This window comes from Populus euphratica, unplaced genomic scaffold (genome assembly GCF_000495115.2).
Source record: "Populus euphratica unplaced genomic scaffold, PopEup_1.0 scaffold68.1, whole genome shotgun sequence".
NCBI lineage: Eukaryota > Viridiplantae > Streptophyta > Magnoliopsida > Malpighiales > Salicaceae > Populus > Populus euphratica.
This window is the reverse complement of record NW_011499901.1, coordinates 595,310-731,869: the sequence shown is the minus strand read 5'-3', so window position 1 is coordinate 731,869 and position 136,560 is coordinate 595,310. Positions and strand designations below refer to the sequence as shown.

Genomic DNA, 136,560 nt, shown 5'->3' with positions numbered 1-136,560 from the left:
CGAGTTTAATTTTTATAATATGATTGAGGTTATATCTCAAGTTAACAAGCCTAGCCGGGTTTTAGTAACATCGGGATGTATGGTGTTGTAATTTTGAATAATTTCTCTAGGTCTTGTGAATGCCATGGACTACGTGATTGCTGAGCTGGCAATATAGTGCACGTGGGCTGAAATTAGTGGGCTAAAGAATCTAACGGGACCAGTGTATGGTGCAGGCGTTTTTGGCAAATATTTTTTTCGTTGTGTACACGTGGCATGACAGGATTCCAAGGTGCCCGAAATTATCCTGCTCTCTTTTCTCCTTGGATTCTAATTCTATATATGGAGCTGATCCATCTCTCTCACTTGGCATAGTTGTGCCCTCTTTTTTTGGGTGAAAAATCTCTCGTAAAGAATAAATACAAGAGAGCTGAGAGATGGAGGATGGTAAAGTAGCGGTTAAATCATCGAAATTTAAAAGGGTTTGTGTGTTTTGTGGTAGCAGTACTGGCAAAAGAGATTGCTACCGTGATGCTGCTCTTGAACTTGGCCAAGAATTGGTACAGCCATTAAAAAACCTAAGCTTCTAAATCCAAAAATGTTGAATTTCTTTTGAATTTTGATTCTATGTGAAGGTCTCAAGGAGCCTGGATCTTGTTTATGGTGGAGGCAGTGTTGGACTAATGGGATTAGTTTCCCAGGAGGTTCATCGAGGTGGAGGACATGTCATCGGGTATGCGTGTAAATGAATTATAGCTATGGAGCAAGCTTTCATGGCCACACAATTTCATTTTCTTGTTCAAGAGCTAATTTTTAGTGCTATTTCTTTTGTTGCTTTCTCTCTTACAGGGTCATCCCTAAAACTCTGATGAGCAAAGAGGTATGTACGCAAATTAGGATTCTTCCATAGAATTATTTATTTTATTTTGCTGGGCCATCTCAGCTCTGTTTTGTTATGCGCAGCTGACAGGGGAAACAGTAGGGGAGGTCAGGCCAGTAGCAGACATGCATCAAAGAAAAGCTGAGATGGCCCGCCATTCTGACTGTTTTATTGCCTTACCAGGTACCACTTCTCCATCTTTCTTTCTCCTTCTCCTCCCTCTCTCAAATGATGTATTGTCCGATGGTATGCCTTGATATTTTATTGATTAAACCAGGTGGGTATGGAACCTTGGAGGAGTTATTGGAAGTCATCACATGGGCCCAACTTGGCATCCACGACAAGCCCGTAAAGCTACTTTGTGTTTTAAGTTTCGTTTGGGAACGTGAGCGTGGCTGTGATGACACCCGCGTTCACTACTGAAAAAGCTCAAGGAAACGCGAGCACTACTGCGGTTGCATCCGTGTTCTTAAATAAAAAGCATCAAAATAATGCTTTTTTTTTTTTCCATTTAGGAATGCAGATGCAACCGCACCCACACCCGCGTTCCAAAATGGGCACAAAGTTTTGTATACTCTAAGGTCAATTCTTACCATAGTTCTTGATATAACAGGTGGGTTTGCTTAATGTGGATGGCTACTACAATTATCTGCTGACTTTCATAGACAAGGCAGTGGATGATGGGTTCATCATGCCCTCTCAGCGCAGTATTATTGTCTCTGCCCCAAATGCTAAAGAGCTTGTTCAGAAACTTGAGGTAGGTTCTTGTAATCGATTCACATTGTTCTGGTTCATTCCATTTTTTCTTTTGAATTAGTATTTTTTTTCCTTTCGTTTTAATTGTTGTTTTTTCTCATTCTGTCAGGAATATGTACCTGTGCATGATGGGGTTGTAGCCAAGGCTAAGTGGGAGGCAGAACAGATGGAGCTTAATGCATCTTTGCAGACTGAAATTGCTCGTTAGTTACCAGAAACCATTTGATACGGTTTCTCTTTTTTTCTTTTAGGATTTTATTAAAATTATCTAGGGTTTTCTCCTCTTCAATTTGTATTTATTGGTCTAGAAAGGAAGAGGATAATCTCCAAGGAGGAAAAAAAAAAAAAAGGAAAAGGAAATTTGGTAGGTGGTTGTTAGCTTTATCATGTATTGAAAGAAAATGGCAAATGTTGTGTTCTTTCAGAAAATTGCAAAGAAAAAAAAAAAAAACCCTTTTATTCTCTCTTGCATGCCTGTGCTGCTATGCTCTACTTGTACTTTATGTCTGCCTGTCTCCCTCGACACATTCAAAACATATGCCTAGTTAAGGTTCCTTTCTCATGACTTGGGTAAAACGCATTTTATGTTCGGTAACTATCACGACCCGAATCTTGCGTATGTGACCAGCAACATTAGGAGTAACATCTCACCTGTGTTGAACATTAAAATATATATAAAATTTACATAGCATTTCTTAATTTTTTAAATACTCCTCAAATTTAATAAAATAATTTATAATTCAAAATACTTATTACATTTAACAAATTCAATTTTTAAAATAAAAATCTAAACTTAAATAAAAACAATATAATAGTAAAGTGTTTAAAACATCGAATCACAAAAAATAAAAAAAACCTCATGGAATCAAGTAAAACATATTAACAAATAAAATAGCAAAAACTCTCAATTAAAAGTCAACCTGCTAATAAAAACTAGAAATCTAAAATAATATTAATAGGAAGAGTTCAACTAACTTAATAAGAGGAATAACATTTAATATATAATTTAGTTTTTTATAAGTATGAGGACTACAACAAGTACACACGTGTATATTAAGCATAATAACATATAAAAATGAAATACATGTCAAAGATCATATATAGTTATTGACTCATATAGTATACAATGGACGAGGTTTGCAGCTTTAAACACTATGGAAGGATTAGTCGCAACAGGCTGGTGCCTTTCTTACCAGCTAGGTATACATGATACTATATGCACATGGACTAATTATGTTTCGTTAGTATAAAGTCATTGATAAATCTAATATCAAAACATAATAAATATTCATATAATTATCAAAGCAAATGTATGTCATATCAAGTACAATTTAACTCAATAGAATACGAGTGCAAAATCAAGTGCTGTAATCCAATTTTGGCCTACTGACTTTTTAATTTAATTCTACAGGGTTAAGATGTAAAATTAAAATATCAAAGATTTATTTTGATGAAAAGTGTGATTTATCAATTTGCTTGAAAACTAGAGATTACAATGTATTTTTTTCATTCTATCCTTATCTTTAGGATAATCCCTATCTTTAAGATAATCTCTATTTTCAAGATAATCCTTATCTTCAAGATAAACTCTATTTTTAAGATAATTTTTATTTTCAAGATAATCCTTATCTTCAAGATAATAATAATTATCTGCTTTTAAATTTGATTCTTAATCAAATTCAAATTTCAAAAAAGAAAATGAGTTTGACTGAAAGTTTGTTTCTCACACGCAACACTGTAAATACAAACCTCACTATATGTAAAAAAGAACAATTAGAGAGAAACCCTAAAAGAAGAGACCCTAAGAGAAGGTCATTACTAGAAACCCTAAAAGAGAGAAATATAAAAAAGAAAAGGGACAGCGAACCCTATACTAGCCACCACCCTCCTTAACCCCTTTATTTTTTAGCCTAGTCTCCCTCGACTTCCCCTCTAGCAGCTGCACGCCTATATAAGTTTCCTTCTTAAAATAATTAATTGGTTACTGTTACATGCATGTGTGAACCTTTCACCCATGGTTATGTTAGATCCAACCAAAAAAAAAAAAAAAGAGCTGGCCAGGTTTAAGCTTTAAGCCTAGCCAACCCAAACTGTGTTTACTAAAGGTGTGTTTGGCAAAACAGACCTTGATGTCTTAGCTATAATTTTTATGCCCATATTAGTTGGATATTTGGCCAAACGAGCCCTTTTTCAATATCAGAAAATTTCAAAAATATTTGGGAATCTTTATTGATTTATTTACGGGCCCCCACACTTTGTTTTTTTTCTTCTTGTGTTTGTATTTTTGTAAATGTGTTCAATCTGTGGATTATTATTGTTAAATGCAAATATATCATGTAATATTTTTTTTACTTCCATCTAAAAAGGAAAAATAATAATAAAAGATAAACAAGAAAAAAAGGACATAAAAAATTTCTTCTTCAAATTCATTTTTTATGAAATATTCACTGACGCTAGAGTCAAGAGTATTGAATTTTTTGAATTTGTGAGATGTTTACCAATGCCGGAGTTAAAAATATTCATAGGAATTATTCACTAACACCAGAGTCAGGAATATTAAAGAAAGAATAAAAAAGAAAAAAAAGAGAGAACAAATTCTTAGCAATTTTAGATAAAATTAGCAATGCAGCATGTCTTAGATAGGACGCTTAAGGGGTGATATTGTTTTTTTTTTTTGCGTAATCAGTCCCAATGAGTTTGACTGAAAGTTTGTTTCTCACATGCGACACTATAAATACAAACCTCACTATATGCAAAAAAGAACAATTAGGGAGAAACCCTAAAAGAAGAGATCCCAGGAGGAGGCCATTATTAGAAAACCTAAAAGAGAGAAATATAAAAAAGAAAAGGGACAGCGAACCCTATACTAGCCACCGCCCTCCTTAACCCCTTTATTTTTTAGCCTAGTCTCCCTCGACTTCCCCTTTAGCAGTTGCACGCCTATATAAGTTTCCTTCTTAAAATAATTAACTGGTTACTGTTACATGCATGCGTGAACCTTTCACCCATGGTTATGCTAGATCCAACCAAAAAAAAAAAAAGAGCTGGCCAGGTTTAAACTTTAGGCCTAGCCGACCCAAACTGTGTTTACTAAAGGTGTGTTTGGCAAAACAGACCTTGATGTCTTAGCTATAATTTTTATGCCCATATTAGTTGGATATTTGGCCAAACGAGCCCTTTTTCAATATCAGAAAATTTGAAAAATATTTAGGAATCTTTATTGATTTATTTACGGGCCCCCACACTTTGTTTTTTTTCTTCTTGTGTTTGTATTTTTGTAAATGTGTTCAATCTGTGGATTATTACTGTTAAATGCAAATATATCGTGTAATATTTTTTTTACTTCCATCTAAAAAGGGAAAATAATAATAAAAGATAAACAAGAAAAAAAGGACATAAAAAATTTCTTCTTCAAATTCATTTTTTATGAAATATTCACTAATACTAGAGTTAAGTATCATATTTTTTGAATTTGTGAGATGTTTACCAATACCAGAGTTAAAAATATTCGTAGGAATTATTCACTGACACCAGAGTCAGGAATATTAAAGGAAGAATAAAAAAGAAAAAAAAAAGAGAACAAATTCGTAGCAATTTTAGATAAAATTAGCAATGTAGCATGCCTTAGATAGGACGCTTAAGGGGTGATATTTTTTTTTTTTTTGCCTAATCAGTCCCATACCATAAAATCTCTGTTGACTAGTTAGGGTTCCTAGTGACCATAATATTAGGTGGCGACTCTTTAAACAAGACCTTTTTCCTCTAAAAGAGCAAGATGTCAGATATCTATTCTTTTTTCATTTGAGATTAATTTTTAATTGATCACTATGATGTTCGGGTGTGATATCAAGTATGGATGAGTACTTAAGAAATAAAGCTACATATATAGCTATTCAAGAATTTATTAATTGTATTTATCATACAATCAACATGCATATGTATAATATTTATATTACATCCACATTAAAGACTATCCTATTCACCTAGAAAACAAAAGAAAAAAAATAAAATGATATAAAATCAGAGACTATCGAGGATCGTTAGGAAGAATGCTAGTAAAACTTATAATAGATACAGATAAACACTAAAAAATAACTTGAAGCAAAATAATATAAAAGATTAAAACTCTAAACTTAGAGACTAAAACATAATTATAATACCTAATAGATTCATTCAATCAATCTCGAATATATTTCATATTGGTCGAATCTAACAGACCCAATTAACCTTACTATTGGGTCAACTAGTTGACCGAAATAACCAAGTGTTCGAACACTTTCACAAGTCAATCGATCGGGTGATTTAAACCGATTATTGACTGGTAGCATCAAACCAACTAGTTAGATGGTTTATACTAATCGATTGACTAGTTGATCGGGTTTCTAGAATCCCGATCCGCTAGTTTTCAAATCTATAGATCCTGTAATTAAATAATTTATTCTTCAAAAACCTATAATTTCATTATAAGCTAACTAACATCCTAATACTTCAATTAACTCCTTTAAATCATTTGATCATCAAATCAATATAAAAACCCTAAACACTTCTATAATCGTTTTATAATCAATTTTCTAATAAAAAATAACAAAAGAAGGGATCCTTTCTTGTTTTTGGACCCTTCTTTGAACTAAAACTTAAGTTTAGAATTAATTTCCTCATTATTTTACAAGAGAGTTATAAGAAAAAGAGAGAGAAACAATTCTTTGACATTTTTTTTTAATACCTATGTTAGTTTAGTTGTATTTGGACTCATATTAGGTTTGGCTTTGACAGGTCAAAATATGAGTCTTATAAATTGAATAAACAAAAATTTTATTGAAAAATATCTTGATATTATTATAGTAATCATAATTGTTAAATTAAATCTATCTTGTTGAGTTGATTGGGGAAATTTTATGGCCTAAACCTTAAGTGAAATTCAACATTAAACCAATTAAAAAATTAACCGTCTTTTAGATATAGTTTATCTATCTTTTTTTTATATAACTCGAGATGTTCGGGTTAATTTACATACATTGTGATTAATTTCTGAATTTACTAAATATCTTGTAAACTCAATAGACAATGAATACACAATTTAATTTGAATTAATTTTTTTAATATTAAAAAAATTTAAATAATATTATTTTTAAATATTTTATTAAAAAAATTTATCCCGAGTCCTCTTCAAATCACATAATTGGTCGGATCTGACCACCAATATTGCAATGATGATTGTGAGGCATGCGCAATTTGTGCTGATTAAAGCTTGCTTTACATATGAATATTATTCATGAGGGCGGATGGCTGGTGGACGCATCAAAACCTATGATGAACGACTAGCTAGTGCTTGTACAGAGGGAGTAAGGAATACAAGGATACCAATAGTAGCTACGATTAATTATAGCATGTACAGCTTTCAAGTTCTGATTGAGTAATTGCTTGATGCCTGATGTTAGATTATAGCAAATAGCTCGGAGAATCTCATTTCGCAGCAGAATGGATAGTTGATTGCCTGTTTTGAAGCCTTTGATTTAGTCATTTGTTTCAAGAAATGTCAATTACCTCTTGTGCTGGGAAGAAACATTTCTTGAGATGGGTTCCACTTCCATTGTTATCCAGATCGGAGCCCTATCCATGGTCTATTATTGATCATGTAAGCTGCCACGATAGCTTCTTTCTCCTCCAGTGACTCCAATTTTCCACGTGATATTTTAGCAATTATTTGCTCATGCAGGACTTCATCTGCGAAGCAAAACCATGTTGATGTTGCCATAAAAAAAAAACATTACTGGTGTCGTAGAGATCGAAGCAAGAACATGAGGCGATCATCAATTCTGTTTGAGCCGTGTCCCAACCGTTGACTCGATAAATTCGAGAATTAAAATGTGATTTAGATTTATTTTTTAGTGGAATTGAATAAAACATTAACTCAGTAAAATTACTCGGTTTTTTAATGACTTTGTTAAAACTCGGTAATCTAATAAGTAAAAATATTTTAATGAAAATAATTAACTAGAATTAACCTAATAAAATGCAAATTGTTTTAATGATCTAATAATCCAAATCCTTTTCCATTATGGAATCAAGTCCAACAAGTATATTTTCACCGACTCCAGTATCCATCCATCTAAATATCTCTTTCAATAAAGGTGATCAAGAAGACAGTCCGGCTAATCATGGGCGGTCTACAACCTTACAATAACTAGGCTCACAGGTCCATCCATCACCCAGTCTACACCATGAATCAGCTAGCTAGTTTGCTAAGGATGCCAGCTAGAAATCGGTGTCCTTGTAGCCTAATAAGTCCAAGTTACTTCGAGAAGACAAGACACCCTTTGTATCTCTGATACGTGGAGTAACCAAGATTGTTCAATTATATGGCCCAGAAGAAGGGATATATATTGAAGATCAATCTCTGTTATAAGCCATTTTCTTTTCAAGAACAGATCAATAAAGTGGTGGACAGATAATTCTTTAGTTTTTCGTTGACAAGTATTGCCCTTTGATCAAATTTAATTTAGGAAAACTAGCTCATACATGAAGCAACAGAGGCTTTGAGCTTCTTCTTCTTCTTCTTCTTCTTGTTTTGTTTTTCTTTAATAAAAACGAGACTCATTTTATCACAAAACCATAATAATTTTATGATGCCAAGACCTTCATATGCTTACACACATCGAGCTTCTTAATGTGAGAAATCACTTCAATAAAATGAGAGTACCTTTCTTGATTATAGGAAATATTTGTTTGCGCGGCTTGAACTCCTTTTTTTTTTTTAAATATATTTTTATATTTTTTTAATATATTAATATTAAAAATAAAAAAACATTTGAGCGATTACAAAACTACACAAGGCTAATGCTAATCTCTTCAGGTGGAGGTTGGAAAAGGATTTGATTAGATGGTTCTGTTCCGTTTCTGTAATGGTCCCTCTCCATCATTTTCACCTTCCAAATGGGCTCGTTGGGTCAACGAAAGGAATATACCATGAGACAACTAATCCTTCATTCTAAACATCACCACTCTCCTCCATATGCGTAGAGTTTTCCCTCTCCGAGTCGATTGGTAACATAATTCACCAAATTTATTTAACCCTGCATAGGTTATGGAAGTTGTTTTTAAGATTTAAAAAATTAAAATTACCTTATTTTAATATTTTTAAATTAAACATGATTTTAATTAAATCAAACAAATTATAAATTGATTTGATCGAGTCAATTTATATTTAATTTAATTTAAAACTCGACAATTCAATAACTCTTTGCGGTATTTTCAGTTGAAAAAGGGACCACACATATCTGACAAGGTAGTCATAACATGTCCCCACACCATCCTTGGATTTTTAGTTGGTTGGTGCTCCTTACTGTTAGTAGCTTTATTAAACGCGTGACTTAATAATGGTTCCTATAACATGCCCAATAGGACCAATTTTAATGCTAGGAGTACTGACCATAGGGTGGACCATGGTCCCCTCACTCTTTTCCCTAGAATTGAATGGTGTCCGATATTGTCTTGTGACCCTGGCCTGGCCTCCATTGATCCATGTGGACTCGATGACAAAGGCTCAATAGTTACACCGACCATGACTCCTCGAACCAAAAGGGGACGGTCTAACTATCCAGATGGTATCTAAGTAATAAAAACTTGGAATTAAGAAATTTGTTTTTTTTGTGATCTTAGATTCGAGTTCTTGGTTGCTCATATGATAACCACTGGAGGCTTATATGATCGTTAACTTTAGGGCCCATGGAATTAGTCGTAGTGCACACAAGTTGTCCCGGACATCCACGTTAATCTATTAAAAAAAAAAAGGAAAAAAGGGGACAGTCTGCTCGGTGCTATTTCACCAAAAAGCTTCGTTGTTCGGCTAATTAACAAAATCAATTCCTCATTTATTTGGGCCTCTATTATTTCGGATCAAGCACCCATTAAAAAAAATCTATAATCATTATCTCTATGTATCCTATCCGTAAAAAAATATTCTCTAAAAGCTATTCATACATCAAATGTTAAGTATCAAGGTTAATGTAATCAACATTAATATTAGAATCATCTTATATATTACTCTCATCAACATTAATTACCTGTAAAAAAAAAGTTATGTAAAAAAAATGTTATCTGATCTCTCTCTTCACTCCGTGGATAAAAATAATAAAATTTAAAATACTATCTAAACAATTCAACTATCCGTAAAAAAATATTCTCTAAAAGCTATTCATACATCAAATGTTAAGTATCAGGTTAATGTAATCAACATTAATATTAGAATCATCTTATATATTACTCTCATCAACATTAATTTCCTGTAAAAAAAAAGTTATGTAAAAAAAATGTTATCTGATCTCTCTCTTCACTCCGTGGATAAAAATAATAAAATTTAAAATATTATCTAAACAATTCAAGTAAAATATGCATAAAATAAAATTTAAAATTTTATCTAAACAATTCAGGTAAAATATTCATAATTTTTAATTTTTTATAACATATTCTTACCATTTATCATGCATAAATTATGAATAAACATTCTTGTTCTAAGAATTTAATACTTATTTATTATAATTTTTCACTAAAAAATTATTGACTTATTCATTGAAAAATCCTTAAATTTCACTAAAAATAACTATTTTCCGCGAATTCATATCTTCGTTATTAACCCTTTACACCAGGAGTCATGGAGAATAGAAAATTAATATGATTGTAAGATCATTCATTGTCCGAACAATAAAAAACATTCATTATCCAAACAATCAAAAACTCAAGTTACTGGTATGGTATACTGGATTGGATTCTGGAGCATCAACTATAAAATTATGAAGACTGGAATATTAGAGAAGAGGGTGTGACAAGAAATTTGGATATTGAACGCTGTGGTATATTCATATTGATTTTAATATACACCTGTCTATTTTTTGTATATTTACACTTAAGGCAAAATTGTTTTGAAGGATTGTGAAGGCAAAACTGCCTCATCATGAGAAGAGCATCGACTAGTGGCTAAGAGTGTTGAGAATTGAGACTCTGGTTTTCACCAACTTCCTGTAAACTCCCTCCAACTCCTCCTCTGCTTCCTGAAAGCTGGACTCTAATGCCTCGAGTCCTTTCAATACATTTTGCACTTGTACAGGATTGATGTCTTTGCTTGACTTCAGGACAAGCAATTCAGCATCTATCTTTTCCAATTCTGTGGCTTCGCCTTCGCATGATACACTCTTGGATTGAAATAATTTTGAAATGACAGGCCAGCCATAGGAGCTTGATCTTGCCTTTGGCTGAGAAACCAAGGACAAGAGAGATAGGAAAATTTCAAGGCTTATTTCTTTAACTTCTCTTAGCATGCCGACAGCATCTACTGCTGAAGTGTTTTTCTTTGCCACGCTCTTCAAATTTCTGAAGCATTTGCGGATTGTTTTATTAATTTGTTTTCTAGAAACCATATAGGCTTCAACTTCAGTTGCCAAACCAGATTCTCCGCCTTTTCTTCTTCTGAGGGATGATTCAAGTTGCTGCAAGCATTCCTTCATTGAGGAAAAAGCATCCCTGGTGGTACTGCACACATCCAACAAGAGAAAAGATCCATTCAACACCTCTTCTGCCCCTTCTTTGTGTTGTTCGTTGGAGAGGGTTTGTTGGAATAGAGGCAGTTGAAGAAAATCATCAACACACTCGTACAAAACTTTGAGGCCACTCAATTTGTGGTAAGCAGAAGTGGAAGTTGTTTGTGATCTCAACCTCTCCAATTGATCTTCAACACTTACATTCAGAGGATGAGATCTGGAGGGCAAGCTGATCGAGCGAACATGACTAGTAGCCATATTAATCCTTTATCAGAAAAAAGCTAGTCTCTAATGCTGATACAATTGATCCTGGGAGTTGTTCAAGAAACCTCTTCTGGGCCTATTATATATAGAATAGGTAATAACAATAGGAATGCATGCATCCCGACTTGCTTTCGCTGTCATGTGGCAAGTTTCCTGACAATACCAACTTTCTCTCATCATTGTTGTAGTTCAGGAAGCATCATGCTAATAATATAATCTCAACTGATTATAATTTTTCAAACAATAATATCATGCCTCCTTGTAACCCACACAGAAATATGGTCATCACATCATATGAATAATTTAGCTGGAATCTCATCATGTGAAATGCTCAGATCTTAATCTCGCAATAATGTTTTGGGAGCTGTTCATAACGATGATATTAAAACGCTATGGTAATCAAATTATTGATAACATAATACAAGTCTGACAAAGTTGTTTCCTGCTTCCTTGACATGCTGCTCTACAACAGGGTTTCAGCTTGAATAATTAACCTGTACAAACTTGATTAAAGAAGAACACGTGGAGCAAATAGGTGGATCTTGCTTGACCAGTACTTGTCAACCATCTTGTAGTTATCACATAAGTGCTTCATAACAAATACATTTCATGGTTTATTATAGGCTGTCAAGATTCCAGTTGCTCCTCAGAAGTATATCAACAGGAGCTATTTCCGAGCCTCATGTATGGAAGCTCGAGCAGAATAAATATGTGTGTGTAGACATGGGTGCAATCCACTTGTGTGCATATATATTTTATTTGATTGATATCCTCGTCAAGGGTGTCATGACAATGAAGCAGGAAACAGTTTTGTCAGAGATTTGAATAAATGATTTTTTTTGCATATCATTGACAGCAATGAGGATAGAGAGGATAATTTTTTAGGATTACCTTAGTGGCGGTACATAACTTGAACTATAGCGATGAGGATAGAGAGCCGGCTGCTGTTGTAAAATGCAACACATGACAGCAAAGGGAGCCTGGAAGGAGTGGACGTTGAATCTCTACTCTGTGTTCTGTATATAACGGGTGCAACGGGTGCATGTGGGGTTGGCTGGAACAACTCGGAAATTCGAACTTATATCCCATCGGTGGAGGCTTTGTTCTGCTAATTAAAGTGGAAGATGGATGTCTTTATCGGAACCTCTCAAGCTACTTATCATGCTCGCTCCATCGGCTTGCCTTCAGAATCCCATTCCTAGCTCATAGTGTGAAGTTGCAGCTGGAAAGATTGAGATCATCACAAGAAACATCCTCATCAACCTGCCCAAAATTGAGTGCCTCAAAAGTTTGTCCCAGTGTGTCGATGATTTGCTTCGATTGCCACTCACTCATCAAGCTCTCTCAAATGAAGAGTTTCAAGAGTTAGCAGATGAGGTATTGGATTGATCTCTCAGGTTGTTAGATGCTTGTGGAGCAACAAATTATATTTTTTCACAGACGAAACAATGCTTAAAGGAGCTTGAATCATCTATTCTGAGAAAAAAGAGGAGAATCTCGTTTGGCAAGTCACGTTGAAGCATGTATGATCTCTAGAAAATAAGTGAAGCTACAGATCTCGAAGTCATATAGAAACTTGAAGGGAATGGAGAAGAAGGGCATATCAGCAACCTTGGACAAAGACACCACCTTGGTAGCTCTGACAAAAGAAGCTGAAGAAATGAGTGTTGCTGTGTTCGCATCCCTCTTATCTTCTATTTCTTTGACAACAAAATCAAAGGGGAGAGGCAGCTGGTCTGTTGTTTCAAAACTAAAGAAGTCCAAACGTGTAGTTGATGCCAAGACATTACTCCTGCACAAGTCCAAAATGCATCGAAAAGTTTGGAGGCATTACATTGGAGTATTCAAGAAGCATAAGCGAGTACGAATGTGTATACAGACTACTAGTGAAAACCAGAGTTTCTCTGCTGAACATTCTCAATCACTAGTACACAAGTAACTTCCTCGTAGTGGTCAATGTTTTCCTCTATCAGCTGTCCATTTGTACAATTTCTCTCATAGAAATTCGCTAAGCTGTATCTATAATACACAGTGTAAGTGGATTGGTTCATCTCAAATAAAGCCTTCCCTCTCGTTAATACTCTAGCTATCTCTGACACGTGAACACTTCACTATTATTATTTTTAAACAATAGACAAAGAGATAGAAAACTGTTTTTGCATGACAGGGATGTGCGCCTCTTTTGTCTGTCTCAGTTTCATGAATTTTTCAGGGCTGGTATGGCTTTTCTATAAATTGTTGGAAATCCTGTTGGTTCTCTCATCATTTAAAAAGAAAAGGGCAGAATCTTTATTTAAAAATGGCTGAAAATCTTTCCATTTAGACCAATCAATCCATCATTCATCTTCTTCATTTCATTGGCATCAACTTGCCCGTCGTATGGAACACGCCTGGATTTCAATAATTTGGGAACCATAGACCATCCAATAGCTCTATCTTCACTGAACAAATTGTTGTATGTGGTTTCACACATAGACCATCCAATAGCTCTATCTTCACTTGTTGTATGTGGTTTCACGTCATATAATGGTGAGACCACTATATTAACTGTCAATAGATAACATGGTTATCTCTTGAAATTAAAAACCTAATATTTAATGTAGCGGCTATAGTGAATTAATTAGAGCAAATATAACAGAGAGCATGGGAGAAAGAAAGGAAGAAGAGGTAGTAGAATAATCTGTCTTTTTTCTTCAATTTTCAGCTCGTTTACTATTAGATTGGGCTGAGTTTTGGACAACAGCTTCTAGATACGCTACTTTTCATTTTGAATGGTTGGATCGAAGATTGATTGTGTAAAAGTTGGCCGTTTTGACAGAAGACAGGGCTGTCAATATTGTGAGTTTTTCTTAAATGCTCCTTTAATCTTGTTTTATGCCAAGAATAGGTTGTTCTTAATAATATATATGTTGTATCCCTTAGTTGAATATGAGAAAGAACAATTATGAACCCATCATTTATTGATAGTGAAAGTTTTTTTTGAACTACAGTCCCATGGTTTTTTCAGCATCGAGTTTTCCACGTAAAAATCTTAATGTTGATTTGTGTGATTGTTACATCATATTTATTGATTGTTTGATCCTGATTTTGATTGCGCAAAGAGGGAAAATAATTAGAACTTGTGAATTGTCAATTGATTCGACTAGATTGGTGTCCGGTTATTTATTCATAGTTTTCCCAACAAAGTGGTATCAGAGCACTGGTTGTGTATATTGAATTTCTTGTGTAGTTAAAATGGAAAAGAAAGATTCGAGCATGATAAAGCCCACTTCCTCTTATTATTTTCTATGAAAAACAATGATGGAGGATCACTTATATTGCAATGATCTGACATTGCTGCTTGAGTGTAAATGAATAAAACTTGATGAGATGGATGAGGTAAAATATAATGAGCTTAATAGAAGAGCGAGTGCTTATGTTAGAAAATGGGTATCTTTTAAGTCTATCATATTTCTCAAGAACATGACTACTATACAGTTTGGAAGATGTTGGAAGAAACCTTTGCTAAAAAGAGTGCACAAAACAAGGTTTTTGTAATTATAAACCTTTTAAATTTGAAGTACAAAGATGATGAAGATGATGAAGATGCTTCAGTGCATATAAATAAATTTCAAGGGTTCTTGAATTAGCTTCCATTGATGAATCTTGAGTTAGCCGATGAGATGCAAGTACTAATCTTATTGAGTTCATTGCCGGATAATTAAAAGGCTTTGGTAGTGTCACTTAGTAATTCTACTTCGAATGGAAATATTACTTTGAAGAAAATGAATGATAGTATCCTCAATGAAGAGAAGAAAGGGAAAGGGACAAGCACTTTCGAGTATCATGCACTTGTTATAAAAAGTCAAGGGAGAAGTCAAAGTAGGTTCTCTCATGGCAAGTAAGATAGAGAATCCAGCAATAAAAAAGGCAAATGGAAGTCAAGAGGAAAATCTCAATCAAGGAAGGATTTTAAGTATTATTATTATGACAAGCCAAGTCATATTCAAAAAGACTGTAAAAAGCATAAAAGAGATAAAAAAGGGAAAAGATGAAGATAAGAATAAAGAGAATGATATAGCTGCAGTTGTATTTAACAGTGATGTTTTCATTATTTATGATAATGGTTGTGTTAATCTTGCATGTCAAGATACCACATGGGTTACAGATTCAACAACTTCTTATTATATGACACCCCAACATGATTTTTACACATCCTACACTACTGGTAATTATGGTCAAGTTAGGATGGAAAATCAAGGGATGGCTAGTATTGTAGGCATTGGAGATATTTGGTTGGAAACTAATACTCGGTGTAAGTTGCTACTTAAAAATGTGAGGCATGTACCTGATATGTGCATACACTTAATTTCTACAGGTACTCTTGATGAAAAAGGTTATCACAATTACTTTAGAGATTGTAAATGAAAGCTCTCTAGAAATTCTTTAATTGTTGCTAAAGGGAAGAAGATGAGTCTTTAGATGTCACAAGCTAAGGTGATAAAAGGGAAGGTAAATGCAATTAAAGATTGCTCTACTGATTTATGGTATAAACAACTTGGATATTTGAGTGAGAAAGGCCTTAACATCCTAGCCAAGAAGAACTACCTTTCATTAAAAGGTATGAACTTGAACACATATACTCATTGTTTAACTAGTAAACAACATAGAGTTGTATTTTAAGGATCACCTTCACATAGAAGATCACATGTTCTTGATTTAGTTCATACTGATATTTGCTCTATGATTGATAAGTCTCTTAGAGGTGCATTGTACTTTGTTAGTTTTATTGATGATCACTCCATGAAAATTTGGACCACTTGTTTGAAATCCAAAGATTAGGTGCTTGATGTCTTTAAAGATTTTCATGTCAGAGTTGAAAGAGAAACTAGTAGAAAACTGAAATGTATTCGAGCTGACAATGATGGTGAATATAGGGGTCCTTTTGAGAAGTATTGCAAGGAACAAGGTATCAAGTTGGAGAATACAGTTCTTAAGACTCCACAGCAGAATAGAGTGGCCGAGAGAAAGAACAGAACCATTGTTGAAAGAATTATATGTATGCTCTCTCATGTAAAGCTGCCTAAATCCTTTTGGTGTGAGGCAATGAAGACTGCAATTACTATGATCAACCTTTCTCTATTAGTTCCTCTTGATTTTGATGTTCAAAATAGAGTTTGGAAAGGAAATGATGTCTTTTATGCACAATTGAGATTGTTTAGATGCATAATATTTGTACATGTTCCCAAAAATAAAAGGTTTAAACTTGAAAGCAAGATAAAATAATGTATTTTCTTGGGCTCCAAAGATGATGAGTTTGACCATGGGTTGTGGGATCCAAAGGAGAAGAAAATTATTAGAAGTAGAGATGTTATCTTCTTTGAAGATCAAACCATTGAACACTTTAAACAGAAGGAGAAAATAAAGTCTACTATTTTTATTCCATCTAATTCAAATCCAAGACCTACTCCATAATTACCCTTGATGCCTATTAATCAGGAGGGAGATTTATAAAATGATGATAATGATGGTTTTTTTATTGAGCCATTAGTTGGTGATCCTGAATCAACTAATGATGATATTGATGTTATTCCTGAACAGGTTATATAAGAAGCTCCAGATTAGCCACAATTGAGAAGGTCAACTAGACCTCGCTAACCTTCCACAAAATATTCTCCTCATGAGTATGTATTAATTACTAATAGGGGAGAACCAAAATACTTTGATGAAGCTATGTCACATGATAAGAAAAGTGAGTGGTTGAAAACAATGCAATAAGAGATAAAATCCTTACATAAAAACCATATTTTTGAGTTAGTGAAGCTTCCTAAAGGTAAAAGAGCACTCAAAAACGAATGGGTGTTCAAGTTGAAAATTGATAAGCATTATTCGCAGCCAAGGTACAAGGCAAGATTGGTTATGAAAGGTTTCAGTCAGAAAAAGGGTATTGATTTTGAAGGAATTTTTTCACTTGTGGTTAAGATGTCTTCAATCTGAGTTGTACTTGATAGATTTAACATGAACAACTCCAATCCTGTTTGTTCTCCACTTACAAGCCACTTTAAACTAAGTTATAAGCAATGTCCTTCAAGTGATGAAGAAAAATATGAGATGAAAAACGTTCCTTATGCATTCGCAGTTGGTAGCTTGATGTATGTCATAATTTGCATAAGGCTAGATATAGCTCATGCAGTTGGTGTGGTTAGTCGGTTCCACTCAAATCCTAGTAAAGAACACTAATCAGCAGTAAAATGGATACTCATATATCTCAAAGGTACCTTTAGTTTTAGCTTATGTTTTGGCAATAATAAACCTGTGTTGGATGGATACACAAATGTAGGTATAACTGGTGATGTTGATTTTAGAAAGTCCACATCATGATAATTGATAAAGTTTACAGGGGGAACAGTCTCATGACAATCAAGGTTGCAAAAATATATTGCATTATCTACTATAGAGGTTGAATATATTGCTCTTATTGAAGGGGGCAAAGAGTTGTTATGGATGAAGAAGTTCTTACATGAACTTGGCCTAGTTTAAGAGAATTTTGTGTTACATTGTGGTAATCAAAGTGCAATCCATCTTAGTAAGCATCCTATTTTTCACTCTCGATCAAAGCACATTGAGGTTAGATATCAATGGATTCGAGATGCTATGGAGATCAAGTTATTTGTTGTTGAGAAGATCCATATTGATAACAACATGTCAGACATGATGATCAAACCTCTATTGAGAGAGAAATTTGAGTTTTGTAGAAGGGAAGCAGGCTTGTCAGACCCTCCTAAATTGAAGCTTACATGTTGATCGCCAGTATGGTAAATTCCACACATGGTGCGTGTGGTGGAGATTTGTTATGTGTGATTCTGCACCATATGATAGTGGGACCATCATATTAATTACCAAGAGATAGCATGACTGTCTCTTGGAATTAAAAACCTAATGTTTACTGTAGTTGTTGCAATGAATTAATTAGAGCAAACATATTAAAAACCCATTATTTGTTGATAGTGGAAGTTTTTAAGTGGACTACGGTCTTGTGGTTTTTCTCGTATCGGGTTTTCCATGTAAAAATTTTGGTGTTGATTTATGTGATTATTCAATTATATTTATTGATTGTTTGATCTTGATTTTGATTGCACAAAAAGAAAAAAAAAGTTAGAACTTGTGAATTGATCCGGCTACATTGATAACCAGTTATTTATTCATAGTTTTCCCTGCACAAATGAAAGACTAAAAAACTATTAAATCAGCATGCTAGCTGATGGTGTTATCCGACTCCAGTCATTAAGCCTGCTCAACCTTCTTTCGTAACATTTCCGGATCTGTTTCTGTTGAGAATGATCATGCTTTGGAAGAAAAACAAAAGGACATTTTTCCTGATATAAGGGAATGGGATTAGCTATAAAACCTCTGCCTTCTCTTTTCTTTTCCATCCAACTTTATTTATGTGTTTTGTAGTAAAAGAGATGTGTTTTTATTCAGGAAGTAATGACCACTGCGAGATGAGATAAGAACTGAAACAGGTTTCAGATAAATTCTGAAGGACCAACATATAAATTCTCAAAGCAAGATATTGAAATGGAGATGGAGCATATGATTAAGATAATTGTTACTGTATTGTTGTATTCATATTGATTTTGATAGAATTGTACATGCTGTATATTTACAACTCCGGCAAAATTGCTTTACAAAATTGTACTGAACGATGGTGAAAGCAAAGCTGTCCATCTTGAGAAGTGCATCAACTAGTGGTTGAGAGTATTGAGAATGGAGACTCTGGCTTTCACCAACTTTCTGTAAACGCCCTCCAACTCCTCCTCTGCTTCCTGAAAGCTGGACTCTAATGCCTCGAGTCCTTTCAATACATTTTGCACTTGTACAGGATTGATGTCTTTGCTTGACTTCAGGACAAGCAATTCAGCATCTATCTTTTCCAATTCTGTGGCTTCGCCTTCGCATGATACACTCTTGGATTGAAATAATTTTGAAATGACAGGCCAGCCATAGGAGCTTGATCTTGCCTTTGGCTGAGAAACCAAGGACAAGAGAGATAGGAAAATTTCAAGGCTTATTTCTTTAACTTCTCTTAGCATGCCGACAGCATCTACTGCTGAAGTGTTTTTCTTTCCCACGCTCTTCAAATTTCTGAAGCATTTGCGGATTGTTTTATTAATTTGTTTTCTAGAAACCATATAGGCTTCAACTTCAGTTGCCAAACCAGATTCCCCACCTTTTCTTCTTCTGAGGGATGATTCAAGTAGTTGCAAGCATTCCTTCATTGACGAAAAAACATCTCTGGTTGTGCCGCATACATCCAACAAGAGCAGTGATCCATTCAACAGCTCTTCTGCCCTTTCTTTGTGTTGTTCGTTGGAGAGGGTTTGTTGGGTTAGTGGCAACTGAAGAAAATCATCGACACACTCATACAAGACTTTGAGGCCACTCAATTTGTGGTAAACTGAAGTGGAAGTTGTTTGTGATGATCTCAACCTTTCCAATTGATTTTCAACACTAACATTTAGAGGATGAGATCTGGAGGGTAAGCTGATAGAGCGAACATGACAAGTAGCCATCTTATTCTTTAGCAGAAAATACTTGGATGCTGATGTTGATACAATTGATCTTCGGAGTTGTTGTTCAAGAAGTCTTCTCTGGGCCTCTTATATATAGAATGGGAAACAACAATAGGGAATGCAATGAATCCAGACTTGCATTTGCTGTCATTTGGCAAGTTTACTGACCATACCGACTTTCTCTCATCGTGGTTGTAGTTCAAGAAACATAATGCCAATAAAATAAGCTCAACTGATCATAAATTTACAAACAATAGTAGACAGAATATGATCATCACACCATATGCATAATTTGGCTGGAATCTCATCACGTGAAATGTTCTAATTTTAATCTTACAATGAAGTTCTTGGAGCCAATTGATTACTTACAAAAAGTCTCTGACAAAGTTGCTTCCTGCTTCGTTGACATGCTGCTCTACAATGAGGTATCAACTTCAATAATTAATATGTACAAAATAGATTAAATATGAAAACGTATAGCAAATAGGTGGATCTTGCTTAATCAGACACAAACCAGCTAGGATGATCACTTGTGTGCATTTAACAAATACATTCCATGTTTGATTGATCTATATCGTCGTACACGCACCACCAAGGCAAATTTAGATGCAAGCAATAGGCTGTCAAGATTCCAGTTGCTCCTCACCCTGTATATCAATGAGAGCTATTTGATACTTCCGAGCCTCGAAATCCATTTTCAATTTGAAACTCAAGAATAATAAATATATGTGTTGGGAAAATATGGGTGCAGTCCAATTGCGTGCATATATATTTTACTTGATTGATATGCTTATGCAGGGTGTCATGGCAATGAAGCAAGGAAACAATTTTGTCAGAGACCTGAATAACTGATCTATATTCATTTCATTATCATTAAAAAATAGTATTCGTAGCAATGGTTTCTTTATCTTTGCCTCTTTAATAGCACTTCACGAAGATATGATCGGTAAATTTCAGGATATTCAAATGTATCCTGCTGTTATGATAATTTTTCTGTCTGCAACATAGGGGTGTATGCTTTAATATCAAGAGTATTTTATAGGCAGCAAGCCGGGCTTGTCGGAAAAATGCAACACCTGACAGCAAATTCGAGTCTGGAACGATCGACTCGGAATTGATACTGTTGTTGCACATATAATGGATGCTAGAGGAGTTCGTTTAACTACTTTGAATTTCATCCTGCGTGCATCGCATGAGTGGAGGCCTTTTCTTCTGCTGGAGGAGAAGATGGATGCGTAATGAAAAAACAGCTCGATGGAGAATATATGAGGTGCTGCAACAAGACCAGAGAAAGAAGCTAAAACCGATGAAGTTGGCAGCAGGTAAATATCCGAAAGGCAACAACTGAGAGGAGAAGTACGCAGCTGGAAGGCAATTGAACACACTTTGCAAGAGCAAGTAGATGCTGACTTTGAATATCAGCCTGTTAAGAGAAATGAAACAGCCTGTCAATCAGAAGCAAAAAGTAATCTGCAAAAAACACCTAGAGCTTGGAGTAGGGACCAAAAATTGCAGATGTAACCGGTAGCAAAGCAGACAATAGCATCTAATCCGTAGTGCTGCATAGAAGTAGCAAGTAAAGTAACAGAAATATATAGAATAGCCTGCAGGTGCCAACATGGAAGGATCCACCATGTTTTGAAATACCATGAGAAATACAGGTAGCTATGCATTCTGAACCTTCAGAATCCAGTAATTGTGACACAACCAATCCATTGAAAAAATGTGGAGAAGTGTTCTCTTTCTGGCGTAATTTTTATAATTTCCATGGTCTGCCAGTGCATTTATGTAACCATCCGATCAAAAATTCCAACACGATTGAATAACAAGATAAGAAGGTGGATTAGTTGCCCTGCACGAATGTTTCCCAGAAGATGACAGGGCCGTATACAGGGAAACTTGGCTTGTGTGAAAATAACCATAACCCACGTCGGCTAAAACTAAAAGAGAAAAAGAGCTGAGGCTATAAATAAGAAGCATAGAGAAACTGCAGAACATACTTACCTGGACGGGGTCAATGGGCGATCATGAAGGTCCATGGCCTCGGTCAGTGACGTCTGTTGCACTTGGAATGGCTGCTGAGCATTTCTTTCTCGCTAGTTCTTTCCACTGGTCTTGCATTTCTTCCTCACTAGTTCTTTCCCATGATAATTACTGTACATTCATAGTTTCTTCAATGAACAGATTGGAGTATGGGCGTTTGCCTAATAAAATTATTAGCCTGTGGTGAGCACAAACCGAACTATTCTTTAGCCTTTTACTAAAGAATACGTATGCCATCCACAGATAGCGGCACACGCCATTTTTTGAAGGGTTCTCTTCCCTTGAAAGAGAGCGCCTGCCCAATAGTAGTCTAAGTTTGTCTTAAAGTCACAATTTCATTTAGTTAATAACTAACGTTTTTGATAATTGTAGTTGCTGAAGTAGTATTTCAACTCTTAATTAGATGATGCATGGTTGTCCTGGCTAACATCAGTTAGTCCCGTCCCCCCCCTCTCTGTAGCAGAAGAATGATGACAAGAGGAATTCCATCCTCCTCTAGAGCTTTTAATTGTTTATCATGCGGTGAGTTGGCAGTTCTGCCAATGCTGTGTCCCGGTCGGATCTCGAGAAGAGAAATCCCATAAAAGAAATACTGGAAGAATATTTAAAGACTTGCACGAGCACTTTGCCACCATGACTCTCAGACAGTAGTTGACCATCACAATATTAATTTGATTTGAATCTTATTATACAGATTGCGCAGATCTTCATGTCAGGATGATGTGTTATATAGGGTCATATTTAAAATACATGCAGGCCGTGCGTGTGATCTTGATGAATAATAATAATATCCAACCATCCGCCGATGAGAATTCATCACGGCATTGATTTAACTACATGCCACCAAAAAATCAATACTCTGATGAATTAACCTTTGAAGACAAGCTGAAATTTGTAAAGGGAAATTAAAAAAAAAAAAAGATCCCAGAACACAAATTACCCAAAATATTAAAAGAAAATAGAGATATACTACCGATTATAAAATATTACAGAAATTAAAAAAAAAAACATCTTGCCCATAAACCATTTATTGTTGATACCATTTATTGTTGATATTCTACATACTAGTCTATCAATGAAGGCAGCAAGTCCTTCAAGAATTCAACCTCTCAACGCTAGTCAAACCTGAAAAATAAAAGATCAAGAACAGTAAGTAAGTTACATAGTTTAAAGAATCTGAAAGAGAGAAAGGAATGGGAAAGCTTTACTTACGAGCAGTTCATTGTTTCAGAAATCGGGAAACGAATATCTGTGTGGCACTTCTTTGGTAGCTTTTTGATTCGTGAAGGTTTTAAGTGAAAATCTTGAGGAACCATGTAGGCTTCAATGCAAAAGCAGACCACCTTTGGTCCCTTTTTGGCTTTCTTAGCTATTTCATTGAGCTTTCTGATGCCGTGACAGCATTTTTTTGGCAGGTGATGGGTTAAACCACCCAAATACTCAGCACAGTCAGGGAAGTAACCCCATATCGGCGAGCATATTGCGTCATAAGGGTCGTCGTCGGATGCCATTATGTTGATGAATCTAGAAACCATGAGGGCAAGCACTAGACTCCTAACAAAGGCAGCCATTGCTGTGTTTTTTTTTTTTTCAAGAGTTAGAATTGAGTTATTGATGGTTGTGAGATAGGGTTACATATATAATAGAAGCATCATATCTATTTTTGGAAGATTCTGTTGGCTTGACTGCCATTATTCTCCATGATTTTCGGACAATTAATGTTTCATCACTCCATAATACAAACTTTTCATAAATTCTAATCTTGATTAATTAAATTGGGTAAGATTTTCATATTTTGATCTTTTTTAAATTCTTGAAAACTATTTTGAAAATTTATATTAAGAAAATAAAAATCAAGATATTTAAAATCTATGATACATTCAACAATATGGATCAATCGAGTCAATCATTTGAAGGATGTGATTAAGCAATTCAATCAAAAGTCATTGAGGGAATAAATAAAAAAAATTAAAATTATTTTTTCAATATTTTCTTGATCGTTTATTTTTATAATAATTCGTTCATCACTATTATAAAATCTTTTAAATGAGATGAATGTACAACTTTTCATTATTAGAAGTTCTTGCTTGTCTAGACGCAGTATTTAAATAATACTAAAACAATATTATGATAATTATAAAAAAACATATTTCTCATGAAAAGAGAATTTAAAATTTCAAAGAGAACAATCAAGGATGATACAGATTATGATGCTTCATCTATTATGAAATTAATTATATTATTGTTTCTTTAAACTAAAATTGTGATATTAAATTTATCATAACCTAATTTTTAGATTTATAATTGACATATAGATAAAATTTTCCTCCGGGTTTTTATATCTATATAAATCTAAACTTATATATCAATTTTTACATTTAAACAAACTAGAGTTCTACATATCTTTTAATTCCATAATTAAATTACAAAATATAAATCAACATCTTAATACAAGAGTTAATACAAGTACCGTAATTTTAGAGCTCTAACTAGATATAATAGAATAACATTAATTAAAATTAAAAAGCATATTTTGAAGCACAACAAAAATGATTTGCTAGCAAAACTACAAGTTTGAAAATGATAAATAACGAGAGAATGAGTTCAATAACTCAATGAATATATAGATAGAGTTCAATAAACATATACAAAATAATAATACAAAGAAAGATATGTACAAATTTGACTTTATACTTTCATAAGAAAGCTTTACAAATAAGCTATAACAAGGAATATTATAAGATAAGACTTGTCATAAAATAAAAATGCAATGAGCATGTAGCTCTAGATTGTGAGATGATCAGTTTGTATGGGTTGATGACTCATTCGACTACCTAGGCTTCAGATATGATGTGCATAAATACTAACATTGTCTTGTTAATATGAGTTGGCATACCAAAGGGTCATATCATAATCAAGCAAATAGAATTATATCTCGATGTTCAACTTATGACATCAATGAAATGAGAAATTATCAAACTAAACATACACATATCTCATATTCAGAATTCATATTTAATAAATGATCATGTTTAAAATGATATATATTATCAAGAAGTATTATCTATTTCATGCATATATTATCAAGAAGTATTATCTATTTCAGGCTAACAATTCAAATATTTATATTATTTCTCATACATATGTAATATTATTCACTCATTTGACTTCAAAGCATAACAAATATAGAAGTAAGTATTGAAAAAATCATATTGATGTCCAATAAGTGGAATATCAAGAATATTTTAGAACAAAAGAAGACATACTAAAAAAAAACTCAAAAGGAACATAAGTTTAATTTAATACACTTAACTTATGATCTAACTTATAACCTTATACGTTTAGGAACCAAAATAGTTTTTTTTTCAAAAAAATTCAAAAATCAAACCATTGCATGAAATCTAATTTAAAAGAAAACAAATCAAAATACTTGATAATAATTCACCAATAAACCTTTATTATTCATTAAAACCAATATGAAAAAATAGAATTACAATTAGGGATTAATTTGGATTTTCCACCGAATTTTAGATGTCAAATTGTAATTTTACCAGATTGGAGGACCAAACCAAAAATATCATAAATCCATAACTATACTGAAAATTTACCCATAATCATCCTCAATTCTTTCTATCTTGAATTTTTCTATAGGGACCAATTTGCAACTTTTTTCAAAGTTGGGGTGTAAATTGTGATTTTCACAAATGAAAAACCAAACTGAAATTTTATCATCCTCAATCTTAAGACACAAGGTGCTTTTGTTCAGTATTTCCAAAAAGGGATTTTCACAATTTCTTACACTTGATACATCAATTAAACTAATTAATCTCAAAATCATGATTCCTAACAAAATCATCTAAAAACCAACCAATTAAACAATTAAATATAACAATTAATCCATAACATTTCAATTAACTCATCAATCTAATTCAAATCATAAACTTTAAAACCTTAAATCTTAATAATTTTGTAATTTTAATTAATACCAACAATTATGCATATCAAAACATAAATCTTACTTTTTTGAACTTATTTTCTTTAACTTTATTCTTCTTTTCCACACTCAGTTTTCTCTCTTCAAATTAGATTCTCCTCATTTTTCTTTTGTTTTTCTCTTTTTATTTATATTTATCAAGTGTTAAGCAAATTACCAAAGTTTCCTTCAATAATTTATACCTAAGACTTGCTCCTCCAATGTATTGTTGTCATTTCCTATTAAACCTTTTTCTATTCATTTCAAAATATTACAGGGTTAGCATGGACTGGTGTATGGTATATTGATCTTAATACCCTTACAAGTACAGTATGTCTACAACCATGCAAAACAGTTTTACAAAATTGTTGCAAGGAATGAAAGCAAAGCTACCCCATCTGGAGATGAACATCAGCTAGTGGCTGAGAATGTTGAGAATGGAAACTCTGGTTTTCAGCAATTTCCTGTAAACAGCCTCCAGCTCCTCCTCTGCTTCATGAATGACTGACTCTAATAGCTCTAGTTCTTTCAATATATTTTGCACTTGTATAGGATTGATGTCTTTGCCTGACTTCAGGACAAGCAACTCAGCATCTATCATTTCCAGTTTGGTGGCTTCGCCTTCGCATGATGCACGTTTGGATTGAAATAATTTTGAAACGACAGACCAGCCACGGGAGCTTGATGTTGTCTTTGGCTGAGAAACTAAAGACAAGAGAGATTGGAAAATTTCCAGTGTTATTTCTTTAACGTCTCTTAGCATGCCGACTGCATGGACTGCTGAAGTGTTGTTCTTCTCCATGCTCTTCAAATTTCTGAAGCATTTGCGGGTTGTTTTATTTAATTGTTTCCTAGACACCACGTAAGCCTCAATTTCACTTGCGATGCCAGATTCCCCACCTTTTCTCCTCCTGAGGGATGATTTTAGTCTCTTAAAGCGTTCTTTCATTGATGAGAAAACATCTTGAGTGTTGCTGCACACATCCAACAACAGCAGAGATCCATTCAACACCTCTTCTGCCCTTTCTTTGGAGAGTGTTTGTTGCGTCAGTGGTAACTGAAGAAAATCATCTACGCACTCATGCAAAACTCTGAGGCCCCTCGCTTTTTGGTAAACTGAAGTGGAAGGTGTTTGTGATGATCTCAACCTGTCCAATTGATCTTCAACGCTTACACTTAGAGGATGAGAAATTGAGGGCCAGCTGATAGAACGAACATGACAAGTAGCCATCTTATCTTGCTGGGAAGAAGTCCTGTTACTGATGCTGATACCAGTGATCTTGGAAAATGATGTTGAAGACTCCTCTTCTGGGCCTATTATACAGAGACAAAATGCATGCATCCAGACTTGCAATTGCTGTCACATGGCAGGTCGTCTTCTGACAATGCCAACTTTATCTCATCAATAATGTTGTGGTTCAGGAAGCATAATCCTAATAATATACCTCCAAATGATTCAAACAATATTATCATGCCTCCTTGTAACCCACACAGAAATATGATCAGCACACCATATGCATAATTTAGCTGGAATATTAAATCTCAAATCTCAGAATGTAGTCTTTGGAACCATTCATAATGCAGATAAAAGAATTTGATGGTAATTTTCAAATGATTTATTACATCGAATGAAAGAACAAGTAGGACGGGTAAAAATTGCTGTACTTGCCCAACTCATGACTCGAAAATACGAGATATAAAAGAATACACATCTGTAGCGTTAATTAAAGATTCAAGATAAGAACAGAAAGGTTTGATTTATTTTGTTATATATTTTGTGTCTAATATCTTATATATCGTATGTGACTATCAAAAAATATATACAACAAGATATTTGTATCCGCTCAATCCTTTTAGTAAGAGATTGGGCCGAGTTTAATTTAATCGGAAAATGAAAATTTTGGACATGCTGCTCTACAACAGGGAATCAACATGAATAATTAAAGATGAAAGGTAGAGCAAACAGATGGATCTTGCTCCATCACGCGCCAACCAGCTTGTAATTATCACTTATGTTCAATCATTAACAAAATACATCTCATGTTGATTGACCTAGCTATATCACACGTGCATCACCGTACGTGTCATTGCTGTCAAGATTCCAGTTGCTCATCGCCAACTACATCAATGAAAGCTATTTCCGAGCCTCATGATCCCTTTCGATGCTCGAGCCGAATTAATATATTTGTATGGATGACATCGCAGCAGTCCAATCCACTTTTTTGCACCAATATTTTAGTTGATTGATGCGCTTATGCAGGGTGTCATGGCAATGAACCAACAAACATTTTGTCAGGTATCTGACTTTTTCCCGTTTCATTAACATTACGAGATGATATTATCAGCGATGGTTCTTCTCTTTGCCTCTTGAATTGACAATTGCATTATGAGATGATGTAATAATAATTTTTCTGTCTGGGATTCATCAGCACATATGCTGATATTTTTGGATTATCTTATTGCCGGTAATCATCTTGAACTGTAGCAATGATGACAGAAAGCTGGTCGCTGTCGGAGAAAGCAACTCATGGCAGCAAATGCAAGGCTGGAAGGGAATTTGACCGGCTAATTCTTGCTCTATATATAATAGAAGCTCTAGGAGTTGGTTTAAACAACTTCGAAGTTTGAACTGTATTACATCACCCATTATTCACATCATTAATGTAGGCTTTCTTCTGCTAAAGGGGAAGATCAAAGATGGATGTTTTGATTGGAACCTCCAAGGCTTCTTGCCATGTTCGCTCCATCAGTTTGCCTTCAGAATCCCATCCCCTAACTCAGAGTGTTAAGGTGCGGTTGGGAAGGTTGAGATCCTCAAAAGAAACATCCTTATTGAATTGCCAAGGATTAAGTGGCCTCCTCAAGAGTTTATACGAAAGCGTGGACGATTTTCTTCAATTGCCACTCACCTACCAAGCTATCTCAAATGTGCACCATCAAGGATCGGTGGATGAGGTCCTGGATAGATCTCTCAGGTTGCTAGAGGTGTGTGGCGCAACGAAAGATATCTTTTCACAGATGAAAGATTGCTTAAAGGACCTGAAGTCCTCCATCCGGAGAAAGAGAGGAGAATCTAGCTTGGCAGGAGATATCGAAGCATTTATGATCTCTAGAAAAAAAATGAAGGAAGTGATCTCTAAGTCCAAGTCCTTTAGAAGTTTGAAGACAATGGAGAAGGATATATCAGTAGCCCAAGACAAAGACACAACCTTAGTGACCCTAACAAGAGAAGTTGAAGAGATCAGTGTTGCTGTGTTTGCATCCCTCTTGTCTTCTATTTCTCTGACACCAAAATCAAAGGGAAATGGCTGGTCAGTTGTTTCAAAACTACTCAAGTCCAGAAGAACAGTTGATGCCAAAGAAGTTGGAATGATAAATGCCGAGGTTCTTCCCTGGAGATCAAGCAAAGACATTAGTCTTGTACAGGTCCAAAACTTATTGAAACATTTGGAGGCATCACAGTCAAGTATTCAAGAAGTAGAAGAGGAGTTGGAGTTCGCCTACAGGCTATTACTGAAAACTAGAGTCTCTCTCCTTAACATTCTCACCCACTAGTTTAATCTTGGGCAGTTTTTGCTTCTATCAGCTGCCCATTATACAGATTTATTTGTATCATACAATTTTGGTACATAGAAAAATAATCAACATACATAAATTTAGCAGCAACATCTCTCTCGCTCTCTTCAGCAATTAATTTTGAAATAATCTTGAATTTCTTACAGCACACTAGCACAGCCTCAGTCTCAGCTAAAATAATCTTGAAATTCTTGCCGTACATTGATCTCCAAATAATCTTGAAATTACAGTAGACTAGGACAGCCTCAGCTGAATTCAGAGCCCTAGCCGAACGTTCGTTTTATGGGCCTAAAAAGGGAAGACTCGTGTCGTTATTGGACCGAAAAATGTCAAATTGACTTTAGGCCACGATGTGAAACACTAGCCTAACGGGCTAATATTATTTCTTCGGAGTACCCAAATGGGCTTGAAAAAATGGGCCTAAAAGGTGCAACTTCGGAAACACTGCCCCATTGAAAATGAGAACCACCGATGGCGGACAGGCCGAGGCTTTGTTAATATTTCTTAAAAAAAAAAAAGTTATTCTCTTAGTTAGTCAATAATTCGCTTTTACTCTCAAGTTCGAAATTTTTCAATATTAGCTCTGATTTTTTTTAAAAAAAAAAGTTTCATTTGTTCCTTTATGCTAAAAATAATAGGTTATTTTTTCATATTTTTTATTTGATTTATACATAATTATGTCTCATTTCCCCCTCCATACCTCATGATATATATAGTGAAAACATAAAGAAAATTTTGTATTAAAAAAATCAAAATCAAATTTAAAAGATAAAAGATGTGTTATTTAATATAGCTGTCAAAGAAATACTACTTTTAAAAAGATATCGTGATTGAGTCAATCAATTTTGTTAAAATAATAACATTATTTTTATTTTTTTCTTGATTTTTAAATTTGATTGAGTCAATTGAATTAATAAAAATATGATTAAACCAACCCAATCTTACTAAGTAAATATTTTATTTGATTTAATTAAAAACTTGATTTGAATTTTTTTAATTAATACCAAATTTAAATTTCCCAAATCAATATACCAGGCCAAGCCAAGTTTAAAAATTATTTCATTTAATGATTAAGGGTCATGATGGATCTTTTTGAAACTAAAAGAAGGGTAATATTGAAACTTTCAAACTGAAGGGGGGCAACAATGAAATATACCCTAAATTAAAATGCCGATCTGCTGCATATAAATTGCAGGAAACTTGAAACAAGTGGATATTGTATTGTACACGTAAATACTTCTCACACAACACCAAGTTCATGGCTCCTTTTTAATCCACTTGGATTCCAAATCAAAATTGAACAAAAATTAATTTTCTCTTAGAAAATTCTAAGAGATAAATATAAAGCAAAGACACACCACAGAGTGTCAAAGACTCAGACAGAACATCCCAGAAAACCAGAGCATGGCATCATCAACTACAAACCCTTTACTCACTTCAAACTTCTTTGGTTCCCGAAGCTTGCCTTGTCCCAAAACAACCAGACCCTCCTTATCCTTCCTTCTGCCCAAAAATTTTCAGAAAATTGTGAATGAAAAGAATCATGAGTCTTTAAAATCCCTTCAGTCACAAGCAACCATAGCTACTGCCTTAATCTTCTCTTCTTTAACCCCTCAGGCGCTAGCAATTGACAACCCTACACCACCACCTACTCCTCCTCCTGTTATTGAAGCCCAGCCCACCAGACCATCCTCTACTCTCGCTCAAAATCTTCTCTTAACAGCTCCGAAACCCCAGTCTCAGTCAACCTCTGACCTTCCTGAAGGTAGTTAATGGCGGTACAGCGAGTTTCTGAATGCGGTCAAGAAAGGGAAAGTGGAAAGAGTTCGTTTCAGCAAAGATGGTTCTGCCCTACAACTCACCGCCGTAGATGGTCGTCGTGCCACCGTTATTGTCCCTAATGACCCTGATCTGATCGACATTTTAGCGATGAACGGCGTTGATATTTCGGTTGCCGAGGGGGATTCTGGTAATGGGCTCTTTAATTTTATTGGAAATCTTTTGTTCCCTTTTCTTGCTTTTGCTGGTTTGTTTCTCTTGTTTCGACGGGCGCAAGGTGGGCCAGGTGGACCCGGTGGGTTGGGTGGACCGATGGATTTTGGCCGGTCGAAGTCGAAGTTTCAAGAAGTTCCGGAAACCGGTGTGACGTTTGCTGATGTGGCCGGAGCTGATCAGGCTAAATTGGAGTTACAAGAGGTGGTTGATTTCTTGAAAAATCCTGATAAGTACACAGCCTTAGGAGCTAAAATTCCTAAAGGGTGTTTATTAGTTGGGCCGCCAGGGACTGGGAAGACATTGTTGGCTAGAGCTGTGGCAGGAGAGGCGGGGGTGCCGTTCTTTTCGTGCGCAGCCTCGGAGTTTGTTGAGTTGTTTGTTGGAGTCGGGGCGTCAAGAGTGAGAGATTTGTTTGAGAAAGCAAAGTCAAAAGCGCCCTGCATTGTCTTTATTGATGAAATTGATGCGGTTGGGAGGCAGAGAGGGGCTGGACTAGGAGGGGGGAATGATGAGAGAGAGCAGACTATTAATCAGTTGTTGACTGAAATGGATGGATTTTCGGGTAATTCAGGTGTTATTGTGTTGGCTGCTACAAATAGACCCGATGTTCTTGATTCGGCTTTGTTGCGACCGGGAAGGTTTGATAGACAGGTTACAGTCGATAGGCCTGATGTCGCTGGTAGAGTCAAGATTCTTCAGGTAAGTTCAACAATGTCAACCAAGTTGTTCTATTCCTCGTAAAGATGTATGGAGGACACAGATTAGGAAAAGGAAACAAACAATTGAAGTAGAATGTGTTTGCGTGCATGTGTTTTTGTCCTGTCTTGTCTATTAAGAGGCAGTAGTTCAGGGCAGCTAAACTCTGAATGTTAATATTGGTGTTATTAGATAAATTCTCTGCAAAATGATGGTTTTCTGGTCTAGTTATTAATTGGTCCGACACTGCATACTAAATAAATTTTGTATAATTTGATATGTTTGTTTCTAGAGAAAAATGGACTGTTCTGAATTGGTGTGATTATGGATACTAGATTGATTTGTCTGATAATGCATTCTAGAATCAGGTTGTTTTGTAAGCCTGTCCCATTGTCTACAAATTCTGTTCTTGCTTGACCTTAGAATAGTGAACAATTTTACTTTCATGAATTATAGGTGCATTCTAGAGGGAAGGCACTTGCAAAGGATGTGGATTTTGAAAAGATTGCACGGAGGACCCCAGGATTTACTGGAGCTGATTTGCAGAACCTGATGAATGAAGCAGCCATTGTTGCAGCTAGGCGTGACCTTAAGGAAATAAGCAAGGATGAGATTTCTGATGCCCTGGAGAGGATAATTGCAGGACCGGAAAAGAAAAATGCTGTTGTCTCGGATGAAAAGAAAAAATTAGTTGCCTATCACGGTAAGCATGATAACCTTTTGGCCTTTCCTCTAGTCTCTTGTTATATCCCAGGATTCAATTTTGTTAGGCTAATTATGTGTGTTACTCTCCATTTGCAGAGGCTGGGCATGCCTTGGTTGGTGCACTTATGCCTGAGTATGATCCTGTAGCCAAGATATCCATCATTCCCCGTGGTCAAGCTGGTGGTCTAACATTCTTTGCTCCAAGTGAGGAAAGGCTCGAGTCTGGATTGTACAGTAGAAGCTACCTGGAGAATCAAATGGCTGTTGCACTTGGTGGAAGGTTAGTTCTACTCGTATTGATTGGGCTATTTCCTGGGGAAAAATTGTAGCAAGGCATATGAGTACTTTCCTGCTCTTCAAGTTGCTATTCTAGAGTGAGCAAGCAGCATCAAATTTCCCTTTAGTTTGGACCTTAGTTGAACTGCGAGCTTTATTTTTTGAGTTAAATAGATTTTATGAAAATAAGGGAATTGCCAGTGTTTTACCGAACCTACGATTTTTAATTCTGTCTCATCTCAAATGCAGGGTTGCCGAGGAAGTGATTTTTGGTCAGGAAAATGTGACTACTGGAGCATCCAATGATTTCATGCAAGTTTCACGTGTGGCAAGGCAGATGGTTGAGAGGTTTGGGTTCAGCAAAAAGATTGGTCAGGTTGCCATTGGTGGACCTGGTGGAAATCCTTTCTTGGGTCAACAGGTAGGGTTTGTGCTTGAAGTTTTATTGCCTTCTCCGTTCACTAGCTTTCTCGTATTCACCATTTCCAACTCTTCTACAACAAGAACATTGGATTAAGACCCCCCTTGTGTTCCAATCACAGATGTCATCCCAGAAAGACTACTCCATGGCGACTGCTGATGTGGTGGATGCAGAGGTAAGAGAGTTGGTGGAGACAGCTTATACAAGAGCCAAGCAAATCATCACAACTCACATTGACATCCTCCACAAGCTTGCTCAACTCCTCATAGAAAAAGAAAGTGTTGATGGAGAAGAGTTCATGAGTCTCTTCATTGATGGAAAAGCTGAACTATATGTTTCCTGATTGCAATTTTTAAGTATCTAAACCATGTTGTCTTATAAGTTAAACATACACACATACACAAAAAATCAATTATTCTTTATTTATGAATTTTGTAATATGAAGGCCAAGAATTTGTAGAGGCAAGATTCTGGTACTAGTTTTTAAAATCGTTGCTTTTCTCATGATGTGATGTGAAAAAACCGTTCGATTTTATATTTTAAAAGTTTCTTTAAAAAAATATTTTCTTTTTGCTTTATTTTTTTTTAAATAATATTCTTATACTATGTTAAAAATAAATTATAAAAAATATTATTTTAATACATTTATAAAGAAAAAATATTTTTAAAAACAACTATAATAATAATAATAATTATTATTATATTAATTATATTGCCTAAAGGGTGCCAATGTCCTTGGAACCCACCATTTATCTGATCATGTCCTCCGAGCGTTCTCCGTTTCTCGCCGAACATCCTGCCAGTTTTCCCCCCGAAGATTCTATTCTCTCTTGGCAATCTTTCAGCGTGCATTTCCTTTCAGATTCTGTTCGTGAAACTTCTTTGTTCTTGATTTCTGCTGCATTCTCTCTTCTCAGAAAGCTTAATATTAACAGCCAGCAATGGCCTCCAAAAGAATACATATGATTAATCGAACCTCAGGGCTCTGTGTCCTCATTGCACAATTAGTTCATGTTATATGTTTCCCTTCGTATACAAAAACAATAGTGTTAGATGTTTCTCTTTATATACGAAACAACAAAATCAATTATTTCATTTAATTTCTGAAAAAAATAGTGCAATGGCCAGTGCAGTAGTACTCTTCTCCACGCCACCCCAAACCCCGCCACGCTATGGTGCATATGGGCAAAAACAACATTTCCAATTCCCTCTCCACATCAAACCCACATTTTTTATACAAGAACTGCAATAATTGATCTGGTTACAAAAGAATAATACAGAGTAGTGTTCTTGAGATCATCTTCCACCACTTCCACCACGTTGCTTTTTTTCTTCCAATGCAGCAGCCTCATTCAACATGTCAGCTGCATCCTTGTGCATGTCAAGCTTGGCAAGGGCAACGGCTTGCATGTAAAATGCTGTAGACCAATCAGGGTAGACACATTGTGCTTGCATCGCATCTCGGAGAGCAGCATCTGGTTGATCAGATAGGAGATGGCAAAGACTACGCCGGGCATAAACAGTTGGAGATACCATTGTTCCCACGTCTATAAACTGCACAAACAAGCATTTTATAACTGAGCAGTGAGCACCATACAGAATCCACTTACAATTTTGTCTTTCAAAGATGAAGAGGTAGGGAGGCATGGACAACCAAGTCTACATGAATACAGACTTGCGTATTCAAACTAATTCAAGTATATTTCATGGTTTGTAGTTGATTAAGAACAGGAACTATGTTGTTGCCAGCAAATTAACAAGGCATCCCCAGGACCTTGTTAAGAGAAATATAGTATCAGTCCTGTTGACAGGGAAAATCTCAAATCCTAATGGATGAAGCACAACAATTTACAATTAACATTAAACTTCATGGCTGAGACATCAGAATTCCGAAACCAAAGATATAAATCAATTCACCAAGGCTTTACCATCATAGGCGAAACCATCACAACCTAAACAAAGTAAGAATATTGAGCCAAAGTATCCAAGTAACTAGTAGCGTCAAAGTCTCAGCTACTTAAAGCCTATTACATCCTGAATATTACTACTTCTATACAGGAAAAGCCATTATCTCATCCACAGACAAGAGAGAAAACACACCTGAGAATAACATTCTACAGCAGTTTTAAAATCTTTGTCACGAAATGCTACATCTCCACGCTTTCTAGCCTCCAACATATCTCTCATTTGTTGTGTCCACTCTTGGAAAGATAACTGAGAATACCCATTTAAAATGGAAGATTTCAGCAGAGAATTAGAAATGGATATCTTGAAAAGTACTTCTGCAAAATAGATATCACAGAAATAATATTTGTACAATTCAATTACCTCGTTGGTTCCTTCATCATCTTTGTAGTGTGTCATTACCAATATTTGATGGATAGCTGTGAGATCCATCCGTGTACAAGCATCACCCATTGGAGAGAGCGGGTGCTGTGGGGTAGGTGGTGCTGTTTCTTCATGCTTAGAAATTCCCAGCATCACATAGGATGGAACCTGGAAGCAAAGATTTATGATCCCAAAACTGTACCAGTCTTACATGAATACAACCATCTACATTTTAAATGCATTGTCTAGGAAGAACAACTTCTAAATAGCAACAAAAAACCAACCCCCTCCTTGAGATACAGAGAGAGAGAGAGAGAGAGAGAGAGAGGCAAATCTGTTGAGGAAGATAATAATTAAGGCAAAAATTTTATTAATGGCAAGATATCAAGTAATACAAAGGGCTCTATTGCGACAAGCGATCCAGTCATTCCAGATTTTAACTAGCCCCTGTATTCTGATCCCAAGTATTATCAAATTACACTAAAACAAGATAATTGTATGAAACAGAAGGAATGAAGCAAAGTAGGCAGCTTACATCAGGTTTGTTTTGCAGAGGTGCAAGCGTTGTAACAAGATCCTTGGTATTTGGTCGCTCCCTTGGTTCATATTGCAAGCATCGTGAGGCAAGATCGAAAACCACAGTCGCCTCTTCGGTTGAAAAGTTTCCCTCCAAATGAGAATCCATTAAAAGAAGAATGTTCTTCCCTCGAATCATATCAAGAGCCTGCAAGGAGCAAATGAGTCAAACGTCCAACAAAAAATCTGACATTTAGTAACTACAGCTTAGTCTACCATTCAGGCTACTGCTTTAAATATATTTGATAGTATAAATAATAAATATTCCTGCCATGCAGGCTACTGATTTACAGATACTCGAAAACATATATAATACATATTTTCAAATAGAAAAACTAACATGAAGTACTTTTATAAGGAAAAATAAAATAAAACTCCATTTGCTGTCAATTTCCCATTTCCCTATTAAGCATTAGCATAGCATTAACTGTCATTTTATCTATTCAACCATATAAGTTATAGCATAGCAATGACAATGTGTCATCATGATCAGAGATCATGGGCATAATATTAGCAAAAACAGGTTCAAAGCTCAAGCAATGGAGTATCGACATGGGCTAGATATACACTCCCAGTCAGCCATCTTCCATAAAATAATATCGACTTGTACATCCTCATGCAACTCAATCTCACACTGTTTGTTTTCATAGACGAGAGAGAAGCTTGTGTAATGAAGAGAAAAAAGCAGTTGAGCATTGAGAAGATAAATGTATTCTTAATTTGAGCTTGTGACAATGGACAGCAAGTAATCAAATCCAAGGCTCCAGCTAGAATTCAGTCAAAATTATCCAAACACATTGAGCATTGATTTTCACTCCAGCTTCTACTTAACTAATCATGTACAGAACTTGAGAGTAAGCACTATCAAAATGGCATCCCATTAAGAATCGCCATATATGACTCCACTGCCCACCACAAAAAAAAAAAAGATCATTTTGTTGAACCACTAAATGGAAACGGTGCATTCTGATGTTCAGCACAGAAGGACAGTATGAATTACTTACATGACTAGGAGGGATGTGCTTTCCGCTAAGAAGATCCAAAAGGACAGTCCCAAAGCTGAAGATGACACTTTCTGGAGTGACCCTTCCTAGATATAAGATTTAGTTACTTTTATGAAGCAATGATCAGATAGTAGTCACTAATACAAGCAAAAATGAATTGCAATGCAGCAAAAATGAGGGCTGTTATGCAATACAAAGAAATTGAGCAAGGCACTTCTTTGGAAATGAAAATGCAAGATTGCTAATGGAATGCACCAGGCATAAATCATTATATTAGTTTGTAAATTTCGATGTTTTGTTCATACCAGATTTGGTTTCATTGTGTTATAAAGGGTTACTGCCAACCACTTAAGTTTTCACATTTGAAAAATGTAATTTTCGTCGACATAAAATGCAATGCCTTACGTACATGAACTCGTAGAACATTTTATTGAATTCTAAAGGCTACTCAAAAAATAGAACAAAAGATTTGAGGCACCAGTCCTACATGCATGGAGGATTGATTAAGGAGAATTGGCGCATTGTCTAAGTATGTCTTATCTCAATAAATACTGATGTTGGGCAATCCTTGGGCATTATATTTGCATTTCAATTAGAAAAAAAATTTCCATTGCCTTTATGAGGTTATCAGTTCAATTTCACACATGAAAAATGGAGATAAAATTAGCTGCTCAAAATGTATACTCTTATTTTCTCTTTCGGAGGGTTGTACAAATATGATTAAGTTGGACAAGTATTTTTATCGATCTCTTGTAAATTGTCTTCCAATAAGGGTCCTCCTCAAAATATTCTGTGTTTGAAGCAGCTCCTCTGTATCTTATTTAAGAACAAACTAAATTCAATAGTGAAAAGACCCAGCTCTCTTCTTTTTCTCCTCAACGGTACATGCATTCTCTTTGATTTTTCACCTCTTTTTTTTCTGAGAAACACTACAGATTCTATAAAATGCATAATAAGATTATCCTTGTGATACTTGGAGCTTTTTTTTTTTTTTTAAGGTGTAGCTACTAGGATACTTTCAACCAAAATATTTTCATCATGCATTTTAAACCATTGTTTTCAAGGGATTTCCAACAGCAGAGAAGACACATATGACATGTTCATAGCACAGAGGTGAATGAACTGACTACTGAAAAGTCACAGCAAACAGACATCAACAACAGTCAAAGTAGATTTATAACAAAGCAAAAGCATTTACCATTTTGTAGGTACTCAGGAGGTGTATAAGCAAGATTTGTGCTGTAACTCTTTCCATCCATACTATTCTTCATCAATCCAAAACATGAAAGCCGGGGATCTCCATTCTGCCAAAACCATCCACTAGAAATTTATGCAAATGGAAATATCTTATAACAATCAGAGATGTTAAACTAATCAAATAAAATGGAAATCACAGATAAAAAATTTATGCAAATGTTAGATAGACAGGCTAGATTATGATAGATCATCAAGCTTACCAAAAAAGATAAACTTACTATACCTCGTCAAAAAGCACCCTGTAAGCATTCAAGTCATGATACAAAGGACGACCTTCAGAACTACAATAATCTAAAGCTTCAGAAATATATAGTGCAACTCTCAAACGCATTGCCCACTCAATAGTTTGGTTTTCCCCTGTCAAGAAAGCATGGTGAAATTGTATTCATGGACGGAAAATATGTTAATATTCTGGTAGAAAAATTAGCTGATGACCATTTAATAATCGTTCAATTCAACATACAAGATACCAATATTTCTGCAAGCTGAATAGCAAGAGACATAGTTACAGGCTGATATTAATTTTGCAACCCTCCCAGCTCATACCTTCACGTCACAGAGTAAAAAGTAATTCCATCTTTCCTCTTCTACTCGTTTTTAAACAAATTCCTTTTACACATCACAATCGATTTGAGGTATCCATACAGAAATCATCTCAATGATCGGAATGTCATTAGCCCCATCATTGCCTTGAACACGAACAATTTCTTAATATACCCGTACCAGTGATAAGAATGCTACATAGTCATCGGTAACACAAACAAAAAGCTCAAGCACTTAGCAGCACCAAGAATGAAATCCCATTATTATGACAACAAATTGCAGCTTAATCTAAAAGTATTCAATTTTCTTACCACATTATCCAAATATAGGAATAGCTAATACATAAAATTCTAAATAACATTAAAATTTCAAACAAATTCAATAAACATAAAGAAAAAAACTAAAGCTGAATCAAATTCAACATAGAAAAAAAAAATGCATATAAATACATAATGCAAGAAGGTGCATACAGTGAAATAAGTGTTTTGCAAGGGTATCATTTGGCAGATACTCAGCCACCAACAGCCTCTCGTCTCCGACGCAACAATAACCAATCAAATTCGCTAACCTTTTGTGCCTCAATTTCCCAACACCCCACGCTTCATCCTTCAAAAAAAAAAAAAAGGAAAAAACGCATCAACAAAATCAAAACCCCAGAACGAATTTAAAAGTAAAAACAAGAAAATATAATTTATTTACGTACAGCGAACTGTTTGGGATCAGGCCAGGCAAGTTTGGTAAATTTCTTGACAGCGATCCAACTTCTATTATTATTGTTATCATGATTCTGTAACCGTCCTTTGTAAACAACATTTGGCGCTTTTTCACCGCTTTCAGACACGATAAACTCGGGACTAAAGTTGTTCGTCGCAGCTTTCAGGTCAGCCAATGAGAACTCCGTGAAAGACAGCACCCCACCACCACCTCCAAGACCACCGCTTGTTTCCGTTCCGTTTGTTGGCCGTGAAGCATGGTTAATTCGTACATGCTGTGGTTGTTGCTGTTGATTTTGCTGTTGCTGTTGATTGTTTTTACTGTCATCGGAGATTGGTGCCTTAAACAAAGAAGTTTGGCAACAACCCATAATATCTCACCCCGAGTTGACTCAGCACCATAAAGAAAAAAAGAAAAAGAATGGGAACACTGGCTGGCTGGCTATCCACTCGTGTGAGTGAGTGAGAGAGAGAGATCTACTGAGTGAAGAAGAAGGAGAAGAAGAGCAGATGCAGCAGCAGCAGCAGCTTTCGTTTCATTTTCGTTGCTTTTTTTTTTCCAAAATATATATATATATATATATAATATATATTATTGGGTTTCTGTACTGACAAAACTTCTGTCTCTGTCCCTCTCTGTCTTGCTTTCTACTACTGAGTTGTCCTTTACGTGACGTAGGGGTACTTTTGTCATTGTAACAAAACGAAAAACAATACGTTTGTAATTTATCGCGATATTTTTATTTTTTTCTTATTACTATAAATATAAAACCCTTACGTTGTATGTTCTATGTTTATACTTGAGTTAAGATGGCTTCGAGTTGTCAATATTTATAATTTCCCATGCCTGAATATAATTATTAATAAGTAGTGAATGGAAACTATCTAGTTTCCTTGAATGAATCCTCGAGCAATACCCGTTGACTATTTTCATTTTTATAACAGTAATATAGTATAATTTTGATAAATTAATAATTTTAATTATATTATATTTTTATTTGATCCCAGTTAAAATTTAAAGTTTAAATAATATCTTGATTCATTAATAATTTTTTTATTATCCTAGAAATATTAATTTATAAGATTTTGACTACATTTATTTTATTTTAAAATATTACTAGGTGTTATTGAATTTGCTTCTTGGATGATAATGAAGCATTGCGATGACGATGAGTTTAATTATTAATATTTAATTTTTTCTATTATAATTGTGGAAATATATGCGTGTATGTATAGTTTTGTGAATAGGATAATTTTGAATTAGAATTTAAAGATTAAAAAAAAAATCTTTAATATTGTGGGATGGATATGTTTTATTTTCACTATAAATATTTCCACTTAAAATATGTAAAACAATATATATTTTCTCCAAATTAGCATTGTGAGAATCACATGGTGTTTATCTTGGATTAATTTACCATATTTCTATAATATTTGTTAATTTTTCAATTAACATAATCACTCACTAGCATGATTTACATGCTAATCAATATATTGATATTTTTAATAAAAAAAATATTTAAAGACTCGGCGATAAATATATACCCAAATGAACTTAGAATTCAAAGAAAAGCCATGAAATTAAAATCAGAGGGGGTGGAAAAAGGAAAAATAAATAAGTAGTGAACTCAAAATTCAAAGAAAAGCCATGAATTTATAATCAGAGGGCTGGAAAAAGGAAAAATAAATAAGTTATGCAATATTTTTCTCGACTATTAAAGTATCAATGGCTTGAACAAGATACATATTTTCTGCTGCTCTATAATTAATAAATTAGTTTCATGATATCTATCTCATATTGCAACTGGTATAAATATTTTGGATATTATGGTGTATAATGTATTTTTAAACTGTTTCTTAATTATAAATACATTGAAATATATTTTTTTATTTTTTACATCAACACATTATAAATATTAAAAAACACTTATAAAATATCAATTTGGTATTTTTCAGATAAAAAACATTTTAAAGAACATAAATTCAGTCAAATGGTCACTAAATGTGTGATTGGTATTTTGGTATATATATTTTTTAAAAGTGTTATTTTATTTAAAAATATGTTAAAATATTTATATTTTTTATTTTTCACATCAACACTTTAAACTTATCACAAAATATTAAAATATCAATTTGATTCGAAATTTGTTTAATATTATGGCAATATTTACCTTTTAAAGTATTTTTTATTTAAAAATATATTAAAATAATTATTTTTAAATTTTATTTTTTTCACTAAAATATTAAAAATTTTGAAAACACAAACAAAAATAATTTGAAACAAATAAAAAATAAAATAAAATAAAATTTAAATTTTTAAGAAGTACTATTAAATCATAAAAATAAATGGATTATAGATAACTCGTAAATGCAAGAATTTGAAGCCACGAGTTAAGAAAACCATGTAAAAAAATTTGTTTATATTTGTTTCTTTTTTAATTTTTCCTCTTTCCTATAAAAAAGCAAATTGATGAGTGCATCTTCAAAATTAAAAGTAATAATTTAGATAATATATGATTAATTTTTAAATATAGAAGAGATTGAAATAGTATTTATTTTTTTATAATTTAAAAGCATGAAGAATCGCTCTAAAATTATGTTTATAGTTTTATTTTCATTTATTTGATGAAATGTATTTTTATTTTTATTATTTTAGATGGTATTTGGGAGTGCAGAAACTTTTGTTTCTAGATGCTTTTTAAAAATGTAATATAATTTAAAATAAAAGGTGCTTTTAAAAAATAATTTCTACCGCCACATTAAACTCATTTTTTCCTTTCTATCATGGAACTGTAATCTCGCGCTATCTTACAAGCAAAAAATATAAATCGTGTTATCAGCGTGAAAGATGGATGGAAAAAACAATGATTGGCTGTAGAAGAAAACTCCGCGTGAAACATTACACGCGGTTCGAGTTTCGGCGAGAAAATGCGGTTGTGTAGTTTCGTGAGATACGGCTTTCGCTCTTTTAATCGTCAAGGCCTGGATTCACACCTGGACGTTTACTTTGGTCGAAAATGGAATCTGGCTCGCCCGCTAGCCTCAGGCAAGCTGGCATTCTAGCGTTACATCATTCATACTTGTGGATGATGATTGCTAAAGACAACATACTGTTTTAGCGTACTTAATTCAATTGTTGTGTTTCTTTTAAAATAATCTCATCTGGTTTAAGATTAGAGAGTGCTCATTTTTTAAAATATTTTTTTATTTTAAAATATATTAAAATAATGTTTTATTTTTAATATTAATATATTAAAATAATTTAAAAATATAAAAAATATATTAATTTAAAATAAAAAATAATTTTTTTAAATTTTTCTTTAAAATACTTTCTAATTACAGTGTCAAACACTAGTAATAGTTGTTATTAAATTTAAAATTACATAAGAGTTTATTTTAAAAGTGTATCTAATTTAAAAATAATAATGTTTTGTTTATATTTTTTAATAATTTTGATGTGATAATATAAAAATATATAAAGAAAAATTTGATATATTTCAAAAAATTATTTTAAAAAACACTTTATAATACAATATCAAACACATAACATAAATTTGGATAATTTATTTTTAGGATGCAATATGTAGTTGTACAATATAAATTTTTTTGATGTTTTAAATAAAATTAAAGTTATTACCAAACATAATATAAATTAACCCAAATTAAACTAATTTTTTTAAAAATAATTTAAACAAAATTATTTTTTTTAATAGATATTTTGTTAAATTGATTGTAGCTAGGTTCTAAGTTGATAAATTAATAAATTAATCTATGAAATCAAGTTGGTATTACAAGGATTCTAGAGTTTTGATGGATCTTGACGTGATAATATAAAAAATAATATATATATATATAATAAGTATTTTAAAGTAAAAAAAATATTTTTGAAGAACAATATATCATAATACTAAATATATTTAAATTATATATGTTATTTGTTTTTAGATCTCATCTGGAATTACAGGTGTAACTCGTTTTTTATTAAAATTTGAAATATTGTTTTGCTTCAAATTATTTTCTTTTTAGTATTTTTTAAATTGTTTTAGTGTGGTAATGTTAAAAATAAAAAAATGATTTTAATGTATTTTAAAACAAAAAATATTTTAAAAAATAATCTTTATCATGCCCTTAAACTCTTCTTAAAATACAACAAGCTGCTGCACAACTAAAAAAAATATTTTTTTAACATTTTTAAAGAAGTTATTATTGATTATAACAAAAAAAAAATTGTTAATCTAAGTTAAATAAATAGAGTGTTTTTTTTTTAAATAATATTAAAACATAAATTTTTTAAGAAATTGATATTTCACTAACTCGATAGCGTCAAGGTTGCAAAGTTACAAATTAATAAGATAACCTATCAAATCAAGTTTGGTATTGCAAGGATGCTAGAATTACTCAAGTATCATCATAATAGTTTGCTTGATAAAAGACTTCTCTTCTTGGGTTCGCTGTCAGATTTGCTAGTATTTTTTGGATTTTTCACTAAACAATATCATACGGATTCTTCCAAAGAAAAAGAAAAATAGTAATTATTATTAATTTTTTGGGTGCTAAGGAGAAGGGAAGAAAAAACCAGACATGAGCAGAAACAGAGTCAAGAGCATCCCTTAAAAGAAGACGACACAAACCAGGAGGAGAAGATCCAACGCGGCTTGACGAGAAAAGTAATGCACGAGGGGAACTATAACTGTAAGGGCCAACGCGGCTTGACGAGAAAAGTAATGCAAGAAGGGAACTATAACTGTAACTGTAAGGACCTTTAGTAATATCATAATTTGCAAGCTTTCTTCCTTTGAATCATAGTAGTCTTAGCTCGACACTGCTTGATTTTTTGGTAACACGTTGAGCAGCAAAACAACGTTGGCATGCCAACCATTAATGTTCAGAAAGCGGTAGCAGAGGGAAGATGCGGCGGAACTTTGCGGTGCCATCAGGAGCCATCAATAAAAGTCAAAATAAGCAGATAACATGCCTTTTCTAACGCATTGTATGGTTGGGAGTGCAAGTATTTCTTGCATTTGAAATGTTGGCCAGTCAGCATATCCATCTCCAATTCCTCGGAAAGGGACCGGCTGGTCCAAGGCCACTGAACCTTGTAAGGTGTCCAGATCTTATTTAAGCTCGAATTAGCTGGTCCTAAAAATCAATCAATGTCCATTCTTGTCGAGTTTCTATGTTCCGAACCCCAAACCGATTAGCTTCAGCATGTGTACACTTCCTGAATACAAGCTTTCCATAAGCGGCAGAGTCGTTGTCCCGTGCTTGACAAAAATTTATAAACTTCAATTATAGGTTAAAAGAACTAAATTTCGTTCCATGAAGTTTGTTGACAAAATTACTTATAAATTAATTACACTTGTCTGTCTGTTTAGATTTGGTTTCTGTCCCGATGCAAGGCTATTTCTGTCAAGCAACCCCCAGGAGATCAACCCACCACCGAAGCAATTTTTTCGCAAAACCAGGACGACACAGAGGAAGCATCAGATTTAAGACTATTCGAAGAAGAGATTTCGTCTAATTATCAGTTAATGTATTATACATTACATTTTATACATGGTACATTATTATACATAAACCTTTATACATGGTACATTATTATACATAAAGCTAAAATATATGCTGTTTTTACTGATTACAAAAACACACCCTCTCGTATTTTACTGCAAATTAAATTATAATAGTGTAATTTTAAAAAAAATTCAATTTGATTTTCAAACTTTTTCCTTACGCAATAAAACCTTATTAGAGCCTAATTACATGGTTTAATATAAGAGGCTTGAATTAAAAAAAAAAATCAGGTAACATAGGTAATAGATTGAAAATCTCAATCAAAAATTCATTTGAGTAGCAATCTTTTTTAACTATTAGGTAAACAATCCCTTGGATTTTATAAAATTTAATTTTTATACTAAACTTTATTTTATTTAATTTTTAATTTTTTTTTGGTTGAAAGAAAAGAAGAAAGTGTTCGTTGGTGAGGAATCTAGCTACTAAAACAATCATTTTTATAGTTTTATATGACAATGAGAGTTAAAATTGTATTTTTTTAACCTTCAAAAAACCTAAAAAGACATTCATGCTTCGAAATTTTTTTGGTTTTTGAGTGGATTTCAAGTTTTAAAGCCTTTTTTTATGTTTTTTATTGCCATAGATTAGTTTAACAAGGTCTTTAGAGTGTTTGTTAAGCGTTTTGAGTCAAAAATTAATTGAAATGAGTTTTTGAGTAAAAAAATAAAGTATCTTATTAATTAAAAAACTAATGATTGGTTTTAGGGGTGTTTATTTTCAGTTCGGTTTGGTTTTTATCAAAAAATACAACTAAACCAAAAAATAATTTTAAAAAAACCAAAACCAGTTCAAACCGATTGATTTTGGTTTGGTTTGGTTTTTTATGACAAAAACCGGTTCAAACTGGTTTGGTTCAGTTTTCTTGGGTTTGGCTCGGTTTGACTCGATTTTTTTATTTTGGTTCAGTTTTTTTGTTACAAAACTAAACCGAACTGGCTAATTTTTTTAAATTTTAATATATTTAATAGCTTATTTTATTTTTTTTCTGATTTTCTCAGTTTAATTGATTTTTTGATTTTTTTTTCATCTCTAACTAGCCTCAAACCATATGAAACTATAAGAAACAATAGTTAAGCAAAAAGTTCAAATTCCAAAATAACATGCAAACATGAATTGAAGATTACATTGCTTTCTTGAAATGTGTTTGTTGTGTTTCTAAATCTAGAAAAATAAGTTTTTAAAAAATTATAAATTATTATAGTTTTTTTATAATTAAGGAGAGTTTCAATGGAACATGTGAAAAATTATATGTTAATAAACCAAATACATTTAAAATTATGATTAAAGTAAAATATAGTTTCAATCATGGTTATTAAATTCCATTAGGGAGTTTAACCTTATTAAGGGGCTAAGTTCCAAGTCATATGGGTTGATCCAAGTTCACCTAAAAAATTAAAAAATAATATTTGAGATTTTAATATTTTATATAAAAAAATTAAGAAATATTATACATATAGTAAAAATATGTTTTAAAGTAAGATTTTAGATTTTTTTTGTGGTTTTACAATTAACATGTATAAGAAGTTTTTAATTTAATAAAATCTGGTAATGTATATATATGTGTGTACGTGCGGGCATTGAAAAATAAAGAAACATTTTATAGACCATACCAAAAATACAAGACTAATTAATATTTATAAATTAATTTTATATTTTTTAAATTTCTAAAAAAATATATAAAGAAGTTGAATCTTTCTAGGTTGACACAAAAATGAAAACCCTGGTCTAAGTCAACCTATCAGACAGAATTCATAACTATGGTTTCAACAACACGGTACTGCACTGTAAAACAGAACCTTAGTTTACCAGCTGGAAATGAAGTTGTTGGGCCAAAGATAGGTTGATCAAAGATGCAAATCCATGCTGTCGAATTAATCAATAAATAAATTACAAAAAACAAACTCGAATTTAAATCAGGAAAGCACTTGCTCTCTGGATAGCCCGGACAGAGAAAAACGTTTTGCTGACCTCAAAACAAATTTACAAGAAGATTCCTATGTACTGCTAAAGGAACAGCTAGTATAACCCAACGGGGAAGCCCAGAACGATCCTGACAGGTTAAGCTTCAAAATGATACTGTTGAAACTGCAGAGTGTCAAACACAGCAGGGCATATATGTCCCAAAAAACACAACAAAGACAATCAAGGATACCTAAGTGGATGTTCAAAAAACCTGACAATATTACACTTGCATCTGATCAAAACTGCAATCATGCCTCAACGGAGGCTGAGCTGAACCACAGCATGTCACATTTGTAGCTCAAAAACCGCAGCTCGAATGCCCTACTTGTTATTGCACATAGTATCACAACTATCCACTGTTGAGGAGGTGAAATGAGCAAAGGATGGAAAGAATGAATCCATAGGCCAGCCTCGTCGAATCCAGGAAGGGAATAAATTCACAGATATATGTAATGCCTGATTATTGGTGAATAATTAAGGAGCTGCTGGATTCTCTTGACCGAGTCTACTATGTTCAATGTGCACATGAAGCTCCTCATAACCGTGCATGGTATCGGCAGAGAACTGCTCTATGGCTACAAAAATTTGTCTCAGACCAAACTGAAGACTACTATTATCGGTCATTTCGCTTCGATGTACAGCTCTACTGGCTTGAAACGTCTTCCCTCGAGCTTGAATCACCTTTTGCAACCTTTGCCCCTCCCTCTCCAAGGTCTTCATTTTCTTCGCCATGTCCTTGTCTGTAGTCAGTCTTTGCTGTAGGTAATCATGATGTCGTTCCAGGAACTGATTTGCACTATCGAACAATCCATTCATTGCATAAATTACCTCCATCTCTGAGACCCTGTCAATGGCAAGTGACCACAGGTTACAGAACGCAAACACCGGAGGTGCTCCTGTCCTACTAGGGGAGAATGGTGGCACAGCGTCTAGAGTTTCTTCAAGTTCAGATGGAAGACACCTCAGAAGCCAACCATTCAATGCTCTGACGTAGCCTCTTTGTGCATCGATCCAATTGGAAAAGCTTAGATTCCAGTTTTGTAGCTCAATCTTGAGCTGTATTGCTGCTTCAAGATAGGCATCACTAAACTTCACATTGGAAGCAACGGCATCCAAACTCCTGGTTTCGACAACTGCCTGGGACTGACATCTGTGGCATTCTAACATAACTTTCCACATATCCAGTAACCTGTGATTAAATGGATCGATGTTAACCGGCACAAAAAAATAAAAATAAAAATAGACAGCAAACAAGCAACAAGACTAAGTTACAATGCTACATCTTAAAAGCTGTTGCAGATCAGCAGTCCCTAGTAAGGTAGCAACATTGTAACTACAAGACAACTGCAAAACAAGTGAAATCCAGAACTCAGTTGTCTTAACTACAAATTAACTTGTGCAAGATTAAACAACAACATACTTCTCAATCAAGTCACTGATCAGTGGCCACAACTCTTCATCCCTCAATTTACTGATGGTAATTGATATCTTGTCAATAACTTGAATTGCAACTGTGATCTTCGTAGATAGCATCCGGAGTAAAGGTTGAGTGGAGTTAACTTTATTGGCATCAGCGCCTTTCTCACCCAACATGTTCATCTGCCCACAGTTCTTCGCAAGAAGGAGACGCAATTTTTCCTCAGCCTACAATATAATGAACAATTTCTTTATTTTTCGTGTGGATTAGGAAGCATTCCAAAACGAAAGCAAAAGGAAAAGAACAAAGCAACATGACAGGACCGTTCTTCTTGGAAAAGAGTAAAGCATACCTTGACTTCATGATAGAGTTTCTTCTCCCACAAGCACAGCTTTCTAAGAGTAGAAGACAGATTCACAGAAATTATCCCCAAATCCTCATCAAAGTCCCCATGAACAGAACCATTCTTCTCTGAAAAAGACGGAGTAACAGTGTGCAACATCTTGGAAGAAACTTCTTTACAAAGGAAAAGAAAATCAAATTATTCTTGACAATATTCAGCAACAGACTAATTATTAAACAAGAGATGAAGCCATGTTTAAAAGAAAAGTAATGTTAATACCTTGATAAACAGAATTTTTGTAATAATATCTGAATTTCCCTGCATCAAATATTTTCAAGACTTCATTTCCTGACTCTGCAGCTTTGTCAAACAAAACCTCTACTCCTTTCATAACCTCCAAGACACTTTGGATTTTAGCCTGATGGCCTAAATCTTTACTCTCTTTACTTTCCTCTTTCACATGTTCAACTTTCTTTTCTTCTACCACTTTAGCCTCCTTCTTCTGCTTCACATTATTACCTTTCTCTGCTTCCCTCCTATCTTCTTCTCCATTTTTACCACATTTACCTTCTAAACGAATTCCATTCACAAATTCCTTATCCTTGGTCGGTAACTCATATCTCTCGTATGTTTCAAAGAAATTCAAGAAATCCCAGGCTGAACTACTTGGAGCCGGAGGTGGAGGAGTTTTCCAAGCTGGGTAATCGTACTCATTATCGTCAAGATGATCATAAGAATACGGATTAAACTGACTTTTATGGACTCCATGAAGCGAATCAAGATCTTTGTTGTCTTTAAATTCTTCATCTTCTGAATCAGAACGGAAATCAATGTGAGAAGTCTCCGAGTTTGTAGAACTTGAGGGACAGAAAATATCAGGCGAAGAGGGTTTACTGAGTTTGGTAACAGCCGCGGAATCGCCATTAGATTGAGAGTCAGACTGGTTATTGATGAGGGCTTCATCAAAGAAGCGGTGAAATGCAGGGCCGAGGGACTTGAGGGAGTGCATGTAAGCAACATGAGCATCGGCGAGGGCATAGCTTTGGTACAGAGCTTCTTCAACGAACTTACATCGGTCATGGCATAGAGACACTGCAGGGAGCTGGTCAATTCTAGAAATGGAGCAGCCCATGAAGAGAAGAGTAGAACCAGACAGGAAGAACTCTGAGAGGGGGGGGGGGGGAGTGAATGTTTGAGGAACGTTATACGAGGTTTAAATATCGGTTAGGGGGTGTGCATTTAAAGCTGCATAAATCGGGGGAGAGGGGGGGAGAGAGAGGAAGAAAGTGAAGTCGTAGTGTACTGGATTAGCTTTAAAGGAGTGGTAGAGGAGAGGGGCTGGCGGGATTGGCGTAACGTCTCTTTGGTATTTTTGAGTTCTTGCCATTGACATCTGTGCCCAAGAGTATTCTTTCTGTTGTTTATGTTCCCAAGCATCGATATAAAACAAGGAGGCCAATTCAGTAATCCCGTTGATTCGATTTTACTTTGAGTTGATCTTTTTATTGCAAGAATTTATTTCAGTTTTTTTTTTAATTAATCATATCTTAAATTAATAAAAAACAATGACATAACAAGAGTAAATAAATAAATAAATAAATAAAAACCGATGGTAGTATTTGATATTAATAGTAGTAAATTGTACAAGTTATTTGAAATTTAAAATACACATGCTGGATTGATTGAAATGACAATAGAGGAGCCTTTTTTTGACAAATCTATTAGAAGACGGGGATCAAATAATGGAGTCTTAATTTTTTACGTATATCAACCATGCGTGTCACGTTTCAAAAAATATTTCAAGAATTGCAAGTGAGGTTCTGGTTTAGTGGTAGATAGGGCTTGTCTCCTTCCTCTGCACCTGGATTCGAATCTCATCATGCACGTCTGTTACCCTCGTGGTGCCTTACCTGCTTACTGGGCTTGCAAGATGTTCAGTGGGCCGTGAGGATTAGTCGTGGTGCGCGTAAGCTGGCCCGAACACCCCACGTAGATAAAAAAAATATTTCAAGAATTTCATTTTAAATTTATCATCTTTCTTTTTAGACATTTACCTCCCAATTTTCTTGAAAATTTATCTCCAATATGCTATTTTAAAGAGATAAATTAATAAAATAATATTTTAAATAGTATAAATAGAATTTTTTTTAACTATACATATTTAAAAAGCTAATTTTATTAAAGTGGAATAAATAAATATTTTATTTTTTAAATAATTTTAATGTTATTTTTTTTACATGGCAAGATTTAATTGGTTTATTTTTTTATTGACTCCACTTTATTAGTTTTGGCTCTTTTAAAAGACATATAGGAATATCATTTGTAAAAAAAAAAAAAAAACATTTTAACCTTTTATTTGGATTTCCACTTGATGTATGAAAAACAAATAAAAAAATCAAAATATTAGTTTTTTATTTTTGACTATTTATTTAGCTTCTTCATTGAAAATGCTCTTATTCTTAAAATCTATTTGAGAGCATAGTAAATATTATATTTTTAAAAAATATTAAAAAAATATCTTTTTAATTTTTAAAATTTATTTTTTATATCTCCATATTAAAAAAAATAAAAAAAATAAATCTTGAGAAGAAAGAATATTCAAATTATGGGTAAATAATATTTCGGTCGCTTTGTCAAACATCCCTTCCTATTTTCATAAAACTTTCATAAATAAAAGTGTAGGATCTATTGTAAGAATTATTTCATATAAGAAATAGAAAAGCTCTGTTTATTTCCATGAAAGAAAAATTGAGAATTGCATCTGCTTAGAAAGTGGGCTGTCGCCGTCGGTTTTGCAACCAGAGAGCAAGGATCCTCTGGTGATGAACCGACATTCTATGTAGATGATCACTTCTTTATGAAAGAAGGTAAAAAGGGGTCGGTCCCATGAGACTGCAGGGGTCAATGGAGGACCAGTCTTCGTTCCGTACACCATGGCTCCACCACACACATGATGAGGGATTTTATACGTTTCACCCTTTCCATGGCTTAAGCTTTTAAACCTAATCATGGAGGATTTGAAAAAGCCAAAGACGATCCTGTTTTCAAATCAGCCCATAATTGTGATCATCATTCATTTATTTTTGCTAATAATTGTGATCATAATTTAGTGATGTTGAGGAAATTACATGGACACTGATGTTTCAACTCTTCAGTTGATTGAAACCAACGCGGATTGTTTTACTTTTATATTCTCGCTGTTGCAAAAAGTAAACAAATAGATCTACAAATGGTATGGTGGTAGACAGAGTTTACTGGAGGCTGGCTCGTCCGAGGGAAAACACACACACACACACACACACACACACACACACACACACACACTAAATTGATCTGGTGTCGAATTATCTTGTCAGACTAATTTGAGTTTTGTAAGGGCGATAGAAAGTACAAGCACAACGTTTAAAAATTAAAAGTTAAAGGGAATGGGAGTGATGAAGGGTTAGAATGTTATGTGATCTCCTTTTCAAGCATTTTAGATTCAGGAAAACAAGTGAAAACAAAAGAGTCACGTTCACGACGGGGATTTTGAATCTGATTGCATCTTAAAAGGGGGGGTTCGAGTGGAATTCCAACTCGAGTAGGCTTGTCTGTATTGTCTCTCCTTTTTCTTTCTTCTTAATGGGTGCCATGTCCCTATGACGAGCTAGGAGACATGGAACCGTGTTCCTCGTTTCCAGCCTCGTATCCTGTCCTCATTCGTAGGAAAGCCTATGCCCTTTTGCTTTCGATAATTCCTACTAAAATATGGAGGTTCTGATCGGCGGCAAACAGAACTCTTGCCACCACATGATTCTAGGCGTCGCCAAGGAAAAAAGGGCAGGGTCCCCTCCCCAACCCACACACCTATTTATTAAATTCAGCACAGCCTAGGGTTTACATGATAAATTCTTGATTTGCAATCTTAGTTTAAGCTTAGATGATTTAAGTGGTTAATTTAGAATTTAGTTGACTCGATTAGATCAAGATTAAACATGACTGTATCAAAATCAATAATTTTTTTAAGATAGATTGAAGTAATGTTATTTTAATAAATAAAATAATGAAGTGGACCTAATAACCCAATGACATGAGCCTTTACCAAATCAGACGGGTCCGTTAACTATGCCTACACGTTATGTTACACCGAATGAAACAAATAGACTAAACCCTAACTGGAAACAGCTATACCCAACCCCTGATTTGGACGAGGATTGGATTAGATTGGTTAAGGTAATGGGTTTTTTTTCTTTCTTTCTAGATGTAACTACAGATATTCTGCCGTCAATTTTGCGAAGATTAATTATTTATTTAGAATAGATTATTATAATTGTTGTTCATGTAGAAGACTCCAATTCATTTTTCAGAGCTACCTATCGGATTGTCGCGGCAACGGAAGAGTGGAACGTGAGAAGTAAATGACAAATGGTGATCAATTCTCTCTCTCGGAGACCTAACCGAAGCTTATCAAGAATCACGAGCAGTGGCCCCTGCTGATGGGCAATTTCCCTTTGAAAGACGAGACAGGTCGTCCCCTGCAACTATTCTCGACCTGCACCAAAAACAAAAATACGTTCTCTGATTTAACAAAGTTTTTTCTTAAAAAAAAAAGAAAGAAAGAAAGGCGACGAGCTTGTAGACTGAACAAGACAATTGTGAGAAGAAACCCTCATGATAATCTTGCAACGGTCTAATAAAATGGGTCCAGTTACTCGCTATATTACACAGGGTAATTCATACTGTTAAAATAGATAACGCGCACACGCACACACAAAAGCTAGCTCTGTAGCACAAGTTCGTCTCCTCCTAGACTCTTGTTTTCGAAGAGAGTTTCTGCAGATGATTAGTGGTGCATTTGAGGACTGGATGGAGGCACTTGGGGAAGCCACCTTGAAATTCTTACAATATAATTATACTAGGAAATGGCTGTTCTGTTGAGTGAAGTTTATGATGGTGATTAAAAAAGGTATAATTCCAGATTTCAGTATTAATTCTTGCTGATTAATCTTTGAGAGCTCCAGTGTTTTTACAAATCCATGATTTTTTTAATCCTTATTTATCTATTTATTACCATAACTAGTATCACGGGCCTCATGAATGGACCTTCTCCAGCCCAATTACTGTTGTCTTTTCTATGTTAATTTGTGCTGGGATTTGGTTAAGGATTTCGTGTTGGGCCTACTCTTCAGACATTAGCATTATTAGGAAGTAGGCCCCTAGGTTAATATTTAGTAAGCTGCACTGTCTGAGAGAAGGCCCATCAGACTTCAGCAAGGGAACACGTATGTGATATATTAATTAGATGCCTAATTGAAAATAAATTTAAGTATTTTTTTAATACATTGTAATTATTTTACTTCTCACGTGCTGTCATATATTATTATATTTAATAGAGCAATTGAAATGGATGGATTTAAGAAAGCATACAGAGTAAATGTACCGATCGTGTAATTATCCCTAAAGGAACAGAAATCTAGCTAGCATGAGCCCAAAACAGGAGAGGAAGTGGAGCCCAACAACAGGACGTCATGATCCACTGATGAAGCTCAATTCACTGGGAGATTGCGAGGCTCGTAGCCACAAGAGCTCGAGCATGCATTATATAGACCTTCTCGTTCATTTTTCTACCCTCGACAAGGCATAAAAGCAGCACAACAAACATCAAGGGACCACGTCCATGGCTCCTTTTGTTCTCTTCTTTTAGCTGGGATGTCAAAACAATTCAAGCCCTGAGCTAAATTCAGCTGTCAATGCCACTGGAGGCCATTGAGTCTCGATCGAGAACAGGTTATAAAGGGAAGCAACGCCCAATGATAGGAAGCGGGGTACGTACGTCTTCAATTATCTCGAAACAAATTAAGGTCATGATTAAGGGATGATTGTGCTTAATTATAAATTAGCTCTCCAGCAAGACCGCGATTATTACATATTTTTATGAAATATATTTTCAAATTAATGTAATATGATGCGTATTCACCAAATCATTTTCGATATTGGATACAACGACCGACTTGGGAATGCTGCACTTACAGCTAAAACTCATGTGGATGCAATTTTTATTTTTATTTTTTACAGCTAAAACTCATGTGGATGCAATTTATTGATTTATTAGAAGATATATAGATATTATTATCAGATATGAGTCTATAGACTCCATCATTTGCTCACGTAATTGTATCCCTCCAAATATTTATTCAAAATTACAAAGTCTATGCGCCGCCATCATTTTTCCGCTTGTAGAGGTTTCTTTTAATTAATTCTTAATTAAGTATTTTTTTATATAAAAAAAGAATGTCTAAAGACAAAGCAGGATTAATTTGTGGTGTATATGATCAGACTGTACGCACACCATTAATCCATTTCTGTACAAATATGTATTACCACTAAATTTGACAATTTTCATTTGATTTTACTGAAGAAAAAAGGGGAAATAAAATAAAAATTAAATTACGTGATCTTCCTTTTTTCCTCTCTATTGTGTGAGACTATTGAGTAATGAAACCCTAGTGTTAATCAAACTCCTAAACACTCTTTCACCACTAGTTTCAATATCACCAATACACCCCTCCAACTCTTGCATCCTTTTCAAAACCATCCTCACCTCTTCATCTTCCTTCTTTCCCAATCCCCACAAAATCTCAACTCCAATTTGCTGAAATTCTTGAATTCCTTCATCAATCTTAACCTTCTTCGGCAACCTTAGTCTGATCCAGGATGATTTTCTTGACGCGAAAGACAACGACATTCCATTAAAAAGTGCAAACGAAACCAACACGCTAACTTCGATAACATCTATAATAACACGGACCAACTCAGCATCACCAACAGAGGGGCCTGAACCCAATCCAGGAAACGGGCTTCGTGCGATGCATCGAACTGTGGAAACAAGTTTAGCCATTTCTCTAGCCATTTTCTTGCGAGAGTTGATGTGTAAAGCAATCTTTGAGTCATCTCTCTTTCTTATAGCAACCTGTGCAGCAACCTGGTCATCTTTAACAGCCAAAACTAATGTTTGGAAGATCCCATAGACATCAACAAAACGAAGAAAGTCTTCAAGAAGCTTCTCCACCCATTTAGGCTGTCGACGAAGACATTCTCGTGTTTGAGGTAGCTGAAGGATATCATCTAAAGAATCTTGAACATCCTTAAGACGACCCAAGCCATCACAAAGCCAAACACAAGTTCGGTTTTCGAGCTTCGATGACCAAGTTTTAAGCTCATTGATCTCGTTCATGAGCTGGGAAATCAAGGGATGTGATCTGCATGGAAGACTAATGGATCTATTGTGGTAAGAGATGGTTGGTTTTGATAGAGTACGGCTAGGAATTTTGTTAGGAAATGAAAGAGATCGCTTGAACACGCCTACCATTTTCAAGCGGTGCTGAATCTTGGTAGTGTTTTTGGAGTTGTAATATTTTTATTTTTTATGTGAGAATAAAAGAAAGAAGAGGGGGAGGTATATAAAGGTACGAAAACGAAGGCGCACGAGGGGATTAAGGATGGAGGAGACGGATCGGCGAAGAAATCCAGCTGTTAATTATTAGTTTTAATTTTAACGCTAGCTTAGGGTTTGCAAACCGAGGCAAGGAGGCATGGGTTAAGGATCACCATTTCATGTTTCAACTGGAGAGGAGACACACATGGTTTTGACATGCTGGCTTTCTTGGATTGTAGCCCACTTTCATTTCTTACTCTGTCCCAAGTTTTTCTTTCCCGAATTGGAAGGATTTGTGAGGTTAATAGTTAATTTTACTTATGAATTCGTCATGCCCTGGGTCAATTGTGATTCTTTCAAATACTTTTCTACTTCCAAATGTCAATCTTGCTCGGATCAATTTACATGTAAATCAGATTTAAATTTTAGCAATTATGAATATATCACTCCAAGCAATTCACTTCTTTCTTAAAGTTGAGTGATTTTTTCATTGGCTGCTAACTTTGATATTAATTTATGGGAAATATTAATCTAGAGTTCCCTATAACTGAAATTATCTGGAAAAATAAGTGTGCTATTTCTATGCAAAATTGTGTGTTATTTCATGTGGCAGTTCTTTCAAGACCTCTTTGTTAATTGAATGAATCGGATTCCTTGAATAACATATCGAGAGAATATTGATGGATTGTGAAAGAACACATGCATGCATTAGAGGTATCGATCGAAACCATATGAGATGTAATTTAATTTTACCTTTTATTGAACCCAATTTACTTCAGAGCCTTGGATTAATCTAACAATCACAAGACCATAAAATTGCAATTAATTGAGCTTTACATATATACAATGCCAGGGTGCATTGCAGACCCTTACAGGCAACAGCAAGCACTAATGGCGCCTGGATCACCATGTGGGTTAAAGAAGAGACTATGGGTTTGGTGCGCAACAAGTTGTAAAAACGCGTTGGTTCCGAGTACTGTTCATGCATCTAATATGTACACTTGCATAAATTCGTCCCAGTCTTCTATTAATTAATTCCTCTGCCTGTCTACCTTGCTAATCATAAGCATCCTTTTGCTGCCATAAAACATTAAATAATATCAATTAAAAAAGATTATTTTGTTTTTAGTGTAATGTATAGTATTTTCAAATTCACATACTTTAAGATATATATATATCGGTAAACATTTGTGTTTTGGTTAGTATTACGGGGACAATATAATATAAACGTATTTTATTGAAGAATCAGGAATATAAATATAAAATAAATATATTTGTATAAAATATTTAAAATAATTTTTTTACTTTCCGTTAACAACATATCTTTATATTTTTTAATGTTTCTTCTTAAACTCATAATATAACATTTTCAAGTTTTGAAAGTTTGTCTACTAGAAAACATAAATATAAAATATAATATAATTTAATAAAAAAATCTATAATTATAACAAGATATACACTAAATTTATATAAATTTTAAATTTAAAAGAATTCATTTAAAAACCCTTACCTAATATTTAAGTTTATAGATGGGATGATTATTTAATTCTTTCAAAGTAAATTATAAATCTGTTTCATTTATTTTATTTATTAATTTCATCGTAATATTTATTAATAAATAAATTCAACAGGTAAATTATAAATCTGTTTCATTTATTTTATATTAATAAATAAATTGAACAGATAAATAAATTTTGGTATGGACTCTTAAATTCTGACTACAATTCGAAGCGACGGCATGTGGGTCGAACTCACGTGGAGCATTAAAAGGCAAATCTTTTTGGAAATTAAAGCAGCAAGTTGCAATCTTTAGGGACTCGATGAAGAGATACACAGGGTTAGCAATTATTTTACGCCGAACTAGGGACTTGAAAAAGATCACACGCAGCTTAAGAATCTTCGATAACATATTACGTAAAATCTTTAGAGCTCAGATTGATGCACGCTTCAAATCCAGCTATAGTCAATTAGCCATCTTTGAAGGTTTCAAGAAGGTTTTTTTTTTTTTTTACAATAAATTATTCATTCCTCTTTCTTCTCTTCCTTTTTCGTGTGATTCAATTGTAGACACAAATTTTATATATTAAAAGTATTGTTAAAAATAGATATCAACATTACAATAATAAACTTGAATATAAAATAGATGGGAATTCTTTTTATTTTTCAAATTCTATAATTAAATGTTAGATCTGGATTTTAAAATATCCTAAATCTTGTCTTGAATAAAGAAGTTTTCTTACAAACTCAAAAACTTTAACCATGCGAGCGAGATATTTATTTAACTTGTTTATTTTATTTTTTGATATACTTGAACTTCTACTTTGGAGGATTGGTTTTTAGTGTTTTGTTTTTCTTCATTTTCGCACGGTTTCTGATTTTGGTCTCAATATTTGATGAAAATTTTAATTTTTGAGGGCCATTTACTAGAAAAACAGCTGATTTTGAAAAGAATGAAGAAGAAGAAGGAGAAACCTTGGAATGCATGTCCTATCCGATAACGAATATTGATAGCAGTTTCCCAACCCCCAAAAGCTGTAAATTTAAGAACTGACTTTGTACATAGCCTCTCCTGCTCCATGTACCAAACAATACCCTTGCCTGGCACCAAGTAATTGGTCTGCACAGCATGGATTAAGACATGAGATGGCATGCCTGCAAATACCCAGCAGCATTTTGCTATTCTTCGTTGCGAGCAACGATGACTAGACGTCGATTACTAAAATCCTGAATGCATGCATTGATTCCAGAAACTATAGTAATCATTGCAATCGGACATGCAATTGAACAGCCACCCAGGGCCATGGAAGTTGAAAGCTCACTCATACAAAATTGGGAAACTGCAACTTCAAGTCTAACTAGAGTCCTCTAAATCTCTAATGTCAACCATCATGATGTTATTTGTTTAACTTAAGCTGGAACTTAGAATTGAAATTCCAAGGTTCCGAGCTGACCACGTTGTGTTCTGTCTCGTCAAGGGTCTCTCTCTCTCTCTCTTAATTATTAACACCAAAATAATATTCCATCAATTAACTAAAATTCCACCATTGTTGGACTTACAAGACACTGGTGGAACTCGAGGCAGACATGACAGATAAGCTTGTTGGAACATGTCCTCGACCATCTCTGCCTCTTACATCATGGGTTATATATGCTAAGAGATAAGACATGAATTATAAGCCACGGGATTCTTTTGCGAAACGGTGGTAATATGCGTGAAGCTGGACGGTACAGGAAAATTTGTGCACAAAAGGAGTGTTAAGGAATTCACATTCCTACTTCTGTCAATGATGGATGTGTAATATAGCCATGCATTGATGCTAAGCCATCCCATGTGGAGATGATTGGAAGGCATCTTACATGAAAACTTGCAGAGAAGGAAAAATAAACAGAGATAAGGTTACACGTTTTAATCATTCATAATTCTCATCTTGTATCTTGTCATAGCCTTCATGTTTATTATTATAGTTATTAAATCCAATTCCGATCATAGGATAGATGGATTCACCGAATTAATTTAAAACATTTGTTTTAGTATTTTTTTAAGAAAAAATAAAAATAATGTTGTTTTTAAGAAAAAAGAATTCAAATGATTGACATGCTAAATTTACCTAGTTATACTAAAATCAAGCTATTTATTTTTCATCTATAACAAAGATGGGTATTTTTATAGTAACATTTATTGGGTTTTAATACTTAAATTATTATTTTATTTGTTTTAAAAGTTGTTTCTTATGTAAGTGTTTGTTTTTATGGTTTATATTGCTTTTTATTAAAAAAATCAATTTAAATATTTTTATATTTTTCATGATGAATTTAATATGCAGATATTTAAAAAAAATTTGAAAAATATTTTAATATAATTTTAATTAAAAAATATTTTTTAAAAAATATCATATATATCACGCATATAAACAGATGACTGACTCATTCAACCGGACGGAGCCAGCAGGCGATTGAAGCGGATCGAGAGAAGCAAGAAAAAGGAGGGTACACTGAATCAGCCACCTCAAATGACAACAATGAAGCCAGTCACTGATGGTGCCTATGGTGTTGGAATGCATGCTGACGAGACACTGCCAGGGCAGGGGCAAACCACCAGCTAGTGAGACCCAGAGTGCTGATGGGCCGGCGGAGAAGCCAGGTTTCCAGCCCAAACACCAATCTCCACCTTCAACCGGTTACCGATAACTTGATATCACAGGGAAGTCTTATATCTTTTTTGTTTTTCCTTGGACCACCTTAGTTTCGCGTGGAGATTAATTTTGTTTAGTCATGCGGAATGTTGATTTTACACAAAATAAACTTGAAAAAATAAATTGAACCAAACTTGAAAAAACCATTATAAATAAAAAAATATTATTAAATCAAAGTCTATAAAAAAATAGTCAAACTAAAACTCATTAATTTAAATTAAATTTATTTATTTTTTATTATAAATATAAATCCAAAATGAATTAAATCGAATTGATTGGCTTAATTTTTATATCCAATTCGGTTGATTTTTTTTATCCTTTGAACCAATACTCATTTAACTTGCTTAATCTTGATTTTCTTTTAACAAGACTTAAGCATGTGACTGGGCTCCCTTGCCGTCTGCCATTTGCAAATGCGGGCTTGGGCCTTATTGATGGTAACATTGGATTACCCATCTCCACTCAAAATATCACGATAAAGCCCAACATACTTGATTTTCTGGGCCCGGCACTAGCTTTCAGAAGCTCTTTCTAGGCCTCTTCCTTGAACGCTGAGAGCTCTGACCAGGGGAAAGATTTATTTCTGTAGTATTTAAATAAGGTAAAAACAAATATTTCCATTTGGTAAACCCATAATAAATATCTATAAGATCACTAGTTTGATTTTTTTATATTTTTATAATTAGTATTATAATATTTAGATATTCTTAAATGAATTTTAATATAGAAACAAAGTTATACTGGGTCTCGAATAAGGCAAGACGAATCCGTTAGAATTGATTAAATGAGTTAATTTCGTGTGTATATATATATATAGTTTGTGACTGAATAAATTATATTTAATACAGATCCGATGAGGCAAAAAAATCTGTTAGATTTATTTATATTGATTATAGCCTTAATTATAGAGGATACCATGCACAACGTTGTTTTTTGTTTTTTTTTAATGGCAGGATTATAGCCTTAATTATAGAGGATACCATACGTTGTTTTTTGTTTTTTTTAATGGTAATAATAATGTATAAGATCAATTCTTATAATACATTGTACGTTTCTTGCATGAGATGGAGACATAATTCATAATTGAAAACTCCAGAAAGAGGTTGTAATAAACTTTTTATTTTTCAGGTATTTATTTTGAGTTCTAGAATTAAATGTGTCCAACCTTATTGTTCTGCTGTTTATTTTAGTTGATTTTATTATTAATTCGGTTATTTGGATCCAAATAATTATACTAATCAGACCTTAATAACAGAAAGTTTCCATTTTTTTAACGTGCAAATTAAAAAAAAAAACAAAATAAAGGCGGAAGAAAGAAAGAAAGAAAAATGGTCGAGGAGGTCCACGGCGGAGACTCAGGTGGTTGTGCAAAGGAAAGTTTGAGGACCGTGCATGCATGTGTGTTATATAGTCCGAGTATTTTTTATTTTTTTTAAAAGGAAAAAATAGTTAAAGATTCTCCCAATTGCGAGAAGGGCATGGCACGATGAATGGGTTAAATTGTGTTTATAAACTGATATATTAAATTTATAAAATGATTTATTTAAATATAATGGGAGCTAGCTAGAACTTAGAACTACTTTTTATTCGGTTTATTAGTGAGAAAATAATCTTGAATATATCTGGTTTTTGTTGTGTTATGATAGAGGGTTAAATGAATTGTTTCTTTAGAAAACACACAAATGTCGCAAGAAAAAATACAAGTCAAAAAAATAATTAAAACATTATATAGTTTTTGTTTCAAGTAAATAGAACAACTAACCAACTTAATTAATATCCATACAATCCGAGATTCAATATACTTAAAACAAAATAATTGAGATTAATTAGTTAATTTTGAGATTTTTTAAATTACTAATTATGTTATTAAACACTAGCTAAAAGCTACGTATAAAATAAAAAAATAACTGAAGCTAGTTAATTTTAAAACATTTGAAATTATTTTTATTTTCTAAAATAAAACAAGCATAATTTCTTCATCTTATGAAAGCTAATATATATTTAAAATGCTTTCACACAAATCACATCCCACTCTCAAAATGTGAATGATTTTTAAAATCAGAAGTAAAAATCACATTCCACTCTTTGCTCGATCGTCTTTACTCTTCGTGGGCTTGGGAAATATCAACACCCCAGTATAATTTCTGGAAGGGAAAGTAAATCTTTTAATTTTCAATCATCTTCTCCGATTAAAAAGCAATTAATGCAATAGATAATTTGCATGTCCTTTTAGCCTAAACTAAATATGTCCCATGAAGATTTTGTCTTTGCTTGACTAATTTTTTTCATTTTCAATCGGTTTAAAAAGTCTATAAATGCCTACACGATCCAAAAACCCTAGCATGTCTTTCAGCAATCCCATTTGCCCCATACTCCATAGCAAAGTTAAGTCAACTCTTGTAATTCTTGAGAGCGTAATGGCTTCACATCTCAACTCGAACATGGTTAGCCTTTGTTTATGCTTGTCATTTCCATCAATTCTTCTTTTACAATTTTTAATGACTTGTTAATTCTCTTGCAGTCTTGTGGCTTGAAAGTGGAGACCAAAGACCCTGAATGGCATAGGACATTAACCAAAGTGCTGAAAAGAATCAAAGGTAACCATGCAAGTACTTAATTTTATTTCCATCCATTATCTCATCTCTAGTTAGTCAATGGATTGGATATTGCAAGTTAATTTACTACCATCTTCTTCAGGGGTTAGTTACGCCATAGATGTTGAACAAGGCATGGCATACATCAGAGGTAGAGTGGATCCAAACAAGCTGCTGAAAAAGTTATCAAAAGGAGGAAAACATGCAGACATATGCTGGGTCGAGACAGGAAACATGAATCCTTACATGAACAATGGCTACCAGTATCCCCCCCCAGGAGGCTACCATCAGCCAGGGCCAGCATATCACCAAGGCTATCACCCAGGTTATGCCATGCCCAGTTACTATCCGAAGAGACCACCCACTTACTATGGCTATGGCTCCGCTTATGGCTATGATCCTCGCAGCTATGTTTATCCTACCTGGGCTTAGAGTTTGTCTTTATAGATAGATAGATGGATGGATGCACGTGGTGACTACTGTTTTTATCTAGTCTCCTTTGTAGCAGGTTGATGCTGCATGTGCGTGGACCCAGTTGGTTTTGTTTTTTGTAGTGGCACAAACGAATGGCCCATGGTTTTTTATGCGGCTCCTTCGGCCATTATTTCGTATTCATGCCAGCTTCATATTTCGTAGGCGGTTTGGATTTGAACTTGATTTAATTTTTGGTTTGATGCAATTTATGGACTATATACTTCGTATCACATCGGGCATGGTTAGTTCGGCTTTTACTAATAAATCTGAGAGTTGAATGTTTATATTTATGCAGCGGCGGAGACGGGGGCTTGCAGGCCCTGGCCCCTACAAGAGATTTCCCAGGTTTTGCTCCTGATTGTATGATTAAGTGGTGGATTTGATTTGATTTTTCAAATTGATTCTGTGGGTTTTTCTTTTCAATGATTTTGTTATTGTTCTCGTAGTTTATTTATGTTAATTTACTTACGGGAAGCAAGGTTGAAACCCTTACGTTGTATTATTCACCAGCCATTAATTCACGGAACCTCTCCGATCATAGAATATGACAGAAGTGGGATACGCTAAAGGATCGAAAATATTATATGGGATTTGTCTGTGACTGAGTTCGAAGTCTTGTTTGTTGTTCCCCCTTGTTATAATCAAGGGTTAGCAAAAGTCTTGTTTGTTGTTCCCCCTTGTTATATCAAGGGTTAGCAAACATTTGATTGCTTAGCGTAGATATCAAGTGGTTTCTGTGTATTTCATTTTACCACATGTAGAAGTCAACTGGACCTGTGGAATAATGTTTTTTTTTTGTTTTGGAAAAAACCCATGTGGAGGTTGATAAGATATGGTTCAAACAAATGGTAAAATAATAATTTAATTAAAAAAATATATGAATTTGGAAGTCTTGTGTGGTTTCCCTTTTATTATAATCAATGGTTAGCATACATTTGACTGCTTAGCGTAGATATCAAGTGTTTGTCATATTACCACATGTAGAAGTCAACTGGACCTGCGGAATAATGTTTTTTTTTTTTAAAAAAAAAAAAAACAACCATGTGGAGGTTGATAAAATACGGTTCAAACAAACGGTAAAACAATAATTTAATGAAAAAAATATATGAATTTCGAAGTCTTGTATGGTTTCCCTTTTATTATAATCAATGGTTAGCATACATTTGACCACTCTAAATCAATTTGTGTATATATATATATATCACATGTAGGGGTGATTAACACAATTTGTGTCCTTGTTTTTGGATATTTTTAGCTGGAAAAAATATTTAATTGATATTTTTTATTGTTTTTTATGTTTTAGTATTAAAAAATCATTAAAAAAAAAACTCTAATACCCCTCTTCTTCAAGGGTGATGGATTAATCATTGCAATATAAATAGATAAAATTAAAACCAAGTACAGCTATCATATTTAACTCTAATTCATAATTTTATTTTTGAAAATATAATATTCTACTCAAATATCTTTATTTATACTAATTTGGATGCACCTTGAAAAGAAAAGATTTCGAATCAATAGTTATAGAATTATTTTAGGAATTTTTAAACTAAGAAAATTACTAATCTTTTGTGAACAAGATAGCCTGCTGGGCTATAAAAATTTTAAACGGCAGTCCTTTTGAGCTGTTCATGAAAAGCCTGCTTTTGACAACGTAGATGCTGTCATCGAGTAAAAAAATCAGCATCAATAATGTTTGGAAACAAATTTAATTTTTTTATTAAAAAATAATATTTCAAATTATTTTAATACATTAATTTTAAAAAACAACAGCAATCATAAGCCTAGAGTGCTTCAACGGTGGCAGCAGCAGAGTAGAAGTTGTCTTGATTTTGCCTATATTTAGTTTGGATTTGGTGGACTGTTCTCACATCGAAGAATAACACAACATTATGAAACTTTAAGACTACTCCTCTAGTCCTGCAATTATAACTTTTACGGAACAGTAAAAACTCACTATGAAGTCTACGATCCAATGTACTTTTTTTAAAATATATATATATATATCCTGCCCAAAAACCCTCTTAATTCCTGTACATCAACAAGAAACTAACCTCCGAAATAAATAATCAAGATTCTGCCCCTCTAATTCCGTCCAAGGCCTAATCGACATATCTCCTCCACTGGAGGACTATCCCACTTGAAAGCCCTTTTCTTCATTTCATTAAAATCATCCAAACATTGCTTCTCCTTTAGACCCATGATCCTCTTCCTTCCGGAGGCAAGTTCCTTCCCAGCAACTCTATCAAAAATCTTTTCCCACCGACTCTCCCACTCACCATGTGCATCACATAACTTAAGTGTCCCGTTTTCCCAGTTAGTCCAACTCCAACCCTGATGAAGCGATGTCATAACTTTACCTACACAAGTCCCTTCACAAACAGGATTACAAGGCCTGCATTTCGCACCACTTAACGGGCCGGGACTCGACAACGCAGCCACCGGCACCCCGGACTGTTTAGGAGGAAACTCATATCTACGATCAGTAACAATACAAAAGGGCAATCTTTTAGTAACAAAAGGAACACCTTGTGTAGTAAGCTGGGCTTTAAAAGCAGTTTCCGAGTTGAGCTGACGAAATCCAGCAGCGTCAAGCTGGGGAACCAGCGAAAGACGCGAAAGGGCTACTGTTGAGGTGTTAAGATCACCAATGCCAAGCCGGTCATTAAGGCCACCATAAGTAGATCCTGGTGGAACCAGGTAGTGACCCGGGATGAAATTTTCAGGCCCCAGTGGAGCATTCCAGTACCCATCAACACGGGTACGGATTATCCAGTCATACTTAAATCCCTTTAGGCTTTGGTATTCCTGGATTATTGTCAGACATCCTTCTACGAGATTAAAATATTGCAGCTGGCCCTGAAACAATTAAAAACGACACACACTCGTGAATTCACCTTCGTTTTGTCCGTTATTCGAGTACGGAAACGACAGGTACAGTATTACAACAAGTTGATGGTGAATGAATTTTACTAACACGTTTACAGTGATAGTTCGCATATATATATATATGAACTGTTCCTGGAAATTTATACAAAGGGAAAATTTGTTTCTTTCCTTGAAATTTCAGCGATAACAACAGTCCAAAGGCTATGGAACTATTTATAAAAACAAAAATAAAAGTCAGAAAATTCTCACAACCTTATCATAAATTTGAAGAGAAAACATAAGAAGAGACCAAAAAAATTTCCATAAATTGTAATTTATGGAAACAAATTAGATAAATAATGTAATTATACCAAAAAAAAAGAAAAAAAAAAGAGCTAATCCATCATTAACATACAGAAAATGAATTAAAACAAAAAACAAACTTTGAGAATGGAATTCAAAGCAAAATATAAAGCAAATCAAGGAAGTTAAAAGGGGAAACAGACCTGTATGCCATTAGGAGAGTTAGCAGCAGTGAGGACACGGAGCTGAGGCAAGGTCTCAGGCAGAGGTTTGGGATGGATGATCCGGACAGAGGCAAGCCTAGGAACAGACTTCAAGAGAGAAAATTTGAAGGCTTTGTCGTCAAAATTACTGTGTAAAAAAAGGTCTGAATTTGGATACACTTCGAGAATATTCTTGATAATGGAGGGTCCAGTCAATTCAAACCTCCTGGCCCCGCCAACCAAACACACCGCCATTCTCGACCGACCCAACTCATCTTTCAACGAAGTTGACGCACTGCGATTCACAGGCGCCAAACCCGGGGGAGCAATTGAGGGATAATTCGATGTTGTTGTTGTTGTTGCTGTCGTTGTGGTAGTGGTGGTGAGGGGGAGGGTGATCACGGACGCGGTTTTGTTGAGGAAGTGGGAAGCGAGGGGGGCAAAAGAGGAAAAAGGGTTGATGGGTGTCGAAGAGACGGTGAAGAACAGGAGGAGAGTAAGAAGAGGGATGGTGAAGAGGAGAGGTTTCCAATATAGATCAGAGAACCATCTGGACATGAAAGGAGGTATGGTCATCATTTTTTGTGGGGATTAGACTAGCACGTTTTGCAGGTGAAGAAGAAGGGTTGGATCCTGGTTTTGGCTGCGCCCATGAAGGGGAAAATTGCTGAAAAACTTGAAGGAAATTTGGGCGTTATGGTCTGGTTTTGTAATGGTGGTTTCTGGGTGGGAGCGAGTGGCCTCATCTGGTTTGGTAAAAGGCCAGAGGCTCACGGTCCACGGGGTTTTAATTATGGGATAATGGGAGGATGCTTTGGAGTTCTTGGGTTTTTTATACTTTTTTTACTATTATTATTATTATTTATCATGACAAACTAGACCGTGCCTATGATTCATTTGCTTATTCATGACATAGTTAATGAAATCAAGTTTATTTATGATTTCATTCTCGGAAAAAAAAATTATAATTTAATCATAATTACAAAACCTGAACTGCCCTATAACGGTTAAAATTTAAAAAAAAATGTATTATTTCATGTTTTAACGTCTAAACCATAAATTCAGCTTCAAATTAATCAAATATATCGTTCATTAATTGCAAGTTTGGCCATCTACTAGCCGCCGTTACTTTTGTTTTTTTTCAGGAAACAGTTAGGTGTTGAATTAAATTTTAAGAGACAAGATCATCAAACTAATCACGATTTAATTAAACTCAACACTCCTTCGTCATCCCTCACGTTTGGTCTTTTCTTTTTGTATCATTATCCTTTTAGCACAAATAACTATGAAAGAGCTCGCAACTAATTTTTATTTGACAAAGTCTTCTGTTTCGAGGTAAGAAAATGATCCCCCACCCCCCCCCTTCTTCTTTTTTTTGTAATACGGGAAAGGAAACTTGCCAAGGTATTTTTTTCTTGACTTCAAATTTCAACCAAAGGGATTTGATAACGCGTTGTGGAAAACGAGTGGTGTGCGTTTGAAAAAAAGACAAGAGTGGAAAATGATTGCGTTTCCAAGAAGGATTTCCTTGTTGATCCCACACCCAAGGTAACTCTGTATTACTTGGATGAGACTTGACATCCCATCGAATCTTATTTTTAATTTTTTTTTAAATTTAGCTTTAATTTTTTTTTAGATTGTTTTGATATGTTAAAATAAAAAATAAATTTTAATAAAATAAAATATTATTTTGATATATTTTAAAACAAAAAACTTTTTAAAAAATAACCTCCACTATATTTTTAAAAATTTATTAAATTAACTTGATTTTTCAATTGAAAGAATAGGAACTCAAGATTATAGGTAGAAGGTTCACCCTAATTCAAGATTTGAAAATACTTGAACAGCCAACTTGTTGCATTAATTTATAGATTGATAGGTTAGTTTGATTATTTTTTTTTTATCAAAATAACATTGGTTTTAAAAAAAAAACATTTGAAATAAAATCTAACTTGAGTAAGATTCATGAGTAATTAAATTAATTAGACTAACCAAGTTAGATTTTATAACTATATATTAAACATGTATCAAGTTTGGTCATCTAATTGACACATATAGAAACAATAAAAAAAATACAATAACAGTAATTTTTCAAAAGAAAGGATCACATAGAAACCCTAATTTATAATTTTATTATTGAATTTTTTTTAAGTATTTTATCTTTCTACAAGGGTCACAACTCCTTAAATAAATTCAAAAACTAACCTAAACAAACTAAAAAAATAAAGGAAAAACAATAAAAATCACAAATAAACTACACAAAATAAAACTATCAAAAATAGTATTCAATTTCCTAGACTAAATAAAAATATTAACTTTTTCTAAAAATCATCATCAGATACCTAAGCTTGTCTCTACGATCTTCACATTGTGTTTAGGAAGAAAAGGTGAAAAGAAAATGAGAAGGAAAACACAAATTTCAAGATTTTTCTCTTGTTTGGAAAGAAAGAAGAGGGGGGGAAAATGAGATTTTCTCCGGGAAAAAGAGTGATGAAATTATAATTTCATCTTTTAAGAAATAGCTAGTTTTAGACCAAGGATGTTTTCCTAGTAATTTAACTTCCAAAAAGATTTGCCTCAAGTTTTTACCCTTTACTCAAGAAATTTATTTTTATATAGTTTTTACCCTTTACTCAAGAAATTTATTGTTATATTTTTTGAAAAAAAATTACTTTTTTTTATTTTTTTAAATTATTATTATTATTATTATGATATTTTTATATCATTTTGATGCGTTGATAACAAAAATAAATTTTTTTAAAAAAAATATTTTAAAAAACAACAACCACTACAGTATTAAACAAACTCTAAATTAATTTGAAATAAGAAACACTTTATCATTATCAAGCACATGACTTGATTAAGTCAATCATGTTGTGAAACAACCTAAGTTATTCAAACTTGACCTAGTCAATTGAAATTAAAATTTGACTTTAATCACAATAGTTTATTAAGTCAACCCATCTAGCCAATTTCAACAACTGTATTCCAATTTGAACACCGACTATAAGTTTTTGTAGTAAACTACTATTGAATTCATACATTTTAGTACAATAACTATCAATCTCTATAGTTTATTTTTTAATATATGTTGTTTAAAGTTATATATTCTTTTGTAACTTAATTATTCTATTAGTTTTCCATGACAATTCAATTGTTTTTTAAAAACCTGATAAATCCTGTATTTTTTTTCTTTGTAACTTAGTTATTTCAATAGTTTTTCATGACAATTTAATTTGCTTTCTTGTTAAAATATAAATCATTTCTACTCAAATTTCAAATTTTCACCTACTAAAGACAACAGCAGAAGCAAACAATCAACTCATTTCAAGGGACTCAACCATGTTTTTTCCAAAAATGGAGCTCTAACTCAGAACATCTAAAGACTAAAAATAACGTCTTACACCCATCCTACCTTCAGGGGAAATAATATACTGTCCAATATTTAGAAACTGCACAAAACCTGAATGGATGCCTTTATCATCCAAAGAATGAATATATTGACATACACCACTAATTACTCTTACGTGAGACATTTCAAACAATACGATCGAAATTAAATGAGATAAATATGAAACACCTACAAGAAAATGAGGAGCCTGAAAAATCAGGTCTTCATTGCAAGGGAGGGGGAGGCAAGTCCAGCGATTCATCAGCTGAAGGTGGAGGTGACGGCCCAAAATCGAGATACGGGTACACACCAGGTGGCCTTTCCTGAGGTTCGATTGATAGCAACTGGCTTGAACCACCCACGACATCAGCCCATCCATAATGGGGTTCAGCCCTTTTGTCCAAACCAAAAAAGTTGCTAGTTAATCCAATTCGTAATAGTTCCAAGAAAGAAATTTACATCTTTAGTACAAGTACTTTTTGATTAGCCAAATTCAGTGACTAAGAAAAGCACGTTCTTACTCATAATAGGTTTCCTCGTCCACAACAATATCCCAGCTTTCACCTGCTGTGCCTTTTCCATATTTGTGAACTTTCCTGGTAGGCATAAAGAAACATCAGACTGGCAGTTCCCAATACAGCACATACAGAAAAAAACTCATACATACTGAGTTCCATACCCGTCCCCGAGATGTTCCTCTCCCCACGTCCTTGACCAGCCTGGACATGAAACACAATAAGTGACACTAGACTCCAAGAACTAAGCAAATAAAGTCAAACATGAACATTTCAGTGATCGTGCAAGTTACACCAGACTCCTGTTCTACGAGTGTACATCACTGATGCACTGAGTTGCTTAATGTCCAGGCGAATGGTGAGAAAAAACAAGTTTGAAGCTCTAGTGGAAAGATACTCTTCAATGTAGGAATCACTAACTAATTAGACCTTGTTTCAAAAAATCTAGCAAGTTAAGAGTCTTTCATATATATAACCTGACGATCACAAAGAAGATAGCAACAAATGCTAATGGATATCTAGAGAAGGTTGCTTTCCTGGATTGTAAATGTTGACAGGCAACAAACTAACTGTGAATGTTGACAAGTATCCACCTTAATGTATGAGTAATGAGAGTATCTTATGAAACTGAGCAATTCTCGTATCAGTGAGGACAAGAGAAGGCATGTTGAGAAAATTATGCACCCCTATGAAGAATGTACTTGATGTACATTTCTAGTAAACAAAGGCAGTAGTCTAAAGTACAATCAACATAAATAATTACAGGAAGCTAGGATAGAGGAGCATATAACATGATTAAAAACATACCTCCACCACTAGGAGAAACATGCCATGTCTCCCCATGCCGCGAACCTATGCCAGCAAAGAACTTTTCTTCCCACTTGTCTCCCCATTTGGTTCCCAATTCAGTCTCAGCCCATTTATCTGTCCTGAGGAGAGAAAAAAATAAAACTTGGTGAAACTATTTTCGAGCTCTTCCAATTACGAAGTTAATTGAGAAACATGTGGAGATATAAAACTTGGTGCAATCTTTTGTTATTCCCAAAGCAGAGTGGTACAAAGAAAGGAAGTTCCATTGAAAACTCTAGATCACTTCCGTTTCATATATTTTCCAAGGTACTTTTATTATATCATCACTCAAATACTGACTAATACCTAAATGTTTTTTTTTTTTTTAAGGAAACAATTAATTCATATCTTCAGGTTTTGCACATATTTTATGATAACCCTCCTTCCTACATTGACTGCGCCATACTTCAGCATCTAGAATCCAGAAAAAAATCTACTCTAACAGTCCAGCCTGAATAACAGACAATTTCAACTGTTTATGACTGATCTCAAAAACTATTTTCTTATGATACTAATGGATTATTAATTTTAAATGGCCGATGATACTGGGTATTAAAAAGTCCAAAATAGCAAGCTGGCTAAAAATAGATTGGGGTCCAAAGAAAAGATAAAATGGAGAATGCAAGAACCATTTTGTGACGGAGCCTCTTCCATCGTAATGCTCCCCCCACTTCTCCCACCATGACTGCTCATTCAATCTTCCATGCTTATTTGCCCCTTTCTCAGTCCAACCTTTAGCATCATATTTTTCCCACCTAAGTCCAAAATTAAAGTGCAGTTAATAAATGGATTTGTTGTTCTGCTCAGTTGCATGCTTGACCAAAATAACTCATACTCAACATATTGACTCTGTATCGGAATATTAGCTTACCATTTCTCATACCATCCAGCATTTTCAGTGCCCAACTTCGCTTGTTTCTGTGCACTCCTCTCTATTCTTGCAAGATTACTGCAGTAACAAAATAAGACAGGTGATTTATTAATGAAAAGTTCCACACGTGATTAACTGAAGACAACCATTCTTGGCAAAACTTTCAATCTTATTTAGATAGGAAACAAGATGGAATTAAACCTCCATTCATCTTGATGAAGCATCTCTTGCCATTTTTCCCACCACGTGTCCCCTTCAGCATTTCTTCCAGATTTCTCCACACCTGAGAAAGATCATCTCGAATGAGGGTGAAAGCCTCAATATGATTAAATTTCCAACCCAATAAAATTGAAACTACTCATCATATCATGTCAATGATAAGACAAGCAATATACCTAGCTCTTTGTATCCGGTCCAGTCGCCTTTCTCCCACCACTGTCAAGGAGATCAATAAATCCAATTAAATGCATCCACCTGGGATGATACTCTACTGAGGTTAATATCAATCCCAAAATAACAAAGATTTAAAAATAATACAAAAATATGACAATTGACTCAGAAAATCGAGCTGTACATTTCAAAAAGCAGGAATGCACAACCTATATCACCATTCCTACACTGGAGGACAAGGAAAGGAGCAGAGCCAAGATGCAAGTTCCTCGTAATTTTTCTTTTTTTTTAAGTAGCATTGAATCAACAACCTTTCCTATGGTGCAATTCAAATGACAGGTGGATTGATCATGGGAGGGCCGACAACAGAGTGAGTAATAGTGAACTTAATTTTGCAATATTGGCGCTATAATCATATCGGATGGATAGTACGAAAATGGGGCAAAATATCAAAACATATGCTCAAACAAGCAAAAATTAAAAATTAAAAATTAAAAGATTAAAAGATTATACCGTTTCTTCCCATTGAGAAGAAGTATCATGTGATCGACCACCCATCTTCTTCCACCTACATCTATAACCATTTTCGCCAAGATCCTCTCCACTTTTTCGAAACCAACTACTTCCATCCTCATTAATCCCACTCTCATTCACTTTCTCGTTTAACAAGTTGATTCCCATATCTTTCTCATTCGCAATACCAGTATCTACATTAACCCAATCATTGCTCAAAACACACAATTAACGCAAAATCCAACTCAATCACCGCTAATTACCTCTCTTCGGCGGTGTATCTCGCGACCGTGGGCCGGAATTTATCGGCGTACATCTCGAATAAAACTTCTCTTGTTTCGTACCGAAGCGAGACCTCCAAAGTTTATTTAAAAAAAAATGAAATTGATCAATAAACCTAAGAAATATCATCAAGAAAGGGGGTAAATACGGTGTTGTACGTACTGAGGAGAGGGAAATGGCAATGCAGTAATGGCTCGGACACGACTTCTATGAGAGCGTTTCTCCTCGGTTTTATCAATGCTATTACCCGACCCGGATGCTCTGCGAACCACTGAGTCAGAGCAACAGCAACTACTGATTCGATTCACCCGAACTCCATTACCGTTAAGGAACAGGCTCAGTCTCCGCTTCTTCTTCCTCAACTCAAGTCCGTTATTGTTATCGTGGAAAGGAGAACTGCTGAGTCGGCTGCGCTTGAAATCGGGGTGAGTCGTAAAACCACTGGAACTCACAGCCATTAATTAGAAAATGTCATCCAAGAGACTGCGAGAGTGGTTTATTGTGGAAGGAGAGAGAGAAGGATAGAGTGGAAGCTTGGAATTTTGGTAAAATAAATTAAAAAATGGAGGGGCAAAGGAGAGAATATCGCGGAATTTAAAAAGAGGAGGCGAGACATTTGATTGACTACGGAGACCGAGTGGCTGTTACTGACTGTATTTGGTATTATGTAGTTGTTACAGTTTTGATTAAAAACAATTTATTTTATAAAAAGTGTTAAGATTGATTTAAAAAAATATATATTTAATTAAAATTAAATAAAAAATATTTTTAATGTATTTAGTTAAAAATATTTTTGAAATTAAGGTTATAAAATAATTTTTAAAAATATAAATTAATATTGATATTTTTTAATTTAAATATTATAGATTTAATTATTGTTATTATATTATGAAATAAATAATATTTTTTATTATTTTATTAAACTATCTACAATTTCATTACGTGTAAAATATATACAACAAAGATTATAATTTTTACATATTTTTTAAGAGCGCAACAACATCAGGTAAAATATAATCAGAAAACAAATTTGGATTACTATCAAATTCTGCAAATACTACATCATCAAGTGAATTTTATCTAATTTATGTAGTGTTGTTGAATAATGTTTAACACTGTTTTTTTAATAAAACACAGTTAAAAATAAAAAAAATTATTTTTTTAGCCGGGTAAAACCCGGTTCAATATATTTTAAGCTTTGGATCATGCCCAGTCCAACCAAAACAAGAAAGAATGTTTCATTTGTTCACGTAAACAGTAGAGTATGGCTTCGCTGTTCAGCAATCCTCCCCCCACGAGAAGCAGCAAAATGCTGCTTCTACAAAACCTGCGATATAGTTGTAAAATTAGTGGGTTTTATCAGTATAAATCACTATTATTTTTTTTAACCAAGCGGTAATAAACATGGTTGCAGATGAACCTCACTCACAGCTACAACACTAAACAGCCTTTTAGTTGTTAAAAATATATTTGATTTTAAAAAATATTAAATTAATATTTTTTTATGTTGTAATAATTTTAATATGTTAATATTAAAATTAAAAAAATTAAAAAAATTATTTTAATATATTTTTAAATAAAAAATATTTTAAAAAATAACATTATATTAAGATATCAAACACAAATTAAGACACATTGGATTTCAAAAAAGAGAGGTGAGTGTGGGTTCAATTTGGGCCTGAGATGTTAAATCGAGCCTAATTTAATGATTAATTTGATGATTTGTTAATTTATATTTTATTTCAAATTAAATGGAGTAAAAGTTAGCCATTTAAAATTTAAAATTTAATTTGATTTAATTTTTTCCAAAACTATATTATTTTAATTTTTTTTAAAATCTTGAAACTATAGAATTGTATATTGAATAATCATACTTGGGAGTGTGGTTGCGATTGCTTTCTAAAATATTTTTTACTCGAAAAAATATATTAAAAATATACTAATTTAAAGAAAAAAAATTCAAATTAGTTCAGCATGATACCAACCTTGTGATAAATCATACACGTCAGAAGACAATTCTAACTTTAGTGTTTTACCATTCCTTCTTCCTTTCTCCTTTTTACACGTGGCTCTTGTTTAATAGTCGTTGTAACAATACAAGGCTGAAACCGAATAAATTAGGTAATTAGCACGATAAATTTAAAAAATTTAAGAATAAATATATATTTGGTAAAATATTATAGTTTTATTATACTATGCTTCAAAAACACAAGATTTATTAAATGGTTATATTGTGTTATTTCTGACTTAACTAGTCAATTAATTTAAAAAATAATAAGAAAAATTTTAAAATTATTAAAACCGTGGGATCTTGGAGACATTTTTTATATTTAAAAATCCAACTATTTGTGTAGCTACACAATAGCTATTACAAGAAAAACAATTTTCTGAAACTCTTGTAAAAATTTAAATGCAAATAATGGTGGATTAAAAGTTATAGTTATTTTGAGCTATTATTGTAGCCTTGCTCGATCAGATCTTTTTTTAAGTCTAAACCTATTTCACTAGTTCATAAATATATTTGTTATGTTATCTATGTAATTTGTTTGAGATAAATTTTTATTTAGTTATGTCAAACTCATATCTAACTGTTCAAAATTACTAACTATATAATAATAACTTTTAAAGATTTTAATTGAAAATATTTTTTTATTAACAAATTAGAGTTTAAAACATATTTTAAAAATAAATTTCATAAAATTATAGTTTTTATATAAACAGTTAATTGATTAATGCAACTAGATTTAATTAGTTGAGTAGTTAAGATAAAAAATTAGAGTTTGGTCATGTTGTAGCATGTTGCAGCTTAGAAGTGCAATATTTACTAAGATTCACCATTTTAAAATGTAACATAATCAAGCAATGCTATTTCACCATATTTTTTAAACCTACATTAATTTATTATATTTTTTAATTTACTGTACTAATTTTTTTAAAAAAAGAACCCGCTGAAACTTGTAATTTTGTGTCACGCTATCAAGTAGAAGGCTGGAAATAGAGCTCCTGGAGGTAGAGTTGCCATCAAGGACTCGGTGTTTCAATTTGAACCCACCAGGCTATTCGACGACGTGAGCAAAGCAAAGTGGTTTAGTATTGGACCAACCCTTAATTCGCAGAATGACATTTTATTTGAAAATCCATGGTTTCTAATCTCATCCAAATTATGTTAGTACTTTTTTTAAATAAAATTTCATTTAAAAATATAACAAAATAATTTTTTTAACATCAACACATTAAAACCATAAAAAACACTAAAAAAAATTAATTTAAATTTTCCTCAAGCCAAAAACATTTTAAAAGAGCATCTAAAAACACCCCCAAGTACCAGTTTTAGAAAAGGTTGTCCCTGAAATCATCACTCCATAGATTTTGGATCCTCAAGGCTGGTTCCTCAAACTCAATGGTTGAGATTCTTCAAAAAATGATATAGGAAAATGATTTTCGCTGGATTAGTATACGATCAGGTGAAATTAACAAATCATGTTCTCATGGATTCCCCTGATAAAAAAGAATTTGGGCATTTTGCAGAGTTAGTATACAATATACACGGGACAAGCTTGGTGTCAATATAGCGTCAAATGTAACGAAAAAAGCTCTTCAGCATCTAAGAGTACAATGAAACTTGCATTGACATGATAAGAATTCATTGCAGAATTGTTTTTTCAATGGAGTCCTACCTGACATTTAGTGTTGGTGGAAACTGCCAGAAGATGGTTTAACAAAGGGCATATGTGCGATGAATTCATTTTTTGGGGAGATAAGCCTTTATTGATTCTACCACAACCTGCAAGACATGACAATCAATTTAATTAATTAGATTGTGAACAAAGGTCAAAGGAGTTTCCCAATGCAATCTAAAATCCATAGTGTGTAGTAGTGGGAGCAAAGGATCCACAACGTGGATAATTTGACACAGATTCTGGAACAAAACCAGTGCACCGTGCTTCCAGAACCGACAAGACATGCCTCACACCCTTAACATAAGAAAATGGACTCTGTAAATGCAATTCAACTTGAAACTTCTGATAGTAATGCAAGGGAAATAATGCTTTGTGATATTCAACATAACAATCATCGGCCCATCATAGCCTAGGCATGAAAGGCATCAAACCAATAATTTACTTGGCGGCCTGGGCCTGGAAGATGTATGCCTTTTGCAAAACATGAGGCTAATCATCAGTGGTACAATTCTAACACTTCTAATGTTTATCGCTACAGTAAAGGAATAGTGATCTTACCCTCCCATCATAGGATAAAGATGCAAAAATCCAAGGTTCCTCAGAACTCCAAGCAAGCCCTATCATCAGAGGTTACTGGTCAGGTTGATTTTAAAATTTGACGTTTAAAGATACCATATGGCTTCATTCGTTACCATATACACTGTCGTCATAGTCACTGAATGAGTTCAGCAATGGATCAAGTTCCTGAGTCGGTGATTTAAACACACTGCTCAATACAAACACATTGATGAGATATCAGTAAAAAGAAGAACGACAAAGTCAAGAGTTACGCATCTGGTAAACAGATAAGAAAAAATGACCTTTCAGATGTCAACTCATCACTGGTTGTCGTAGAAGCGTACCACAAATTGACAGTCGAGTCTGTACCACCACTCTGCAATAACTTACCTTTGGTCAGGAAAATGTTAATAAATAGGATAGCTAGAAGGGACAGCGTAACTTGTTTATCGTAACCACCATCCAGACAACGAATGACTTCAAATGGAAGGGTATCTCCCCCACTGCCTTATTCTAAGGCATATAACTGATGATACATAAACAGCCAAGAAACAGTGATACTTGTGACCAGTTTTTTATACTTCCCGTATTCTATAAGCGCTGTCCATTTGAGAGAGCACAAGCTTACAGGCAATGCAAACAATGAACTTAGAAAAGTTTGCTGACTTTCCACCTTTGGACTCGATTGTGTTTGACATTTTTAGATAAAAGGTGATCATTAGTGACTAATATGGAAGAGGATGGTGTGTGTGTGTATTTGTGGGGGATGAGAGAGAAAGCAAGAGAGAGTACCAGGATCAGTCCATCATATTCAGGGTTACATGCGACAGCCCATGCCCTGCCAACATTTGGAAACACAGTGAGAGAACTATAAATAATTGAAGTTTAACAATTTTATACTCTGGAGGAGGAGCCGATAGAAAACATCTAACTTAATAAGAACATATAATACACATGCAACCATATGGCCAGAATAGCTCATCAGAACTGCATCATTCAAGAAATGGATTACCAGTGTGAATGTCCACGAAGCTCTTTTATAGGAACCTTGGGCATTCTAAGATCCCAAATGTGTATCCCAGATTCATCCTCTGCGGTAACCTGCAACGATTAATTCATTAATGCCAATAGATCTCAAAGGGCAGTGGTATGATGGTATTATTGCCAAAGAACAACATTATCTAACAAGGTTATTTTCACAGATTCTGAAGTTCACGAAGTTTCCCGATAGAATAAACTTTATAACGGAAAATTATTCTTTGCATTTGAAGCACATTTCCGAAAGACCAATGCCCTGATGCTCTCCATTGTAGTTTTCTCCAAATTTATACAACTGAAGGACTGTCATTATATCAACAAAACTAAAGCTCGTGGCATTTTCTCGGTGCATAAAAATCACTCTTTATTTTTTCACATATGACCGTGGACTGGAGTAGTTATTTTTTTCAAAATTTTTAATTTCATCCTCAAATATTTTCTTTACACGAGTGAGCTCTTTTGAATCAAAATTAGACCCAATAATATGTTTTTTTTTGGAAAAAGGGTTGGTTAAATTGAAAGACACGGGACTAAAATGAGAAATACAGATAATATAGGTGTGCTTTCAAATTTGTTTATAAAGAATATTTTAGTCCCCGAACTTTTTATAGCTTATGCTATAAGGTGACCGATCTCTTTAATTTTTTACAACTATTTTTTGATACAAACTTTATTTTTCTTATTTTGCAATTCTTTTTTCATGTAAGAAGAGAGAGCAGTCGTCAAATTCCAACAAAGAAAAAGAAAGCTCTTTGTTGGTGACAATTCTAACCACTAAATAAGTTAACATTGATGTCAACAAGTTCCACTAGGTGAGAAAAGTCTTATGGTGATTGTTATAAACCTTAATGTAGCATAAAAATCAGATCTAGTTCAATGATGCTTTATTTTTTCCGGTTTTATTCAGTGGTTTAGACTGTATTTTGGGTTTAATGAGTTAACATGTTAGTTTTTTGGTGTTCTAAGAGCGTTTTGTGATTGAAATGAGTTAAAAAACAATTATTTTAGATAAAAAAACCTATAGGCCCAATTTTTTGGCCATTGTAGTGGTGGCTGGAATTTGAACTGAAAAACACGTCTTCTGATTCTTTCAATGCTTTGATTTCAAATTTTAATTTTTAATTCCTTTATCAAACTTTAATTTGTTTTCACTATCATTCTTGGATCCATAATCTTGGTTTTTTTATTTTTTCAAAATTGATTTTTGTTCTCTTGAATTTTATTTTTTGTTTTGGATTCTTATGTTAATTGTATTTTTCTTTTTGATTTTTCCATTTAATTCAAAATTGTAAATCATCCTCTCATTTTCTAGGAGTCGATACAGGGCAAGTATGAGGTCACATGTCAAGTGGGTTGATTCATGTTAACCCAATTCATATAAATTCTTTTATTTTATTAAAAAAATAAAAACAACATTATTTTAAAAGAAAGAAAATAAATGAAAATAATCAAACTAATTTTAACTAGGTTTGTCATGGGTTAATCATGTTACCGGTCAATCCAATCTGTATTTTTAATTGTTCCACATCAAATCAATTCTCATCAAATTTTTTTTGAAACCCGACTCGTCCCAAGCCCTAGGTCACCTGAGTCACAAGTCAATACACCGTTTTTTTTATTGAATCATCATGTTCATATGATTTTATTTGCAAGTTTTGACGACCTCACTTGGATTTACTGGTTTTTTGTTTTTTAAACTTCGTTTTATTAACTAGATTTTTTATAGATTTCATCCTTGTATGTTTTGATTCTTGGAGATTGGCAATCCTATTTTTTTTCAAATTTTCTTTTTATAATATCAAGTGGTGAATTTTTTTCTCTTCTTTAAAATACACTGACAATGCTTAAGTATCACTTTTTTATATTATAGAATATTATTCCCGGCCCGCAACGAAACACCAACTATCTATCTAGTAATCTTTCTGAATAAGAGTTTATGATTTGATGCCTTCAACTGCTCCAAAAAAGTATATTTCTTCACTGCTACAGATATATGATATTATATATCGATTCACAGATGCATTTCTAGAGGAAAACAGAGTTACAGCATAGCACTTACAAGTATATGTTTCTTCCTGGTGTCATAGTCTACATTGCGAACATGGCCGCGCTCAATTGAATTTGTTTTCCTGTAAACACATAAACCATACCGTTAGACATGATTGACATGCATCTGTCTTAATGGTAAGACATAAGCTAATTAGTAGTTCCAAAACACCAATCAAGATTTTGTAAAAAAAAAAGATTCAGATTCTCAACCACTGATGTAGTGAAATGTTCATAAAGCTAAACTAGTAGGCAACAAGCTGATACTCAAAATAATAATAAAACTAATAATAAAAAACAGAATTTTAAAACTAATTCATCTGTATTAAAGTCAAACACAAGTTAAAGAGGTAACAACCCTCCAGTTCAGGACTTGGAATGCTGGCTATTATTAATAGATAAGTTAAATAAAAAATAAAATAAAAAGATATGCAGAACTATCTTACTTCATCGCCCGTAGATCCCAAAACTGGACTGAGGATTCACAAGTTGCTGCAACAGCATTCACGTCATGTGGATCCCAGGCTCCACCAGATAAGTAATGCAGCATACCAGCCGACTCTTTCGATTGCACCTAGATTTTTCAGTAACATCTGAATAAGTATCAGCACAAGAATTCAATAGTGAATTATCACAGACTTGCACAGTTATACTTCACTAGTTTATCCTATCCACTGTCACCAAACAACAGCATAATGGTATCTTTCAAAACACCAATTTCCATCATTTTCACATTGCATAAAATAAATACCTATACCATATCATAAACACAAATATGAAAAACATAATCATACAAAATATCCCAGTACAACCTCTACCTGGGCTGCTTGTCTTGAACAGTCTAAACTCCACAAGAAGATATTTTCCTGATCAATGCTTATCAACTTATCATTCCTTCCCGATGGCCACCACAGGACACTGTTGGGCACCCACATATGGCATTTGCGACAAACAACAAAACCATGTAAGGATCCAAAAATCCACAAGTTAAGAACAAAACTCAAAACCCCACATCATAAAACACACATCACATGAACACTTCAAACTCACCAATTAAGCTTTCCAACATGTCCATCAAGAGACGCAATCCTTTCCAATTGCGGAGAATTTAACTGCCCATATAACTCAGGAATCTGCCACACTGCTGCTCCAAATGACTCACCTTCAATCCAAAAAATCCCAACAAACCAGACTAATTCAGCTCACATACGCACAGTAATGCATCGATCACGCTCTAATTGAATTGTTTAAACATAATTAGAAAAAAACTAAGTGATTGATTATACCAGAGGAGAAAACAGTGGAGAAAACACGCTGATCAAAAGGACAAGAAGAGAGATTCCAGATCTCTTCAGGGTGCGAAAACAATCCTTCGCATATCAATTCAGTTCCGCCTGCAGATAACCTAAGCAAGTGCACCTATTCCACATTACATTTTCACTCATTAGATCCAGCAAAATAGTCAACAATAAAAAAAAAATCAGAAATATTTTTGACCTCGTTTTCTTCTCTGAGACTGAGAGTTCCAGTGATGAAGCTGGTGTGATCCGTGTCTGCCTTCACATCTGATATGCACCTTGCCTGAAGGACATTGAATTTTTTGAACGAGATTAGGGTTAGATTTGAAGAAATGGCGAGTGAGTTAGGGTCTTGGAATGGTGACCACCTGATACTTGAGGCCGTAGCCAATGCCTGTTGATCCTCCTTGCATTTTTTTTGCTTGCGATGATGAGAGCAGAGAGGAGCTACCTACGTTTCTTCATGCAACCTGTTGATTTTTCTTTCTGTTTTCTCCCGGTTGGTCTTGCAGGCCCGTTAAGTAATGACGTTTGTCTAGAAAGGGTGGGCTCAATGAGGCCCACTTGTGGTTGGGTTTAAGAAATGCCCGAGTGAAGGCGAGAAAGCTAGCTTGCTCCGAGTGACCTCGATGAGGGAGAGCATGAGGGCCATGGCCCTAGTCTCGTTGTTATGAATTTACGATATCTATTCATGGGTTTCTTTACTTTTACACGAACAAGGGAATATATATATATATAAAAACCTGGCAATGCTGTGAAGAAGATATTGACGTGTAAATTGATCCGAGAAAAAGGGGCCTAATAACTATTCCGAAAGTAATTCTCAATCCCCTATACATTTGGAAACAGGCGCTGCTATTGATGAGCTCTGATAGAAAACAAAACAGAACCATCCAAAATCAGTAAAACTCTTATAAATCAATTAGATGGTGAACTAGATTCACCTAGGTTAAGGAACGGTAAGAGCACCAAAATTTTCTACATTCTAGTTTTTACAACAAATTCTCCAACTATCAATGATGACTAGCCTCCAAAGAAAATATGTATAAAAAGAAAATTCCAATCAGCAATGTACACACACATGTCGCTGCTTAACAGCCTCTGGCAAGAGAACAGCTTTGCGGGACACTAATCTCACTCTTAAGACACCAAAACAGACAGCCATCAATCTAGCAGAAGTCTAAAACCGAGAAGGGCAGAACCCTTCTTAGACGACGTCTTCACCCGTTCCCTGAATTTCACTGCAAAGAGGCTGAACTCTGAAGGCTCGTGAAAGATATGATGTTGAACTCAAGATCACACCTTACGGGAGATGTTCCTAAGTCATAACTCATTAAAACAGCTCAGTGTTGTGTCTTGATATTGTTGCGTTGTTCCGAGGCCGGGGGGCGGCTTTTAGGGATCTAAACCCTGGCAGTTTTATAAACAGCAGGTTGGGCATATGCAGCATGATCTTTTGAACATTCAACAAAAGAATTGTTTAAGCACAGCAAAGAACCCAGTGTAGCACTGTCTAGTCTGAAAGAATTTCTTCTAACTCGGGGTCTTCATTGGTGATTCCATCATAATCCATACCTGTTCCATTGAACTGTTCTTTCTCTTGAGAGCCATCTTGGTATCCATCATCATCAGGATCAGGCAATTCTGGCTCATCATCGCCTAATACATCATCATACCCCTTTCCATGTTTTCCAGGTCCTGAATCTTTCTTTGCTTTGGCTTCAGAATCTTCACAAATGCAGGTGTGTGGGTTCTCATGAAACTCTCCCCTACCCGGCCTCACCTCCTTTGGCTCCCCCATGAAGCCCCTCTGATAAGTACGCATTTTAGAGGTGAATGCTTCCCATGACATGGTTGTTTGGTTCAAGAACAATCTATATAGCTTTTTAGCATTTGGACGAATGGTAGGTTTGTGTCCAAAATATCTCCTGCAATTTAAGGAAATTTAAAAATTAGTCCCTAATAACAGGAAAAAAAAAGAGTCAAAGAAGAATGAAGAAAAGAGATGGAGAAGTCAAAGTACCTTCTTCCAGCTAATATTCTAGCCATGTTACCATTGTTGTTGGCAACAAATACATCACTTTCATCGCAAACAATGAAGTCAAGTGCAGCCATTCTTGAAGAAAATGAAGAAAATGGTTCCAGCTCCTCCTTGCTGGCTAAAGTCTCTTTTGTATAGAAGTTTGGGAAGAGTGCTTTTAGGGGTGCCAATGTCTCTTCCCCTCCATACACTTCTCCAGATGCCACGTAAATATGAATGTCACTGCTATAACCCAGAGCTCTCAACATAAGGCCAATTTCTCTTGGAGTCAGCGGGCATTTTCCATGCCTCCTTTCCTTATCAGGGTTACTTACCTGCAAATGTATGAAGATAAACTCATAAACACATTAGATGCTCCAGATCCAAGTACAAACACACATAACAGAAGCCAAATAATTCACTCAGGGAAGTAAAATTCACTTAGGTTTTGATTCAACACTAAATCAAATTTCCAAATGCTTCAGAATTAAGTAATTTCAATGAAAACTGAACTTCAGGTTGTCAATATCCTGATGATGAAAGTAGGGTAATTATTTGTTTTAAATTGGTGGTGGAAGGGTACATCAATTGAGCCTTACATGTAAAGTTTTCCACCTCTTCCTTATTGCACCAAGTTCCTTCCTTTCCTTGTCACCTCCACCATAATAGCATCCAGAGAATGCCAGCATATCGGGCTCAAACCTATAGCAAGAATAATTTGGCTGCTTGAGAAAAACTAATTGAGTTTGTCCCAATTTAGGCTTCTTGAATTTGGAATTCATCAGTTGGAATTATAAATCCAATAAAAACAGCCTTCTCATTATGCATGCACAACCTATGATCCAGAAATTGGGTTTCGAGGCCTGCCAAAAGCACACTTGGTCTTAGGCCAGTCACCCGATCATTAAAATCTAATTAATCCTCTCAAACAGTCATGTTTTTATTAACTGTTTAAATAGAGCAAACAAGGTTGACGCGTTTTGATTTTGCATTTGTAATTTTAAGTCTCACGCAGTAATCTGTAACCACTAACAAGCACAGGAGTTACTGACTGTAGGTACAAATGCACAGGCCACAAAACAAGTACAAACAAAAGTGGCAGCCTTTGATCAGTTCAGGTGATGAGATTCAGATGCATGGTTTCAACTATGAGGTCAAAATATGCATGCTAACAAATAAACCCAGGAAATAGAAAGAGAAAAGATCATTTTATTGTAATGCAGAGAAAACCATAATGCTGAAGCTAAGCTGTACAGTTATGATAGTTTCTCTACCACAACTATAGATCACATTAGTGGGGCTCATATGGATCATATATGGAGTCCATTGGCTCCCCTTATCAGGCAATAGGTGAAACTCTTCAAATAGCAGGTTAATACTTAGAAATACAGCCAGTTTTAGCAGAAAATGAATTAGAATACCTCAGATGCAAGGCAATGAAATGCTTGCTTTTCATCCTCATTCGATGGAACAATTTCTCACCCATTCGAAGAATAGGATCAGTAAACTTTAAAGCATGGTAGTTGACTCTACATCTCAACTTTTGCAATTGGGTATCCAACCTATTTGCGACTCTATAATCAAACTTTGTGAGCTGAATTGCCTGTTATAAAATTAAGTCCAGGAAGTCAAGTCATTCTTAAAATAAACCAAAAAATTGCCAGGAAACAGAGTGCATAAAATAAAGGTATGCATCCCAATCAACATAGCACAGAAAAAGTAACAGATCCATATGGAGTCTCATGAGTAGATTCTACTTAAAACAAAAATATTTTTAAGTTCAAAATTAGATCAAGGAAAGGTTTTGTCAAATTTTGTGCTATTAAACTTCCTCCATAATATCCAAATAGTTTAAGTCAACACTTGAGTATTGGTATATCCCCTTTAATTGATAATATCCAAATAGTTTAAGTCAACACTTGATAATATCCCCTTTAATTGATAATATCCAAATAGTTTAAGTCAACACTTGAGTATTTGTATATCCCCTTTAATTGATAATGATTCATATGACTTAACAAACACAACTTTTATCCCACGCCTAATGGTTCTCAAGGCAAGTAACCAGGATGTTATTACCTATTAAACATGACTTATTTGACAAATATTGGTGTAGTTGCAAGACCAGAGAAGCAAGGATACAAACAGAAACAAGAACTCTGCAACTTAATATTGCATGGTAAAAAATTGAAAAATATAAAAGCAATCAGAAGAAGGTTGCAGAGAAAGGAGAACTTACATGCCTTTTCAAAAGAACAGGTAAGATACGGTTTTGATAACATCTCTCACTACACTTCCTTGGAACACGCATGTTGCGTGGAATCCAAGTTTTCCCTCCCCTTTTAGGGAGAGATTTAATGATTTTGACATCCTTTGACAGAGAAGAAATATACCAATCAACATCAAAAATCTCTGAAAAATCACTGCAATAGACAAAGTATCATAAAAGTCATAATATTACAACAGAAATCCCTACCAGTAGTTGCAAATAAGATTCCAAGAAAAGGTTTCAGTTATACTCATTCAATAACGAACCTTGAATCTTTCCAAAAAGACTTCTGGTCAAGCCGTGGAACAACAAGAGTGGCATTCAAGATACGAGCAGCAACAACAGCATCTATAATCTGCAAAAGTGTTCAGTGAATCATCAATGCCGACAGCAAAATATTAATCACGTGATAAATAATCATTATGCACTGCAGCAACAAGAAAACATGACCTGAAAGTCAGTAAAGAGAAAGAAAAAAAAAAAACATGCGTAAGAGCATCATTCGATCCCAATATTACAGCCAGTATTAAGTTAAAATGAATGCCTTGCAGAGAATAAGCGACTCAGACTGTTTCTCTAATTCTGTATTAACACACAAACATGTTTATGATGATTCAAGGAATGCCAATCTTGTAAGAGCTACTATTAACAGTTCTCTGATCACCCTCTACAATTCTCCCAATCTCTCTCATCCCTTGAGTCATTCTCTGGAATTTTACTGTCCACCAAAAACTTCTGCCTAGTTTTTTTATTCCATCCACTGCCAACCCTCGTAAAACACACTATATGCATTTAAAGTTGGTAGCTCACAGACAACTAACAGCTATAAATGTGGGTCTTGCACATTTGGTGCAAAACATTGCCTCCAAGTGACTGAGTGATCTTGGTCTGTGCATTTTGCAGCACTTTGAACTATTTTAATGTGGAGGAAGTTGTTTCCATAATCTCAAAGGTTTTACAAGCAAGAGGCAGCAAACTTTCAAACAACCTCAGTTACATGATCATCCCTGATAACCCATAAACTGAAACCTCAAAACAGAGAAACAAAAATCTATTTCCTCAAATAATCAACTATTAAACAATACATAAGCTCGAAACTCACCCCGGTCCTTTGCTGATTTAAGCCTCCACTAGTAACAATCAGCAAATACCGATTGGGCTGTGTAACAGCATCAGCATCTACAAAATGAATTAAAAACCTCAGTATAAAAAATTTACAAATAAGCAATAAACTCTTAAAGAAGCCACATTTTACAATTCAACAAAACCCAAATAAAAACGAGCAACAACTCATTCAATGCTAGAAGCTCAGATTGCTGTTTTGTAATAATAATAATAATAATAATAAAAATTCTCTGCTCAAGACACTTACTTGCAAACTTGATGCTAGCATTGCTGCATCCATAGTAATATAACGAATTTATCGAGCTCCAAATATCACGATCAGTCCTTCCTTTTTTCTATTACCCAAACACAAAAAGAAAAAATAAGCAAAAAATAATAATGGCATCATTAATAATGAAAAAAAGAGAGGCAAAGCCCTAACCGGTATGTGAAGAACAGATTGTCCAATCGTATCTTCAACAACACCATTCCTAGCGTACAGCTGGATACAAAAGAAGACGGAGACAAGTAAGAAAAGTTCATAATCGTATATTTATACGCGTGCGTCTACGCATAGAGAAATGAACGATACTGTACGATACAATACCGAGCTCGTATGTTGGGGATTATTAGAATCAATCGGAGTAGGAGCGAGAAATGAGAGGAGGGCCAAGAGAATGAGAAGAGCTCCGGAAATAGAGAATATTAGAGGAAGAATAGACCAGAAACGGTTGTAATCGTGGTTGCGCCGCCGGTGAAACGCCATTATTACAGAAGTGATTTTTTTCCCTCTCTGAAAAATGGAGTGTAGAGTGAGGAAGAGCGAAAGCGGATCTGCTTGCTAGGACTCCAGCATTTCCTGAAACAGGAGCCAGGGTTTATAAGAATAAATCATGTTAATTTAAAAGAGAGAAGAGAAACACCGATACATTGTGCTGGTCATCTTTCAAGTTTCTTACGTGTCTTTTTTTTTTTTTTTATCCAAATGATGCCATCAAAATAATATAAATTTTTCTGTTTGTTAAGTGTAAATTGCTTACTTGACATGTCTAATAACAAGTATATTTTATTATTGAAAAAATTAATCTATTATATAACCATCGCCTCTTACATTATATATATTTTTATTAACTGTCCGTAGGTACCTCTTTATTTGTATTTTAAAAATATTTTTTAAAAAATTAATATTTTTCAAATTAATATTTTTTTTTTCTTAAATTATTTTAATATGCTATATTAAAAATAATTTTAAAAAAAATATTATTTTAATATACTTTTAAATAAAAAATACTTTTAAAAATAATCATAACCATATTCTTAATCACGCTTTAAAGAATTTTTTGACGTTTGCTTTTTTTTTTTTTTTAATTTTGTTGAGGTAATAACGTAATCAGAGAAGTTTAATTTATTTATTTTTAGCTTGTAATTAGTATACTCCACGTGGATGCCAGCGGGGCTAAAGCTGTATCCAATTGGCAAAGCCAGAAAAGAATATGGTGACTGCCAGTCTGCCTGGTGGTCAGTGAGCATCTGGAGTTGACAGGTCCACAGCACGTGAGCTGTGGAGGATTTGTTGGTTTGCTGCCATCGATGGTTAAGTTTTAGCTGGAAATAACTGTTTGTTTATTTTATTGACAGCATATTTAAAATTATATTAACAATTATATTTTAAGTATTTTTTATTTAAAAATATATTAAGAAAAAAATCGAATTGCATACGTGGGAATGCTGAGAGGCTTATACCTCATGCCGAAGACCCAGAAGGCATGAAAGGCTCACATCTCACGCCAACGACCCAAGAAGCAAGTCGCCAAGATCATGCAAAGGCTACGAGGAAATGGTTAGGGGGTTGAGTGTATTTTGTCACTCTACTCCATGGATGTTTTTGGTGTCATCCACTTAAGCTGTGGTTATTCCGTTTATAACAATATTATTTTCCACTAGTTTAATGATTTAATATGAAAATTTAAAGCATTGTTTTAATAATAAAAAAAGTATATTCGAATATTTAATCTATTAGATTCAGATCTCCAAGCTAGCATTTATATATAAAGAAAAAACATAAAAAAACAAAACTAGAACTTAGTTTCGATTGATATCCAAGCTTATTGATCAGTTAATCTTGAAAACCTGAAAAATTCATAGAAGGTGTATGATCTGTAAACGTTCAGAACAAATCCCTTTATCTGTAGCCCCAGTTCTATTGTCAACGGATCCTCATTCTCTTCAAACAGGCAGCACCAGCATGGCTTTTTCAGGGAGTACTTTTCAAAAATATTTTTGAAAAAAATTGAATTTTTTTATTTTAAATTAATATATTTTTAATATTTTTAAATTATTTTAATGTATCAATCTAAAAATTATTTTTTAAAATAAAATATATTATTAAAATATTTTTTAAAATAAAATATATTTTTAAAAATAACCACACGATAATTATCACAGCCACAAAATCAAAAACATCCATGGTCAGGACTCGGGAGAGCAAGAGGGCTAGCGAATTCTGTGACGAAACAATCAAAAGTTTAAAATCTAAAAGAGTCAGCTAAAAAATTAATAATATCATTAATTAATTATTTTGATTCTTGAGCCTTCAATAATTGATTTAATTAATTAGTTACAGAGGAATGGTATCCAAACTCGGTATTGTTAGAGAAATAGGTTTTTTAAAAATATTTTTAGCTATGATTTTAAAAATATAAGTTTAAAAAATATATATTTTGTTAAAATTATTGTGATATAGATTTTTACATGTAAAATAAATAAAAAATAAACATTAATAAATAAAAATTAAATTATTTTAACTCTAATAAAATTAAAATTTAAAACATTATTACATGTGAACTTCAATACAAAAATAAAAACTCTTTAACTAATCAAATAGTTTTTTCTTGTGGAGTCACAATATTAAACTTTTTTAGGATGTGTTTGTGATGTTTTTTTTTTTAAATAATTTTTTCATTTTAAATAATTTTAATATATTAATATAAAAAATAAATTTAAAAAACTAATGGCGTCACGAACAGGTTTGAAAGATTGTCAGGTTTGCCGGACTTAATTCTTAACATAAAAAAAAATAAAAATAAAAAGTGAATTAAAAAAAAATAAAAATAAAAATAAAAAGTGAAAAAAACAAATGACAGCTGTGGGATTTGAACCCACGCCCTTTCGGACCAGAGCCTAAATCTGGCGCCTTAGACCACTCGGCCAAACTGTCTTGATGTTAGGAGGCATCCTATAATAGATAAATACTAACAAACGTATTGTAAATCACTATCCCCCGATCAATTTTAGGTTTAGTACCTTTTCTTTCACGTGGAAAATTCTCAGGGTTAGCTTGCAGTGAATAAAATCGTGTAAAGGCAAAATCATGAATATAAAAATAATTTAACAAAATCTTAATGTATAATTTCTTTTAACATCCCACTAGAAAAAAATAATTTAGTATCTGACATTGATATATATGAATTAAAAAGTTAATATTATAATGCTTATCATACCAAATTTTATATATATATATCGAGAATTAAATTTGTTTTTGAATATTATTTTAAAAAATACTATTTTTCTCCAAAACAAATAAATAAAAATGAGATTATCTGCCCTGGATTAATAAATTAGTCCAAAAGAAGGGTCCTGATTCATTTATCCACCTCCTCCCATAACCTTTCCAAGTCATAAGGTCCTCAAATTAGCGGTTACAAATAGAATAGACAAAACACCTGAAGCATCACCAACCATCAGACCCTCCACCACACCAATCCCCTACAAACCACCTCACATTTCCGTTGTGTAACCGCTCTCCCCCTCTACCCATTAAATAAACCCTCAGGCCTCATCTCTGAAAATTGAAAACTCCCGTCCTCCTCCTCGTCCTCAACTCTTGTACTCTCTACCTCCGTCGATGGAAAAACTATAAAAAAACACTTCAGGAACAGGCCATTTCAGCAAACAAGTATCTGAGTTTGAGTCACCGATTTGGCCATGGTTTCGGTGACAGTGACGGGCTCCTTTGTATCTAAATTATCTTCTTCTTCGAACAGCTCAGCAGTTCTTTTCTCGACTCGATCTCGACTATGTTCTTCAGTTTGTTTTCCAGGAAACAAGGGGAACTACTGTAGTGAAAGGAGGTTTGGCTTTCGAGTTAAGGCTTACGATTCTTCCAAGAATGACTCTTCTTCTAATAACAATAACTCTGGTGACGCCAAGCCGCCTAATGGTACTATGGTAATTTTATCAATCTCCTGTAGTTCTTGCACGAATTGCTTTTTTAGTGGAAACTGACTGAAATGGAACTTTGGGTTTTCTTTTTTGAAATCAACAGCCAAAGACCAGGAGGGAAATTCTATTGGAATATGTCAAAAATGTTCAGCCTGAGTTCATGGAGCTTTTTGTAAAACGAGCACCCCAGCAGGTTTTGCATTTTTTTTTATATATATTATTATTGGCATCATTTCGTTGGCTCTTAGGCATTGCTTCAGTTTCTCTAGCGTTGCTTGTAGTGGAAATATGGATATGAAGCATCCTTGTCATTTTTTTAGGTTGTTGATGCGATGAGACAGACAGTGGCTAATATGATTGGGACTCTGCCTCCGCAGTTTTTCGCTGTAACAGTTACAACTGTGAGTATATTGTGTTTGACTGGGATTGCGCATTTGGAAATTCATGGTTTAGTGTTGAAAACTGCAGGCGTTTTGGTATTGAGAGAGGTCGGTTTGGGCTTTTTGTGTTTCAGGTGGCTGAAAATCTTGCGCAGCTCATGTATAGTGTTATGATGACGGGCTATATGTTCAAGAATGCACAATACCGGTTGGATTTGCAACAAAGTTTGGAGCAGGTTGCACTTCCTGATGCACAAGAAGAAAAGAAGGTAATTGGTTTGTTGAAATCTGAAGATACAATTCACTGCTATAGGTTTAATGGGTCTACAAGTTTAACATTATCTCTGTCTTAAGGGGGCATATAACTTTATCTTTGTTTTGACAAAAAAATATCAATTTTTTCCCCAGTATATAAGCAGATGTTATGACTGTTCAGGATGAGCCAGACTATGCACCTGGTACACAGAAAAATGTGTCTGGTGAAGTTATTCGGTGGAATAATGTTTCCGGCCCTGAAAGAATTGATGCTAAAAAATACATCGAGTTACTTGAAGCGGAGATTGAAGAACTCAATAGTCAAGTTGGCAGAAAATCTGCAAATGGACAGAATGAATTATTGGAATATCTCAAGTCTCTTGAGCCCCTAAATTTGAAGGTAAATACAGTTACCGTGTTCGTGTTTTGATGTATCCTGGCTTGGTGCCTCGGTCAATTAATGCAGCTAACAGTTACTGTCAGGTTTCTGCTTGGCGAGATGCACCGCACCCAAGCTAGTTGAATAGTTTATTATTCTTGCACACCAGTGCCCATTACTTTGAATGCCATCTAAACAACACTTGTTTTTGCCTTTTCATTTTTGAAAGGTTCAAAATTTTACTTTTGGAATGTTTTTCTTTCATAAAGTAATGAAAGACTAGAAGTGTATAGAAAATATACTCCCGCAACCACCTTGCTTCCCACTTCCAGATTGCCAGGCTGTATGGAGTAACTTTGATATTATTTCCACATTTTCACTTCAAATTGCTTGTTTATGATTTTGCAGGATTTGACAAGCAGTGCTGGAGAGGATGCTGTTCTTGCAATGAACACGTTCATCAAGCGTCTTTTGGCTGTTTCAGGTCCCGACCAAATGAAGGTTTCCCTGAAAACCGACTCAAATTTCTTGATTTACTGCTATGAATAGGATTCATATTAGTAAAAAGAAAATATGCTCGCTTTTCAAAAAGATTGTTTATGTAGATTGAGTGGTTAAAGGTTCTATATCTGATTATGAACTAATCAATTTGGATGAATAGTCAAGCATTTCTTCAACCCTTGCAAATAAATGTTTTATGTATTTGTGTTTTTGTGATAGTTGCTTGTTCTCAAAAAGGGCAAAACGTTATTTACATGAAGAAAGGGGATAATTTAAAGCCATTCGTATTAGAGATTGTGTCCCATTGAATATCTGGTAGTTGCATTTTCTTCCCTGGATTTTATTTGATATCAAGCAAGCATTGACCATATCATTTATGAATTCTCTGCCATTCTTAGATATCTTTTGAGCAATTGTAGTGCATCGAACCTTTCAGGACAAGGCTGGTGAAAGTAATTAGTTTTAGATGCAGATACTTCTGAACAATTATAATGTCACTGTATTTCTTGAATAATCGTTTGATTTTTCTGAGCAAACTTAAAGAGCCATGCATTCTTGACTTCGATTCCAAATGCAGACATCTGTAACAGAGACTAGTGCACCAGAGCTTGCAAAGCTGCTTTATTGGTTGATGGTGGTTGGGTACAGCATTCGCAACATTGAAGTCCGTTTTGACATGGAGCGAGTACTTGGTGCACCTCCAAAGCTTGCAGAGTTACCACCTGGAGAAAATGTTTAACCAGTTGCATAGGTGTGCTTATGATTTTTGTTGACCCAGCAGGAGCATAGTGATCTTCATATTGGATTTGATCACATGACAGATATTGCTGTTGAGTTCATATCTTGAATCAGGCTCAATGCCAGTACGATTCTTTTCACTTGCCACAGGAGATTGGATTTCTAAAATTATTGATAATCCTTTGATCAAATACTAGTTGCAGATTTTGAGTTAAATTTATGTAGTTAAAGATGCTTGTCAGAAGCAGTCATTTTCAAGGAAGTTGAATGATAAGATTGTCAACAAAATCATTCTCAATAACTTCAATATCATTATGCATCTTGAAAAACCTTTCAATTGCTGGACATGAAAAGAAATAGTGCAGCCTCACATGGAGGATCAAAGATCAAAGATCGAAGATCGAAGAAATGCAACAAGATAACTCAGATAAATCTTGCATAAATTAATTAAATAAGTGAACACAAGCTTGTGTTCTTTCCTATACTCTGCTTCGCTCCCCTCCCCAACTTCTTTTCATCCCTGCTGCCTACATCTGGGTAAACCTAAAAGTATGCTTTCCACTGTCACACTAATAAAAAATTAAATATAAAAATAAATCGAGGGCAGAGCGCATACAGATGGGGAAGTTGCAGTGAATCCATGTGACTCAACTGCTTGTAGCTTCCCAGAAATCAAGAAAATGAATCGACAATCTGAACCGGAGCTTCATTCCCACGAACAACCATAGCTGTTGTTGTTTATATGACGGAGAAACAGCCACTGCATGATCAAGTATCAAGAATTGGGAACCTGTGTTCTGGGATATGCACGTATATACAAGCTCATGCAAACAGTGTCATGCTGCTGAGGGATCCCATTGAAAGTGTAATTCATAGCCCCTGAGCATAAATCACAAAAGTTACCAGCAAAAAACTAAAAGATACCACATCATTTATATCATCTGATGGAACATAAGATGCCTGCTACATAAGAAAACTTAATGCTGGAATCCTGCATTGGATGAAAATGGAATCCGATCCCTTCAAAGTTTAGGCTAGATAGAAAAAAAAATCATACCATGTGTGCCAACAGGTTCCTTAATCCGACCATGGTGACCACATTTCGTGTACACTTCCACAGGCTGCAAGCACCAGTGACAAATTTTTATCGTGGTTAATGGAGAACTAGTTTCTCGCAAATAATAATAAGAAAAGGTATCTGCTATTGATATTCTCTCACCTTAAACCATCTTACATCCGCTGGGCTATTAAAAAATGTATCATACAGGGCTTTCAATTTTGATGTTCGTTGAGGGTAACTGCATCAAGAATATAAAGGCATTTCAATAAACAGAGAACATTCATCTGGGGAGATGGGGAATGGTTCTCACAAAACATTAGCTGTTATTCATTTTGCAATTGGTGTAAGCAACAGCAGCAAGGGCGAGGAGAGCAGGGAGACGGAAGAGGTTTTTAGAGACCATCAGTGTCAAGCTGAAGTTCAGGAAATTTGTACCCCAGTTAATACGTTCTTCTTCAGTATTATCCTGTCTGGGTCAGCACTTCTCTTAAGGAACCAAAAGAAGCAACAGCAGGGGCAGCACCTCCTGTGCTCTTCAAGACGACCATCAATGGATGAGGAGGAAAGGAAATCAGAGCATAAATTGATGCAACGGAGAAACATCCTGCATGGAGGAACCTCTCCATCTTGTGCTTGTCTGAATTCAAATCATCGGTGGAGAATATAGGCCTGAAAAGCAAACAGCATCAAATTGCAGAAGGCATGCATCTAGACACACAGAAGGGCAAACTTGCAACACTTCAGTAGGCCAATGATATTACCTAGCAACAAATGGCCGAAAACCAACATGAAATACTAGTTCTTCTTTGGCTTTGATAGGAGCATCACAGGTATCATGCTTCTTAATGATGAAAAACATTGAAAAACACATATTGTGAGAGAAATTAAAGTAATGTAGACGATTTCTGAAGAACTGAAAACTGTAAACAGCAGGTTAAACAACAGAATACCTAAAGTGAAGAACATACATCTTGGATTCATGCTGAAAAAGGCCAGATGCTATCACATGTGCTCTCTTCGCAAGCAAACATAACTTTGAAGCAACAAGAGTAGGTACTTCCTTAATATGAAGCCTCGCGTATTGGCCTGCTGGTATACAGTCATCCTTTTCTCTTGCTCCATATCTAAGAATTTTGCAAGGACATGTTTTTACGTTGGGCACAGAGGCCGTTTCGTGGTCTTCTAAAAAGCAACTACTTGTTATATTGTCAACTACAGAAGCTGAATTTATTTCTGCAACAGCTTGTGCTTGTCAGGTTATCTGGCTGGGGAGAATTCTTGAAGAGCTACGGTTCAAGCAAGTTGGAAATACTACATTTTTTTTTTGTGACAACAACTCAGAAATCAAACTCTTCAAGAATCATGTGCCCTGCGGAAGAAGCAAACATACTGATGTGAGGTATTATTTTTTAAAAGATCCCAACAGTGATGGAACAATCAAATCGATTTACTGTCGGAGCAAAAACCAAGTTCCAGATACACAGGCCTCTCAAGTTGACTATATTTGTGAAGCTGCACGGTCTATTCGGAGTTTGTTCACGTGCTGCTGTAAATGACAAATTTACAAAGGGTTGAATTTATTTTGAACTGATTTATATAGATTTCAGTTTAAAAAAGAGTGTTAAAATTTAAATGTTTTATTTCATATTCATTTATATTTATTGAAAGCTCTGGTCAGTAGTAGGTTTGACCAAGTCTCTAGGAATTTGGTTACAGATTTTCTAGCTGAGAAAGTATCCTATATGATACTATTTTATACATAGTTTTTAAACCCGGCCCGGTGGTCGACCCGGTCCAAGGCCCGGGTTCCGGGTTTTGACCGGGTCGGCCGGGTCAATTTCTATTTTAAAAAAAATTCAAAACGACGTCGTTTTAATAAAAAATAAATAAAAGTCAATGGGTTACCACCGGGTTTTTGACCGGGTTTTGCCGGGTCGTCCGGGTTTCCGGGTCAACCCGCCGGGTTATAGTTTACCTTATTTTTTCATCAATCCGGCCCAGTTTCAGCCCCGGGTCGGCCGGGTCCAGGGTCAACCCGCCGGGCCGGGCCGGGTTTTAAAACTATGATTTTATAGGAGTTGTGAGTGTGATGATGTAAAACTAATTTATGGGCCTTTTTTTTTTATCAATAAAATATACAGAGCTTTACCATTCCATATAGATCTCTTTTGTTTTTTTCTTAATGATAAATAAAGCTCTAGATCCTCCCATGGCTAATGGAGGATTTTTGTGAAGTAGGACAACAAAAACCCTTTCCTCCTATTTCAGTCTCTGTGTATAGGGTTTTGCAAAACTAGGGGAGATACTATTTCTAGTTAAAGTCGAGAAAATAATGCGTCTGTAATTTTAAAAGATATAATTTAACTGATTACTTTTTGAATTTATTTTTAAAATATTACTAATTTGAATATTACAAATCTTAAAACTATAAAAAATTTATATAATTAACATTAAAATCTTATAAAATTGATTGAAATAAATTGATCCAAACATTTTCATTTAACCAAAAAAAAATACAAACTATATTGATTTGAAATTTGAACTCCCATGTTTCAATTATATATTTAAAAACTCATCTAGTACCAGGCTTGAGTTATAAAAAAATTGAGTCATTTTTTAAAAAGAAAATTAAAAAAATTAGAATTATATTATTTTAATCTATTTTTTAAAATTAAAAACTTAATAGTCAAGTGAGTCAAATAATTTTTATTTTTTTAACTTAGACAGCCCAGGTCCTATATTGACCCGTAAGGCTTGTCCGGTTATTGAAACAATGGCTTCAATTTGCAGCGGCTCTTACAATCTTCCATTTAGAAAATGAAGGTGTCATGTCCAAAACTAAAATTGAGGGATTAATTAAGAAAGTTATAAAACTTCAGGGGCCATACAATGAAAATCTGCCTTCGTCCTCTTCACCACCAAAAGGCATAAAATATCCAAACCGGATAAACCAGCACCTCTCGCTTCCCCTTAAGCCACCTCTACCCTCAGCCTCTCCATCACTCTCTCTCGGAAAAGAGAAACCTAAAATGCTTCTGTTCCCGCAACCTGTCCCAAATCGTTTCCATTCAATTTCCATAACTTCTCCAATCTTCCACCACCACCACCTTATCCTCCAACCACAACTCTACGCCACTCCCACCACCACTGCCCTCACCGCCACAAATCTCACCGACTCCTCCCTCCCTTACTCAAAGCGACATCACGAAACTTCACAAAATGACATCGAAGACTACTACAACGACGACGACGACGACGACGACATTCTCCCTCTCCAAAGCCTCCGTTACGACTTCACTCCACTCATCAATTACCTCTCCAACAAAATTTCCACTTCCACCGACTCGGACTCCGACTCAGCCTCTCCTACATCATTAGACTCCACCGAAGTCCAACTCGCCGAGTCATACCGTGTAGTCCCTGGTCCACTCTGGCACTCCCTATTAAAATCTCTTTGTACTTCCTCTTCATCTATTCCTCTCGCTTACGCTGTCGTTTCTTGGCTTGAAAAGCATAACCTCTGTTTCTCTTACGAGCTGCTCTACTCTATTTTGATCCACGCACTTGGTCAGTCAGAGAAACTATACGAGGCGTTTTCGCTTTCTCAACAGCAAAATTTGACTCCATTAACTTATAATGCCTTGATTAGCGCGTGTGCACGGAATAATGATATTGAAAAAGCGCTTAATTTGATATGTAGAATGAGGGAGGACGGTCATCCTTCGGATTTGGTTAATTATAGTTTAATAATTAGGTCATTAATGAAGAATAACAGAGCAGATTCTTCGATTTTGCAAAAGATTTACGGGGAACTTGATCTTGATAAGCTTGAAGTTGATGCGCAGTTATGGAATGATATTATTGTTGGGTTTGCGAAAGCTGGGGATTTAGATAAAGCGTTGGAGTTTTTGGGTGTGGTGCAAGGAATTGGATTGAGTGTGAAAACTGCCACGCTTGTTACAGTGATTTGGGGTTTGGGGAATTGTGGTAGGACAGAGGAAGCGGAGGCAATTTTTGAAGAAATGAGAGATAATGGATTGCAACCGAGGACCAGGGCGTATAATGCACTTCTTAGAGGGTATGTGAAAGCGGGTTTGTTGAGAGATGCAGAGTTTGTTGTTTTGGAGATGGAGAGGAGTGGTGTTTTGCCAAATGAACAGACTTATAGTTTGTTGATTGATGCGTATGGGAATGCGGAGAGATGGGAGAGTGCGAGGATTGTGTTGAAGGAAATGGAAGCGAGTAATGTGCAGCCTAATGCATATGTTTTCAGTCGGATTTTGGCGAGTTATCGGGATAAAGGGGAGTGGCAGAAAACTTTTCAGGTTTTAAGGGAAATGGAGGACAGTGGGGTGCGTCCTGATAGGATATTTTATAATGTTATGATTGATACTTTTGGCAAGTTCAATTGTCTTGATCATGCTGTGGCTACATTTGATAGGATGTTATCGGAAGGGATAGAGCCTGACACAATTACTTGGAATACACTTATAGACTGTCATTGTAAGGCAGGGAAGCATGATAGAGCGGAGGAGTTGTTTGAGGAAATGATGGAAAAAGGCTATTTGCCTTGTAATACTACATTTAACATTATGATTAATTCATTTGGGGATCAGGAGAGATGGGACGATGTGAAGAATTTGTTGACAAATATGCGGAGTCAGGGTTTATTGCCTAATGCCGTGACATATACTACCCTTATTGATATTTACGGGAAATCAGGTAGGTTTGATGATGCAATTGAGTGCTTGGATGATATGAAGGCTGCAGGACTGAAACCATCCTCTACGATGTACAATGCTTTGCTAAATGCCTATGCACAGAGGGTATGTTAACAGCCTTGTCACTGGCTTCAACTCCATTATATGATTACTTTTTCATGTGATCTTGCGAAATGTTTAATTCACATGGTTACTGATAGCCAGATGATGGTATATTATAGTCAGTCTTGGCCACATGGACTATTTGCGCTGTGGGTATGCAAATAAACTTGTGCATCAAAATATAAGATCTTTACCGGGAATAAACTATATATCCATGATCATGTGCCTGGATGTCCGACTTATCATTTTCATGCACACTGTATGGGCAGGACATAGGAGAACATGACTAATATTTTAGATAATTACTGATGAACTTCTACATTACAGTTGCTGTGCACTTGAGATCACTGACACTCATCATTTTAATGTTTAGTAAGATGACACTGTCAACCTTACCAAAACACATAATTCTGATGCAATTGGGAAGGTTGTGCAATTTATCACTTGTTTTATAATTGTACTATCTTCAATTCACTGGTGGCTTCTAAACTCAGAAGATCAAGCTCAGATATTGGTACGCACAAATTAGACAGTAAGGAGGTTCAAGTGAATGCGTTCTATACCCTTTTCTTGCAAATGGGAACTCTGATAGAATAGGATCTACAGTTCTGTCCTCTTAATGATCTCCCATTTCATTTTCTCACAGGGTTTGTCTGAGCAAGCTGTAAGTGCATTTTGGGCAATGAGGGATGATGGCCTAAAGCCTAGTCTCTTAGCTCTCAATTCGTTGATCAATGCATTTGGAAAGGATAGGAGGGATGTTGAAGCTTTTGTAGTGCTGCAGTACATGAAGGAAAATGTAAGTTGTAGTTAATAGTTACTCACAGAGTATCTATTTTCCTTGTTGAAACTGCAATTGTCTTGCCCTCGTATAAAATGTCCAGTGGTCCTCTTAACTGCAGGATTTGAAGCCAGATGTGGTTACTTATACAACACTTATGAAAGCTCTGATTCTTGTTGAGAAGTTTGATAAGGTATAATATTCATTATACTGTATGAGTGCTCGCAGACAATGTTTGGAAAATTTGATGTGCTGCCTTTTCTTTCTTGTGACATGTTTGGACAATGATACTGCACCCTTTTGCATTTTGTGCCCATTGTATATCCACCACAACTGTTGATCTCCTTTTTTTAAGGTGTTGCTGACATGATAAGCTGGACCTTGCATATTTCATGGGCTGATAAATTGTTTGCAGCAACATATATCAAAAATAGATGTCTCAGTTCTTACTATCAATCATACTTTACCTGCCTTAAAAGTAATATAATCAAATGAATGCATAATTTCTCTTTGCTTCTACCTAGAAATGAAGCATCATACCAAATACCTGATGCATAGTTTATAACCACTTTGTTAACTTGAAACAGCATAATTATTGCTTGGTGTGTGTCACGCCACATTTCTGTTTGCATTTCTTTTTTTTTTTGCTTATACTCCATGTCTGTATCCGAGCTGGAAGTACAGAGCCTTTGAAGTGGTTCACTTTAACATTATACTGCATTTACTAATTTCGAGCTTGCATTATAGGATATAAGAAAGGTCAATCGTTGGGTATGCCATCTGAGATTGCTGTTTATGTCTAACAAACATCTTCGATGCCCTAGCTGTATCGTTACATTGAGACCTAATTTATACCTATCAATCACCCTTGTGGTACTATATGAAGATAATCGACCTGCATGTTTCAGGTGCCATCTGTGTATGAAGAAATGATTTTGTCTGGGTGCACCCCAGATAGGAAAGCCAGAGCAATGTTACGCTCTGCTCTGAAATACATGAAGCAAACACTGGAATAGTAGCTGAGAAGCCCAAGCTATCCAGCCATACAAAATACGAGATCGTTATTACATCCGAATTCGCTTCCCTGTTCAAGGTTTGTGCCTGCGTCCCTTGTGCTGCCATCATTTTATCATGATTAACATGTTATCCTCCATTGCACGAAATATTCTCATTCTCTAGACGAGATGGTTTTGCAGGAATGATGAGCAAATGTGGAAAGGGTTTCTGCTTCAGGAGCAAATGTGGAAAGGGTTTCTGCTTCAGGAGCAAATGTGGAAAGGGTTTCTGCTTCAGGAGCAAATGATTGTCTGCACCCAGAAGAGTCATCTACTTGATATCAAAACACAGGATTTGAGGAAAACTCCTCCCAACTGTACAGTTCTTAACATTCTTGTCACAGCTCCTGAGTAGTATTCTATAATTGCATCAGTTCTAATCATTCTTTTATCCTAATGGAAATATAGGTACTGCTATTCAATTGAACATCATCCTCCCATGGTGCAAAGATTCGACCAAATAAAAACCATTATTTTTTTCATATGAGAATGGTTTCCTCATCTGCTGCCCCTGTAGCTTGTTGATATACATCAGGTTCAAGGCTGCTGATCCAGAGCAGAGAATAGTTTCTTCGAGGGAAACTAAATACTATAGGAATATTAGCAAATTGTGATCAACAATGCTCTGTGGAAGCTCTTTGAATTCGTCAATGCAGAGGCAAATCATTGAGGAACTGACGTTGAACCATGGGCAAAAAAATGTTTCTATGAGATACCTCAAGATACAATGTCAGATGGATAAGGCGGAGACAATAGGTCTACTTGACTTGCCCTTTGCAATTCTAGAACAGAACATGAACAATAACAAAACAGAGGATAATAAGAAGAGCCTAAAATACGTTCTTATCTCCTGCATTCCAACATCTAGCACTTCCATCTTTTTACCATATCTATTTCTCCTTTCCATTAAGTACCCATCAAGATATTCATCAATGGATACAAACTTGTCCACCCCAGACGCCATGGCCTTCGAATGGTTTCCATCTAGCTGGAGCGGTCCCAACTTGAAAATTGTGAAAAAAGCAGAAGACCAGTCATTGAGAACTCTCTGTACCCAAATTGAAAATATGATCGTTAAATTTCGATTCTTTTCCATCACCAACCAAATGCTATTTCTGTAAAGCAAAAAAAATAGAAATCCAGTTTACATTGAAGGTAGTAAGATCAACAGGATTGAACATTTTAAAGCAGTCCTTTGAAGAAGCTGCGGTATCTCCGTATATCTGCCAGTTACAGCATAGGAAACAAAGGTTAGGCAGAAAGACTAGCTTATAACTTTAAAGCATCTTTATGAAAGGTGTTCATATTTCACAGACCTCGAAGGTGAAAGCCATAGGCACTTTTACAATGTCGTACATGAAATCTGTTGCTGTCCCATGTGCAAGATACCTAGATTAAAGCATTAAAGCAAAAACATGTCAAAGTCTCAACTAGCACTCCAGACCTGCTGAATAACCCTCTCCAGCAACAAGATCATCTAATTTTCAACATTGTAAGGTAAATCATATTTCCTTCAAGTTGATAATATGTGGAAACAGGCAACAAAGGCCCTGGAAGCACTGCGCACATTAGGCTATAACAGCCAAAGTACCCAGATGTTTTACACTAGAATGATACATATGAACCAACTATAATTCAGAAGCCTGGACAATGCAGGAATGGCAACATTTACTAAAATTACATGTCCCTAAAGACAGCCCAAAGGAAAAAAAAAAAAAACTTAAGACATATCACAAAGCCATTAACATGTCTACGTGTGTCATTTGTATGCAATGCACTGTGATTAAGTGGTAAGTCCATGTGACAACATGCTTTGCAGAAATGGGAACTGATTGTATATTATTAAGCTCATGGACAGTCATCAGTAACCACTGTCAAAACACTAAAATAGAGGGTGTGGTGTCTCTCTAGAAAGAACGGATGGAACTATGAAATTTCTGAATAGAAACAGGTTTGCAGTTTAAGTAACACAAACCCAACAGAGCCTCCTCCTGAGCCAATCATACAATGTTTGTGGCAGTGAACATTGTTCAGTTTACTAAGCAATGACCTCATACGTTCTGATAGCACACCATCAGGGGTTGTATTCCTGTGGTCATAAGGCATAAATAATGCCTGAACAACAAAAACAAATAAGAGATCATGCAACCCTAAATGAAAAGGGAAAGAACGCATTATAAAGAACCGAACTAAGGGTAGAGAAAAAATGAAAAAAATTGACAAAACAATTCTTAGGATCAGTTCAGCAATCACTGATAAGTGATATTAACTTAGGACCACTCACCTCCATTCCCGAATGCACATTAACCCATATGTGAGGATCGAACGTTAAGGCAAGTTTCCGCATTATTTGAGTTTCAGGCTCACTGAAAGGACCAGTTCCAGGATTTTCTTCATATGGATCATAGTCCTGTAAATGGGGGAACTTTTGAATATGAGACAAAGAAACCACATCACATAGGAGCACACCACTGAACTGAATTATAACATTCGTATCCTTCAGCAACAAATACGAGTATAAAGACTTGACTGATAATTCTAAAGGCTCATTTATTGCCCATCGTACAAAGATTTCAATTCACTTACTAAATGCACGTACTACTTGAGTCCACCTCAGCATAATGCCCGAGGACATCATCGCAAATCATGAGCACATAACATGTAATGATGTTATGCAAAATAGTATTCCAAGAGTATGAAGTTAATAAGCAGAACAGACCTTCTCCTTTTTGCCCCAATCAACGCTCCAATTCCGGTTGAGATCAACCCCTCTACCTGCCAAAAAGAAAACTTAGCACCACAATTTCTCCAAAAAGTCAAATTAAACCTTAAAATAAACTGCATTACCATTTCTCCTCTCACAAAGATCTCCTTCCTCAACAAGTTTCCGTCCATTCAAGTTTTCCATTGGCACAACCTGCCATGCCATTCAAAATAAGTATTCCAAAACATCAGCTCGTAAACACCAGTAATACATATATTGCCCCAGTAGGTTACATACTTCAATTACAAGTGAAATTAATGTCCCACGAAAAATTTTAAGCTACCTTTACGATGAGTTTGTCTAGGGTATTGTTTAAAGAAGCAACATCTACATCAGGTAGAAACCGTTCCTCGCTTAAAACCGACAAGATCTGAAACGCAAGTTCTGTTGTAATTAGCTCCCTCCCATGTTGCCCGAAACTCTGGAAGACAAGAGAATCATCTGTCAACAAAACCAGCAATTACCAATCACACAAAAATACCAGTATGCAATACCTAATCCACTACACACCAAATCGAATTCCTTATATCTAATCAACAAATTAAACAAATAAAAAAAAGGGCTAAAACTTACAAGAAGAACCCGAAACTTTGACCTGTCATCAGTCTCTTTCCTACTTCTGCAATAAGTAACTACAGTGATCTCTGCTCTATAACCCTTGTTTCCTGTTTTAATCGTCTCCACCTATTATTAATTTTTTATAAAAAAACAACAGCAACCCATCATTACAACCTTAAAAACAACATTAATAATAAAAAAAAATCACCAAAAACAAAAACTTACGGTCAGTTTATCTGGGTGACGGTGTACCAGTGACTTTATTTGCTCTAACAAATCAGCACTGCAAAAAAAAAAAAAAGAATCAGAATGAAAACTCAAATACTATTTCGTAAGTAGAATTTTTTTTTTTTTTGGGGGGGGTGCATTTTGATTTAGAATTTACCTGGAATGGTAGAGATCGCGATTTATGGAAGTGAAAGTGGAATTAGATTTAGCATTGACAAGTGAAGGAGAAGCGAAAAAGAAGAATAAGATGAGAGGGAGGAGAGAAGCCATAAGTTTGAGGAGGAGGGATATTTTTTTCCTCATTATTTATGTGTTGCTTTGTGTTTCATTTAATTTGTTTTTTTTGGGGGCTGCAGGCCAAAAAGGGAGATGATAACTGTGATATGATACAGTTATATTTGTTTTTATATTTTAAAAATAATTTTTAAAAAATAATTTTTTATTTTAAATTAATATTTTTAAATTATTTTGATATATTAATATAAGAAATAATTTTAAAAAAATAAAAATTATTATTTTAATATATTTTTTAATAACAATATTTTAAAAAATAATTGCAACTATACTCATAAATATATTTTAATAATTTTATCAATAATAATGGCCTAAGAGAGATTTTTTAATCTAGATTTTTCATGATAATGGACTATATAAATATTATGATATTTATAATTATTAATTTCAACTTGAGTTAATTTAATATGAATTTAATTATAAATTAATCAAACTAATATAAGATATATTATTTTTAAAAAAAATAAAAAGTTTTTTATAATTTTTTTTAAAAGATAAAATTATATTTTAATTAAAATATGAGATAACTGCTACCAAAAACAAGATTAACATCAAATTATTTTTGTTTTTTTTGTTACTTGACAGGCATAAGAAGAGTCAATCGGTCTTGGATTGAACCATTTAGCTAGATAAGGTTAAATAACAATGATATTGATATTGTGTTTGGGCTCTATTTTAGTTAATTTTGATTAATTTGATGTTTTTGTTATTTTTATCCTAATTTTATATTTAAAATAGCAATATCTTATTTTTATAATATATCTCTTATATCAAAGACCATAATTAAGATTTTCCAAAATGGCTTCAACTAGTGGAGAGAGATTCAATAAATTCATCAATTTAAGTTTAAGTGTCACCTAAATTTAATTAGTATTACTAATAGAGATAATTTAATTTTTGGTCTCGATATAATTATCATGATCTTTATATATATATATATATATATAGATGTTAGATTATGAAATAGCTATTTTCATGTTAATTTTAATTTAAAAAAGTTCAAAAAAAATTAATTGGTTGATTGACTGACGTGACAAGCCAATCAAGTTTTGATTTTTTAAATCTGGATTGATTGACATCCTGAATTAACCTGCCATGCCGGTTCGCATAGCTGCCTTCACTGCCTTTTTTTAGAAAATCATCATCAATTTCTGAAATTCATTCCTCACTTCAGTCACCAAGTCATTTAGTCCAGGCTTGGACTCAGCCACATATCGTGCAGCTGCTATCCAAAAGAGATATCCCATGGAATTCTCTGATAAGGGTGGTGCCATCTCTGAGCTGGCTACTTGGGCCTTAAGGTTGGCAATGGCTGAGGGATCAAACATAAATCTCCTGGTTATGCACTTTCCCTTTTTGTACATAGAACCCCACATAACAATCGATGAGTCTCCACGCCCTGTATCATTTGCAGGGAAGAGGGAGCCAGCAATGAACTCAGGGTACACTGTTGCTTCATTACTGCCTCAGGCTGTAGCAGTCCATGCCTTCAGAAACGAGCTCAAAGCAGCACCATCCAGACCTTGTGACATGTACACATGCCAAAGGCATTGCCACCACACAACACTCAAAGACGTTTTCTTGAACACTAGTCACGTATACTGCTGCAGTTGATTCCTTCACAATGAGTTCACAGGGAAGAAATTGACACACTGCCAGGAGGTCAGGTTGGCCAAGGAATTCATCAAGATTGAAGTCAAGAACCCTGGTTTCCAAATAATAGGACCCTTTGTCGTTGCAGTAAATGGAAAATGAGACGTCGTTGATCTTTCCACCAAGAGGATAAAATCTGTAGCAGCTCCAGTCTTGTGGGACATCAGGTGGCTAGGACTAAAGTTGTCATTCATGGGATTGAATAAGATTATTGGCGGAAGTTTGAACATGAGGGGGCGTATATGCTCATTTGTCCCTAAATAATATCAAGGGATACCCTTTTCACGGTAAATACCAAATATATTGTAGTGATTTCTCTTTGGACATCGATGCTACGCTTTCTCTAGTCTATTCTCGCCGAAGCACCACCTCTGCACAACTCTTAAAATAATGTACTTGTTCTTGGCAAGTGCTGTGGTGAGCAAATGATGAAACATAATTTACTACCTTAAGGCGTTGCAATCCAAGTACAAACTCCAAATTTATATAATTCTTGTCACAAACTGGCTTATGACGCAGCAGTACTGCTTACGGAAGCAGAAGAAATTGGTGGAGACATTACAAGAACCTACTTCTAGATGCTTTTACACTTCAAAACCTGGTGGATGGAAGTTTCCAGGTTCTCCTACCTTGGTAAAGCCATCTTAACGAAAAATGATTTAGTTCTGAGCAATCGTGTTGAGTTACAAGCCGCAGTAGGAATGGTAGCAACAATTGTGTAACGGGACACAGCTTAATTAAGAAAGATTGTCGCCAGCGTCGCTGTCAATACCATAGCTTTCATGTACACTGCACTGATTTATCGATGTCCAAAGGACTTGGGTTCAAAGATGCAAATTTGAGGAGCTCTGGATTGTCTTCTAAAATAGTCATGTCTTTTTCATCCAAGGTCACGAAAGCTTCTATGCCATCACACCTTGTGTCAGCCAAAATGATAAGGTTCATGGTAAGTGAACCTGACACGGCGAAACTGCTAATCCAAACAGGCTTGCCCCATCCAAAATCAGCATCATAGAAGCCAAATCTACACCAACTAGAAAAACCCAGGTAGTCTACTCCATCCTTGGAGCCAAATTCACCTATTTCTTTGAGTGTTTGCTCCGCCAGAGAATTGCTTTTATCACCTTTTATCTGCCCAACAAAGTCAGCATCAATTTTTGATATTGCTTTCCTCACCTCACCAACCAAGTCGTCTAATTCGACCCTGGACTTGTTCATGCATTTTGCAGCTGCTAACCATAGGAAATTTCCTATGGAATTCTCTCCCAAATTTGGTTCCATTTTTCTTCGCAGATTCACCAAGTGGGTTAGTAAAGAAGGCCTTTGGGATCCTCGCCATTCTTCTGAGGCTGCCATGATGCACTTCCACAGGAAAGATGAGACCACCTCGACGCGAGTGGGGCATTTCACTCCTAAGCTGGCTGCTTGGGCTCTGAGGCTGGAAATTGATGAGGCATCAAACACAAATCTTTTAGTAACGCCCTTGCCCTTTTTGAACAAGGAACCAAACATAACAACTGCTGAGTCTCTAAGCCACAAATCATTTGCAGGGAAGAGAGAACTGGGTATGAACTCGGGGTATATAATTGCTTCCTTGCTGCCTTTGGCTGTGGCAGACCATGCCTTGAGAAAGGTGCTCAAAGCAGCACCATCTAGGATAAGGTGCGATATGCATATGCCAATAGCAATACCACCACATTCAAAAACATTTACTTGAAAATTAGCAACATGTGTGACTGCTTTCGGAAGGAGTTCACATGGAAAGAATTGATGTGCTAACAGGAGGTCAGGCTGCCTAAGGAATTCACTGAGATGGCAGTTGACTTGTGCTTCCACATAATAGGCTCCTTCATCATTGCAATCAATGGAAAGCTCATCTTTGATCTTTCCGGCAAGTGGGTAAAAGTGAGTCAAAGTCTCTGATAGAGATTTTTTAAGCACTCCTAGTCTTCTGTGAACATCAAGATTGCTAGCACCAGAATTGTCATTCATCGGATAGTACAGGAGAAGCGGTGCGTATGGAACTGGAATAAGCTGGTCCAAAAGGGACAGCTTGAAATTTCTCAGGTGTGGAGGTGTTGGAGAAGATGGTCTTACATTTTGTTCGGAAATGATTTGCACTTCCATTTTCAATGGTTTTAGCTTCCTTTCAAGTTGTTTGAGAAATCTATCAAAGGTTCAACATGTTTTTATACTTGAAAGAACAAAATGACTCCAAACTAAGCACACGCAACTCCCAAAAGAGACAAAATGACTCCAAACTAAGCACACGCAACTCCCAAAAGAGCTGACATATCCAAGATTCTTCTCCTGTCAGTGTCCAGTTACCCCTGGGATCAAAATAAAAATATTGGGTGTTGGATAAGGGTTTGTACTTTGTATTAGGAGTTACCTTTATGCTTTCACAAAGTTTTTATTTATTTTATTTTTTGCAATTATCAGAATACGAGTGTTTTGACATTTTTTATATTTATTTTTTATTTTAAAAAATTATTAATGTATGCTTATTGTACCCTAATAAATACATGATGTTTGGACATCATGTGTGATATCACTCATTATCCAAATATAACTTTTTATTGTGTATTTGAAAGTTCCATCATGTTCTTTTTTTTTCATGATATAACATATAATATATTTTTTTCATGATATAACATATGATAATATATGGCAATTAAATTATTACTGATAGTCATTATTTTTTTTTATTCTCTTTTTTTTAATAAATAAATTGTGCAATTATCTTTTTTGTTCTTTTATTTTAACTTTAGTTTGCATTCTTTTGATTTCTTATTTTATTTTTATTCTTTCTAAAAAAATTGTTTTCTCAATTTAGTTTTTCTATTATAATTTCTCATATGTTTTTTTTCATTTCAAGTTTAATTTTTTTAATTTTTAATTTATTTTCTTGGTCTTTTTGCTAAAGCTTTGTTGGTTTTCAATTTTATCATTCAGTCAAAGTTCTTTGTATTTTTTTATTTGAGTCTTCATTCTTTTGATTTTTTATTTTCTTATTATTCTTTTTATAAGAGTTTTATCGGTTTTTAATTTAGTACTTCAATTATAATTTCTTATATTTTTATATTTTTTCTTTATTCTTTTGATTTTTAATTTATTTTCTTGATCCTTTTGTTAAAGTTTTATTGGCTTTCAATTTTATCCTTCAATTAAAATTTATGTTGTTTTATTTTTTCTAACTTGACCTTAATTCTTTTGATTTATTTTTTCTTTTGTTAAAGTTATTTTTCAATTCAATTTAACCTTCCAATTAAAATTTTTTGTTTGCCCTCTAATTATTTTTTTTTATTTTCACCATCATTATTTTAATTTTTTTCTTAGATCCTTTTGTTCAAATGATTTTTTTATTGGTTTCATCTTTCAACATTTGATTTGTTGTGAATTTAGTTTTGTATTTTTTTTATTTATAGCTCTTTCAGTCCAATAACTCATGTCACGAGTTTGAAAAGTTAATATTGTTTGAAATCTTTTTCTTTTCCTCATTTTATTTTATAATCTTATCATTTTATATTAGTTTTTTTTTAGATATTGATTTTATGGTTATTTTCGATTTTGTAGGTTTATTTTAGTATAATAATCTAGGTCTACTTGTCCTTTTTAGATAAAATTTTTAAAAAAATTATTCTGTTTATGTTTGGCTTTCTAAGTTATTATTTTATTTCATCTATAGTTTTTTTTATATATATACAAATGAACTTTATTTTTTAAAATAAAATATTTTCATTTTAAACTACTTTTTTTCTTTTTTCAAAATAAAATGTTTTATACATGAATGTGTATATCAAGTGAGATCACTTGAAAACAACTTTTTTCTTTTTTTTAAAAAAAAAAAAAACTAGATTGATAGCAACACAGGCATCTGATGCTCTTTGTTTGAACTCGTTAGAACACCATTTGCAGCCTTCAAGATCATAAAGTAACGACATTACAGGGGCAAAAGAGCTTATCAATTGTTGGATTTAAACATTATCTTCTTTCACAAGGTGGGCATCGTACGTTGGGGTGGAGACATCTGTGATGCTTGCGAACAAGGAAACTTATATTAAATTCCAGGGACTGCATCAAAGGGTTGTCTCTCTGTCCTTTGCTCTGTTTTTTTTTTTTTTTTTAATCTCTTTTGATGTTTAAGTGTGTCACAAAATTCAACTCTAACTCTGGCAAATCCACCTATTTGTTATGAAAAGAATCTCTTCGAGTTGATCTCGTCATCAAGGAGTCTGACTCTGTTTGAGTTCAACTATTCTATTAAATTGATAGTATAAAAAAATTATTTTTGAAATCTTATGCCAAAGAAAACAATACAAGAGGACATAAGCATAAGAAAAAAAAAATCAGTTTTTGTCAAAAAAGATTTCATTACGATAACTCTAATTCATATTTTATAACTAAATAATTTTTTCTAATCTAGTTTGTCTCTTTAAAAAAATCTATAAATTTTTAAATAGGTTAAAAATAGACCTTTACAAGATAGGAAAATTAAAACCCTATTTCAAATAGAGAAAAACAACATAAAATTTGAAATTAAACTAAAATTTAAAAATAAAAAAATTAACTTAAATAACATTTTTCAAGATTAATTTAAGAATTTTTTAGGGTTGAATAATTACCGTGAGCCGAAACCTCAATGAGATGTATAGAGTTTTTCAATCAAATTTGAACATGATTCAACAATTATTTTAAAAGGAAAATATTTTTTTGTCAAATTATTTGTTAGCACATACATGTTTTTTTTAAAAAAAAAAAATTAAGTATGCTTTTTTAATTCATAAATAAATCTACTAAGCTTTCAAAGATTCATTAGTAACGAAACTTATGAAGTGATCTTGGAACAGAGAATCATTTGAGCATCATTTGGTTATTAGATTCTTAATTAAATATCTTTGGACATCCATTAATTATATGAATATCCATCCAATTATTTTGCTTAAACTCCATGGGTACGTGTATCTTGAGATCACTTGAAAGCTCCTGCTGCTTCTTTCTTTAACTAGATTGATGGCACTGGAAGCATCTGATACTCTTGGTTTTAACTCATTAAAATGCCATTTGCAGCTTTCTGCATCATGAAGTAACAAGATTACAAGGGCAAAAGAGCTTAGCAATTATTGGATTTCACATCATTGTTTTCATAAGGTGTGCATAATAAGTTAGGTCGAGTCGTCTCTGTTGTTTGCGAACAAGGAAACTTAAATTAAATTCCAGGCACAGCATCAAAGAGTGCTCTGTCTTTTGTTAGAACATCGAAAGAGTTCTTACAACTTCTCAGTTTTTTCAGTCTCTTTTGATGTTTTAAGTGTGTCAGAAAAATACAACACTAACCTCGGCAGATCCAGCGATATGTGGTCACAGACAATCAGATCCCATGATGTAGTAGTCAGGAGTTTCACCATTAATATTAATCCCGGCATGGCATGACACTGCATGTCAATTTAATGATCTGTCGATCTAAAATTTGATCCAATCTAATCTTAAATTAAATCAGAAGTGAAGTGATCATGTCACCTAGTTGACATGACAGGTTAACCTATAACCTAATTAATCCAGTCAAAAACTAGTTTAATTTTTAAACAAATTAAAAAATATTGTTTCATCATTGAAAAAACAATAAAACACAACAGCTATGGATCAACCTGCCAGCCCATAACAAGGTCCTTGGGCTGAATTATCGGCTAGGCAGGGTTTAATAAATAACTTGATAAAATCTCCTCAAATTCGAGATAATTATAGATGCTGTGTTTCTCAAAAGAAGGTTGAATAAATTTACAACTCACGGCGTCCCACTGCAGTGTCCTGCAAAGATTTTCGTTCTGTTTCTGTTAGATTTGATCGATTTATTTTTTTTATGAGAAGGATTTTGTTGTTATTTTTTTATTTTGTGGAACAGTTCAAGATCTACGACAATATAACTTGGGGTTCGTTACAAATCATATTAGTAAAAAATAATATAAATTATATTTAATTATTTAAATTATTGAATTAAAATAATTTTTTATATAGTATTAAAACCTTAATAATTAAATTGTTACAAGTTTAAATATCAGTATTTTTTATTTATTTAATAAAAAATAAGCATAAAATAAAATAAGTTTAAATAAATTTTAAATTTAAAAAATTTAATTTAAAAAAGTATATTAAAAAATAATATAAATTATATTTTAAAATCTCATCTAATAATTTAAATTATTAAAATAAAATAATTATTTCAATTTAAATTATTAAAATAAAATAATTATTTCACGTATATAATTTTTTTAGATTAACAAGATGTCCGGACTAATTTGATATATAGCCACAATGGACCTAGCTAGAATCGAGAGTGAGATCTACCGTTCGAGAACAAGCGCCTGCACATGCTGATGCTACAAGTTGAGCACGAGAACATCTACCTTGTCTTAACTAGAATAATCTACTTGTGCCAGCATAGGTATTTGTCATCATCTTGACAAGGAGGAGCAAATAGCTCAGCTAGAAGCCACTTCTTCCTTCTTGAATGGAATACCATGTTCTTGCCCAGCTGATCGTTGCAATAGATTTGCGGCAAAACTCTAACGCACGATCTTTGGCAGCTCTCATTCGCATAGTTCCTCATGCATCTTTCCCAGACAAATTCAATTTTGCCCTTTTACTACAAATAAGTAACAAAAACCTAACTTTTTTTAACATTTTTATTTTTCTTGCTTTTCCCTTCTTCTTTTTTTCCCCTCTACCATCACCATACATGTCATCCTATAGCAAACTAGAAAGATAACATTGGACAATTTTAAATTTTAGGGGTGGAAATCTACAAGGGTAAAATAGTGCTCATCCAACAGTACACTTTATCAATTGTTCATTTTGGAGGCAGAAAATTTAGGAAGATTGACAAAATTACAACACAATCAATCAACAAACCATGTTCAATGCAATTCAATATATTAACAGGAAGCGGTTGTTATCTTCCAATCAACATTGATTTACAGTCTACTAGTGTTTCCCTTTGAAATGCTTCCCATGGCCTTGGCCTTCTCCTTCAAGACAAATTTTTGTACCTTTCCAGTTGAAGTCTTTGGCAATTCCTGAAACACAACAGTTCGAGGTGCCATGTAATGGGGCAAATGATCTCTACAAAACTTGACAAGTTCTTCAGAATTCGCATTACAGCCATCCTTCAACTTCACAAATGCACAAGGTGTTTCTCCCCAGTGATCATCAGGTCGTCCTACTATAGCTGCTTCCAGAACTGCAGGATGACTAAAGAGTACAGACTCTACCTCAATTGAGCTGATATTTTCACCCCCTGAAATTATAATGTCTTTCGATCGGTCCTTTAGCTCTATGTAACCATCAGGATGTTTCACCCCTAAGTCCCCACTCCTAAACCATCCACCATTGAATGCATCTTTTGTTGCTTTCAAATCTTTTAGATATCCATTCATCACAGTATTGCCTCTAAACATAACCTCACCCATGGTCTTTGCATCTGCCGGTACACTCTTCATGGTAACGGGATCTTTTATATCAAGCTCCTCCAACCCAAGATGCTGCACCCCTTGACGAGCCTTGATCTTTGCTTGACTTTCTCGAGGTAATGATGCCCATTCAGGTTTCCATGTGCAAACTGTACCAGGACCGTAGGTTTCTGTCAAACCATATGCGTGAGTCACGTGAAATCCTAATTCTTCCATCTTGTACAGCACATGAGATGGTGGGGGCGCACCTCCTGTCATGACTGACACTTTTCCTGGAAGAGGCTTTCTATCTCCAGCTGATGCATTTATTATCATGTTCAAAACTGTCGGTGCACCACCCAAGTGAGTAACCTTGTGCTGAGCAATATTTTCAAATATATCTTTCGCAGTGACATTTCTCTGACAAACATTAGTACCACCTTGTGCAGCCACTGCCCAAGTAAGACACCAACCATTGCAATGAAACATGGGGACACACCACAGATATACAGGCATTGAGCTCATCTCATTAAGAAGAACAGCAGCGAAAGAATTAAGATAAGCTCCTCTATGGCTATAAATAACACCTTTTGGACTTGATGTAGTGCCTGATGTATAATTAAGCGAAATGGGATCCCATTCGTCTTTCGGCCATCTAACTTCAAAGTTCAATTTTCCGGTTGCCAAGAGACTCTCATATTCCAAGATTCCAGGACAGGAAATGGCAGCCGGCTGACCACACTCAGAGATTAAGACAAGAAGCGGCAGCTTGGTTTTTGTCTCCCGGAGAATCTCAAATGCTCCTTGAGCAATTGAGAGAAATTGGTAGTCTACAAAAATAACTTTAGCCTCCGAATGTTTCAGCAAGACAGAAACCATTGAAGAATCATGGCGGACATTAAGAGTACACAAAACTGCCCCCGCCATTGGAGCACCAAAATGTAGCTCATACATTGCTGGTATATTTGGGGCCAACGCAGCAACCTGTTCAAATTACTTGAAGTTAAAGCTTAGCAAAAAGTTACATTATTTACAATTAATATGTAAGGATTGAAGAAATTAATAAACCCCGGATAGAATAAGAAGCAAATTTACAAGAGCAAGTGGTGTAATTTCTTTTGCAGAAATCACATCATTTTTTACCATTTGTGACGGTATATTTATTTCAAGACAATATCCCATTTTTTCCATAATTTAAGTATCAAGTGGTGAATTTTTATATTGTATTTTAGGCCAAAGACTAGCAGTATGATTAAAAGCAACGAGATAAAGTTCTCTAAAAAGAAAAGGGAGTAAGAGGAGACAAAGCAAAGTCCTTTCTCTATTCATTCAATCAAAAGCCACCCACCTTCTTGTCCACTATTTAGCAATCATAGTAGAATAGCACCAAAGAGAGAGCGGGGAGGGGTTGGTGGGGGGAGGACCTAGAATTGGACTCTTTACATTGTGGCAACTTCTTGCATCCAAGTGCACCCAGACAGGGAATCCTATGTGGTCCATTCAAAAGCAATGTACGCTACATACGTCTAAAATTCTTTATTCAACATTCGTCAAATTCCATGTTGAAACAAAAAATCTGTTCTATATTCTTTCCTAATCTTTTGTGATCTCTAGCATTTTGTTAGTAAGGTGATAGACATTGACAAGCACCACGACACTGTGTGGCCAACAACAAATCACAAAATAGACAAACAAATACTGCTAAATCTTGCCATTAACTCCACTAAATCAACATGAAATTCAACGAGAAGCCAAATTCATCCATTTCAAAAACAAACGATCAAAACCCTCAAATATTTTGAGATGAAGAAGGTAAAGATTATCATAACTTTCGGCAAATCAACACAAAAACGCTTTAAAACGAGGGGGAGAGAGAGTAGTAGTTACCACATCACCAGGGGAAATCCCGAGATGGGCAAGAGCAGAAGCGAGTCTGATACACCTCTCATGAGTCTCCTTCCAGGTGTACTTAACATCACCATCGATGACAGAGTTTCTGTCTCTGTAAACAATCGCTGAGCGTTCAAGAAAGCTGATTGGAGTCAAAGGAACGTAGTTAGCTGAGCATTTGACCATGCCCTCCATTTCTGACACCAGAATTATCACTTCCTTTCTTGCTTTTTTTTGCTGTTTCTTATCTTCACCAAATCCTATCCGTACATTAATTAATGTCAGCAAGAACTAACTAGTTTCTACTCCATTGACACCAAGAAAGTTGCAGCTGAAAATAATAAAGCGTTGTCTGAACAAGAGACGGGACCTCTTTAAGGGATTTGCTGGAGTAAATTTTATTCTGTCCCTGTAGAATCAACAATGTTCACCTTCTGCCCCTATATGTAGAGTTTCTCAATATTGCCCTCCTGTTTTCTATAAAGTTCCAATACTAGCCATAGCCATGAAATAGCCTGTTTTTTTGGATGTCTTTTGTATTTTATTTTAGGTTATCAAGTGCTTTTATAAAATTAAAATATTTAAAATGGGGATATGAGAGGAAAAAATGAGATAAATATAAGAAAAAAAGTTTAAAAGCATATTCATTTATTTTCTTTATAAAATGAATAGAAAAAAACTAATTAATGTATTTAAATTATGCACATCAGGTGTTTTAAAGATAATTGTTAGCTCGTACTGTTTATTGGAAGTCAAAGCATTGAATATAAAGTCACCTATTTTTTAATACGAGATTTTTATTTTTAATTATAAAGAAAATATTCAAATGAGAGATCTTGAGGAGAAAATCCGAGCTAATTAATAATTTAATTGATTAAGATTAAGTTTGATAAAAAAAAATTATTAATCTTATTTTAAAAATAAACTAATATATTAAACTTGTGACACTATTCTTATCTTAAATTTAATAATTATGATATCAATGCCCTTGATTTTTTTTTCATAAATAATAATTACTTATACGCATCTAACACATCTAGTGCACGGAAAAGATATTTTTATTCATAGAAAAAAGAATGACTCCTTAGACTATCATACGTGGACAAAAATATAACTCCTAGAGAGAAGGTCTGAAAGGGAGAGTAGAAAGAGATGGAGCACCCGGCGCAATTAAACCCCGATGGGGATGAGAGATGATGCCCTCAAATCAAGCTTGCTGTTTTAGTGTAAGGTGGGGTGCTCAACATATCTGAAAATGAGTGAAATCTAACAGTGACCGGAGTAGTTCAATTTCTTAGTTTCTTAACAATGATCTTAACTTTGTAAATTGATAATGCTTCCAATAACAACAAACCATAAGAGATCCTTACATTTGCTTTAGAGCATGGCTGACTCCGTCACGTTACAGCATGAACTTAATTATTTCAGATTCAACCATCACCGAAGCTAAGTTGTAGAAGTACATGGCTATTACTTTATAACATAAATTGGAGAAGAAACATGCAAGGCAAACTGTAATTAAGAACGACAAACTTCTCTGATGTTCTGGTCTTTGATGATGTCTTCTTCATTATATTCTGAAGCAAAATTAAGCATTCGTCCTTGCTTTCCTTCAATCTGAATGTGGAAACCGTTGCAGAATCCCAAAGCTGGAGATCTAACCATGTCTCTTCCCTTGACTTTTCTCCACCTAGTTGATCAACATTTGATTCCCACAGTTAAGTCTTGATCTTCGATATCATTTAACATGCATGATTGTGTATGTGCAATAGAAGTACCTCTATTTGGAGACTAAGAAATGTAAGAATACAGGCATTAAAACCCTACTGAACTCTACTCCAGCACATGACCTTAAGCCTCCTCCAAAAGCTATGAAGATCTTTGCAGTTGCAATAGCTCCCGTGTTCTTTAGAATGTTTTGAGAAATGATAAGTTAGCAGAGTTTAAGAGAAATAGAGGGAACAAGATGATGATTGGCAACTTGGGGTCAATTCAAGACAAGGAAAAGTGCGTACTTACATCCCATCTTGATGGATCAAAGGCAAGGGGATCTTTATAGGTGTTGGGATTTAATTGAACAGCTGCTGGAACAACCATGATAGTCCAGCCTTTAGGGATTGTGTATCCTGCAAGCAGGTTTGGCTTAATTAGTTCAGGACTAATTTGCTAACTATCTAGACTAGCCAAGGTGATCTGGGATTGGAATTCACCTTCAACTTGAATGTCTTTTATGGCCCTTCTAAGCATTCCTGGAGCAACACTTGCCAACCTGAGTGATTCGTTAACAACCTGAATTCATCAGAAATGGTCAGGTGATAAATTTATCAGGAAAAGAAAGATATGTTAGGATGATGAAGAAAGAGCCAAGATGTGAAGACTTACATGATGGGTATGGGTCATGGATTTATATTCTTTCCTGGAAGTCCAGAATCTGTACCTTTTCTTCTCTCAAGGATTCTCTCGTGCTCCACTTGGGAAGGTACAGAATCAATCTTCATCAACAACTTGTTTTCAAGAGTTTTCAGTAATTTTTAGTTTACTTACCGTCAGCTTCTGCACCACTGGAGGGTAGTCTGTGAGAAATTAAATGGCTAAAGCAAGTGTGGAGGATATAGTATCAAAGCTGGCAAGGAGCAGCCCAAACATCATGTAAATGGCAAACTCATCTGTCCAAAAATTTTCCTTTTGCATGTCTTCCACAATTTGATCAAGAAAATCTCCTTTGCGGATCTCTGGATGGCGCCGTCCCTCTTCTAGCAGTTATTGGTTTTATAGCCCTCTTCTGGTTCTGCATATAATCATAAACAGTAACTGACTTGAATGAAGCCAATAAAAAGAGCTATGGTTTTCCAAAATAATTACCTTTGAACATCTCTGAAATGCTGTGCCAGGAATATTCAAAGAGATTGACATGAGTCCTAGCAAGAAGTAGGTGAAACTTTCAGCTATATTTTCCCCTGATTTTTCTGATTCATAACTGAACGATACTTTTGCAGTAAAATCAAATTTCATCTGCAAGTTTTTGGGAAAAAATGGAGAAAAAGATGTTGAGGCAGTCATAGTAGCTACAAGTCTTATTGCGAGGCATGAAAAAACAGCAGCGCTTATGATGCTTCATTCCATCAATGTAGAGCTACAATTTAGGAGTTATTCAAAAGGTAACTGGAAATTTAAGCTCAAAATTGATTTACAGATGAACTGGCTCTCTTCACTTATACAGTTGGTCGCTTAGACCAATCCTGCAATGCTTGGCTTATAGCAGTTTCTAACTATGGCAGCAGCTTATCTTTGAGGGGCCCAGGGCCAAAATAAGCCAAGACTAAGTTCCTGGGGTATTTGTGTATGGAACCATGTTTCGAAATAACTGATGTGGCATCTTGGTGAAGAAGCTTGGCAAAGGAATCCATGTAGCATCTTTCAACCAATTTTCCTTCTTGTTGAAGAAGGTTATAGTTGTAATCAGCATCTGATGATACAATCACTGGCCTACCCACCAAGCTGGTTCGAGACAGTGGATCCTAGCTGCAATAACAGAACAAATAGATATTATTCTTAATTAATGTGAAAAATAAATAAAACAAGAGGGCTATTTTCTGCTCCCTTTCTAATTCTCTTCTTGATAAAATTTGGGATGTCTAGTGACTTGCTTGGAATGAGAAACTGCAAGGTCTCCCCAATCTATGGGAAGCCCATGGAGCCAGGAGGTAGATTTCCATTGTATTTTGGGTTCCTCCAGCTATAGATCCAATGAGTGGTGCTTATTACAAGCAAAATTATTACCAGAACTGAGAAGTAAACAGACCACATCTCCATTATTAAGAGTTCAAAACATGACAATACAAGCACTTTAGCTGGATTCTTGTTGAAGATCGTGCTAGCTAGAGACCTTTTATACAGGTAGCTAGCTATCTGTGATCATGCTACTACATGTGACAAGTATAAGAATACATTTGGCACCTAACTGATTTATATCAGGTTGACTCAAGTATGATCCAACTACGACTGCTATACTCTCAGCTAGTCAAGTCTCCAATTCTGAGTTTAAATGATAGCCACACAGAAGAAAATTAGACCACGGCTTGAGAAGTAAATGTTAAGATAAGATCTTTCTCTCTTTTCTCTTACTGAATGTCGAGCTTTTGTAAGATGGTGCTCTAGGTGGAAGTTCAGTAGCAGTGTTCTTCTGCTGTTGACAAAACAGTGATGGATGACGTGGTTTTTGGAGTTCCAATTTTTTTCTTCTGTTTTTCTCTTCATTTCATGGGAATATTTATCATATGCTGAGAAATTTTGTTTGATGAAGAAGAAGAGTCATAAGATGTTGGTGTTGCAATAATTGTTGAGTCTTTTTTTCCTACCTGTTGTTCTCACTCTTTTTCTATGCTTCTGATAATTTCCACTTTGCTCCCATTGGAAGTGGACAGACCACACAAAGGATAAATCGGATCTACTTGGTCATTCGTTGACTCATAGTATAGTAGTGAAAAAAATCTGTTTTTAAAAACATCATTTTAAGTTTTTTTTTTTTTAAAAAAAGAGCTAATTTGAATCTTAGTTACGCAACTCGTAATTCAGACAGTGTCTACACCTTGGTCGAATTCGGAAACTATATGGAAGTAATAATTATGTTGACCTGAAAATTAAAAATCAGATCACTCTCAAAAGGAGAAAGAAAGCAAGAAATTCTAGCATTGGAGTCCTTTATTGAAGTAATAACTATGTTGACCTGAAACTAGGTTTTATTTTAATTTTTTTTTAAATAAATAGTAACTAATCTACAGGTTAACCTATTCAGCCTTTTTCCCCTTTTTTTTTATGGTTTGGGGGGTGGAGCAGTTGCAGCTAAGAATTTCGAAAGGGTATCAAGGGACAGTTACAGTTACTATAATAAAAGTATATTTATGCAAAATCCGAACATGTCAAGGAAAGAAATCACTGTCATGCCTTAATCAAATCATACTTGCTAATCATAACCGCCAGCTCAAGAATTTGACCGTTTAGCCGCTCCCCTGCCTCAATTCAAACACACAGTCCATTGCCTCTCAATAAAACCCTAAAAACAGCAGAAAAGAGAACCCATTACACATTTCAGATCAAAAGGTAAACCATATTCCATCTCTTTATTTAATTTTCTGTGATCTCTTTAACCTTCTTTCTCCATACACAGTTTTCTTTGAAGAAAATGTCAAGTATGAAAACCGTTGGCAAGCCTCCACTTGCTAAATCGCCCACCAGGCTGCGTCCTCGCCGTTCTATTCGATCTGAATCCACCACTTCACAGACTCCTCCTGGTAGGTTTGTTGTTTATTATAGTTCTTGTTTGCAGTTGTTGTTTGTGGGGTTTGAAGGTTTTTAACAAAGTTTTTGGTTGTCAGGTTCTTTAGCTAAATCTCAGAGACCAAACCGGAAATGGGACATGGAAGAATCTGATCTCCGCCCCGAATACCAATCAATATCCTGGGAATTACGTGCTCTAGCGAAGATGACTCGCGGTGAATTTGGAAATGGGGAGTCAAGTAATGGTGGAGTTGGTCGAAGTTTGAGTGCAAATTCTAGCCCTTTGTTTGAGAGAGGCAGGAAAAAAAGAGCTAATTTGAATCTTAGTTACGCAACTCGTAATTCAGACAGTATGAGGTGAAGACTCCTTGTAATCTTGGAGTAACTATCGAGTCTTCAAAGAGGAGGGATTCGAAGAAGCTTGAGAACTTGAGGAAATCTGTTTCTGCTGCTTACTATGTGGAGAGAAATGAGAATCCAAGGTACATGTTGAGGAGCATGAATAAGGAGAACAAGAAGCCTCCTTTGCCTGTTCACAAGTACGAGAAATCTGTGCTTGCAAGTGAAAGGAAAGTTACTGCTCGGAAGGCTAGGAAAATCTGAATGTTAGAATTGGGTTTTAAAGATGGTTTTATTGATTTTGAATCTTCTTTGGGAATTTGCTTTGTAAGGGAAACTGGATCTTACATCATACTCTTATGAGTATTGTTATTGTTTCAAGTAAATGTTTGTTGCTTTCTTGCATCTCTGTTTTGTCGTTTGATGCTCGAGGTGATAGGATTATTATCAGCTGGCTGCATCTCTCTCCAGAAACTTGATTGGAGGCAAGGATTTTTTTAGAGATTTAGAGTCCTTGTTAATATTACATGGCACCTAGTGAAAAATTAACGTAACTTGATGAGTATTTAAAATGGTCCAAGAGGAGGATAATTTGTAAAGAACGGTCTCATTTAATATTACTTGGCTTCTGCTTTCATTTTTCCAACATGTCAGCAGCACCTAGCTCAATGCTCTCAAGACTGACATGGATTTTGGGGATAACTACAGTAGTCGGAAGAGATTTTAGCGACCATGGACGGAGAACGCATCAAAGGGGAAGAATCATTGAAATTCTTGCAATATATCTGTTCAATGCTGGTGATGATTATTATGCCAATATATCTGTTCAATGCTGGTGATGATTATTATGCCTTGAATTTTGACAAAAATCATCAAACAAGAGTTAATGTGATAATAATTCTAATTAGAATCCAAAACCTATCACAGTACGAGGAAGAAGTCAACAAATCTTTACAAAACTAAGAAGGATCACGATTTTTGCAAGTATAAAAAACTATGATTATGGCTATTAAGATTTGTTGCAATAAGAAGTGCAGAAGTACACGAGGTGTACAAAACTGATTGTGTTACTATGATTATGGCTATTAAGATTGCAACAGGAAGTGCAGAAGTGCACAAGGTGTGCAAAACTGATAGTGTTTGTAAACAGCGTTGTATCTTATGTTGTAACTAGAAGATATGCAAGGCCTTTCAAATATTCAACAATTTCAGATCCTCCTAGCTTTGAACTCCCAAATACTCTGTCAACGAAGGTAATCGGGACCTGAGCCAAATTCAAAACCAAAATCAAGGATCTTCGGACAATAGTATCAAGTAGTCTACAGTACAAATTTCAACACAAACAACTTAGCCATACATGAAAGAGAAATTGGGTGAGATAAATAACCACACAATAGAGGTTGTTAACAGAGAAAGGCAGCAATACAACTAAAAGAAGCTGTAAACTGTAGAGCTTTCAGAATTATCTAGAGTTTATCCAGCTACATCTTTAAATATTCAGAATTCAATTGGAATTTTACCATTCAACAAATATTATTATCCAACAGGCATGATGACAAGAATATAGTATACACTAAATGAATAGGGAATTGAAACATTTATGGAACAAGGTAAACTATTGGCATGTCCTGGGCTATGTAGTTGTTCAAGCCACAACCAAGATGAAGAAAGCATATCAAGATGCATAGCCACACATGCATGAAAAGCGTAGTCTCAAAACTCAGGCCAGTCAAAGTTGGCAAGAACAGTCACAATACTGTATGACGTGAAATGAACCAAAGCACACAATAACAGTACATGTATATTGATTTTAATGATAAACCACAATAACATGAAATACAACACTACCTCCTCGATATGGTAGCCTTTTCTGGAAGCCCGAACAATCATCTCCATTTGAAAGACATATCCCTTGCTAACCACAGAACTGATAATATCTTCAAACACTGATTTCTTATAAAGCCTTCAAGAAAGAAGTAATTTCAGTTCTAAATCACCAAGTGTCAGGCACTAAATGAATGAAAACCATACAAAAATTCATACCTGAAAGATCCTGTCAGATCAGATACACCAGGCCACAGAAGTGTTTGAGCAAGAACATTAGCTCCCCTACTAGTTAGCTTGCGCATTAGATTCCACCCATGTACGCCTCCACCCTTAACATATCGGGTCCCAGTAACTATGCATGCACCAGTCACCAACTGTTTCCTAATGGCATATCATGGGGAAAAGGCCAGCAAACTTTAGGACATCGGCACCTGTGGTCTAATAAAAGAGCAAATAAGTGTATAGCGCATATACATGCACGTTGGAAAAGGTTGCTTACTTGATAAAGCTTGGCAGATACTTTGGCTGCAAAATATAAAGCACACAGATCAGGTTAACAAAACAAGCCACTATTGTCATTTCCAATTCCAATCATGAGCATGCTCGGAAAAGCTAAATAAGCAGCTAAAGCTCATATGGCCCATCATGCATTCCTGTTTGAATTTTTCATTCATTTCTACAGGAAAGGACAGGATTTTCAAGTAAGATATACAAAAACAACATGCAGAAGATCCCGGGAAAAAAAATCTATTAGTAGACATCTATAAATATAGACACCACCAAGAGGCTTCAATCACTCAAAAGTTACAAGTTAGAACTAAATATTAAACATGTGAAAACAATTGAGCAGTACTTACATGGTGAGATAGATCAGCATCCATGATGACAACAAAATTCCCAGATGCATGCTTCAACCCATGAATGTAAGCCGTACCTAGCAACATAAACAAACATCAAGAACCAGTTTTTTTCGATTCTTATTATATTTATCAGACACAACAAATTCTTATTATATTTATCAGACACAACAACAATGCTACCTACCTAGTCCAAGCTTCTTCGCTCTAGGTCTTAACAACTGCATCATCAAAACCAGTCAGAGATAATTAATTACACACTATCATCTCAAGCAAACCCAAAAACGAAAGATTGATCAACCCCGTTGAAAAGGTCTAAAAGAGTCAACTTTTGATCGCCATGATACACTTACAATGCGATCTTCACCATATACTTGCTGTAACTGCTTAACAACTTCTTGAGTACCATCAGGACTCCCATCATCCACGATAATAACTTCAAAATCAACATCCCTAATCCAGTCATGACAACACAAATTACATTAATTAACCTTCCAACTAACAGATGATCACAGTAATTTAATCATTTCTATGCTAAAATAAGCAGAATTCGAAGCAGAAATTTTCCGAAAGCAGTGAACTTTGATGCCATCAAATCATTATGATAGAGAAAAAGGGACAATTGGAGAGTGGAATTACCGGAGGTGTTTGAAGATGAGATAAACGATGAGTGCAATGTTGAGACGCTCGTTGTACGTTGGGACTATTATGCTGTATTTGTTCTTCTTCTCTTTCTCCATTTTCGTTTTGATTGTAAGCCCTAATTTTGGAGCAGAGCTGAGATTTAGAAGAAGACGCAAAATTTTACAGAGGGAGAAAACTAAAAAGTCCTCCGATACGAATCCGTCGTGGTGGTGATCGAGGAACGGAGGGATGGTTTGGGTTTGGAGGCCGGTTTGTTCGATATGGGCTGAAGCTTCGTCTTTTGGGTCGACTTTAGATGGGCTAGAGACGGTTAAGAAGAAAGGGAGCACCAACCTGGAAACCACCGTAAAAAGTTTTCAAAAATTAATTGCACTTTTAAGGTTGTGTTTTTTTAAAAAAAAAGTAATTTAAAAAAATAAATAAATTTTGTGGTTATTTATTGTTAAAAAAATTAATTAACAGAAAATATTTTCCACTTAAAAAAAATTAATTTGGTTTTCAGAAAAATATTTTCTTGAAAAATTTAAATGAAAAACATTTTTTGAAACTTATAAAAAATTTAAAAATATCGTATTATTTATTGATTATATCAAATTCGGTCCTCAAAATTTTGGTTGCTATATATATTTTATTTTTAATATTTATTTTTTAATTTTATCTCTTAAAATTTAATTTTTATATTAACTTTAGTCCTCATTTTTATAATTGTTATTTTCTTTTTTCTTATTATTTTTTATTAAAAACTTTTATCTATCAAATTTTTTTCTTATTCTTTTGATTGTTACTTATTTTATCTGAAATAATTTATGAAATTTTAACTGTTATTATTTTAATTTCTCCATCTTTCTTTTTTATTATTTTTTAGATTTGATCTCTATTATTTTGATTATTATTTATTTTATTTGAGATAAGTTATGAAATTTTTTTTTTAATTTCATTCTCATTCAAAATTTTAATTTGTAAGATTTATTCCTCGTTATTTTAATAAACTTGAGAAAAACAAAATATTAATAATTTATTTTCAGCTCATTTCCCATAACACAACCGAATATTAAAAAGTATTTTCCAACTTATTTTTCATTGTATTATCAAACATCATAAAATAATTTATTTTTCTGAAATTCACTTTACCAAAATTTACTTTTTAAAAGAAAACTACTTTCCAGCAAATAAACAGGATTAAGAAAGAAATAGAGGTAACAACTAGCCATGGTTGACAATTATTATTTTTTAAAAAAAATAATAATTGTTTAGGTTGTCTTGATATTTTATTATATAAAAAATTTAAAGTGTAAATTGAAAAATCAATGCAAGTAAGTTTAAAATATTTTATAAGATGAAATGAAATGCGTATTCGATTGTGTTTACTAAATTTGTTTATTTAAATAAATAAAAGACAAATATACAGAATAAAAAACTCATAATCTAAAAGATAAAATATAAATAAAACTAACTGAATAAACTAACACCATAAAAAATATTATGCAAGGTTGAATACATTAACATTATAATTTAAAAATAAATTTCATTTGAATAAAAAAATATAGATGAATTAGAATTATACTTTTAAAAAATAAAATAGGTACAAAATTGAACAACCAATAAAAACTTACATTGAAAACAAAAGCAAAAATTATGATATTGGTCATAAAACTGAGATAAATTCATAGAAAAAACTTGAAAATAATCACAAAACTAGTATTGAAAAAAATAATACAGAACAATAAACCGTATAAAATTGAATTCCCAACAAATTAAATGTCAGAAGATGAAATTATATATATAAAAAAACCAATTAACTATGCAAAAAGATTGAAAAAAAATGAGGGTGAGAAAAAAATTAGCTAGAGAGATAAAATTTTCAATTTGAAGGTTTAATTAAATTAAAAAATAGCTTTAATAAAAGAAAAAAATAAAAAGAGTGATTGTTAAACTGTAAAAAACAAATCAACAAAAAATTTAATTGAATAATGAAAATGAAAGAAAAAAAATCTTCAAAAAAAATGTGAAGGAAAAAATTAGAAACAATAAAAAAGGGACTACAATGAAAAATCAAATATGTGAGAAATCGCAATTGATGATTAGAATAAAAATAATAATAAAATTTATAAATAAATAAAAAACAAATTAACAAATTAAAAGAATAAAGAATAAAATTAAAAAGTAAAAAATAAAAAAGATAAGGATGCACATTACCTGTCATAAAAGAAAAAATAAAAAGAAAAAATCAAACAACTATTGATAACAATCTAATCACCATCAGCTGTCACACGCCACTCTAGATAGAAGAGAACATAATGAAACATTTAGAAAGACGATGGAAAACTAGTTGCATCTATCAGGTGGTGTTACATGCGTTACCTAAATATTATCCACGTGATAAGACTTGTCAAGCACATTTTAATAGTTTCAAGTAGTGAAAAATCCAAACAACTATAAAAAATACCAAAATACCTTCGAATGATAAGTTTATGTTTTATCCATTCCAATGTTAAAGATGTGACTGAATTGTACATTAAAATTTAAAAATCTTAAAATATTTTTATCTAACAATATAATAACCTTTTGACTCAACGAGCAAATATATATTTTTATTGTTTAAAAATTTATATAAAATTAAAAAAATCTTTGGTCAACAAGTTTATATTTTATTGATCAAAGGCAAAAATAATATTTTTATGATATATATATAAAAAACATAAACATCCTTACCTAAAAAACTTCATTTTTTTAAAATTAAAAAACAACAAAGTAATTTTACCATTGTCCAATACACATTTTATTGAAAACTGAATTACGAGTAAAATATTAATATCATTTAATATTTTTAGACAATGAAAGTTTTTGGATCATCTAAATTTATCTTAATAGAAATTTCACACCCTCTAATTTTATCTAAAAGCAAAAGTTGATGGATGTTCATGAGAGTTTTTGTTCAAACCTAGTTTTTATTAAATAAAATACATATATTATGAAAAAATAAAAATATTTTATATTTTTCAGAAAAAATAAAGAAACTACACAATTGGTTTCTTTTATCTATATCAACGTCAATTCTTTACTTTTAAAATTATTTAATTGAAAACCTGAGTTATTTTTAAATCATCAAGTTATATTGAAATATTCGTGTTTCTAATTTATTTGACATATATGATTATATAATGACACTTGATGACTGAAGGGTATCTTAAATTTTTAATATAATAAATATTATATTTTTAAAAAATATATCCATTAGTACAAATAAAAGTAAAAGAGACAAAAAACTGGTATAAATCATTACGAAGATTTTAACCACTGAAAATATCATGAAATCACAATTTGCCGCAAAAGAGTCCGATGATCGGATGGCAGAGAGTTAATCATCAAAGTCTTCATATCGACCTCTGGTTCTCAAGACCGAGAGACCTTCTTCTACAGCCGTTTGCTTTTATGATGACTACAGCTGTTTACATGTAGTCTTCTTAGCAAGCCACGTCAAGAACCGTAAAAGGGATGGTGCAGTCACGCCACCTCAGGACTTAATCTCTGTTATTACGAAAGAGTCCCTGTGTTCACTATAATGGCAAATGTACCCTTACTTGCTATAAATACAACGCAGGATTAAACAGGGAAAGGACTGGGTTGCTTGTCTCTTGGGGTTAATTAGGGTTTTGCACAGAGAGAGAAGAAGAGGAGGAGCGATGAGCAGAAGCTTAGGGATTCCGGTGAAGCTACTACACGAGGCTTCCGGTCACATAGTGACGGTGGAGCTGAAGAGCGGAGAGCTTTATAGAGGAAGCATGGTAGAGTGCGAGGATAACTGGAATTGCCAGCTCGAGAGCATCACTTACACTGCTAAGGTACCACTTCTTTTATTTTATTTTTTATCCATGCTTACGAAACCTTAGGTTTTGCGGCTGTAGAGTGAAATTACGAGTTCGAATCCTTTTCGTTTACTGTTTTGTGAAACTCCGGGATCTATTGCGTGAGATTGGGAAAAGTTTCGTGGGCATTTTGAAAATTTGTTAACCAATGTTAATGTTTTGTTGCGGAGGAGAGGGGAAGGAAGTTGTGACCTTGAAAGCCTAAATCGAGAAGGTTTTCTTTGCCGGCTTTTTTAAGTGCTTTTTACAGGTAATGACGTGGGATGATTTTTTAATCATGCATGGACACGCTATGCTCTCCATGAATTTGGAATGTATTTGCTATTAACTGTTTAAATTGATGAAATGGTTATGATGTGATGTTAAATAATGCTGTTGCTGTTGCTGTTGCTGCAATGGAATGTGAAATAAATTTAGTTTAAAGTGAAGTTCATCAGTTATAAAGATTTAAATGAAAACTTTCAGTTTTGAGATGGATGGATGGATGCAGATGTGGTAATGCTTAAAGATTTTAGAGAGCTGATTTTAATTGCCTGGCATTTGGTTTTTATATTGTCCGTAGCAATCAATGTTTTGATTTTCGATCAAGCTAATCCATTTGAATTGTTGTCTCTTTGGTGCTCGCCGATGCAAATCTCTTGAGATTGGATGCTATGGCTATTGTATCTGGGTTTCCATTGGTTTTTAACTTTGGTCTTCCACGTGACAGGATGGGAAGGTCTCACAGCTTGAGCATGTTTTCATTCGTGGCAGTAAAGTCAGGTAGCCAGTAATATCCTCAGTAAAGCTCATGTAGTTATTGAGACAGTTTGTTGGATTTTCACATATTGACAGTAATTGGTTGATGATAATGTGAAATTTAAACAGATTCATGGTCATACCTGATATGCTAAAGAATGCACCCATGTTCAAGCGTTTGGATGCTAGAATCAAGGTATCTCCCACTTTGCGAGCCCTTGTATTCTATCGAATGAGTCATTTTTATCGAAGGAGTCATTTTTGTGGCAATCTCTAATTAACCATTTCTTATGTGCTTGAAGGGTAAGAGCGCATCGCTAGGTGTTGGCAGGGGAAGATCTGTTGCCATGCGGTCCAAAGTAAGCATTTTGCTGTCATCGATATCTTAAATTTAATTCCTTTTGTAGTCTTTTGAGCCCAAAACACTTCAACAGCTTTGTATTTCAGATCCTCCAACTATTTTTATTTGTGGTCAGCTTGTAAGGACTAACTAGCGGTTCTACTCTTCCTGCAGGCTCAAGCTACTGGTCGTGGAGCAGCCCCTGGCAGGGGTGTTGTACCACCTGTCAGGAGGTAACCGGCGAGTAGTTAGGATCCCTGTTCTTCAATCAAATTTGGTGTATAAGGTCGTAGTGCCTTTTGAGATAATGAAAAATGAGCCCTGGATTATGAGTGACATATCTCTACTTTTATGCATGTGTTCAATTTTGTTATTGGATAGTTTCTTCTAGTGATATGATGACCAGTCAACTTCATATGCCAATCATGGGGGAAAGCATGTCTCCTCGAATGCGTGTTGTGCCTTGTAGATGCTTATGTTCTTATTTTTATCCACTGTCATCTTTTTGGTTCTAGCATTTTGGCATAAAAAATCAATATCTGCTCCTCAGAAATATATTTTGATCTTGTGTTGAAAAATTGAATGCATATCTACAGTTGACTGCTAGATGCGGGGAGCTTAAAACTCCTCTTCCTGTCTTTTCATCCTTTTGGCACTGCTTGGATGATGTACAATGTCGATTTAAATAATTTTTCTTGAAAAAAATTGTGGAGCCGACTCCGCAAGATTTCACCTCGAACCGGATTATTGACTTGCCATGTTAAAACAAATCCAATTCAGGCCAGGTCACGGAGCATACCTGTAAAGCCAGGCTATACAGCTGTGTTCCCACCCTTATTCCTGTATGCAGGCACTTAAATTTTAATATCGGTACGCAGGAACTGTACAAAGGTGCAGTAATGAGTTTTTTTCCCTCTTCTTGTTTGGTTACAGCAATGGATGGATGCATTTTATTGGACGGGAAGGAGCATTTATAAATACCATAAAAATAAAAAGAAGCACGAAAAACGGAGGCGTGCAATCCCATAATCATCAAACTAGTGGAAGTAACCATAGAGTTCCAAGAAGCAAATGCACAAATTGTGCGGGTTCGAGCCATCTGTCGTGGGACCTGTAAGAAGAACCCTGAAGAATCTAAATGGAAGTAGAGCTTGTGGCCCGGTTATGGGCCACGATGCAAACTGACCAGCCTTGCACATTGTCTGATCGTTCTCGTGCACTCTCAAGTTTGTCCAGGTCTTCCCATCCAGTGAACCCTGGAAAGCAATAAGTAAAAATGGTGGATCACTGGCATTTAATCTGTTTAATATGATTTAAGATAGGGTAACCCTTTTGGAGAACTGAACGGGGATGAATGAACTTGTACCTGCAAATTCCAATATCGTATGAAGGCTCTTGACCCATCTTGTCTCAAAGTGTAGTAGTTGCACATAAGCTGCATCAATCACAGCAGGGGGAGTGAGCAGGGGGCTTAGATCTCGGGTCGAAAACTAAGTTGGAGGCTGACTGTTTCATGATTGTTACAATATTTCCTCTGTTCGCTTTAAGATTTTCAGAAATATAGCTTGTTAGAAGAGGATTTTGAAAAGGTTGCAATGAGTAGAGGACAAAAACCTGATGATCTTGGCCGATGTCAATCATCCACCATGCATGTATTTGTCCACCTTCCACACGAGGCCCAGCAAAGCACGTTCCCTTATGCACGAAAGGCAACTCAATTACCAAAGAAACACACTATACATAATATATGTTGCGGACATATCATTCATCCTAACCTGGTAAGTTCGTGACACTAAAGCCTTGGGGTCAGTGTATCTCGAAGGGGGGCTGCTGGCAGTGATCGTGATTCTCTGGAGCATTCAGTTAGAGGATAAGCAGCGGTTTATTGAATATGTTTCATGTAAGTGTATATAATTACACGTAATTTTGTTTATGTAAATATATTTAATTTATTAATAAAAATTTATTTAATATTAATATTCATCAAATATATTATTAATATATCAAATATTTAATTAATAAATTTAGAAGTAAAGATAAAATCCCAAGACAAATATTTTTCTTAAAAAATTAAAAAATTATTATAATTAAAAATTTTTTATTGTATTAAAGCATTATTTTTAAATGTTCTTAGTTAATGCTTTATTAAAACTGGACATTAATTAGAGTTAATATGACTAATATATATTATATCTTTTTTTTTATTAAAAAAATAGTTATTCTCATAAGTTAATATATGATAAATATCTAAAACTAATATGTAAATGTTTGTCGGATGACACGTATATTAAATTAATTCGTGTGAGAATTCCATATGAAAAGATCACTTGTGTATATGAAAAAACTTGCATGACAGTTGTGTAAGTAATCTTTTAACTTGAAGTCATTAAGTTATATTATATGAAGAATATTATGTTTTGATTCTGCTATACATTGTCCTTGTCAAGGATAACAAATTGACAGATGTTAGGTATAACATAAATTATATAAAAATATTTGAGTAATATACATTGTCCTTGTCAAGGATAACAAATTGTCAGATATTAGGTATAACATAAATTATATAAAAGTATTTGAGTAATCGAGAGATGATTCATTATCCTAAGTAAATTAAAAAAATACTTCGCATGTTTTCAGACGATATTGATTGTAAATCCTTACATAAGGTGAAATGAGATTTGAAAAGAGTTTCAAATCTTATTCAAATAATCAATAATTATGGTATTGAAAACAAACATGATTTAACATAATAAACACATTATATGTTATAATGTCTAAATCAAAACATTATTAATGAAAGAAAAATAATTATACTAAAAAACTGATTATAAAAAGGTTAAGTCAAACCACTTATAACTTTTTTAATATTTGAGGGATCATGACATGTTGCTAGATATTATATTTGATTTTCAAATATAAATCAATTAATTGTTAAATTGATAATAAATTAAATTGTTTAATTTATTTAATCCTATTTTATTTAGAATTATAATATATATTTAAACCAACTTATTAGAAAACCTAATACTTCACACGTATAAGAATTATTGGTTAGAAATTAAAATGAAATGATTAATCAAGTATAACTTGATTGTAAATAATTTTTTAAAAATTAAAGACTAGAATGTAATTAATACAGGGGATTATAATTCTAAATCTTAAAACAATTAAGTAAGAAATTGATTGAAAGTTTTTCTAAAATTAACCTAAAATAATATATGTGATATTATTGAAGGGATAAATTAATATTTTACTATTTATTAAGTTTTTAGGCTTTTTCATAAATAAAATATCACATTTCTTATTTCCTCCAAGGTGTGATTAAGTGAAGGTGAGTAAATTATAATAACTAAACACTTAAAACACAAAAGAAAAGAACTAGTATTTTAAAGTATAACAATCTCTCTTTTCTAAAAAAATTTAGAGGAATTATCGCTGGTGGTTCATATAGATTATCATTAGAAACCAGATATTTGAATGACTTATAATTTACAATAAATCAATCTTACAATAATTATTTAAAGTTAAAAAGAACATTTAATCTTTAAATAATCTTCGTATAAATCCTTAACAATTTTAAATTTATCTAATAAAATCTTTAAGACTCTTGAAAAAATTTTAAATTTATAATTTTCACTAAATATATATATTTCAAGAAACCCAACATTTCACTGGTTTATCTATAGATACTTCCACAATATATATATAGAAACACAAAATTCACCTTCGCCAAAAGGGGATTAATCCACTGATGTTCCCCGTAAGATGTACCAGCAAAGTAGAGTACTCCATTGCTGTCACCATCAGATATGTACTGAAGCTCCTTGTAGCTAGATCGCCTATGTTGAAACCTTAGGCTACAAAAATAAGACAGTTGTCTACCATTTTATTATGCCATCGCTCATCAACAAAGCATCACCTCAGAAGCATGGAATTAAAAAGTAACCACTTTAACATAGAAATTACATAAGCTAGTAACATGACTCAATAGATTTTCACTCTCATTTCACTTTGACAAGCCCCCAGTTTTATTTATTTATTTATTGGCGTTTGTGTCTATTAGGCAAACAAACCCCTATGGAAAAAATCACATTTACCATATATTTATCACATTTTATCAACACAACCCAACCCAATGGGGACTAAATTATAAACAAACTATAACAAACTTACCCTATAGAACAGACTATATAGTTTACAACTCATTCCAACTGGGTTAAATTGAAAAAAATGTGGCCATTGATGATTTTTTATTTTTTAGGCAGTGGCTCATTCGCCAAATTATACAAACATAGGAGCTAAATTGGGGAATTTTGGTAGTAGTTAAGAACCTCTACTACTCTAGTGGAGCCAATGAATAATAATCAGCTGCCTCCATGCATAACTTGGATTAATTTGGACAGATATCAATCTCCACTATTGGACAGGTTAAGATAAAAAAGGATCAAAAGGCTAGGCCAATCTTACAACCAAGATCAAGACACATGAACGTGAAAAGTGAAACTAGCATCTTATACTTACTTTTGTTCATTCCCAGGCCTTAGGGATTCGAATTCTACATAACTGATGCCTTCTCGCACCTGTGACATTAGCAAGCGTCAAATCTAGATGGTGAAAATGAAAAGCAACATTTTTTCTCAAAAATCTCAACTCTTTTGAAACAAGATAACTTACAAGATCGTGAAAGATGGGAACATGCCTGCCTAGGTTGCTCTGCCCCAGCTGCAACGTGATAGCAGGAGTTCAGGGCACAATTCTCAATAGATTGGCTAGTTGTTCTTTCCATATTCAAAGCTTACTTACCTTCTTAAGCAAGTCATGTGGCATCAATGGAAATCGCACAAATGGCAAGAAGTCATCCAGGGATTGAAGCCTGTCCTTGAAAAGGAAGTCAGGAGTTGAAAGTGCAAGTAGCTCAGATACCTCCTCCCATCCACACAATTCTTTAGCTCTCATACCCCACATGAATATTGCGTTGAGGACTCTTTCTTCAGATGTTACAGTTAGATCTTGATGCTGCAAAACCCATCCTTTGTTATAGAGAATGTTTATGATTATATTATTTGCCAACAATCACAAATTGCTTTTAGGGAAGAACTTATCAGAGTAATGTATTTCACATGTTATCCTCAGTCCATTTAAATTTAAAACAACTAAAGCACGACTATGAAATTCCATCTCCAAAATCCTCTTTTATCCCATGTACTGAGTTATCTAATCCACTCATTCCTTTGCAACTAATGAGCAACATAGCAGCAAACCACTACCATATCGTGGACCTACCTCCACTGTCAAAAAGGAAACAGTATTCTACATACAAAGAGCTTGCTCTTCCTAATTTTTTGGACCATTCAATCCTGGATTCTATTGGCAGAGCACACTTGTATTGACACAGCCTATAAATCCTCTA

At 34.2% G+C, this 136,560-nt stretch overlaps 25 protein-coding genes, 2 long non-coding RNA genes and 1 other non-coding gene across 37 annotated transcripts in view; 10 read left to right on the top strand and 18 right to left on the bottom strand.

Moving 5' to 3' along the window:
- Window positions 1-336: 336 nt before the first annotated feature.
- LOC105132875 (cytokinin riboside 5'-monophosphate phosphoribohydrolase LOG5-like) lies at window positions 337-2,040 on the top strand. Its single transcript, XM_011036605.1, has 7 exons — window positions 337-539; window positions 615-712; window positions 829-859; window positions 943-1,042; window positions 1,137-1,207; window positions 1,473-1,616; window positions 1,725-2,040. The coding sequence occupies exons 1-7, from the start codon at window positions 417-419 to the stop codon at window positions 1,821-1,823; spliced, it is 666 nt and encodes a 221-aa protein (XP_011034907.1). The 5' UTR covers window positions 337-416; the 3' UTR covers window positions 1,824-2,040.
- An 8,404-nt stretch (window positions 2,041-10,444) lies between these two features.
- On the bottom strand, window positions 10,445-12,971 carry LOC105132874 (uncharacterized). The gene is made up of 2 exons (XM_011036604.1): window positions 12,304-12,971; window positions 10,445-11,565 (listed from the first exon to the last, which is right to left on the bottom strand). Exon 2 carries the CDS (start codon window positions 11,404-11,406, stop codon window positions 10,582-10,584), a length of 825 nt encoding a protein of 274 aa, XP_011034906.1. The 5' UTR covers window positions 11,407-11,565; window positions 12,304-12,971; the 3' UTR covers window positions 10,445-10,581.
- Window positions 12,972-18,988: 6,017 nt separating this feature from the next.
- LOC105132872 (uncharacterized) lies at window positions 18,989-20,008 on the bottom strand. The gene has a single exon (XM_011036602.1). It carries the CDS (start codon window positions 19,962-19,964, stop codon window positions 19,137-19,139), a length of 828 nt encoding a protein of 275 aa, XP_011034904.1. The 5' UTR covers window positions 19,965-20,008; the 3' UTR covers window positions 18,989-19,136.
- A 3,114-nt stretch (window positions 20,009-23,122) lies between these two features.
- LOC105132968 (non-specific lipid-transfer protein 13-like) lies at window positions 23,123-23,578 on the bottom strand. The gene is made up of 2 exons (XM_011036720.1): window positions 23,220-23,578; window positions 23,123-23,132 (listed from the first exon to the last, which is right to left on the bottom strand). The coding sequence occupies exons 1-2, from the start codon at window positions 23,576-23,578 to the stop codon at window positions 23,123-23,125; spliced, it is 369 nt and encodes a 122-aa protein (XP_011035022.1).
- A 2,817-nt stretch (window positions 23,579-26,395) lies between these two features.
- On the bottom strand, window positions 26,396-27,211 carry LOC105132966 (uncharacterized). The gene has a single exon (XM_011036719.1). It carries the CDS (start codon window positions 27,209-27,211, stop codon window positions 26,396-26,398), a length of 816 nt encoding a protein of 271 aa, XP_011035021.1.
- A 796-nt stretch (window positions 27,212-28,007) lies between these two features.
- On the top strand, window positions 28,008-29,535 carry LOC105132965 (uncharacterized). Its single transcript, XM_011036718.1, has one exon. It carries the CDS (start codon window positions 28,678-28,680, stop codon window positions 29,533-29,535), a length of 858 nt encoding a protein of 285 aa, XP_011035020.1. The 5' UTR covers window positions 28,008-28,677.
- A 1,336-nt stretch (window positions 29,536-30,871) lies between these two features.
- On the top strand, window positions 30,872-34,154 carry VAR1 (FtsH extracellular protease family). The gene is given in 5 exon segments (XM_011036601.1): window positions 30,872-32,250; window positions 32,704-32,950; window positions 33,049-33,232; window positions 33,478-33,649; window positions 33,771-34,154. Coding segments are annotated over 5 exon segments (2,115 nt in total). The 5' UTR covers window positions 30,872-30,960; the 3' UTR covers window positions 33,993-34,154.
- A 561-nt stretch (window positions 34,155-34,715) lies between these two features.
- LOC105132870 (probable serine/threonine-protein kinase At4g35230) lies at window positions 34,716-40,622 on the bottom strand. Its single transcript, XM_011036600.1, has 9 exons — window positions 40,061-40,622; window positions 39,828-39,963; window positions 39,038-39,171; window positions 38,756-38,861; window positions 37,558-37,643; window positions 36,513-36,701; window positions 35,978-36,145; window positions 35,750-35,863; window positions 34,716-35,203 (listed from the first exon to the last, which is right to left on the bottom strand). The coding sequence occupies exons 1-9, from the start codon at window positions 40,439-40,441 to the stop codon at window positions 34,946-34,948; spliced, it is 1,572 nt and encodes a 523-aa protein (XP_011034902.1). The 5' UTR covers window positions 40,442-40,622; the 3' UTR covers window positions 34,716-34,945.
- A 6,862-nt stretch (window positions 40,623-47,484) lies between these two features.
- On the bottom strand, window positions 47,485-60,696 carry LOC105132868 (uncharacterized). The gene is made up of 5 exons (XM_011036599.1): window positions 60,691-60,696; window positions 49,643-50,525; window positions 49,373-49,536; window positions 49,024-49,247; window positions 47,485-48,792 (listed from the first exon to the last, which is right to left on the bottom strand). The coding sequence occupies exons 2-5, from the start codon at window positions 50,493-50,495 to the stop codon at window positions 48,078-48,080; spliced, it is 1,956 nt and encodes a 651-aa protein (XP_011034901.1). The 5' UTR covers window positions 50,496-50,525; window positions 60,691-60,696; the 3' UTR covers window positions 47,485-48,077.
- On the bottom strand, window positions 55,706-57,161 carry LOC105132867 (uncharacterized). The gene has a single exon (XM_011036598.1). The coding sequence runs from the start codon at window positions 56,709-56,711 to the stop codon at window positions 55,815-55,817; it is 897 nt and encodes a 298-aa protein (XP_011034900.1). The 5' UTR covers window positions 56,712-57,161; the 3' UTR covers window positions 55,706-55,814.
- Window positions 60,432-60,965, top strand: LOC105132964 (transcription activator-like protein). Its single transcript, XM_011036717.1, has 3 exons — window positions 60,432-60,435; window positions 60,720-60,834; window positions 60,869-60,965. Exons 1-3 carry the CDS (start codon window positions 60,432-60,434, stop codon window positions 60,963-60,965), a joined length of 216 nt encoding a protein of 71 aa, XP_011035019.1.
- Window positions 60,966-63,331: 2,366 nt separating this feature from the next.
- LOC105132866 (uncharacterized) lies at window positions 63,332-64,200 on the top strand. Its single transcript, XM_011036597.1, has 3 exons — window positions 63,332-63,414; window positions 63,492-63,567; window positions 63,668-64,200. Exons 1-3 carry the CDS (start codon window positions 63,388-63,390, stop codon window positions 63,994-63,996), a joined length of 432 nt encoding a protein of 143 aa, XP_011034899.1. The 5' UTR covers window positions 63,332-63,387; the 3' UTR covers window positions 63,997-64,200.
- Window positions 64,201-65,928: 1,728 nt separating this feature from the next.
- Window positions 65,929-68,233, bottom strand: LOC105132865 (uncharacterized). Its single transcript, XM_011036596.1, has 2 exons — window positions 67,413-68,233; window positions 65,929-66,897 (listed from the first exon to the last, which is right to left on the bottom strand). Exons 1-2 carry the CDS (start codon window positions 67,989-67,991, stop codon window positions 66,124-66,126), a joined length of 1,353 nt encoding a protein of 450 aa, XP_011034898.1. The 5' UTR covers window positions 67,992-68,233; the 3' UTR covers window positions 65,929-66,123.
- A 2,485-nt stretch (window positions 68,234-70,718) lies between these two features.
- On the bottom strand, window positions 70,719-74,851 carry LOC105132864 (uncharacterized). Of its 2 annotated transcripts, none has more exons than XM_011036594.1 (11): window positions 74,386-74,851; window positions 74,205-74,296; window positions 73,942-74,135; window positions 73,434-73,473; window positions 73,240-73,321; window positions 73,039-73,116; window positions 72,797-72,922; window positions 72,126-72,247; window positions 71,471-71,522; window positions 71,325-71,399; window positions 70,719-71,196 (listed from the first exon to the last, which is right to left on the bottom strand). In XM_011036594.1, exons 1-11 carry the CDS (start codon window positions 74,679-74,681, stop codon window positions 71,028-71,030), a joined length of 1,326 nt encoding a protein of 441 aa, XP_011034896.1. In that variant the 5' UTR covers window positions 74,682-74,851; the 3' UTR covers window positions 70,719-71,027. The 2 variants fall into 2 exon arrangements, with proteins under 2 accessions (XP_011034896.1, XP_011034897.1); XM_011036595.1 differs by having other exon boundaries at window positions 71,483-71,522.
- Window positions 74,852-77,693: 2,842 nt separating this feature from the next.
- LOC105132863 (WD repeat-containing protein DWA2-like) lies at window positions 77,694-83,489 on the bottom strand. 2 transcript variants are annotated; one of them, XM_011036592.1, is made up of 13 exons: window positions 83,212-83,489; window positions 83,043-83,126; window positions 82,832-82,964; window positions 82,596-82,707; window positions 82,358-82,463; window positions 81,992-82,119; window positions 81,559-81,628; window positions 79,474-79,562; window positions 79,254-79,299; window positions 78,764-78,837; window positions 78,596-78,669; window positions 78,462-78,520; window positions 77,694-78,007 (listed from the first exon to the last, which is right to left on the bottom strand). In XM_011036592.1, the coding sequence occupies exons 1-13, from the start codon at window positions 83,254-83,256 to the stop codon at window positions 77,966-77,968; spliced, it is 1,062 nt and encodes a 353-aa protein (XP_011034894.1). In that variant the 5' UTR covers window positions 83,257-83,489; the 3' UTR covers window positions 77,694-77,965. The 2 variants fall into 2 exon arrangements, with proteins under 2 accessions (XP_011034894.1, XP_011034895.1); XM_011036593.1 differs by having other exon boundaries at window positions 82,364-82,463; window positions 83,212-83,366.
- A 192-nt stretch (window positions 83,490-83,681) lies between these two features.
- LOC105132861 (uncharacterized protein At1g04910-like) lies at window positions 83,682-89,168 on the bottom strand. Its single transcript, XM_011036591.1, has 10 exons — window positions 88,844-89,168; window positions 88,679-88,738; window positions 88,505-88,592; window positions 88,235-88,311; window positions 87,399-87,487; window positions 87,103-87,286; window positions 86,285-86,466; window positions 85,463-85,565; window positions 84,867-85,198; window positions 83,682-84,771 (listed from the first exon to the last, which is right to left on the bottom strand). The coding sequence occupies exons 1-10, from the start codon at window positions 89,000-89,002 to the stop codon at window positions 84,357-84,359; spliced, it is 1,689 nt and encodes a 562-aa protein (XP_011034893.1). The 5' UTR covers window positions 89,003-89,168; the 3' UTR covers window positions 83,682-84,356.
- A 2,205-nt stretch (window positions 89,169-91,373) lies between these two features.
- On the bottom strand, window positions 91,374-91,453 carry TRNAL-UAG (transfer RNA leucine (anticodon UAG)). The gene has a single exon. It is a non-coding gene; the product is annotated as a tRNA-Leu (tRNA).
- A 514-nt stretch (window positions 91,454-91,967) lies between these two features.
- Window positions 91,968-95,037, top strand: LOC105132860 (uncharacterized). 3 transcript variants are annotated; one of them, XM_011036589.1, is made up of 7 exons: window positions 91,968-92,463; window positions 92,561-92,650; window positions 92,799-92,858; window positions 92,972-93,106; window positions 93,274-93,492; window positions 93,880-93,972; window positions 94,550-95,037. In XM_011036589.1, the coding sequence occupies exons 1-7, from the start codon at window positions 92,221-92,223 to the stop codon at window positions 94,709-94,711; spliced, it is 1,002 nt and encodes a 333-aa protein (XP_011034891.1). In that variant the 5' UTR covers window positions 91,968-92,220; the 3' UTR covers window positions 94,712-95,037. The 3 variants fall into 3 exon arrangements, with proteins under 3 accessions (XP_011034891.1, XP_011034890.1, XP_011034892.1); XM_011036588.1 differs by having other exon boundaries at window positions 91,970-92,463; window positions 92,778-92,858; XM_011036590.1 differs by having other exon boundaries at window positions 92,313-92,455; window positions 92,778-92,858.
- A 3,650-nt stretch (window positions 95,038-98,687) lies between these two features.
- Window positions 98,688-102,417, top strand: LOC105132859 (pentatricopeptide repeat-containing protein At5g42310, mitochondrial). The gene is made up of 4 exons (XM_011036587.1): window positions 98,688-100,596; window positions 101,240-101,392; window positions 101,496-101,567; window positions 102,283-102,417. The coding sequence occupies exons 1-4, from the start codon at window positions 98,800-98,802 to the stop codon at window positions 102,388-102,390; spliced, it is 2,130 nt and encodes a 709-aa protein (XP_011034889.1). The 5' UTR covers window positions 98,688-98,799; the 3' UTR covers window positions 102,391-102,417.
- A 183-nt stretch (window positions 102,418-102,600) lies between these two features.
- LOC105132858 (uncharacterized) lies at window positions 102,601-102,930 on the top strand. Its single transcript, XR_843653.1, has 2 exons — window positions 102,601-102,746; window positions 102,838-102,930. It is a non-coding gene; the product is annotated as an uncharacterized LOC105132858 (long non-coding RNA).
- A 165-nt stretch (window positions 102,931-103,095) lies between these two features.
- LOC105132857 (metallocarboxypeptidase A-like protein MCYG_01475) lies at window positions 103,096-106,331 on the bottom strand. 2 transcript variants are annotated; one of them, XM_011036585.1, is made up of 11 exons: window positions 106,137-106,331; window positions 105,977-106,037; window positions 105,767-105,877; window positions 105,477-105,614; window positions 105,277-105,346; window positions 105,149-105,204; window positions 104,714-104,839; window positions 104,405-104,544; window positions 103,746-103,818; window positions 103,578-103,652; window positions 103,096-103,477 (listed from the first exon to the last, which is right to left on the bottom strand). In XM_011036585.1, the coding sequence occupies exons 1-11, from the start codon at window positions 106,280-106,282 to the stop codon at window positions 103,160-103,162; spliced, it is 1,314 nt and encodes a 437-aa protein (XP_011034887.1). In that variant the 5' UTR covers window positions 106,283-106,331; the 3' UTR covers window positions 103,096-103,159. The 2 variants fall into 2 exon arrangements, with proteins under 2 accessions (XP_011034887.1, XP_011034888.1); XM_011036586.1 differs by having other exon boundaries at window positions 105,977-106,034; window positions 106,137-106,329.
- A 1,977-nt stretch (window positions 106,332-108,308) lies between these two features.
- On the bottom strand, window positions 108,309-110,131 carry LOC105132856 (vinorine synthase-like). Its single transcript, XM_011036583.1, has 2 exons — window positions 108,655-110,131; window positions 108,309-108,618 (listed from the first exon to the last, which is right to left on the bottom strand). The coding sequence occupies exon 1, from the start codon at window positions 110,051-110,053 to the stop codon at window positions 108,707-108,709; it is 1,347 nt and encodes a 448-aa protein (XP_011034885.1). The 5' UTR covers window positions 110,054-110,131; the 3' UTR covers window positions 108,309-108,618; window positions 108,655-108,706.
- A 4,583-nt stretch (window positions 110,132-114,714) lies between these two features.
- LOC105132855 (probable acyl-activating enzyme 1, peroxisomal) lies at window positions 114,715-117,719 on the bottom strand. Its single transcript, XM_011036582.1, has 2 exons — window positions 117,259-117,719; window positions 114,715-116,355 (listed from the first exon to the last, which is right to left on the bottom strand). Exons 1-2 carry the CDS (start codon window positions 117,454-117,456, stop codon window positions 114,898-114,900), a joined length of 1,656 nt encoding a protein of 551 aa, XP_011034884.1. The 5' UTR covers window positions 117,457-117,719; the 3' UTR covers window positions 114,715-114,897.
- Window positions 117,720-118,575: 856 nt separating this feature from the next.
- Window positions 118,576-121,720, bottom strand: LOC105132854 (uncharacterized). 3 transcript variants are annotated; one of them, XR_843651.1, is made up of 8 exons: window positions 121,224-121,720; window positions 120,124-120,783; window positions 119,644-120,049; window positions 119,472-119,550; window positions 119,359-119,387; window positions 119,281-119,322; window positions 119,040-119,167; window positions 118,576-118,951 (listed from the first exon to the last, which is right to left on the bottom strand). It is a non-coding gene; the product is annotated as an uncharacterized LOC105132854 (long non-coding RNA). The 3 variants fall into 3 exon arrangements; XR_843650.1 differs by having other exon boundaries at window positions 119,281-119,387; XR_843652.1 differs by having other exon boundaries at window positions 119,281-119,387; window positions 121,387-121,720.
- Window positions 121,721-122,367: 647 nt separating this feature from the next.
- On the top strand, window positions 122,368-123,141 carry LOC105132963 (uncharacterized). The gene is made up of 3 exons (XM_011036716.1): window positions 122,368-122,552; window positions 122,637-122,834; window positions 122,921-123,141. Exons 1-3 carry the CDS (start codon window positions 122,444-122,446, stop codon window positions 123,139-123,141), a joined length of 528 nt encoding a protein of 175 aa, XP_011035018.1. The 5' UTR covers window positions 122,368-122,443.
- Window positions 123,142-123,702: 561 nt separating this feature from the next.
- Window positions 123,703-126,484, bottom strand: LOC105132852 (dolichol-phosphate mannosyltransferase subunit 1-like). Its single transcript, XM_011036581.1, has 8 exons — window positions 126,201-126,484; window positions 125,915-126,014; window positions 125,749-125,782; window positions 125,562-125,638; window positions 125,204-125,229; window positions 124,921-125,085; window positions 124,726-124,840; window positions 123,703-124,141 (listed from the first exon to the last, which is right to left on the bottom strand). Exons 1-8 carry the CDS (start codon window positions 126,299-126,301, stop codon window positions 124,037-124,039), a joined length of 723 nt encoding a protein of 240 aa, XP_011034883.1. The 5' UTR covers window positions 126,302-126,484; the 3' UTR covers window positions 123,703-124,036.
- Window positions 126,485-129,811: 3,327 nt separating this feature from the next.
- LOC105132851 (small nuclear ribonucleoprotein Sm D3-like) lies at window positions 129,812-131,662 on the top strand. The gene is made up of 5 exons (XM_011036580.1): window positions 129,812-130,048; window positions 130,782-130,834; window positions 130,940-131,006; window positions 131,113-131,169; window positions 131,325-131,662. The coding sequence occupies exons 1-5, from the start codon at window positions 129,890-129,892 to the stop codon at window positions 131,385-131,387; spliced, it is 399 nt and encodes a 132-aa protein (XP_011034882.1). The 5' UTR covers window positions 129,812-129,889; the 3' UTR covers window positions 131,388-131,662.
- Window positions 131,663-132,032: 370 nt separating this feature from the next.
- LOC105132850 (BTB/POZ domain-containing protein At2g30600-like) overlaps window positions 132,033-136,560 on the bottom strand; it is an 8,063-nt gene continuing 3,535 nt past the window's right edge. For 2 of the 3 annotated variants that reach the window (XM_011036577.1, XM_011036578.1), the window contains exons 6-13: window positions 135,954-136,166; window positions 135,825-135,872; window positions 135,672-135,730; window positions 134,875-135,028; window positions 132,926-133,000; window positions 132,765-132,845; window positions 132,517-132,585; window positions 132,033-132,406 (exon numbers count right to left, since the gene is read on the bottom strand). In XM_011036577.1, coding sequence (XP_011034879.1) covers window positions 132,188-132,406; window positions 132,517-132,585; window positions 132,765-132,845; window positions 132,926-133,000; window positions 134,875-135,028; window positions 135,672-135,730; window positions 135,825-135,872; window positions 135,954-136,166 — 918 coding nt within the window. In that variant the 3' untranslated portion in view covers window positions 132,033-132,187. The remainder of the gene's footprint in view (window positions 132,407-132,516; window positions 132,586-132,764; window positions 132,846-132,925; window positions 133,001-134,874; window positions 135,029-135,671; window positions 135,731-135,824; window positions 135,873-135,953; window positions 136,167-136,560) is intronic. The other variant, XM_011036579.1, reaches the window with a different exon arrangement.

Coding starts and splice junctions, on each gene's coding strand:
- LOC105132875 (XM_011036605.1), top strand. CDS start 417: ATGGAGGATGGTAAAGTAGCGGTTAAATCATCGAAATTTAAAAGGGTT. Junction 713..828: donor GGTGGAGGACATGTCATCGG/GTATGCGTGTAA, acceptor TCTCTCTTACAG/GGTCATCCCTAAAACTCTGA. Junction 860..942: donor AAACTCTGATGAGCAAAGAG/GTATGTACGCAA, acceptor TGTTATGCGCAG/CTGACAGGGGAAACAGTAGG.
- LOC105132874 (XM_011036604.1), bottom strand. CDS start 11,406: ATGGCTACTAGTCATGTTCGCTCGATCAGCTTGCCCTCCAGATCTCAT.
- LOC105132872 (XM_011036602.1), bottom strand. CDS start 19,964: ATGGCTACTTGTCATGTTCGCTCTATCAGCTTACCCTCCAGATCTCAT.
- LOC105132968 (XM_011036720.1), bottom strand. CDS start 23,578: ATGGCTGCCTTTGTTAGGAGTCTAGTGCTTGCCCTCATGGTTTCTAGA.
- LOC105132966 (XM_011036719.1), bottom strand. CDS start 27,211: ATGGCTACTTGTCATGTTCGTTCTATCAGCTGGCCCTCAATTTCTCAT.
- LOC105132965 (XM_011036718.1), top strand. CDS start 28,678: ATGGATGTTTTGATTGGAACCTCCAAGGCTTCTTGCCATGTTCGCTCC.
- LOC105132870 (XM_011036600.1), bottom strand. CDS start 40,441: ATGGGTTGTTGCCAAACTTCTTTGTTTAAGGCACCAATCTCCGATGAC. Junction 38,862..39,037: donor ACAGGGTGCTTTTTGACGAG/GTATAGTAAGTT, acceptor TGGTTTTGGCAG/AATGGAGATCCCCGGCTTTC. Junction 37,644..38,755: donor TCCTGAGTACCTACAAAATG/GTAAATGCTTTT, acceptor TCTTATATCTAG/GAAGGGTCACTCCAGAAAGT.
- LOC105132868 (XM_011036599.1), bottom strand. CDS start 50,495: ATGGGCTGCTCCATTTCTAGAATTGACCAGCTCCCTGCAGTGTCTCTA. Junction 49,537..49,642: donor CAAAAATTCTGTTTATCAAG/GTATTAACATTA, acceptor TCCTTTGTAAAG/AAGTTTCTTCCAAGATGTTG. Junction 49,248..49,372: donor AACTCTATCATGAAGTCAAG/GTATGCTTTACT, acceptor ATTATATTGTAG/GCTGAGGAAAAATTGCGTCT.
- LOC105132867 (XM_011036598.1), bottom strand. CDS start 56,711: ATGGTAGGCGTGTTCAAGCGATCTCTTTCATTTCCTAACAAAATTCCT.
- LOC105132964 (XM_011036717.1), top strand. Junction 60,835..60,868: donor GGTGCCTATGGTGTTGGAAT/GCATGCTGACGA, acceptor GGGCAGGGGCAA/ACCACCAGCTAGTGAGACCC.
- LOC105132866 (XM_011036597.1), top strand. CDS start 63,388: ATGGCTTCACATCTCAACTCGAACATG. Junction 63,415..63,491: donor CACATCTCAACTCGAACATG/GTTAGCCTTTGT, acceptor ATTCTCTTGCAG/TCTTGTGGCTTGAAAGTGGA. Junction 63,568..63,667: donor AGTGCTGAAAAGAATCAAAG/GTAACCATGCAA, acceptor CATCTTCTTCAG/GGGTTAGTTACGCCATAGAT.
- LOC105132865 (XM_011036596.1), bottom strand. CDS start 67,991: ATGATGACCATACCTCCTTTCATGTCCAGATGGTTCTCTGATCTATAT. Junction 66,898..67,412: donor ACTCTCCTAATGGCATACAG/GTCTGTTTCCCC, acceptor TAATTGTTTCAG/GGCCAGCTGCAATATTTTAA.
- LOC105132864 (XM_011036594.1), bottom strand. CDS start 74,681: ATGGCTGTGAGTTCCAGTGGTTTTACGACTCACCCCGATTTCAAGCGC. Junction 73,322..73,433: donor GACCGGATACAAAGAGCTAG/GTATATTGCTTG, acceptor GATCTTTCTCAG/GTGTGGAGAAATCTGGAAGA. Junction 72,248..72,796: donor AGAGGCTCCGTCACAAAATG/GTTCTTGCATTC, acceptor TTCTCTCCTCAG/GACAGATAAATGGGCTGAGA.
- LOC105132863 (XM_011036592.1), bottom strand. CDS start 83,256: ATGCAAGGAGGATCAACAGGCATTGGCTACGGCCTCAAGTATCAG. Junction 78,838..79,253: donor AATATGATGGACTGATCCTG/GTACTCTCTCTT, acceptor AAGTTATTGCAG/AGTGGTGGTACAGACTCGAC. Junction 78,008..78,461: donor CTTTATCCTATGATGGGAGG/GTAAGATCACTA, acceptor CATGTCTTGCAG/GTTGTGGTAGAATCAATAAA.
- LOC105132861 (XM_011036591.1), bottom strand. CDS start 89,002: ATGGCGTTTCACCGGCGGCGCAACCACGATTACAACCGTTTCTGGTCT. Junction 87,488..88,234: donor TAAATCAGCAAAGGACCGGG/GTGAGTTTCGAG, acceptor ACACTTTTGCAG/ATTATAGATGCTGTTGTTGC. Junction 87,287..87,398: donor TCTTTTTGGAAAGATTCAAG/GTTCGTTATTGA, acceptor TGTCTATTGCAG/TGATTTTTCAGAGATTTTTG.
- LOC105132860 (XM_011036588.1), top strand. CDS start 92,221: ATGGTTTCGGTGACAGTGACGGGCTCCTTTGTATCTAAATTATCTTCT. Junction 93,107..93,273: donor ATGCACAAGAAGAAAAGAAG/GTAATTGGTTTG, acceptor ATGACTGTTCAG/GATGAGCCAGACTATGCACC. Junction 93,493..93,879: donor TTGAGCCCCTAAATTTGAAG/GTAAATACAGTT, acceptor ATGATTTTGCAG/GATTTGACAAGCAGTGCTGG.
- LOC105132859 (XM_011036587.1), top strand. CDS start 98,800: ATGCTTCTGTTCCCGCAACCTGTCCCAAATCGTTTCCATTCAATTTCC. Junction 100,597..101,239: donor TAAATGCCTATGCACAGAGG/GTATGTTAACAG, acceptor ATTTTCTCACAG/GGTTTGTCTGAGCAAGCTGT. Junction 101,393..101,495: donor TGCAGTACATGAAGGAAAAT/GTAAGTTGTAGT, acceptor TCTTAACTGCAG/GATTTGAAGCCAGATGTGGT.
- LOC105132857 (XM_011036585.1), bottom strand. CDS start 106,282: ATGAGGAAAAAAATATCCCTCCTCCTCAAACTTATGGCTTCTCTCCTC. Junction 105,615..105,766: donor CAAAGTTTCGGGTTCTTCTT/GTAAGTTTTAGC, acceptor CTTGTCTTCCAG/AGTTTCGGGCAACATGGGAG. Junction 105,347..105,476: donor TAGACAAACTCATCGTAAAG/GTAGCTTAAAAT, acceptor ATGGCATGGCAG/GTTGTGCCAATGGAAAACTT.
- LOC105132856 (XM_011036583.1), bottom strand. CDS start 110,053: ATGGAAGTGCAAATCATTTCCGAACAAAATGTAAGACCATCTTCTCCA.
- LOC105132855 (XM_011036582.1), bottom strand. CDS start 117,456: ATGGAGGGCATGGTCAAATGCTCAGCTAACTACGTTCCTTTGACTCCA. Junction 116,356..117,258: donor GGATTTCCCCTGGTGATGTG/GTAACTACTACT, acceptor TAATTTGAACAG/GTTGCTGCGTTGGCCCCAAA.
- LOC105132963 (XM_011036716.1), top strand. CDS start 122,444: ATGTCAAGTATGAAAACCGTTGGCAAGCCTCCACTTGCTAAATCGCCC. Junction 122,553..122,636: donor CACTTCACAGACTCCTCCTG/GTAGGTTTGTTG, acceptor TTTGGTTGTCAG/GTTCTTTAGCTAAATCTCAG. Junction 122,835..122,920: donor TAGCCCTTTGTTTGAGAGAG/GCAGGAAAAAAA, acceptor GTAATCTTGGAG/TAACTATCGAGTCTTCAAAG.
- LOC105132852 (XM_011036581.1), bottom strand. CDS start 126,301: ATGGAGAAAGAGAAGAAGAACAAATACAGCATAATAGTCCCAACGTAC. Junction 126,015..126,200: donor CTCATCTTCAAACACCTCCG/GTAATTCCACTC, acceptor TGACTGGATTAG/GGATGTTGATTTTGAAGTTA. Junction 125,639..125,748: donor AGCGAAGAAGCTTGGACTAG/GTAGGTAGCATT, acceptor TTATGTTGCTAG/GTACGGCTTACATTCATGGG.
- LOC105132851 (XM_011036580.1), top strand. CDS start 129,890: ATGAGCAGAAGCTTAGGGATTCCGGTGAAGCTACTACACGAGGCTTCC. Junction 130,049..130,781: donor GCATCACTTACACTGCTAAG/GTACCACTTCTT, acceptor TCCACGTGACAG/GATGGGAAGGTCTCACAGCT. Junction 131,170..131,324: donor CTGTTGCCATGCGGTCCAAA/GTAAGCATTTTG, acceptor CTCTTCCTGCAG/GCTCAAGCTACTGGTCGTGG.